Below are 121,896 nucleotides of genomic sequence, written 5' to 3'. Positions count from 1 at the left end.
GTGCTGTTACACTTACTTTACAAAAGGAAAAACTTGACAACAGTGAGGTTAAATGTCTTAAGGTCTCACTGCAAGAAGGTTCAGAGAGTCAGGCATAGACTGTATCTCATTCCGTTTGTTTTATCCACTAGACACTGCTACCTCTCTAGGATCTGCACATGCAATTCCAGTGGTGCACAGAGGGGGACACAGCATTTGCATTCGGATGTACACATATGGCAGCATGCAAATGTTAGAGCATGTGTTCAAAAGTCAACTAAACTCATTAGGACACACTGGCTTTTGAAAAAAAGCTAGGGAAACAATGCAAAGACATAGAGGAATCCAAAATTAAGGATGAGATTTTTACACTTCTCAGATTGCAGAAATTCAGAATATGGGTTCCCAGAGCAACTGGACGTGGCCAAATTCTAAATATGTTAAAGGATTAAAGTTAACCCAATCCACAATGATACAAAATAGGTGGAAGATTGGAACTGATGGCTTGGGGACTGGTGACTGAATACAGAACACTTCATTTCTAGATCACGAGCTGCTGTGGGAGCCATAACCAAGTTTTTCAGGCCAAATTCTCCTGTTGTAACAATGCCAATCTACAGTACCCTAGTGCAGTGGTTTTCAAACTTTTTTTCTGGCGACCCAGTTGAAGAAAACTGTTGATGCCCATGACCCAACTGAGCTGGGGATGAGGGGTTTGATGTGTGGGAGGGGCGCAGGGCTGGAGCAGACGATTGAGGTGAGGGCTGCAGGGTGGGGCTGGGAATGAGGGGTTCAGGATGTGGGAGGGGTCTCTGGGCTAGGGCAGAGGTGCAGGAGGGGGTCAGAACTCTGGGCTGGGGCCAGGGATGAGGGGTTTGGGGTGCAGGAAGGGGCTCTGGGTTTGGGGGGGCTCAGGGCTGGGGCAGGAGATTGGGGTGCAGGGTTGGGGTGCGGACTTACCTCGAGTGGCTCCCGGTCAGCGGCACAGCGGGGGTGCTAAGGCAGGCTTCCTGGCACCGTGGACCGCGCTGTGCCCCGGAAGCAACCAGCAGCAGGTCCAGCTCCTAGGCGGAGGTGCGCAAGCAGTTCCGCGCAGCTCTCACCCGCAGGCACTGCTCCCCCAGTTCCCATTGGCCATGAACCGGCCAATGAGAGTGCGGAGCAGGTGCTTGGGGTGGGGGCAGCACGTGGCACCCCATGCCCCTCCCCCCGCCTAGGAACTGGACCTGCTGCTGGCCACTTCTGGGGTGCAGCGCAGTGTCTGAACAGGTATGGACTAGCCTGCCTTAGCTGGGCAGCATCACCGATGGGACTTTTAATGGCCCAGGCAGCAGTGCTAACCAGAGCTGCTGCAAACCAGTGCTTTACATTCCGGGACCCAATACTGGGTCGCGACCCGCAGTTTGAAAACCACTGCCCTGGTGTATTCACTGGGCTCCTACCTCCTCTGTGTGTAAAATTTCAGCCTTAAAGCTGCATTAATTTTTAATAGTTTATTGCAGGTGAGGGTTTTGCTAAAATAAAACACCAATTCATACTTTTAACATGCTTTACTGTAATTTGTGATTATAAATCTGTTGTTTCCAATAAAACACGATTAAATAAGCAAAAAATAAGTTAATTCACAATACACTTAAAGAGAATATTTCATGGTTTGAATGACTAGCAGGTTACAATAAGAGTTCATTTAAGACTTTAAAATAATATGCATAAAATATATTTACCCCCTATTTATCAAACATAGCAAGATTCAAGATGCCCAACAACCTACACAAATGCATTTTTGGTTACTGTCCCCTTGTACACAAAGACCAGTGGAATGCTAGGGCAATTATATATTTTACAAGAGCACTAAGCAAGACAGACATACAATACATGCCCGAAGCTGCCTTGGAAGTATGAGCTTTTAGTGTAAGAATCGATACATCAGACTACAAATGAAAAGCGACAGCATACTTGCTAAAGTACCCAGGTAGTACATTTAGTAGGACCAAGCCGCCACGTCACTGAGCCTTCCTTCAGTTTCAAACAACAAACATGTTTTCAACTAAATATAGTGCAAATCAAATATTCAGGGAGCAAAAAGACAGACTCTGCCATTATACACACACACTTTTTATGGTCTATTGTAATTCTTCCCCCACCAACCAGCACTCACGACTGGGCAGCTGCACTTAGGTTTTGGTATTGAAAGGCGCACGACGCAGCGAGTGTAGTGCCACCAGGCAACAGCCACGAAGCAGTGCACCGATGTTATAGACCGGATCCGTTCCACCTCGCTGAGTGCTGAACGCCCACATTACTGTTGGTACAATGGGGGCTGCTACAGCCAAAAGATCTACAAGGAAACTGCTGCTCCAGTACCTTTTCGTGATGCCTGCCTGAGAGAGAGTAATGACATTTCTGAATGTTTCATCATGGGAGGCTGTAAAGTCAAGTTCCTTCATAACACGGTTTTCACTAATGCTCCAGTCCCCCTTGCTACCTGGAGACTCCATGGGAGACAAAAGGATGGCAGAGTTTGGATCACTGGGATTTAAGTCCAGTAGCAAAGCAGATTCACTGAAACATTGAGCAGGAAATCCATCCAATCCCTTTAAGGTAGCAAATGGGCTCATGGGACTGGTATGCTGTGATCTGAATATGTTCTGAACGAGCTGCTCCACATCTGGGCTGTATGGCACCACATCAGTCTGAATGGCCTGTTCCATCATCATGCTGTTGTCACTCTCCTCCTCTGCCTGTGAGGATGTTAGTTTTTCAGCACAGACCCTTTCAAGTGCATTTTGGTTTAGGGCAGCGGGCCCAGTAGTGGAAGTGAAGAGGGCTGGATCACCAGATTCAGGTGTAGCAGCCAGAATAATTTCTTCAAAAAAGTCAGTCCCATTAGCCATATCATCATTGAGCAGCAGCCTGCTGTCCTCCATGGCTTGGTCCTCCATAACTAGGCTGTCCACCATTTTGGAATATATTGTACTTGGACCTAAAAACTTACCAGGTGACCCACATGTATACTCTATACACTGCTCATCCCTCAGAGAGCCGCTCTGAGCCATCTCCATGCTGTGAAGCAAGGACTCCAATTTCTTGTTTTGGATATTTATGTCTACGAAATACTTCTGAATCCCTTTGTCTTTCTCAGCCAAGCTGTTTTTCATGGTTTCAATAACCTGCTTGAGTTGTTTGATCTCCTTTCTTGCTTCTTTCAAGGCTAGCTGTGCTTCCACTCGATGACACTCCTCTTCAATCCAGTCTTCCCTCATGCGAGCCAGCTGCGACTTAAGCTCTTCTATTTCTGTTTCCCTGTCGCAAAAGCAAAATCACTGTAAAACTTCTGTTCTTTGGTCAATTAAAGCATTCAGAGACATTCCATTACGTAGGGATGGTGAGGACGTAGAGATGCTGCAAAAGGTTGAACCAATACCCCTATGCACATAGTACAGTTTCACAGTGGACTGGCAGAGGTATAACATGAGGACAGTGGATGGCAAGGTAAGTTGGTTGACTGCTAAGTGGATTCACTGACCTAACCACACATGTCAGGGCTACACAGGAAGTTCCAGAGGCAGCATGACAGCGGTTATCTATGCCACGCCTTTGTCTGGGGGAAAGGGATGTGTGTAAAATTCCACTTCATTCAAATCTCTCCCCACCCCCTGTACTGTCTCTCTGTGCAAAGGCACCACGATTCAGACCCAAACCATAAACTTGTCAATTAAAGAAATATCTCTTGTTGTGTAATGTAAGCGGTTGTTCTTCTGCAGAACATCACTACATAGTACTATTGTGAGTAAAACAAACAAAAACACAACCAGGCAGGATCTCCTGTCAAAGAGTTTTTGCTGTCAAGAGGGTGGGGGGGAGAGACTTTTTCTATTACGAAGAGGTTTAGAACAAGAGACGATATTGTGCAGTAACTTCTCATATTTGCAGAAATACACTCTTTGGGCATTACTGATGTTGACAACTGATTGAGCCACTTGCAAAGCCAGTCCTTGAAAACATAGTTACAAGTCTGAAGGCATCAACAGTTGCATGTGCAAAAGTTACTGGTGCAATATCAGATTGATTTTAAAAATATCCCTTCAAAATATTTATAATGCAGTCCAGGCTCAAAGGAGATCACTGGTTCCTTTCCAAAAGTTAACTATACTGTATGCATTCATGGAAAGGGTTATGAAACCTGCAATGGCTGTAAACAATTTAATTTAATCAGATACAGCCAAATTCTAAGCTCCTTAGTCAAAACTCACTGCAGTCAAGAAGGGAGTAGGAACTTCAGGATTTTCTCCCTAGTGGAAACTGCTGAATAAATCTCATCTCTTCCCAAATTATTTTTCTGGGAGAAAATGTACCTTTCTTGAAGTTTGCTCTCAGATTCCTTCAGTTTTGTTTTTAGATGTCTCACTGTAACTTCTTTCTGCTGCAGTGGGGTCAAATACTGCTCTGGATGTGGTGCTTTAATGCCATGATTCTCCCCACAAGAAGTATATCTCACTGACCGCCTGAAACAAAAAAAACAACAACAGTGTTATTCCTGTAACTCTTTACCTTTCTAAGAGAGAATGGATTCCACATCAGTCCTGACTGGCACAAAGTTGAGTTTACATTGGACTCAATTTGGGTATCTCACAGTAAACATTAGTGATTTAGTCTGGTAAATCATAGTGCTTGAGGCATTTGCCAGTGGCTTCAATAAGAATTTTGCTATTTACTGTACTTGGATTTAGTGCAATTATACCAGACTAGAGACTTGACTTTCAAATACCCAGATATTCTCTAACTTAAAATAGGGTAAAGGTTTCTACAAGTGTACAGCAAGGTCACTGGCAGAGATGTCTGACACTAATATAGACAAGGCAGCACACTGTGAGGTTGTTAGGAATTCAGCAGGAAGCAGACTGTTAATTAAGTAGATTGTATTAGTTGAAAGGATATTACAATAGCTAGAGCTTGTGGATGAGTTACAAGGAGGAAGCCAGTTCAGACTGTGTGTGTGGCTATGCGTACATGCGCGCACTGAAGGCTAGATCACACTGCCTAATGTTTACATGCCCTGCAACCTTGTGGCATCCACAGTCCCAAGTTAGGCTCCTTATAACATGCCTGGGGAGAGTTAGATGCCTAAGATCCACAAAGGCCAGCAGGCTGAGCTGGGAGCCACTTCAGTTAGACAACAGGAAATGCAGAGGGAGAGGGATGGGGCCTAAAAAGGAGTTAGATGCCCAGGTCTTGGCCAAAGAGAGGCACTGGCCTTCCTCAGGTTTCACAGCTGCGAACCCTCTCCTTGAGTTAGGTGTCTAAATGCTTTTTTTTTTTTTTTTATATAAGAAAGGTGGTGACCTCACAACCTTTAGCCCTGTGGTAAGAGCACTCAACCAGAATGAGAGACCCCTAGGTTCAAATCGCTGCCCCCTGCCTGATGAGGAACGGGGGCTTGAACTTGGGTCTCCCACCTCTCAGGGGAGTGCCCTAATCACTGGGTTATGGAGTCTCTCACTCTCTGGCCCAATGGATTTATTTAAATAACAAGACAGACTGAGAAACCCACCCCCCCCAGAATATCCCATAACACAACATTAGGTGTTGTGACTCTAAGTCTATTTTGTGATCTAGCCTTCAGTGGGCACATGTACGCATAGCCACACACACAGTCTGAACTGGACTCATCCACAAGGATATTGTAATCCTTTCAACAAATGCCATTTACCAGATTGGGCTTTGCAGGAGAGATAGGTGGGGGGACACTAAGTTTGAGGATCCCGCTGGGGCAAGGGTGATCTAGATATCCAGGCAGAACTTAGATGGCTGTGCACCTGCCCAGTGGCAGAAGTGAAGACTCCGAGAGGACTTTAATCAGCAGAAATGTAAGTGCTGGGGGAATGCAAGTGCCGACGGGGCTAGGCAGCAGCCGAGCAGGCATGTTTCAAGATCTAAATTTTGAATTTAGCCACCTAAAGTGTCAGTTAGATACCTAAATCCCTTTGTGGATCTAGCCTTGAGTGGACACTAACTTCTGTATCCACTCCACACTCAACTTCCTCTTTAGTCAATGGGAGTTGTGTGTGTGAAGCAAGAGCAAGAGCACTAAACCACGTACTACTACATGAAAGCATCAGACTTGGATGTGAAATCTGGCTGATAGAGCCCTTAGGCTAGTGGAGACCATATATCTTGTGACATTGAGGTGATCAATGTGGTAGGAAAGTAGGATGGAGTGTGTTCCTGACTGCCCCTTTACCAATACCACAGTCCCTGCCTGTAAATCTACAAAGTGGTACTGAGGTAAAAGCTGTTTTATTCTCCAGTCCAGAGGACTGATCCCACAGTACAGAATGGTGAGGATAAGATAACAGAATTAAAACTTTGAGAAAGGAACAAGCACTTGCCTCATAACTGGGCTGCTATCACTTCCCTTGTATGAACCTGAGTTACTGCTACTGGCTGAAGAAGCTCCATAATTCTGATTGAAGTTAACAGGACTCAACTGATTTCTGCACAGTACTGACAATAGGTCCTTGTCACGAGAAGTAGGTGGACTGGTTCCAGACTTGTTTGATGAAGATCCATTGTTCCGTCCATGAGGGCCACGACTAAAGGCAAACCAAAATGAGTAAGGTTTGTTGGGTTATACTGCATCATGCAACTGACAGCATGTCCTGCTATAAGGTCACCCCATGATGCTCTACAAAATAAATCAGAGCAGCTGGGGAGTAGGAAGTTCTTGGGGAAGCTCTACTCTGGAGCTGGAGGGGTAAATTCCAGCTCAAGGAGACATGCCCTCACTAGCATTGATCAAGCTAGCACACTAAAAATAGCAGCGTAGCCATGGGGATGGTTGGTGGTGAGTTGGACTAGCCTCCTAAGTACGTACCTAGGATCTCAGGTAAGATTGTACCTGGGGCAGCTAGCCCATTGTCACTCCACAGCTACACTGCTGTTTTTAGCACGTGTACATGTACCTGAGCTGAAAATTACATCTCCACTTGCAGTTTAGACATGTCCTTAGCATCTCCAGGTACCATGTATCTTTCACTGACCATGAAGCAGTTAGTCAGAATCAGATGGTTTAGACAAAATTACAAGATCTATCTTTCTATACTTAGGTTTCTGTTTCCACTGATTTCAGAGTAACAGCCGTGTTAGTCTGTATTCGCAAAAAGAAAAGGCGTACTTGTGGCACCTTAGAGACTAACCAATTTATATGTATAAATAAATATAAATATAAATAAATTTATATGTATATATAAATATGCTCAAATAAATTGGTTAGTCTCTAAGGTGCCACAAGTACTCCTTTTATTTTTGTTTCCACTGACTCCACCCTACTCTCCTCATTCCCACTACACCCATCTAAATCAGCAAGCTGCACATTTAAGTTTTCTGATCTACACTCAAGTAATTAGAAGACTGCAGTCTAATTTGGTATTTACCAGGAGACTTCCTCAGGCAGGCTTGTAGCGGGACCCCTGACCTTGGGGGCCAATTAAGGCTTGAGGCAAGACTTCTTGATCCTTAGCAGGTGGCCTGAGAAGTCACAGCGGCCAGTAAAAAGAAGTTTTGCTTGAAGCACTGTTCCTTTGCCCTTTCAGGATAGTGTACTTCAAACTGTCACTGCCAACTATTGATGTACTTAGGATATGGTCTGAACCTGACTGAGGGAATGCTGAAATAGCCCCAAAGGCTCAGTACCTGGAGAACTTTTAGACAACACAGCTGCTTCCTCCACTCTCATATCTGTCCCTCCCCAGTCTTAATAAAACATTCTGAACTATTCACTATGTACGCTTGAAAGCAACTCCGATCAGTGCTGGCCAATATCCAGGCATCTGGCAAGGACCTGTGGCATTCTGGAAACTGTTTATAAAGTTACATTTTCGTCTGTAAACACTTCTAGCTACTTTCATGAAATGTCACTACCACTCTCCCGCATGGAAAATGCTCCTCTAACCTGTAACAAAAAGTGAAAACATATTTCCAAAGAAATGGAAAAAAAGAAATCCAGCCAGACTATGAGAAGAATACAACATATCAATGAAAATACTGCAGAACTCATGAAGCAAAAATCCTTTCCTCTTAAAGCTGTCTGACCTGGTTTCCTCCCTCTTCTGAAAGTGAACACTTTATATGGAACAGATGGTTGCGCGGCGGTGCTGCAAGCCAGCATGGCAGTGCTGTGGTTTGGGTGACTTCATAAGTAGCTTACAATAAAATGCAGGAGTGTGGTTATGACGTCACTGAAATGCTACAGAATTAAATGTGACACAATTAAGTCCAACTGCTTTTTTTTAAAATTCTTAAACAGAGCATAGGTAAATATTTTAAAACAATTAAAAGTGAAAGGAAAGAACTATTTAAATTTTCTTTGCTCAGGACTATTTCTAACGTATTGATTTTTTTATTTTTATTTCTTTTACAAGCCAGAATCTGCACAGTACCTGACTGTCCCAAGAGCTACATCTGAAGGAATGTTACACATGACTTCAGGGCAAATTTGGTGTCTTGTGTGGAATATTTAAAGTTACAACAAGAGGTCATGCTGCTAGTAAGAAAGAAAGTAGGTTTAGGATTTAATCATTTAGTTATTACACTTGGAATTAAACACAAAACCCCACTGTTGCAGCAGCTACCTATTCTCCTTAAATACCGAGCGAAACTGCTGTTTATTTGCATACCGACACCAAGACAGAGATCAGATTCTCTTTCAGTGAGGCATTATGCTACCAATCCTTGCATACTGGATATGTTATGATCATGGATGAGCGCAGGTGACTTGAAAATATGGGAATCATGCTGTCCCTCCACTCTCCCTGCCAGCTTCAGTCTTGTGATTCCACAAAGAGCAGGGATCTTGTCTTGTCAATTTTAACCATCCCTGACTGTTCAAAAAGACCGCAAGCAGCAGGGACTGTGTAGGCACAGTACAATGTGCATATATCTAGAGCCCTGCAAATCTGCAGATAACCACAGACCATGTTTGCAGACTGCGGATTGGATGCAGATACAAATTTTGTATCTGCACAGTGCTCTACATATGTCCATCCAAAACAACTCAGATCCCACCAGGTGTCTAGGTTTGTATCTGACATGTGATGTGGAGGCAACTTACAGAAATATTTCATCAAAGGCATTTTTAATACATACCTTTCAAGAACCAGGTATTTTATACCTATTAATACAAAGGAGTGGAACTTGATATTTAGCAACCAGAATTAAAGACACAAGCATCAACATTTTTCCTCCAACAAATGATGTTATGATGATCCTGCAAGGCATGTGGTGAGCTGACAATTTGTCACAGCAGGAAAACAAAGTGATGTGACCAGAAGGTTACGGTCAGTTGGTTGGAATGGTTGCACTTAACTAAGCACGCACCCAGCTGTTTCCCCTTCTTTCTATGCTAAATATTTTTTTTATGTAGCTGACAGGATCTCAAAGGTATGTCATGAAGGAACAGAACTGTTGTTGGTCACATGATCCTCCTGTATCACAGTTTATATTCTCCAAAAACATCACATTTGTTCTCTCCTAGATCACAGATTCGAATCAATGTCAGTACTATCAGAGAACCCACTGGAGTCCAAATTGTTTTAAAAGGTATAACAGTGGTGGATAAGCCCGGCCTTCCACTAAGCAACACACATAGTATAAGATAAATTGCTTTGCTTACTTGCGAGAAAAAGAGGCTCTTTTGCTCCCAGCAGCAGACATATGGACTTCAGGGGCTGAAATGCTACCTGTACTGCTTGAAGAGCTAAAATCAGCTTCACTCCCTGGAAAGGAAAAGGGAAGAGTAAAAACATGATGGAAATTCTCACTCCAGGACTGATGTACTGGTTTTAAAAGTGACGATGAATCATAACCATCCTTCCTTTGCCTGTCCCATGTGAACTTTAAAAGTCAGCCTGCATTTTCAACCACACCCTCTAGGAGCAATTGTGGATATATTCCAGACTTTCAACAGCTCCCTCAAAACAGACACTTCAGCAACAATAGAACACAACAGGACATGGCAACTTCTATTCTGCCTAAGCCACTTTAAACATTTGTAAGGAAACACGGCTACCTGAGTGGGGCTGCTGACCTTTCTTTCAAGTGCACAGTCATACTAAGCAAACAACTGCTGTTGGATTCGTCATACTTTAAACAGGAAATTATTATTTATCTGGGGGGCAGGGGACCCACTTATCAGCTCATCTGTTTCTGATATCTACATACAGGCTTTAATCTGACACAGAGAAATAGTAAGGCACCTCTAAATAGTTTTACAGTAAACCAATAACAATGCCTGGCTCTAGGCTTTGGTATTAAGCCATACTATCTGATTACTAACTTTCTATGATTTCCAGCTTTCATTTTCCAGACTCTGTTATTTAAAGGAACACGGCACCCATTTTGCTGAGCCCAGAAATATGACAGTTCATTGGGTAAGAAGCTCTTATCGCCTGAAAAATACTTGGCGATTTTTTCAGGTTTGTCATATCCAAACCCAGTGCTGCAAACCGCCATGAAAAAAAGATGCCAGTGGGGGAGCTCCATGGGAGAGGATGGAAATAAGCTTTCAACTTGCTTTAATAATAGCTTATCAGCCAGAAGAAAAATTACTATGTACATAATATCTTTCATCCCTGGATCCCAAAGCACTTTGCAACCATTAATTAATTCCTGCAAAAACTCATTAATTATGTCCAAGTTACAAATGGATAAATGGAAGCAGGAAGAGTTGACTCATCCAAGGACATGTAGCAAGTCAGTGGAGGAACTGGAAGTTTGCATGTTGAACCTTCCCGTGCCAGCTTGGCAGCTACACCGGGGAGGGGAATTCAGCTCTTGAGGGGAGGAGAAAGGATGGATAAAGTAGTGGTGCACTGCCCTCCTCCACAGGAGTTCCTCTACAGGAAGACCGCTTTAAATTGTGGCTTAGGCTCAAAGGAAACCTGATGGTTGAGGCTTCTCTGGGGGATATGCTGAATCAATTATCTCCTCGCCACATCCCCTCTCCAGCCAGCACCATCCACTTCTCTAGCTGTGGTGGCTGGTTGAAAACCTCCCAGCAAGTGAGGGCTGGGGGCACAGCATGGCTAGGCCGTTTCCATTTCCAGAGCCCAGCACTGTAGGTAATGCTAGTGTTTCCTGAGGCTGAATCCTGCCCTTTATTTTTGAATCTTAGAATTCTCAGGCTCATTAAGTCTTTCATAAAGCAGGTGGGCAGCTCAGAACATCTTCTGATGCTCCCAAGTGCTCTACACTGGAAAATTACATTCTGTCAGCACATGTGTTAGCTGACATGATATTAACATGCCGCTGCACTAGACATAGACAAGGGCTGGTCTGTTTAACATCGTGGCAGCTGGTTGGGGCTGTAGCAGACTTAGGTCATGCACGATCTAACATGATGAAATTTTCTAGTTTACACAAGCCGCTAGTGTCACAAGTGACATCACTCCAGCTCTGTATATTCAGATTTAAATGCCAATGGCAAGTCAGAATACAGTCCAGGCTCAGTCAGGTAAGCACTTCCTACCCCATGACATTTAACATTGCTGGATTCTGCGCATCCCAGCAGCCTTCTTTTTTTTAAAGCTGCAGATCCACAGGAAATAGACTGCCCAGTTTGTTAGCCCATTACAAACACAAAAACAAGTCTGATACCACAGAAGCAAAACATTTTAAAAACAAAACCAAACTCAAGCCATGCGCAATATTAAATATGATCTCTTGTGAGGACGACAGTTCACAGTGGGACATGGTGTAGGGGAATTTGGGGAGGGATTGTTTTTGGGTTTTAACATTTTGAGACCCTTGACTATGTTTTTCCATCAGCTCTTTGCTAACCGGCAAAGAGCTATAATCTAGAAAAACATGGGTGTTCTTATAATTACCATGTATGTTGTTTTTTCAGTTATCTAGACTCCTAGAACATCCTGGGTGAAATCCTCAACCCCACTATGGCTCCTTTATACCAGGTAAAAGGGCAAGATTCATAGATTCATAGATATTTAGGCCAGAAGGGACCATTATGATCATCTAGTCTGACCTCCTGCACAATGCAGGCCACAGAATTTCACCCACCACTCCTAAAAAAGACCTCACACCTATATCTGTGCTATTGAAGTCCTCAAATTGTAGTTTGAAGACCTCAAGGAGCAGAGAATCCTCCAGCAAGTGACCCGTGCCCCATGCTACAGAGGAAGGCGAAAAACCTCCAGGGCCTTCCAATCTGCCCTGGAGGAAAATTCCTTCCCGACCCCAAATATGGCGATCAGCTAAACCCTGAGCATATGGGCAAGATTCATCAGCCAGATACTACAGAAAATTCTTTCCCGGGTAACTTGGATCTTACCCCATCTAAAAACCCATCACAGGCCATTGGGCCTATTTACCATGAATATTTAATTACCAAAACCATGTTATCCCATCATACCATCTCCTCCATAAACTTATCGAGTTTAATCTTAAAGCAAGATAGATCTTTTGCCCCCACTACTTCCCTCGGAAGGCTATTCCAAAACTTCACTCCTCTGATGGTTAGAAACCTTCGTCTAATTTCTAATCTAAATTTCCTAGTGGCCAGTTTATATCCATTTGTTCTTGTGTCCACATTGGTACTGAGTTTAAATAATTCCTCTCCCTCTCTGGTATTTATCCCTCTGATATATTTATAGAGAGCAATCATATCTCCCCTCAACCTTCTTTTAGTTAGGCTAAACAAGCCAAGCTCCCTGAGTCTCCTTTCATAAGACAAGTTTTCCATTCCTCGGATCATCCCAGTAGCCCTTCTCTGTACCTGTTCCAGTTTGAATTCATCCTTCTTAAACATGGGAGACCAGAACTGCACACAGTATTCCAGGTGAGGTCTCACCAGTGCCTTATATAACGGTACTAAAACCTCCTTATCCCTACTGGAAATACCTCTCCTGATGCATCCCAAGATGACATTAGCTTTTTTCACAGCCATATCACATTGGCAGCTCATAGTCATCCTATGATCAACCAATACTCCAAGGTCCTTTTCCTCCTCCGTTACTTCTAGTTGATGTGTCCCTAGCTTATAACTAAAATTCTTGTTATTAAGTGGCATAAAAATTGGAAAGACCTGGTTCCAGCAAGTGGAGAATATCCCTGGCACTGGAATTGTGGATATAGCTCTAAGGCTACTTTCGGAGAACTCCTGGCAAGCCCTGGTGTAGAGGACATGGTGGGCCACGACGGGGACATAGCTGCAGCAGGCAGCAATATAGCAGTAGGGCAGCCTAGGGAGACAGCTGTTGCTTGGACTTAGACAAGCCCACTGGGTGCCTCTCTAGCCTCTGGAGCAGCCCAGGAAAGGAAGGCACAATGGTGGCGTAAAGCTACCCTTACACTCCTAGGCTGCAAGTTCTGGGCTCGAATATGCACAGCACAGACCCTCACACCTCTGTCTGATAACTCAATGAACTCATTTGGTTGACCTCAAAACACAAATTTACAGCCCAATTCTTAAAAAGTGATTCTAGAAAAATGGCATGATGAGGCTCCAGTTCTATGCCACTGACTGGTTCCATATCAAATACACTCAGTTTACATGTAAAAAGATGTTTTTCTAACTGCCATCTCTGCAAACACAATCAGTAATTCAGATTCCACAAGCCAAATTAGAGCCTCAGCAACTTACTCAGAATCACACAGAAACAAAATGCAAAGGTGGGGGATTGTGGAGAGGGAAAACACTGCTTTCTTGTACTAAAATGTTTACAGAGTATAACCACCTACATATGCCACTGAGTCCATCCTTGGGGATGCAAAGTAACTGAAAATGGGATATAATGCCTAAAGCAAGAATAGAGTTTTCCCTATAAACAAAACATTCCTATATTCCATTCCTATATAATATATAGAATTATTTTGTTTTAAATATTCAGGAGATAACATCTATGTATATAAATTACAAATCTAAGTTTAGAAACAAGACTAGAGCAGGTAAACACATACTGAATATTCAATACCTATGCTATGCTCTGGCCCCAAACAGGAAGTCAGTGGCTTTCTAAAGCAAAGCAAAGTATTGGCTTTTATGCAGACAGGCACAGCCTAAAACAAGGGAAGTCTGTGATTAAGCAGACCACATCATAATCAGATCTTGTTATTGAGAGTATTCCAAGGAAGCAAAGCTTAATAATACCCTCCTTCTGAACCGATTCACTTGGAGTAAAGTACTGTGAAGGGCTGCCAAACTAGCCATTGTAGATAAGGCTAAGCAGATACTGAAAATGTAACCAATTCTGGGATCTCCAAAAGAGAATTGTACTAAACTTGGGGCTGGAGCTGTTTCCACTGATCAAGAATTCTATGGCCTCAATTCTGCAGACACTTATGTCCATGCTTAACTTTGAGCATGTGTATTTACAGGATCCTTCACAGCTTCTTTTATATTAAAGGTATCAAACTTGCTGGTGTTTCTACGCATGACAGACTCAACGTTCAGGCTAGAACTCTGTGTAACCCAAGCTCACCTGTACCACTGAGACTTTAAAAAAATATTTTCCCCACTTGTCATGCATCTTTGCCTAAAGCAATAAGGCCACTATGTGTTCAAGCACAGCCATTAACATGCACTTACCCCGGTGACCTAGGTAGGTAAGTATTCCAGCTGACAGACATGATAACAGAACAAAAGATGAAGTGACTTGCCAAAGGCCCAAAGCAACTCAATGGTAGAGCTAGGATTAGTACTCAGGCTCTCCTAAATCCCAAGCCTGTGCCCATTTGCCAGGCTACACTGCTTTGGGAGCGTTTATAAGAGTCTATGATACACTTTTGTTGTTGCAACAATTTTTGAGTCCTATGGCTCACAGATCTGAATAGCAAAATGGCCTCAAAAGCCACACTAAATGTGGAAGCAGTTTCAAGCTCTCAAGTATTATATGTTCTTCTGTCCTCAAGGTACCACAGCATCAGACTTACCCTGACGTTTCTTTGTTAGATGACAAGAGTCACCTTTTTTTTTAACTGTAAAACAAGTCAAATGCTGCATACCTCATGCCTCACACGTTTCTCATTTGAAATTCATTCAAAAACATATTTTTCCCCATGCCCTAGCCACTAGTGAATCTGATCATCTGCTTACATACTGGCTGCCAATAGACAGCACAGCATCCTCTTATACAACACTTGTGCCACATATACCCCACAGGATGCTGGAAAGTCTATTGCTATGGTTTCCAGCTGTCTAGCAAAGGGCTCCCAAGTAGCAGCATGTGGAGTAGTGCACAGGGAATCACAGTGCTTTACAACAGACTGTGGCCTGCAATAGTATGGTATAATTATGGCCAACAAATTACTAAGAAGCTTTCCAAAATTTGTTTTTAATACACCATACAGTGATAGTTTTATGTCTTGACTGACTCTATGAGAAGTAACATCTAGAGGGCTGGAAGTCAAATTTGTGTTCTAATCTGGGCTCTACCACTGACTGGTTGGGTGGCTCTGGACAAGTTACTTAGGCCTGATTTTCCAAAATGCTGTGTCACAATTACAGCACAAATTGGGTCACCAGTTGTACCTCATGGTCAGTGTTGCCTCTAACTGGCAATTGTATGCGTTTACCCAACCTGTGCATCAAACTATGGTAATTACACATGCAGTTTTGTCCACAGGCAGTTTAGAAAAGTCACACCTTTAACTTTTCTGCATCTCAGTTTCCCAAGATGTAAAACTAATATAATGCCACCAACCTAATACAGTTCTTTGAACATATAATGCATATAGCACTTACTGCTCATTACAGCTATATTAGGTTCTCCTTTCGTGTCCACCATCATACTATCTAAGCACTGGAATATATAAAACAAAGAACAGTGTATGTAATATGAATAAATGCGCACTATGTATAGGTAGAAGTAATGTATATATAACATATATACAGAAATTATACACACACACACACACGTGGTATACAGAGTAGAGTAACCTACTCTATTGTGCCTAGGTATTATCCATCATCCATGTACTGTATACTGTCTGTATTCCTGATCTTAGGTATATTAGTGGTCTTACAGATGTAGCTGGAGCTGGAATTTTTAATCTCTTTGCTTTTGTAAATCCAGATTGATGCTTCCCATTTGTTGTTTTATGGTTCATTTTCCTGTTTAAATGATTAATACTAAACACAGAAGGAAGAAGAAACAGTTCAAACAAGATTTGCAATAGGAACTGTGACACCTCATCTATGGGATCAGATTCTTCAAGGCCAGTATCGCAAGCGTGGACCTATTACAGTTTAACCACCTTTCGTATGTTATTCTTATCACTCCTTCAAGCTGAGATGTAGCTGTGAATATGTATAATCCACAGAACTCATTCATGTTGTGGCTCCATAATACTGAATGCATCACAACGGTCAACCTTGATGTTGGGTTTTTCTTACAATCATAAAATGTAACAGTGCTGTAGACAAAACGATACTGACAAAAAAGGCAGGTAGACTTTAAGATGCAAAGCCCTTAATTCTTTGAGCTTACCTGCCTTAATAAAGCATCCAGCTTCTGGTATCAATGAAAGGGCCCCAACACAAAATGCAGTAAAAAATTAATTAAATGAAATAGTCTCTCTCTGCAGATAGCTTTATTTAAAGCCCCCAAGGGAGGAGATAGGACCTGATTGTATGAAAAGGTCCAGGGAAACCATCAGAAGCCGCTACAGTAGGGGAGAGTGTGTAATTACAGTGGATGCTGCTGGAAGGATTTGGATGTAAAGTTTCAGTAGAATTTATCTTGAAACCTTTTATCTCATAGCTAAATCTGTAATTCTGAGAGCTAATTTTTCACAACAAAGAGTATGTTACTGGTAAATACAAACCCTTTACCTCTTCTACCTAATCTAGCACTGGGCTGCTCTGAGTGTCCCTGCAAGCACAGGGTTGTGCAAAAATCCATTCCCTCAATCCAGAAAGGAACACTGTATCATTAAGATGTAGGGGTGATGGAACATGGGCTAGGGAGAGGTGAGGCCCTTCTCCAAAGCCTCAGGTTTCTTTTTAGGTAACCCCTGGAAAAATTATTGGCATCTAGGCCAGGCAATGAGAGAATGTACTTTCTTGCCAGTGTGATGCAGTATACAGGTATCGCTAATTGCTTAATGTAGTAATTGTCAGACTTTCCCCATATTACTAACATAATTCTACATAATCAGCACAATTGCGCCATCTCCCAGGAAATAAAGAGGAAAGAGGCAGATTTATCAATCATAACCATCATAAAGGTACCAGCCCACCTCCCTTCTGTTCACTCCAAGGTAACAAACCCCACAACCATGCATGAATGGACCACTCACCTTGTTACACCATGGAGCTGGGAGACTGGGAAATAGGATAGGAGAACAGAGAAAAATGCTACAATACAGGCAATTACCAGTAAGTAATTGTACCTTGTTGCAAGTTATCCCTTCCCACATTGCACAAAAAGAAAATTCCACAGATAACAGACATGGAAAATACATATAACTTACAGCACACATTAAACATCTGTTAATACTCTGTGTCCAAATAAAACTTTGGACGAGGCAAAGAAGTTGAATCAATGATTGTAACTAAAGATAGACGGAGTCACCAAATGCATCTCTCACATGCTTATTGCTAAAGACTCAGCAGGTCCTCCAACTGAATGATCCTATCTCTATTTTGGAGGAAGGACAACTGTTGAGGGTGAAAAGAGAAGGAGGACTTGTGGCATCTTAGACACTAACAAATTTAATTGAGCATAAGCTTTTGTGAGCTACATCCGATGAAGTGAGCTGTAGCTCACGAAAGCTTATGCTCAAATAAATTTGTTAGTCTATAAGGTGCCACAAGTCCTCCTTTTCTTTTTGCGGATACAGACTAACACGGCTGCTACTCTGAAACCTGTCATTATGTTGAGGGTGACTGGCCAAGTCAATATGTTTCAGCCATCAAGGCACAGGGTCAGGGAATTTGGTTTTCCAGAAGTCCTTTGTGGAAGCAAATTCTGAAAAATTGAAGAAAGAAAAGGAGTACTTGTGGCACCTTAGAAACTAACAAATTTATTTGAGCATAAGCTTTCGTGAGTTACTTCACTTCATTGGATCAAATCCTAGTTCTGACTGTACAGTATACTTCACACACTCAGAAGATACCAGCAATTAGGTTTCTAGTGACTACTGGTTGCAGGAAGGAATATGATTGATTAATATCACATAGTAGTTTTACAGCACACACAGGTGAAATGAGCTGTAGCTCACGAAAGCTTATGCTCAAATAAAGTGGTTAGTCTCTAAGGTGCCACAGTCCTCCTTTTCTTTTTACAGATACAGACTACCATGGCTGCTACTCTGAAACCTGAAAAATTGAAGGTGGCAGTTGTGATGGTGAAACAACAAAGAGTTTTGTCTAGTAACTGCAACTAATAACATGTAACAGAAGGAGTCTGAAGGTGAGGTAATTAAGACACTTTAAGAAAGAAAAAATTAAGAGCTCTATTTAGTCTTTTAACAGCAATGTAAAAGTGGTGTCTGCCATTAGATTTGTTACTTCTTCTTTTCAGTACCATTTAACTTATGTCCTTAGAAGCAACCTTGACATCAGATTGGAGTACAAGGCAGTGCTGGTGATGGGACAACAGATTTCTGGGGGTGTGTAATTGCACTGAGTGCATTTCTTCACATCTAGATCCTTCCTTTATTTTACAGACAATCTCAATCCTGACCACAGGTTCTGTGATCGAAACTGTTTTTCTTTTGCTTTGATCTTTGCTCATCCTACTTGTTTCCTTTCCCTATCTTGGAAAACCAGGTATGTTATCTCTGTACTAATGCAACCAGAAAACTCTCTCATTAACCAGTTCTCTGCATTGTCATCCAGCTTTTGCTACTGTGGCCTTGATTATAATCTGAAATACATGAGTACACATTATGGGATATCTGGACAATTAACTACTCTGTTTGCATATCTCAGCTTGAATACAGAGCACTACCTTTCAGAGTAGCAGCCGTGTTAGTCTGTATCTGTAAAAAGAAAAGGAGTACTTGTGGCACCTTAGAGACTAACAAATTTATTAGAGCATAAGCTTTTGTGAGCTACAGCTCACTTCGCCTGTGTGTGCTGTAAAACTACTATGTGATATTTATCAATCATATTCCTTCCTGCAACCAGTAGTTACTAGAAACCTAATTGCTGGTATCTTCTGAGTGTGTGAAGTATACTGTACAGTCAGAACTAGGATTTGAGCTTCTGTTTTTCTTAACTGTTGTTTTAATTCATTGATTTGCAGAGCATCCACAAGCAGATGTTAAATCAGGCAAACATTATTTCAAATGGATCATTTTTAATTCTATTTAGTATATACTGAAAGGATCCCTCACCTGGAATTCTACATGCCCTAAATATTTTTTCTACTGCTATATACAGTTTGAACTGTGCTGACAATAGTTCAACAAGAGGGCCCTATGAAATTTCCCTCCTTAGTCTGGGATAAAACCTTTGTCCCAAGGGAGCATTTGCTCCCCAGGCAGAAAGAATTTTGGGAATCTGCTTGTTTAAACAAACAAAAATGCTCTCATAGGCACAGAGAACGAGGGATGAAGCCTCAGTTGGCCAATGAACATTTTAAGTGCTCTTCACTAAAAATGTTCGGACTTGGCATCTGAAAAAATATGCTGATTATATTGCTAATAATACAGCATGGGGCTCAACTTGTATTTGGATATTTTGGATGATACCTTACACTTAGTGCAATTTGCTCTGGCAGGGATGATTTCACAGCACACAGACAGGGAGCTCCATCTGAGACGGGGAAGTCATTGCAACCCTCCCTGCAGTTTGGTCACAGAATTTTAACAAGGGGCTTCTGGACGCCCCTCCTGCACATCTTTGAGCCTGTCTCTCATAACTAAAGGGAAGACAGGCTGATGTTGGGTTAATGTCATTTAGGTGTTCAGGAACAAAAGTACATTACACACATAATACCTACAAACACTTACAAACCATCCTATGTTGAAAGCTTTTAAAAAAATCACGTCTAATATGAATCAGATGTTTTTAATTACAACATACATAAAAAAACAACTCCGTTTGATGTGTTTTCCTCTAGCAAACAGAAAAACACTGGAATGAGAAATTTATATGGGAAGCAACTAAACTAAATAAATCCACAGTTCCAAGGACAAAGAGCAAGATGCTTTTCATAATCTCATTTAATATTTACCGACTATGAACACACACACTGAAAGCATTAAAAAAAAGCCCATTTTGTTATCACTTCAAATGTCACTTACTGAAACAATAAAGCTGTGGATAAATTGACAATCTTATTTTCAGTCTAATGAAGTTAAGGCAGTTTCTAGGTAAAAAGCAATACATCATGGGTTACTACTGCTGTCACATCTTAATTTTTTCTCAACAGAGTATCATTAACTAATAATAATTACAAAGACACCCAGACTGTGCATTTCAGCATAATAATACTTGAGGGTTTACAGTCAGGACCTTTTTTTTTTGGTCAGTTCTACTAAGCACTGTCAGAAAGCTCAATTCCTAGATTTAGAGAGTTAATATCTTACTGACTTAATTCCAAAACTGAGGAAGATAAGAACTACATTGAAAAGTCCAACACCTAAAAACAAACAGTCTTAGATCTTCATAACAAATTAAACAAATACTTCAAGGTTTGGGTTTGGTTTTTTTAAATAAAATCTAATCAAAATTCTTACAAAACTACAAATAAGATGCACTAAAAAATGCCTAAATGTAGCCTTAACTATTTTGTTATGCTATATCCTAGGAGACACAGATAATAGTTACAAAACACACACCTGTGAAAAGTAAGACCCGAGACATGATGGACTCTATTCTCCTGTGTCTGTGTTTGCAAGATTTACAGTAGCATTAGAATAATTTTCCTTATAATTTTTGCTTATATTACTTATTTGCTTGATAAAAATATGAATGTCTTCCAATCTCTCTCTCTCTTTTTTTAACTGATTATGTAAAAATTAAAAGTAAATTGTGTGGAGTCTTAATTTAGTAATTTTCAACTCTCTTTTTAATCTTTTCTCAATAGGCTGAGACTTGCATATGGCTCTCTCCTAAAGTTTTTCCAGTTTTAACTTTTGAACAGGGGCGGTGGTATTGAGGACATTTCTTAACAACTTTAAGTTGAAGATCTCACGCTTTAAAACCCTTCACTAATTCACATAACACTGTGAGGTGGATATTCTACTCATTTTGCAGATGGTAAACTGAGCCATAGAGAGTAAGGCCTAGATTCACAAAGGTACTTAGGTGCCTAAATCCCACAGTTTTAGGTTCTACTGCAATCTACAAAACTCCCACTTAGCTGCCACCTAACCCAATAGATGCCTAAACTCACTCAATGTCTACATGTGTGCAGGAGAAGTTCCCTAGGCTCCTCAGTTTCTGCCTCTGGACATGTGCACTGCAGGCCCACTCAAGGTGTCCGGACATCCATCTCCCACCTAAGCTCCAAAGCAATCCATGAACAGGGAAAAGATAGGCATTTGTCCACGTACCTCGTGAGGGGAGGCCCAATCTGGTAGGCATGCTCAGAGGCCACCTACTGGATCGGGTCTCATTCAAAATCTGGCCAGAATAGAAGGACGAAGTGGTTGTATCAGTGCTACCCACTTTATAACTTTTAACCCAGTGGTTAGAGCACTCACCTGGGATGTGGAGACCCAGGTTCAATTCCTCCTGAGGGGGAGCATGGATTTAAACAGGGGTCTCCCACCTCTCAGGTGAGTTCTTGAACCACTGAGCTATTCAATATCCTGATGTGGGGCTTCCTCAGTCTTCCCTGTTGAAGCTATTCCATTGTGTATAAATACTTAAAGAGTAACCGGGGCAGAGATAGAGAGAGTGTGACTCACTAGACTGGTGATTAAGGCACCCCCATGGGAGGTCAGAGACCCAGGATCAGGTCTCCATGTTTCAATGACTCTAATTATTTATCCAAAGTAGAAAAACTTCAACAGGAGAGACTGCGGGACCCTCACACCAGAATATCCCAGGATATCAGTGGATTGAGCACTCACCGGACAAGTAGGAGTCCCCTGTTCAAATCCTTTTTCCCCCTCAGGCAGACAGGGAAATTGAACCGGTGTCTCCCACATCCCAGGTGAGTGCTCTAACCACTGGGCTATAAGTTATAAAATGAGCACCAGCATCCACTTCCTACTCCATTCTCACAAGGCACCTAACTGACTCCAGGAGAGGGGTTCTCAGTAGGCACCACCCTGAAACCCAGACTTAGACATCTCTTTCTACGAGGGGGCAGGGCTTAAGACATATCCCTCTCATCAGAATCTCCCATTGGCTAGTTAGATGGCTTCCTGCCTAGAATGCTTAGGTTTTGGAAGATTGCATTCTAAGACACCCGTCTCTCCCCATCCATTGTTAGGGTGCCTAGGTGTCTAATTCAGATTCTGTGGTGCACAGTATTGTTCCTGTTTCAGAGTAGCAGCCGTGTTAGTCTGTATCCGCAAAAAGAAAAGGAGGACTTGTGGCACCATAGAAACGAACAAATTTATTTGAGCATAAGCTTTCATGAGCTACAGCTCACTTCATCGGATGCATTCAGTGGAAAATACAGTGGGGAGATTTATATACACAGATTTATATACACAGCTCATGAAAGCTTATGTCCAAATAAATTTGTTAGTCTCTAACAAATCCTCCTTTTCAGTATTGTTCCTGTGATTTCTAGGTGCCTCAAAATTAGGTGTTGCAATGCTGAGCATCACAACATCTAAGTGTTTTGCCTGTGGTCACACAGGAAATCAATGGGAGAGCTAGGAATGTAATCCAAATATCAGTAGCCAGTGCCTGGGATACACCACACTACCACTCAACCAGTAAGAAAACATTTATCTAATAATCGAGAGTTTTTAGTCTCCCAACCTAAATACACATATTTCAAATACAATAGGATTCATATATATAAGTGGGAAAATACACCCCTAAAAGTTGAACAATCTTCACTAATTTCTCCCTTGTCTGTAAAATAAGAATTATTAAAAACAATTTAGAAAATATAAAGCAATTAAGTATGCACAGGAATACTATGGGGTGGTTAAATGAGTATAAACAGACGGTATTTAATTATTAACAGTGCAGCATTAAACCAGGATGAGGTATTGAGAGAGAAACCATGAAGGATCTGTACTGGGCCAACACTGTCTAGTCCAGGGATTGGCAACCTTTGGCACTCAGCCTGTCAGGGAAATCCACTGACGGGCCGGGACAGTTTGTTTACCTGCAGCGTCCGCAGGTTAGGCCGATCGCAGTTCCCACTGGCCGCGGTTCACCGTTCCAGGCCAATGGGGGCTGTCGGAAGGGGCAGCCAGCGCATCCCTCAGCCTGCACCGCTTCCCACAGCCCCCATTGGCCTGGAATGGTGAACCGCAGCCAGTGGGAGCTGTGATCGGCCGAACCTGCAGACATTGCACGTAAACAAACTGTCCTGGCCTGCCAGCGGATTTCCCTGACAGGCCGCGTGCCAAAGGTTGCCAATCCCTGGTCTAGTCATTCCAATACATTACTAATTATTAATAAACACATAATTAATAAACAGAAACTGTAAATTGATGAAGTTTGCAGATGCTACCAAATTTGGAGGCAGTTCGTCAACACACCTGGGACCAAAGAAGATGACAAAACAATCTTGGGAATTTAGATATTAGGTCATAATTATCCCGATAGCATTTAATTTGGATTTGAAAGAGTGAGGACGAAATCACATCTGGAAGAACAAAGCTGGACAACACTGACTGGAAAGTAACATGAAGTGGAATTTGGGACGGAAGCAGGGACTACAGAGGCAACACGTTAATCAACTAAGGGTGAAATGCTTGTTCCAAGGGTTTTGATGGCGTGAGTTAAGAAAATCAGCGTTCTAATCCTGACCCTGACAACAATTTAACCTTTTTACCTCAAGTTTCCCCAACTACATATACTCAAAATGGTACTCTGAGAATTAGTGTTCAAAATGATACATATATAGGGCCTACTGCATGTAAGAAAAATAAGGAAGTCATTAGTCAATTCTTGATTAAGCACCACTTGGAATACAATATAAACCCAGCAACCTTGTTGAAAAGGCATCAATAAACTGGAAGAAAACCAAAAGACAACAATAATAACAACAGGATTAGATAGCATGGTTTATGAAGAGAGATTAAAGGAATTTAATTTGTACATTCTAAGATAAAAAGAAAATGGCAACAGATGACATGATTGCAGAAAAGTAACAAAAAATTAATGAAAAATTTAGATTGTTATGGGTGGTATTGCATGACCAATAACTTAAAATGAAAGCTGAGCTGAGTGGGAAAAAAATGGGAAAATTTTGCTGGACCAGACCCAGAATTCTTTTAATGGAATTAGGGATTCAGCAAGCTATTTCAAACATTTGCTGAGCTGACAGAGACTATAATTTAAAAGCACAGCACAATTACTAAAATAAATTCTCCTGAAGAAGGATTTATTACGGCCTCTTTCATATGCACCATATTTCTCTTATGAAGGCAAAATAGACTGAAGACAGAAGAAAACAGCCAGGAAAAGTAGATGGCAAAAGCTTCAATTAAGTAAATATACAAACTGCAAAGCACATTCAAGGTCAATCTTTAACATATTTTAAAATAAATGCAGGCTGTGTGCAGTGTGTATGGCACCAGTTTCATTGTTTTTGTTTGACTCAGATATCATATTGGATTGGTGTAGAAAAAAGAGCCCTTGGTGTCCATTAAAATAGTATTTTTGCCCAAGGAAATATAGCTTTTCCCATCTTCCACCTGCCCCCGTTTTTTTCCAAAACTTGAATCACACAATGATTATCTTAAAAATACCAAGAAGCATATATTGTATCTACTGTATGTTGAGCCACAGCTGAAATCCTTTTTTGGAAGAGGAGGGAGCCTAAAACCTATGATTTGGCCATCACTGTCTCAGTGGCAGCTTAATAACATTAAAAGTTCCATTCTGATCCAGGACAGTTTTATTCTTCTTGTTTGCTATTGTGTAACATAGTATTCACTAGCTGGTTAGAACCAGTGAAAATCTTTTATGTAGAATTAAACTTTTACTTATCCAGGCCATATCTAGTAAAATAGGCTTCTGCCAACTTTTCTGCAGAAATACAAAACTTTTAAAGCTTAAAGTGCACTTTGCTGTTACTTCATATTGCATGTTGGAAAAAAATATTTCTTGAACAAAGATGAAGCTAGCTATCCTATAATTGCTGCTGCAAGCTGCCTAGTATTGATGTAGAAAATGTGATCAAAGTGTAAGTATATAAAACCAGAAGTAAAAGAACACTTTAATCTTTGACTTCCAATAGGACTTAGTTGCTTAGGTGCTTTGGACATTTTTACTCAAAGCGTTTTCAAAAGTAGCATTTATTTAGTAAACCAAAAAAAATAGCAGTGACCTCTAATTTTGCAAAGAAAACAGTTTTGGGTAAAATTCGTCTGCTGGATGCACAAGGTGGCTCTTAACTCTTATATACTGAAAACCATTCAATATTACTTTAAATAGTCAACTATGGAGAAAGCATGTCAGTCTGGTGGTTAATATTGTGTAACATGAATAGTTAAAGCATTTTTGTAATCTTTTTCTTTTTGATAAATAAACATTTAAAGTAAGAGACTGCAATATAAAAATGGCCGTGTCAGAAAAAAACATGTCTAAGTGAAATACAAGCCTAAACGCCATTTACTTTCAATGGGAGTTAGGCTCCTAAATCACTTAGACACTTTTGAATATTTTACCCTAAGATCCCACAGCCCAGATTTGGGAACAGTCAAGAGTACAGCCTCATACCAAAACACTGTATCTTTTTCTTTTGAAGAGCGATGTGTATTTTAATTTTTTTGTGGAATATAGTTTCACACTGGTGTATCCATGGAGACGGAGCCTTTAATAACTCCTTGCGTTAGCAGGTCAAGTAAGCAAATCTACACAGCACCATAGCAACAGACGTGAAAGTAAAATTGAGCTTATGCAGCAGGGCTCTTTTCATGCAGCATATTAACTGAAAGCACTAGCTGGCTTTATGAATGGATATCATCCATTTTGAGAGGGACAAAATGCAAGGAAATGAAACAAGCTATAAAGAGCAATGTCAAAAACATTTGTTTTACAACATATTTACTAGCTAGACAAAGTGGTAGACAGGACCTGACAAACTTTATCATTCTGCATCTGGTTTTGAAGTCCATGTTAGAGCTAGGAAAACTTTTTTAGCCAAACATTTTTTCACCAAAAAATGCAGTTTGGAAACATTTTGCGAATTGGTAAAATAAGGACAGTTAGACCCCATAGTCCAGTGGTTAGGGCACTCACCTGAGATATGGGAAACCTAGGTTTGAATCTCCACTCTAGAACAGGGACTTATACCTACATCTCCTTCCCCTCAGCAGAATGCCCTACCTACTAAGCAATCAGCTATTCTGAGGTGGGTCTGCCCCAATCTCTCTGTTAAAGCTGTTCCAGTTTTGTATAAACAACTGAATAATCAGTTATTTGCACAGCTCTGTGTCCACACACAAATCAGAGAGAACAACAGGAGAAAGTTCTATGGGAATGAACTTTAGATGACATTATGTTTCTACTTAGGGCTATTTCTGTTGTGTTCACTATTGGGGTGCACATAACCATTTTAAGAAGTCTGGCATATGTTGGAGCTCTCTCTCTTTTTACTGCAAAGCAGACATTCTAAAAAGCAGCTAGGAAGCCCCCAGAAATCATGATCAGTTGACCAGTATACATGCTGTTCTCGTCCAAATATTGAGCACAGTAAGAAATCTTTCAGAGTAACAGCCGTGTTAGTCTGTATTCGCAAAAAGAAAAGGAGTACTTGTGGTACCTTAGAGACTAACCAATTCATCTGAACATAAGCTTTCGTGAGCTACAGCTCACTTCATCGGATGCATACTGTGGAAATTGCAGAAGACATTATATACACAGAGACCATGAAACAATACCTCCTCCCACCCCACTCTCCTGCTGGTAATAGCTTATCTAAAGTGGTCACTCTCCTTACAATGTGTATGATAATCAAGTTGGGCCATTTCCAGCACAAATCCAGGTTTTCTCACTCTCTTCCCCCCTCCCCCCCCCCTCACTCTCCTGCTGGTAATAGCCCATCCAAAGTGACCACTCTCTTTACAATGTGTATGATAATCAAGGTGGGCCATTTCCAGCACAGGGAAAGATTAAGAATGAGCTCTCAGAACTGGATACTCTCATAAAAAAACAACCTTCCACACAAACTTCCTCATGGCTGGAATTTACTAAAACTAGACAAGCCATTTACAACGCACACTTTGCTTCTCTACAAAAGAAAAAGGACACTAAACTTTCTAAACTACTACATGCTACAAGGGTCCACAGCAATGGTTCCCTCAACCCACCCAGCAATATTGTTAACCTATCCAACTACACTCTCAGCCCAGCAGAAGAAGCTGTCCTATCTTGGGGCCTCTCCTTCTGCCCCTCCACCCCCACGAACATGATACAGTTCTGTGGTGACCTAGAATCCTATTTTCGACGTCTCCGACTCAAGGAATATTTCCAACATACCTCTGAACAACATACTAATCCACAGAGGCCTCCCTACCAACATTACAAAAAGAAGGATTTTAGGTGGACTCCTCCTGAAGGTCGAAACAGCAGACTGGACTTCTACATAGAATGCTTCCGCCGACGTGCACGGGCTGAAATTGTGGAAAAGCAGCATCACTTGCCCCATAACCTCAGCCGTGCGAACACAATGCCATCCACAGCCTCAGAAACAACTCTGACATCATAATCAAAAAGGCTGACAAAGGAGGTACTGTTGTCATCATGAATAGGTAGGAATATGAACAAGAGGCTGCTCGGCAGCTCTCCAAGCTCTCTTGGAGAGCAGGAAGTTTCTTGAGCAAATGCTGTAGTTGCTTGTGGTAGCTCTCTTTCTACAAGCCATTACCCTATGATCCCACTGAGAGTTACCACAAGCAACTACAGCATTTGCTCAAGAAACTTCCTGAAAAAGCACAAGATCAAATCCGCACAGACACACCCCTGGAACCCCGACCTGCGATATTCTATCTACTACCTAAGATCCATAAACCTGGAAATCCTGGGCGCCCCATCATCTCAGGCATTGACACCCTGACAGCAGGATTGTCTGGCTATGTAGACTCCCTCCTCAGGCCCTACGCTATCAGCACTCCCAGCTACCTTCAAGACACCACTGACTTCCTGAGGAAACTACAATCCATCGGTGATCTTCCTGATAACACCATCCTGGCCACTATGGATGTGGAAGCCCTCTACACCAACATTCCACACAAAGATGGACTACAAGCCGTCAAGAACACTATCCCCGATAATGTCACGGCTAACCTGGTGGCTGAACTTTGTGACTTTGTCCTTACCCATAACTATTTTACATTTGGGGACAACGTATACCTTCAGATCAGCGGCACTGCTATGGGTACCCGCATGGCCCCACAGTATGCCAACATTTTTATGGCTGATTTAGAACAACGCTTCCTCAGCTCTCGTCCCCTAACACCCCTACTCTACTTGCGCTATATTGATGACATCTTCATCATCTGGATCCATGGAAAAGAAGCCCTTGAGGAATTCCACCATGATTTCAACAATTTCCATCCCACCATCAACCTCAGCCTGGTCCAGTCCACACAAGAAATCCACTTCCTGGACACTACAGTGCTAATAAGCAATGGTCACATAAATACCACCCTATACCGGAAACCTACTGACCACTATTCCTACCTACATGCCTCCAGCTTTCACCCTGACCACACCACACGATCCATCGTCTACAGCCAAGCTCTGCGATACAACCGTATTTGCTCCAACCCCTCAGACAGAGACAAACACCTACAAGATCTCTATCAAGCATTCTTACAACTACAATACCCACCTGCGGAAGTGAAGAAACAGATTGATAGAGCCAGAAGAGTTCCCAGAAGTCACCTACTACAGGACAGGCCTAACAAAGAAAATAACAGAACGCCACTAGCCGTCACCTTCAGCCCCCAACTAAAACCCGTCCAATGCATTATTAAGGATTTACAACCTATCCTGAAGGATGACCCAACACTCTCACAAATCTTGGGAGACAGGCCAGTCCTTGCCTACAGACAGCCCCCCAACCTGAAGCAAATACTCACCAGCAACCACATACCACACAACAGAACCACTAACCCAGGAACCTATCCTTGCAACAAAGCCCGTTGCCAACTGTGCCCACATATCTATTCAGGGGACACCATCACAGGGCCTAATAACATCAGCCACACTATCAGAGGCTTGTTCACCTGCACATCCACCAATGTGATATATGCCATCATGTGCCAGCAATGCCCCTCTGCCATGTACATTGGTCAAACTGGACAGTCTCTACGTAAAAGAATAAATGGACACAAATCAGATGTCAAGAATTATAACATTCATAAACCAGTCGGAGAACACTTCAATGTCTCTGGTCACGCAATTACAGACATGAAGGTCGCTATCTTAAAACAAAAAAAACTTCAAATCCAGACTCCAGCGAGAAACTGCTGAATTGGAATTCATTTGCAAATTGGATACTATTAATTTAGGCTTAAATAGAGACTGGGAGTGGCTAAGTCATTATGCAAGGTAGCCTATTTCCCCTTGTTTTTTCCTCCCCCCCCCCTCCAGACGTACTGGTTAAACTTGGATTTATGCTGGAAATGGCCCACCTTGATTATCATGCACATTGTAGGGAGAGTGGTCACTTTGGATGAACTATTACCAGCAGGAGAGTGAGTTGTGTGTGTATGGGGGTGGGAGGTGAGAAAACCTGGATTTGTGTTGGAAATGGCCCAACTTGATTATCATACACATTGTAAGGAGAGTGATCACTTTAGATAAGCTATTACCAGCAGGAGAGTGGGGTGGGACGAGGTATTGTTTCATGGTCTCTGTGTATATAATGTCTTCTGCAGTTTCCACAGTATGCATCCGACGAAGTGAGCTGTAGCTCACGAAAGCTTATGCTCAGATAAATTGGTTATTCTCTAAGGTGCCACAAGTACTCCTTTTCTTTTTAGTAAGAAATCTGGTGCTCAAGATAAACATAACACAGATGGGTTTGACTCAGTGAACCTGGAATTCACTCATCTCTAATACTCTCAGACTCCCCTAATCCTTACACCACCACTTGTGAATACAACCACATCAGCAAAACTTTTGTACGCTCATCCGCCAGGTGAAGTCAGCAGCAACAAGAGCTGGGTTCAATATCTAAGGATTCCTCTAGGCGATACAAAACAGAACCAGCTCGAGCCCCCACACTGTAATCTGGGAAAACTAAACACCATTCCTGGGTGCCTCCTTGAGGCAATACTTCCCAACTTACAGGCACTGAGTCTGTGTACACCAGGAGAAAACTTGTATTAAAAGGGAACGATTCATTAAACTGGGAAAACACCACAACCACAATTTGAAAGCATGCAACTATAAGAAACACCCACCGCACAATACATGGCAATGACGCTGGCCTCAGTCTGACACTTTGTGGTGTCAAAGTCTGACAAACTAATGGCCCTTTATCATGCCACTTCCCTTTTCCCTCTGCTGCACTCCACTCATGGTTGGGTGTCCTTGGTCAGCAAGGACCCAGAGTTCAGCAATGTCTCTGCTACTGTTCCCATTGTGCAGCTGGCTCACTTTCTGCTGCTGATGCTCTTTCTGCTGCCCCCAGTCTCTGTATTCTGCCACTGCTGTTATTTCTGCCACCATTACCACTGCTGCTTGCCACTCACTGCCACATTTTGAGGGTCCACTCCTTAGCCCAACTCTTAGTGATTTCAGCTTAGGGATTTCACTGGATAGTGGGTTGGCTCTTTGAGGTGTTGGCTCTTTGTTCTCTTTCACCACAACACTGTCCCCACACCAAGTCAAGGCTTAGCCCCAGATCATCAGTGATTACACCTCTAGCAACTATTGAACAGAAACTAGTTGATCATGCTTGAATCCCATCATCTCTGTCTTTAAACACTGGAGAGGCGAGGGTCAAATGGTGTTTAGGACTCTTTAAACAGAGTTAACATGATCCGGTAGGAACACCTTTCCTTATCCCCTCCTGCTTACACTGGGATTTGGCACCCCTACCCTCAGTTTAACAAGTGAGGGGTTCAGTTAAGGGTCACCCCTTCATTCAGGACATTCTAGGTACAGTTCTGCTCTCCTTTACTCATATAAAAAGGATAACAACAGTTCATTACTCCTGCTTTCAAATTTAAAATTTTTATTAAAGCTAATGTTAAAAAAAATGATATAGTACACAGGTTAAAAAAAGAGTGTACATCTGGGTATAGTGCTTAGATTATTCACAAATGCAAAGTTTGTTTTTAACATCATAAGATACATATAGTGTATAATCAGCAATAACCCAAATTTAGGTGAATAAATTTAAGAATACAGTTTGGATATTAGCATCCAAGTATTCGGGTACATCACTCATGAGAAGTTGTACAGAGAGTAGGTTGTGGAAAGAAAATATATCAATGAGTGAAGACTGTCCCTCAGTAATTGAGAGTTTAGGGTCAGTTGTCCATTTAGAAAATACAATCCACGAGCAAAGTATTTCAGTTACTTTCCTGACTGCGCTTCTCAAAGGCACTTCAGCTCATCCCTCCAAGTATTGCTGATGTCTTCTGATATGTTCTATGTAGATGTCCCTTGACCACCTGATGGCATCTGACACCATGAGTTGCCGCATCAACTGAGCGTAGCTCTGACCCATTCCACATTCTCTCAGTACTCGCTCGCTACTGGGGTCCCATGCGCCCAGGGCAATGACGATCAGTGCATGTATCTGAACCTGGTAACCCTTAGCTCTCAAGGTTTTGGCCAGAGGGGCATATTTCTCCACCTTTCGAGCTCAGGTGCCGTGGAAGGCCGGGGTCCTGTTCTCAAAGGGCACTGTCCACCATCATGATCCACTTCTGGTCCTCGTTGGTGATGACGATGTCTGGTCGCAGTTGACTGTCGATTCCAGGGATGGAATTGTAAACTGGATTGTAACCCAAAACCAGCCAAAACCGATCCCTTTGGCACCTCTGTCTGCTGATCACCTAGGCAGAGTAGGTGTGTCTATGCAAATCACAGTCTGCTCCTGAAGTCTTCCCCCCAAGATCATCATGAGATGTCAGGGGAGAGCTCATTCAAATCCTGGCTTACACACTAATTATTATTAAATTAAAATGCCTGAGACTCAAAGTGTGTGAGTACATATGTAAAACCAATGACCACAGGCAAGAAGTTCCATATACCCCTACTAATCAATCTCTTATGTCTTTCAGTCCATCTCCCATGCTTTTGTTATAAAACCTATATTTAAGTAAATATTGGGAGTAGACTTAATTTGGATCCAATTGCAATTTCAATTTTCAGATCAGCACTAAGGGTTCTAACAGTCAGACACATTTTACACCAACCAATATTTAACTTCCTTGAATGCTCTCAGGGATTAGGCACCGATCTTCCAAACTTTTGTACACAAGTAAAGTTAAGCTTATGTGCAAGTGTTTGCAGGAAAGGAGCCACAGTGTGTGCCCAAACCAAAGCCCAGATTTATGACAAAATACTGTGCTCTTTGATATTCCATTGTTCACAATTATACCTCCTTCAGATGACAGTGCTCTTGAAATGCAGAAACATTAAAAGAGGTTACTAAGTACTGTAAAATAAATGACAACAGAAAGGGATGTATTTTATAATCAGTCTCCCTCCCCTCCCCACCCCATCCCCTATGAATCTGCAAATACAATCGAGCACCCCAATTTATGTTATGGATCAAACTGGGGGGAAACAGCAAGGCTACACGCCAAGTACAGCTTTTTAGATATGTTAATTTCATAATAAAACAGCATGACCCTGCTTTTAGAATATAGTTATACATTTCCTAAAGAGCACTGGCAGGATTTTAAAATGCATTTCAACATGATAGTGAAAGCACAACTTGCTATTATTAAAGAACAATAGAACCATTCCCATTACATAGCATCTATTCAAACTAGGACATTCTGTCTTTGAGTCTGAACAGCAGACACGGTTCTATTATTCTTTCCAATGTTTGCAGAAATGTGCAACAAACTGAGAACAAACAAAAGCAACCTAAATGCAAGATACAAATGCATCAAGCCATTAACAGAACAGCCTCTTCTCCCGCCCCACGAGGAAAACAAACCTATCATTCTACCGCTTTATGACCATGAGAAATGTAAGGTTCTTTATGGCAATCTATGTATCACAACTGTTCCTAATGTAATCCTCTCCTAGGATTTACAGACAATCTGGATACATACAAACTATTCTGTTTTTGGAGCGGGGCACCTACATTCTGGAGTCAGATGTTACTACTTCTGTCTTATCATGTTTAGTAGAGGAAGCTGACAAAGGATTATCTGAATTGTCCAGCCAGGTCTCAACAATATAAACTAAATTAGGGGCCTTTTCGATGATTAACTCTTGAATAGCGATGGACTTATTAGCCACTACCCTGGCTTTGAATGGCCTGGACCAAAGAGTAGAGTCCCAGGCAGCCATTGTCCTGTGTTTCCAATGATGAGACACCAGATGAAATCAGCAGGACTGTTAAATGTTAATAACCCAGTCTCTTGTCTATCCTCTTCATGACTGTTATAACAAGAACTGGAGAAACCAACACTTTAGGGAAACTGTCCCTTCCTCATCCTCCAGCCTATGGAAATGTTGTTCTGCCCTTTCCGTAACGTTACAGTGCTAGTTGATGGGGCACAGCCTCTGAGCATCCACAGTCAATATAAAGGTGACTTGACTCTAGACTGGTATTCATTCATGTGGCGGTCAAACACAATCCTAAACCCTCCCTCGATAAATCCCCACCAAAATAGGAAACACTTTCCCCCATACAGTTCACAAATTAACCACCATGAACTTTACCAGTTACACTTTGGATAGTTTACTACCACCTCATTAAAATAAATTGTTACTTGACAGTTACTCACCCCAGTAAAAGTAGAACAGATCATAACAGCACTGCACAGTAAGTGTAACACTTACTCAGTGTAATGGCAAGTTGAATGACACTTTAAAATACCTATGGATCGTTAAACCTTTCACTCATTCATGTGACCTGGATAGGATTGAACTGGCAGTACATAGGTATCAGAGCAGAAATAGGGCAAGTGCACACTGCAATTACAGATGAATTGATTCTGGTGTGATGCTGTCCACATCTATTTAAAGAAAAAAAAGTTGATGAATGACAAGGCTCAATTCTAAATGATTGCTATGATTGGACTATTGTCACTACAATGTCCAAAACGTCCCTAACATCACCATGATCTGTTGACACAACTATAGTTACAATCTTTCCACCCAATGAAGGGAAGAAACTTCCTTCCCTAGCTGAAGAAATAACTACCGAGAATTGCTGTGGAGGAAGCACAGCTGATCTTTGGGGACAGAAGCGGGGGCCTGTGCCTCATATTGCTCAACAAAGATTATTTTAGCTATTTGTGGTACTAAGTGATTACCTCCAAAGGGAATCTCCCTCCTATGCTGGACTGAAGATGCCCATGACACTTTGAAAGCAAGACAGTAGGTCCTGGATTTTCTGAGCAGAAATGCAGAGCACTCCCACTAGACCTATGTGCCAGTCTACAATTATGAATATTTAAAGACATTTAAAATTGAATGTAGCTTTGTGCAACTTAATAGGTAAATACTGTATGTTGCTCAAAAAGGAATTTTTAATTCAGCTATATTTAATTCAGTAAATCCCTGATTCCTCTTTTTTTATCACATCTCTACAAATTTATCATGATTCCAAACTTAGGGCCTGACTGCAAATGCCTTATTTACACTAGTAAACAATTTTTCACAGGAATGTTCCCATTGAAATTGGACAAGTGAGAAGACACAGACCTCAAAAGAACAAAAAACCTGCCAATGTTCTTAATAAGATTTTCATGTGACTTGCAGAATTTAGAGATGGGACTTATCAGAGGTCTTGTAGGACATTCTCCTGTCAGAACTGTTCTCTGAAACACATTTTCTACTGTTTTTTATTACTGAGAAAATCAGTGACACTCAAAATAGGATTCATGAATCCTGAGATGAAAAGCGTCATGACACTTTGCCAGGCAGGCTAATGTGGACTAATGCCATAGTACTTATTGCCAGTATCTCCTCATCCTTCGTGAAAGACTCAGTGCAAATTTTAAATTTTAACACACGCACTCATCTGTGTGTTGTGCAATTTCTTTTGAACGGGGGGTATTGGTTTCCTTTTTCAAACAGGTTTGGAAATTCTTCTATAATAACACTTGTTTGAACCAGATGTAGTGCACAATCAATAAATTATAAATTGATATGAATAAGTAACAGTCCTAAGCATACAAAACTTTCAGTCACAGATTTATCACAATGCAGCAACAATGCACTGGAGGATTAAGAGTGGTTCACTAGGCAGACAACATAAATTATGAATTGATTGTTAAAACTTACATTTTTATTAGACAAGAGTCACAGATGGTTTACTACAATATGCTAGTGTCTTATGCTCCAAGAACTGATCCCATTTGATTTTTCCAAGTGTAGGAAGTAGAGAGAAACTGATAATGTCAGGGCAACAAAAAAATTGTTGGACAACAGCATGGGAACAGGCTAGGAAAGTCCCAAGAGCACAATCTAACCACTATCCCACACTAAGATTTCTGGAATTATCTAAATATTTGCTTGAGTGTTACTTCTGGAATAAATGATTCCCTGGGCAAATAATGACAAAAAAAATTGGACAAATGCCCAATAAGGTGGCAGTATGATACACATAGATAATTACATAAGATTAGCTCAGCACGGTATATCTGTAAATTAAGGTGATGTTAGGGGTGGTTTATTTGTAGCTCCCCCTAAGCAACCATTGTTATGCTACTCTTCTGTGTAAATCCTATACAGATATTATCTTCATAAAACCAGTGAGAATTGTTAGGAAAAGAGGAATGATGTTATTTATATATTTAATTAAAAATATCCTTTCAAATGGCTGGGAACCATCAAGCTGTACATATAAGTAGCTTATGTAATCACATGGACTTATTCCTGTTACCCTTGTACTTCCTCCCACTTCCCTCTTATTGTTTCTTCATTACACTCACTCACTATATATTTCAGATTAGCAGCCGTGTTAGTCTGTAGCTGTAAAAAGAAAAGGAGTACTTGTGGCACCTTAGAGACTAACCAATTTATTAGAGCATAAGCTTTCGTGAGCTACAGCTCACTTCATCGGATGTATCTGATGAAGTGAGCTGTAGCTCACGAAAGCTTATGCTCTAATAAATTGGTTAGTCTCTAGGGTGCCACAAGTCCTCCTTTTCTTTTCACTGTATATTGTGTTCAATTACATTATGAGTTTCTTGGGATAGGGGTCATATCTCCCTGAGTGAGAGAATCAGCAGAAACTCTTGCAAAGACAGGGTGTAGGGAGTGGACCTGTCTTACACCAAGAGAGAGATGGGGAAAGCAGAGCTAAACAAGCATTGCCTCAATCCCCACAGGCAGAGGGAAGGGAGTGGAGCACAACTATCTCTCTCCATTTCAAGAATATTTTCTCCTGCTAGTTAGGAAGAGATTTCAATCACATTCCACCAAGAAAGGTCTGGTGTGGTTGGTGAGAGGAGCTTGAAAGTACTTTCTGAGGCACAGGAAACCAAAATCAAGTACCACCTCAACTACTGCCTCTCACACAGCGGAGATCTGTCACGTCACAAGAGCTGATGTGCTTGAGCTCTCAGGACAAGGGTTACAACCTTACTAGAGGAACACATACTGACCCTGACAGCCACAAAATAAGCAATCTGCCTGCATGAAGAAGGCAATCATAATGAGGACAAAATAATGTTTCTCTGGAATGAATGGGTGGGGATATCAAAGATATAAATATGGAGAAAACATGTGTTCTTGTTGCTCAAAGGACTATCACAATTAAAAAAGTAGTTTATTTAAATATGCAAAGCAAGCCAGTCTGCAAAGACTTATCTCAAATGGAGTCAGCTTCCCGTTGTTAGTAAGAGACTATCAACTTTATGTCATACTATAATGCACATGTAATAATTTGAAACAACAAAATGAGTTAATGTGTCAAGTAACTTAATAATCTTACATGTACAGGGGCCTTTATCAAAAAAGATTTCCAAAGTGCTCTACAAATATTACCTTTGGCTATTTTCATATCCATATAACTTTCATTCAACAGACTGTATTTTTCTTGCAGCTTTGACGACTCATGTGCTCTACTCACTCTACTCCAAACAACCCCACCCCACTAGGGCACTTGATTTAAACAAAACAAAAAACAACACCTCAACCCAACACTCTAAGTTAGGAAGAAAGTGAATTGTCATATCTAGTTGGAACTGTAGGTGGAATTTAAAATAGAAGATACCTTCCCAAACTGGAATCTGGGAGTTCACCTGAGCTAGTCCACCCCAATGCTTTGCAATAAGTACCTAGGGCTTGATTTTAAGTCCACTGTAGTAAATGGGAAAGCTCCCATTAGGGTGACCAGATGTCCCAATTTTATAAGGACGGTCCCGATATTTGGGGCTTTTTCTTATATAGGCTCCTATTACTCCCCCACCCCCGTCCTGATTTTTCACACTTGCTATGTGGTCACCCTAGCTCCCATTGACTTTAATGGTGCAGGGACGGTCGGGTCCTTAGAAATCTTTAATGAACGTAAGTGATCAGAGACTTCATTTTAAACCTCATTTGAGAGATATCACCTTGGGTTGCAGAGTGCCCTCTAAAACCATGTTAGGTAACTGATTCAGAGCTCAAAAGGAACAGACCTTGTCTACTGAATCCTCAACTCCACTTATTAGAGTAAAAAGAATGAGGAGTACTTGTCTCTAAGGTGCCACAAGTACTCCTCGTTCTTTTTGCTGATACAGACTGACACGGCTACCACACTGAAACTTATTAGAGTGTAATAGTACAGCTAAAACATTTCACCATTCGGTAAAAAACTCATACTAACAATTATGTTTAACTCTCAACTCCACAATGGAAAAAAGGAAGAAAACGAGCCCTTTGAAAAGGTAAACACAAAAAAGCAATTTAAAAAGGAGGTAAACAGTAGTGATGCATAACATTCCCCATACCCCAATTTCCCTTACTTGGGATCTCACATAATCCTCATACCAAGGACCATGTGGTCCAATGATGTTCACACTTATTAAATCTATTATTTCACATTTTATTAAGTTAAAGTTAGTGTCTGAAAACAATAGTAGCCAAATTACCCTCTTGGATGCACACATAGAGCTCTCATTAAAATCACACCCACCCAGATGCACACATTTGAGGGTGCACTTATGAGCAAAGGGACAGATATTTAAAGATAGGTGCCTAGCTGAATGTTTGAAAACAATGGGAGTTAGGCACCAAAGCACTTTTGAAAATCCCCCTAGGTTTCAATCTGCATCTTTAGATGCCAAAATACCTTTAAAAATCTGGCCTTAAGAGACTTGATACGTAAAAAAACCATGTGTTGAAAGAAGTTAAGCAAAGCTCCTTCTATCCCGGTCCCAGAATGATTTATAGGGATGTGTCACTAGGAAGAAAAACAAAAATATGTGCAACTTCTTCTACATAGAAAAATTTGCATTTCAGCACATTTCACATCACATCCAGTCTTAAAAAAATTCTATCAAGGTCTCAAATTATTATGTTGTCACTAAAAAGATCCACTATTTACTGCTGTTCAAATCTTGCAATTAATCATATATAAAGGGACCAGTTGTTTTTCTGTTCACCAGCTACATAAACAAAATCCTCTGAGCTGCTTGATGAGAACTTTTAAATACACTGTACGTATTGAAGAGAAATTAACAAAATGAAACAATCTAAAATGTACTTACCTGGTTTTACAAGGTTTGTCTTCGTGTCCTTCTTATATCGTGCAGACTGTGGGTTTCCTTCCCCCACTGTTCCAGCATTACATTTCTTTTTGGTATAGTCTCCATCACTGCCTGTAGAAAAACTAATTGGACTGTTTCCAGTATCAGAAGGAGTCTTAATGGGAGATACTGACTGGCTACTAGGGCAGCCAGTGTCATCTGAAAAGACAAAAAATGAACACAAGATTTGTTAACTAATAAGTCAAATGAAGATGGCAGAAAACTTTTGGACTATACCACATACAAATCAGAAACAGCCTTCTCTAAGACACGCAACCTGTGCACAAAGATAAGGCCCACTTTGTTCCTGCATTCCTGCACCCAAGAGATGAACGCACCATTTTGTAGGTGCAATATGGTTCTTGGATACCTAAGTGTTATAAAATGCCACTGTAAATATTTGCTTCCATAATTCTGTGAAAGTACAAAATCAGAGACAACTTCTGAAAACCCGGAGCCAAGCTTAACCTCCTCTTACTCAGCATGGTAATGGAATATTATAACATGAAGTATACAAATTAAGAAATGTGTTAAAATAAAAATTGATTTGTGTGCATGTGTCATACATAGCCAAGTTCTGACTGTGCACCTCCCATATGAACGGAACTATGGGCCAAGAGTGAGAATGAGGCAGCTTTTCCCCCACAGATCCTTCGTACCAGAACTACAGAAGGGCCTTCAAGTCCAAGGGCCTAAGCTGTGTGGCTACAGCTGACCAGATTGAGAGTGCACTATCAACACAGACCCGTTTTGGTGACAGTATGTCCTACTGACTATACAATAGTCTAAGGCCTTAACACGCTTTGCTAGAATGCAATTCAATGCCCATACCAAATACTCTGGACGACTCATTTATTTGGGTCTTTGACGCACACTTGTCTACAGCAAAACATCACTGCATATAATATAATGTATACTGTCAATTTTAATTATTTACTATATTGTACAATGCATCTATGGTTGCTTAAGTATTTTGGTTGGGCATTTTTGTCTCTGTGATGGATAATTACAACTGAAATATTTGTTTTGCTTTGGTATTTTTCCTGGTCTTTTTACTGAGCAACTCTAGTATTTTATTATCCTATAAATATCTACAATATGATAAGCCAACTGATCCAGAATATTCATTCATTAGATTGCTTCAATCAATGTACCTCGATATGCATGACATTCAGAAATGTAATGATCATTTTACTGAAAACAGTAAACATGCCTCAGCATAAACTATTTTTCTTTTAAAGCAACTTTTTTCATTTCCAGAAAGTGGCTGTCTGATACCTGGCACTAAAACTGCTGCACCATATAAACAGTACTTCTGTGTAAACCAGCATTAGCGTGCATACGCATTAGCTTTCATCTCCTGGAGATACTAAAATGGTGGTTTATTCAAAGTTGTACAAACACAATAAAACTACTAGCACTCAAATACAAGTCATAGTAAAAAGGTATCCAGTACAGATAGCCAAACATATTTAAGCCCCTTCCTACTGTTATTTGAATGCCTCCTGAATACTCACCTCTTTTGTGATGCCCACAATAGGTGACTTATTTATTTAAAATATATAGTATATTAAAAAGCCCTGAACCATGATGTCACTTTAAGCGCAGAAATATCCCATGTCCCAGAGAACTCAGTCTCTTATTTGTTCTTTCCAAGAGTAAAATAAAGCCAGTATTTTTCACTATTCATTTGCACTGTGCATTCATCTTGTATTGTCTTCATGAATAAAACTCCCCACCACAAGCTACAATATGACATACCCAGATGTACCTATACCTTAACTAAGTACACAATCATATTTCTGTAACCACTGTTACACTGCAGTTTGCTCATTGTCACGTCTATAATTCAGGTCTGCTTCTGCAATAAGCTCTGCATGGGGACCAGCTGAAAACCATGTCTACCCAGAGAAGGAGGGTGGAAAGAAAGGGCTAGAATGTGTAATGTTACTGTCTGACTGAGAGTAAGGGGCAGCACAGACCTAGCCTCGGATCAGCCCAGAGAATGGTTATTAATCATAATTCCTCTCTTGCTCCCACTTTGTTTTGGGAGGGGAGTAAAGTTATTACATCCTTTTTTCTGAAGCATCTTATTCCCGCTATGTGCCTGGTCAGTTACCCTGGCTGATGAGAGCACTCTCTAACCCTTTCCACCCACTTGCTTGCAAGAGTGAATCTCAGACAAGCTGTCTTTGCTCTTCCCACTGTGGCTGGAACAACCAGCCCTTTACACTGCCAAACAGGGAAGTAAGAAGGGGCCTACTTCTCCATACTCCCTGCGCAGCTGAGTAAGAAATATAACAGTCTAGCCAGAGGTGAAAGTAAGCTGGTACACCCTGGTATGGTGTACTGGCAAGAGCCGGTGCACCGTACCGGGGTGGATCGGCTTCCCCAGGCGCAATTTAAAGGGCCTGCAGCTCCCAGCAGCGGCTGGAGCCTCCGGCCCTTTAAATTGCTGCCAGAGCCCCGCTGCCGGAGCCCTGGGGTAGCGGTGGCGGGGCTGGGGCGGCAATTTAAAGGGCCTGGGGTGGTAGTGGCCGCCGAGCACTGGGTCCTTTACATCGTCCCCGGAGCCCCGCCCCACTTCCCCAGGGTTCCGGCAGGCTCCGGGGACGATTTAAAGGGCCCGGGGGGGTAGTGGCAGCCAGAGCCCCATCCCTGGAGCCCTGCTGCTGGAGCCCTGGGGAAGCGGAGGCGGGGCTCCGGGGACGATTTAAAGGGCCCAGGGCTCCAGCCGCCGCTACCGCCCAGGGCCCTTTAAACTGCTGCCAGAGGCCCCGGCTGCCGCTGTTACCCCGGGGAGGGGGAAGGAGGCACTTGCCAGTACAGGGTGGGCCAGGGCTGGCTCTAACCTCCCTCAGCCCTGCCCCCTCCGCCCAAAGCCCCACCCCTTCCGGGGGCCAGAGCCAGCCCCAGCCCAGCTCCGTACCGGTAAGTCCCAAGACTTACTTTCACCCCTGAGTCTAGCCCAAAAGTAACAGCAGCCAGTCCGAGTTAGTTCTGGGGGGCTTTGCCTGCTTCTAGCAATGTTGCTGAGTCAGGAGAACAACTATATCTACTTTGTGAATTACCTGCAAGGCCTACAGGTGAAAAGTGTTTGCTAGCAGTCTATTCCAAGTTAACTAAGAGACTGAGTAGGTGTCTACCTGACCGTGCTGCAAACTTCATTAGCTAACACCTGTGACTGCAGCAGATAAATTAAGTTCCACACTGAATTTGTTTGTCTTCTTTTGGCAATTCTGAAGGTACCTATTTCCTACCCTGCAAATAGTCTCAGTTCCTCATAAGATAATGAGACAGTTAAAAGATCTATTAAACCTTTCAGTCCAGTGCCCTGCTAACACAAGGTTCTTCCTTACATTATCTTGTTCTTTATTTTACTAATTCATATAAATCTCATGATCAAATTCAAAATGCAGAGGATAGAAGGTAATTTTCTCAAGATCAATACTAATTTTATTCTGTGAATTAGTCAGCAGGACTCACCAATTTTTACCTCATAAACACAGAAAGGTATACACAATTTATCTACTGGACATGGATTGGTTCTGCTGAGTGAATTCTTGAATTCTGTTTAAGCAACAAATTTTGCTATTTCTAGAAACACCCTCTCTTCCGAAGCATACAAAATTTACAAAACCTTAACGCTATATTTAGAATATAGTTTAGGCACAAAGTATTTTAAACACCAGGGAGAAACTCTACTTTAAAGTATCTCAGGAGCTGATGAAATCCTGTGAAGGTGCGTCAGTTTAAAACAAACAAAAGACCCCTACCCACAACTCTGAATTAAACCACTAAAAACAAAAGCAACAAATGTGGAAAACCAACAACAAATGTAGGAGATAAGAAAGCAGATTAGCAAAATAAAATACACGTTTTGATCAGCAGACAGTTAATACAGCCTCTGATAATGTACTGCTTTCACATCCCCATTATAATTAATTTGATTAAGCTCCACAGCTTGCATTGTGATATGACACTTATCAAGGGAACAAAGTGAACTTGGCACTAACAACAATAAGTCTTCTCTAGTCATATCATTTCTGACCTTTAGACACTTCAACAACCAAGTCAGAGTTTTAACTTCAGCTGCAGAAAATGAATGGTTTTATTGTACTCCTCTTTCCTGTTACTGTTTGTTATTTTTAACAAGCTATACACCTACGGCTTCTGTGTGAACTTGTAATTTAATCATTAGTATGGAAAAAGTGAACCTCTAAACATTTTCTGGATCTAGTTCATGCTGCCAAAGAGACATTTTTTCCTTAGATGTATCAGATGTACCTTTCAATGCAGTATCTTCTACAGGATCAAAATGTTCAGTATTGCCAAAAGTAGCAGCTGCACATGCAACAGTACTGTCTATCACAAGGGGCAAGATAACCTCAGCTGTGAGTTGAGAATGTACCTCTGCTAATCAGTTTGCAGCTGACCATCCCATTAAAAAAATGGAAGGGGAAGGAAAAACACTGGAAGGGGTGTACATTTGCCATCACCTTCAGCCCCCAACTAAAACCTCTCCAAACATCTCCATCAAAGATCTACAACCTATCCTGAAGGATGACCCATCACTCTCACAGATCTTGGGAAACAAGCCAGTCCTTGCTTACAGACAGCCCCCAACCTGAAGCAAATACTCACCAGCAACCATACACCACACAACAAAAACACTAACCCAGGAACCTATCCTTGCAACAAAGCCCGTTGCCAACTGTGTCCACATATCTATTCAGGGGTTCACCATCATAGGGCCTAATCACATCAGCCACACTATCAGAGGCTTGTTCACCTGCACATCTACCAATGTGATATATGCCATCATGTGCCAGCAATGCCCCTCTGCCATGTACATTGGCCAAACTGGACAGTCTCTACGTAAAAGAATAAATGGACACAAATCAGACGTCAAGAATTACAACATTCAAAAACCAGTCGTAGAACCCTTCAATCTCTTTGGTCACTCGATTACAGACCTAAAAGTGACAATTCTTCAACAAAAAAACTTCAAAAACAGACTCCAACGAGAGACTGCTGAATTGGAATTAATTTGCAAACTGGATACAATTAACTTACGCTTGAATAAAGACTGGGAGTGGATGTGTCATTACACAAAGTAAAACTATTACCCCATGTTTATTTCCCCCCCCGCCCCCCTTACTGTTCCTCACAGGTTCTTGTCAACTGCTGGAAATGGCCCACCTTGATTATCACTACAAAAGGTTTCCCCCTCCCCCCATTCTCCTGCTGGTAATAGCTCACCTTACCTGATCACTCTCATTACAGTGTGTATGGTAACACCCATTGTTTCATGTTCTCTGTGTATATAAATCTCCCCACTGTATTTTCCACTGAATGCACCCAATGAAGTGAGCTGTAGCTCACGAAAGCTTATGCTCAAATAAATTTGTTCGTCTCTAAGGTGCCACAAGTCCTCCTTTTCTTTCTACCAGCAATACAGTTTATATTGACATTAAAATACATCATTATATCTGGTAAAATGGTCTAAACAGTGCAGCACTACAAATTACAGTAAAAATGATTAGCAAAAGTATATCTAAAGAAAACGTGCAGGATCTGTAATATATTACCCCTACATCTGAATTCCTTATAAAATGATAGCTACAACTTAACTCTATGGATGCAGCAGCAGTTGATGTACTTTGACAGCATAAAAAAAGATCCTCCTTCATCCTATCTGAATGTTTCTCCTATGACATAATTCCCAGAGGCCTCGACATCATATCACAAAAGCATTTAGACAGGAAGGTCCACAAACTATTTTTAGTCAGACACTTCATCGATCTCCAGAGAAAATGAAGATTTTTCCTATTATCAAAGCTGCTTTTGCTAATTTCTCCCCTCTGTCTACAGTCCAAAGTGGAAGTCATCACAGTCCCTTGCAGCTGATAAAGATTCTCTATCTTACAAGGTATAAGCAGTTTAGGAATAGAAATAGTGACGTTCCCTGTAATATATGTATTAAACCATAATATACATGGAAAAAAGAAACTGTAAACAATAGTTGGTTCAGTTACAGAAGTTTAAACATTTGGAAATAAAATCCATAAATAATCCTTGTAGGAGTAAGTGTCTGATCCTTCAGTAGCACAGAATGTTACACTCCACCCATTTTATTAGGCCTGCTTTTACAACACAATCTCCAGTAGAAAGCTGCTATAACTTTGGTGACAACTAGAATGGATTATATTACAGTGATTATTGTAAGAGCAACACCCTTTAAAAAGCATCCAGGGTCTGGATTCTAATAATAAATGAGAGTGCTGGATATGCCACCCCATAGTCTTTTGTAGTCATATTTTATATACTGGCTTTAGGGCCACCCAAATCCCAGTTTGTGGCTATGAATCACTGCATAACCCTACCCAGTGTTTTGTGGGGGACAGTTGTGATGGTGGAGGATGAAGGCACACTTATGCTCCAAGATTTGCATGACATCTCTCAATCCTAATATTCTGCTGTCTCTATATATGTGGAACGCCTACTGATGTCAATGGAAGAGTAACTTATCAGGATCAAGATATGACATGCAGATTTTGTTTTTAAAATACCACAGAATCTCCTACGATGGAACGTGTTCTCTTTATTCAACAGTATTTTGGGCTTCTGATTAAGGACAAGGTTCTTTCATTCTGTTTAAACCTTGCAATACTTGTTGACACACATGATACCATTTAACTCAATACAAATTTGTATTAAAACCATTTTAAAACAAAATATCTTTGATTAAGTATTTTTAATGAAAGATTCAAACACAGCGCTTCTTAACAATGAATTAAGTCATTTTTGTTATCAGCATACACAGAGGGGACAAACTTGGGCTCCAGAAAGGGGAAGATGGTAGGTGCTTGTTTCCAAAACCCACTGAAGTCAATAGGAACCTTTCCACTGACTTCACTAGGCTCTAGCTCAGGTCTTTAGAGCTCACAGTGCTGACTGATATGTAGAGCAGATGACAGGGACATTCAGAAGGTCAAATGTCTTGGCTTCCCAAGCAGTTGTACGGTGCAGTAGTACAAGGGCAGTCATTTTGTACAAGGCAACAGTGGAGGAAGAGAGAGAAGCAGGCAGGAGTCTGCACTTCCGTACATATAAACTTTTTTAACCTCCACATTTAAAACCTCTCTCTAGAAATATATAAACACTAACCAGTAAACTAACTAAATTCCCAAATCATTCCTATGCCCTAGCAGGAGACCCTCCAAGTAAAGAGCACTGAAAAATGGACACAAAGGACCAAATGCTGCTCTTGAATAAGAGCCACAAGTGTGTATATGAAAGCAGAATTTGGCCCAATGTATTTAGAAAATGAAGATCAAGGTGCCACACAGCTATGCCAGACAGAGCATCTACAGCAATGGGTTTCACAAACAAACTTGCACAGCTTGAGAAGGACTCTCAGATGATATCATATTTCAGATGATACAGTTCAAGCAAATGGAATAAAGAAGGACTGTGAAAATGCTTTTGATATCAAACGTGGGGGCAATTTTAAACACACTTATCTGACGCAATAAATGTCAATAAAAGAAAATATAAACTCGGAGTCAGGGGAATACGCTAACAAAACATTCCTTCTGATGAAAACAGATATAAAGATAGGGGGATTTTAACATATAAGGAAACTAATGATAATAACCTTACATTTGGTCTCTGCATTGTTGACCCATTAAAATGATCCAATTTTCTCTTTTTTTCTCCTCAAAAATATACAATTAAGCATGTAGTTTATCAATGCTCCACTCTGGGTAGCTTTCCTAATACACAATCTACCTCACTGTCCTAGTGAGAAATTATTTCAGCTATGACTGAAGGTACAGCATGTTAACTGCATACAGTGAATGAAGATGTCTCTTCTGTGAACCTGTACAGATCCTCAGACTCAGTTATTTGCAGCTAGTATTAAATGTAGCTTATTCAAACTGATTTAAATAAGTATATATGCATGGCTAAATCCTGTTTTCTTTACTCACACAAGCACTCTTCCTGAACTCACTTTGAGCATCAACCAATAACTGGACCAATCGGCAAAATAGTCTAAATTTGACTACGCATGTGAGTAGTGTGAACAGGATATAATAATAGAGAACTTTCTGCTGCAGGCACAGTGAATTTACAGTGTAAACACAGTGAACGTAGAGGCCAAGATTTTCACAAACAAAGGCCTAAACTTAGGCTCTGAACTCTGTTTTTGAAAATCTTGGCCAGAATTTTCTAAATGAGTAAGGTGCACCTATTGTAACCACTAGTTGTCACCTAACTCCTAGATGATCAGTAGTACTATGTATACTTATTAACAAGGAGATATTGCAGGTGAGAATAAAAGCCCAGAAGAGTACTTTGCATTTGAAATAAAACAGCTCCTCTAGCTCAAACAGCCCTTTACTTCAACTGATTATTAAAACACAGGTACTTAAGGCTAAAGCATCTCAGCTAACCAACTATTTCTACATTCTTTTCTTAAGTCAATAAGTTAAGTCTTAAACAAAGATGAATACAAAGATTGAGAAGACAAAACAACAGCACTAAAATGATGATTAAAAAGATGAGCTATTCAGAAAATGAAAAATGAAAAAGGATGTGTCCCCCAAAACTGACTAGCTATTAAAAACTGTTTGCAGTGTAGTTGTACCCCTGTTTATCCCAGGATATTAGAGGGCCATGGTGGATGAGGTAATATCTTTTATCAGACCAACTTCTATTGATGAGAGAGAGAAGGAAAATGAGGCTCTCGTAAAGCCTTCTTTGGGAATTCCAGCTAATGAATCTGCCTTCTACGTTATAAGACACAAAGAGGGGAGTTAAAGCTTGTCTCTTTCACCAGCAGAGGTTGGTCCAGTAAAAGGTATTACCTCACCTACCTTGTCTCACTATTAAAAAGGCAGACTAAACAGACTGTGGAATTTAGTTACTCTAGGCCAAACATTGCCTTCAATCCATAAGTAACTCCCCTTGTATGCAAGGTCTTGAAACAAATTTTGAAAGAGAAAGTAGTTAAGGACATTGAGGTAAGCGGTAATTGCGACAAATCACAACACGGTTTTACAAAAGGTAGCTCATGCCAGACCAACTCGCTCTCTTTCTCTGAGAAGATAACTAGTTTTTTAGACAAAGGAAATGCTGCAAATCTAATTTACCTGGATTTCAGTAAGGTATCTGATACAATTCCACATGGGAAATTATTAGTTAAATTGGAGAATTTGGGGATTAATATGAGAATTTAAGGTGAATATGGTTAAAAGGGAGACTACAATGGGTCATACTGAAAGATGAACTGTCAGGCTGGAGGAAAGCTACGAGTGGAGTTCCTCAAGGATCAGTCTTGGGACCAGTCTTATTTAACATTTTTATCAATGACCTTGGCACAAAAAAATGAGACTGTGCTAATAAAATCTGTTGATGACACAAAGTTGTAAGGCATTGCCAATATGGAGGAGAACCAGAATATCATACAAGAAGAGCTGGATGATCTTGAAAACCAGCGTAATAGAAATTAGATGAAATTTAATAGTGCAAAGTGCCAGGTCATGCACTCAAGAACTAACATCATGAATTTTTGCTATAAGTTGGGGGTGTATCAGTTGGAAGAGACAGAGGAGAAGAAAGCAGTGGACGTGATATATCTTGACTTTAGCAAAGCTTTTGATATGGTCTCCCACAGTATTCTTGCCAGCAAGTTAAAAAAGTATGTATTGGATTAATGAACTATAAGGTGGATAGAAAGCTGGCTAGATTGTCGGGTTCAGTGGGTTGTGATCAACTGCTCAATGTCTAGTTGGCAGCTGGTATCAAGCAGAGTGCCCCAAGGGTTGGTCCTGGGGCCGGTTTTGTTCAACATCTTTATTAACTATCTAGATGATGGGATGGATTCCACCCTCAGCAAGTTCACGGATGACACTAAGCTGGAGGGAGAAGTAGATATGCTGGAGGGTAGGGATAGGGTCCAGAGTAACCTAGACAAATTGTAGGATTGGGCCAAAAGAAATATGATGAGGTTCAACAAGGACAAGTGCAGAGTCCTGCACTTAGGATGGAAGAATGCCATGCACCGCTACAGGCTGGGGACCAACTGACTAAGCAGCAGTTCTGCAGAAAAGGACCTGGAGATTACAGTGGATGAGAAGCTGGATATGAGTCAGTGTACCCTTGTTACCAGGAAGACTGATATTGGGCTGCATTAGTAGGAGCATTGCCAGCAGATCGAGGGAAGTGATTATTTCCCTCTATTCGGCTCTGGTAAGGCCACATCTGGAGTACTGTGTCCAATTTTGGGCCCCCCACTACAGAAAGGATGTGGACAAATTGGAGAGAGTCCAGCAGAGGGAAACGAAAATGATAGGGGGCTGGGGCACATGACTTACGAGGAGAGGCTGAGAGAACTGGGCTTGTTTAGTTTGCAGAAGAGAAGAGTGAGGGGGGATTTGATAGCAGCCTTCAATTACCTGAAGGGGGGTTCCAAAGAGGATGGAGCTCAGCTGTTCTCAGTGGTGGCAGATGACAGAACAAGGAGCAATGGTCTCAAGTTGCAATGTGGAAGGTCTAGGTTGGATATTAGGAAACACTATTTCGCTAGGATGGTAGTCAAGCACTGGAATGGGTTACTTAGGGAGGTGGTGGAATCTCCATCCTTAGAGGTTTTTAAGGCGCGGCTGGACAAAGCCCAGGCTGGGATGATTTAGTTGCTGTTGGTCCTGCTTTGAGCAGGGGGTTGGACTAGATTACCTCCTGAGGTCTCTTTCAACCGTAATCTTCTATGATTCTAAGACCTGGGTGTATTGGTTGATCACAGGATGACTATGAGAGGCCAATGTGATGTGGCCATGAAAGAAAACTAATCGCAGGATGCATCAGGCAAGATAGTTCCAGCAGAGATAGGGAAGTGTTATTACCATTATATAAGGCACTGGTGAGAACTCTTCTCGAATACTGTGTTTAATTCTGGTCTCCCACATTTAAGAAAGATTAATTCAAACTGGAGCAGGTGCAGAGAAGGGCTACTAGAATGATCAGAGGAATGGAAAACCTACCCTATGAGTGGAGACTCAATGAGCGTGGCTTGTTTAGCCCAACCAAAAGGCTGAGGGGAGACATGATTGCTCTTTATAAATACGTCAGAGTGATAAATACCAGGGAGGGAGAGGAGTTATTTAAGTTTAAGTGCTAATGTTTACATTTATTTAAGTTATTTAAGTTTATTTAAGCGCTAATGTTGACACAAGAACAAATGGATATAAACTAGCCAACAAGAAGTTTAGGCTTGAAATTAGACAAAAGTTTCAAACTGTCAGTGGAGTGAAGTTCTGGAACAGCCTTCCAAGAGGTGCTATAGGGGCAAAAAAACCTAAAATAACTTCAAGACTGCCCTTGATAAGTTTGTGATGGGGACTGTATGATGAGATTGCCTACACTGGCATGTGGCCCATCTGTGACTGCTAGTAGCAAATATTCTCAATGGCTGGAGATAGGACACTAGATGGGGAGGGCTCTGAGTTACTACAGAGAATTCTTCCCCAAGTGTCTGGCTGGTGGGTCTTGCTGACATGCTCAGGGTCCAACTGATCGTCATATTTGGGGTCGGGAAGCAATTTTCCCCCAGGTCAGATTGGCAGAGACTTCAGGGGTTTTTGCCTTCCTCTGCAGCATGGGGCATAGGTCATTTGCATGTTTAAACTGGAGTAAATGGTTAATTCTAACTTGAAGTCTTTAAATCATGATTTGAGGACTTCGGAAACCCAGCCAGAGGTTCTTGGTCTATTACAGCCCCAGGAGGGGGTGTGTGAGGTTCTGTGGCCTGTGACGTGCAGGTGGTCAGACTGGATGATCATGATGGTCCTTTCTGGTCTTAAAATCTATGAGTCTAAATGGAGTTGTACACACAAATTAAGAGTAACACTCCACCCTCAGTGTCTTATTACTTAGAAGGTAGATTCATTCTCTGGCATTCCCAAAGAAGTCTTTACGAAACCTTAATTTTCCTTTGGAGCAGCTGTAGAAATGGGCCATAAACTGGATTATCTGTCTATCAGTTTAAAGTGTGCACCTTTCTCCTGATTGACAAGGTTAGTCTGGTGTGTAGTTCAAAGCCAAAAGTGTAATTTATGAGGAAAACATGCAAAACATGGGGAAATACTCAGAAGTAATATAACCAGCTTATGTTGCTGGGAGAATGTTTTTCACAGCTTGACATTTGAATCCTATGGCTGACATCCAAATCAAAGGAAAGTAGAGGCTGGGGGAAGAGAAGTGCTTCGCTGTCAGCTGACAAGCAGCACCTATTGAAGCCATGCAAACTTGTTTAGTAAATATTACATACTATACATACTGCTATACAAATGTAATTTGCCTGACCTGTTTCCAGAAAGAATATCTAAAATACATTGGACAGAAGCAGTCTATGCCTCAAAATCTATTTTTATCAAGAATTTAATAGATAGGCATGTTAATACCCATACACCATATCTTTGTGTGAATTTGGAAAGGGCTCCTACCACAAATTGAATGAGTACATTATACTAATACTGTTAAATATGCAATAAGTTGCATAAACGTATATTAAGGTCCCCGAGAAGGAGTCTTCTAGAAGAGAAAGGGGGAAATGATTCCCCAACCTTAAATCTGAGCTCAGCAAATATTAATACCCCTCCCCCAGTGCAGAGTTTACAGAGCAAAATTAAGTGTCTTTTTTGCACTGTTGAGTGGTATTTCCTTCCCTGATGCCTGCCTGCCTCCATGATTGCAGCACTATTAGTGTTCCCAGAGGTCCTGAACCCTTTTATTTTCTGCCCACTGCCTGCCTGAAACAACATTAGCAGGCCCCAGAAGATTCTGCTCCTGTCAGTTACAGAGGAAGAAGAACTTGAAGCCTTCTGGTATGCAGGAGGGCCAGTGCAAGCAGACAAGGAAAATTAACAGGCTCAGAAGCTCTGGGGATACAAACAGCAGAGCCATATGCACAGTGCGCTAGGGAGGAGAGCTGATTTTTTTTTTTTTTAAAAGGGCTTTCCATAGTAGAAGAGCACAGTGTCAATGATAAGGGAAGAAGGATGGGTAGAAACTTTTCAAGTGAAGGGGTGAAGGGAAAGGAATTATTCCAGGTGTTGATTCACTTGCAGTTGCTATTTACCAGTTAGGTAATTTTTTCATTTTGGATTCTCATATCTGTAATGGTGGTTATGGGAGGGGAGGGTTTTAGCTCTTTCAGTGTAATGCTCACAGGCTTTTTTCATCACCATAACATTGACCTCCTGATGATCTTTCCACCTCTCCCAAAGTTATTACTTGTTAAGCTTAACCACCATTGCTGTGTATATCACTTTTAAACCAGAAAGATGACAGGTTCCTGTTCGGAAGTCCTTACAATCCATACTGGACACAACATGGCAAGGGATGACCATAAACAAAAGTTGGGAAGGAGGTACCAGAGGTCGAGGGAGACAGGAATGACCAATCTCAAGGTGCATTTATTGTTATGTTATGCATCCATCTTGTAAGTTCCTCTTTTTAAAGAATACACTCTTTAAAATTGGAGGACAGTTAGGCAAGGCCAGGTTGGTGATCAGTGATAAGTTTTAAAGTGAAAGCAGCAAGTATTGAGGAGGCCCCTGTCAGGTCAAATTGTGTAGTGCACAATGTTGGAGAGGATGTTCCAGGCAAACCAAAGGGGTGACATGAGGAAAGGCACACAGCTACTAGTAGGAAAAAACAACGAGCATCAAGATGAACTAGCACAGGGCATGTGGAGTGAATAAGAGATGATTAGAGACAGGATGCAGACATTAAAAACTGTGCAAGGCCTTGTAGAGAAAGAGCTTGAATATTGTACTTCTGAATATTACTGTAACTGGTGCCTTAGAAATGTCAAAACAGCAGATTATATATATACACACATTGAAGGAGGTAAGAAGCTATTATGGGGATTCAAAGAGAGGATTTATATGGTTGGAGCAGCAGCAAATAATTTTGGTTGTAGTACGTTGGATGGACTTCAAAAATCAGAGATGAAAATAAGGCAGACCAGAAAAGAGGACGTTGCAATAGTCACAGTGAGAGACTGTTGGGGCATGGGCAAAGATTCGGGCACTAGTGAAGAAGGGACACATTTTGGAGATATTATTTTAAAAATATAATTCTAAAAGGCACCATTTTAAAAACAATTTCAGTGGAAGTTTCCTTTAGGCAACTCCTATATCCTGTGTACAGTAATATGTGAGGAAATATATAAACTCATAAATTAAAAAGCATAAGATGGATATTGAAAATATTATTCCTATCTAAATTAACTGTTTTTGCATGTATTTTAGCTATTCTATCACTATTTAGGGAAAACAATACAAAATAATTTGGATCCAATTTTGGAGGGAAAATCAGAATTCCCATTAGAAATTATTCTATTCTACAGTCACTTGGAAAAAATAATTGCATCTTGTGGTTTGGCAATTTTGTGAATGGACAAAAAAGGAAATTCAGGAAGTTATTCTGACAATTTAAGAATAACAAAATACCTGTTATAACTACGATGTTGTGAATAGCTGGAAATATTAAGGAAAAATTCTATATGAAAGACTAAAAACTAAAATCAACTCTCTCCCCCTCAAAAAAAGTCTTCAAAATGAGTTCCTGCATAGCATGTACCAAGGAATTAAAAGAAATAGTCCCTGATTCTGCAAAAATATTTGAACATACATTACTTTACACACTGAGTACTCCCACAGAATCAATAGGGCTATTCACAATGCATAAAATTAAGTATGTGCATAAGTTTTGTAGAATAGGATCTGAAAGTATGCTAGATTCTATAGAAGCAATTGCGTAATATTAGATGTTTGGTTTAAAATATTATGTCATAAAGGGTAATTAGATATGTATTTTAAAAAAGTCTCACAAATGGCAGTCTTAGCAAAAGACCTCCCATGTACTGTAGTTCAAGAATTATAGTTTATTTTTGCCATCTGATACATCACTGAGCCATTGTACTTTCCACAGGACCTGTGTCCTGTATGCTGTATGGGTAGCTACATATGGTCCAGTTATCAATGGAGCATCTTTACATTTCTTTGGAAGAAGGTTGAACTTTCAAACAATGTTAATTTAATTTTAACACTAAAGATTGCAGCCACCATTTTGCTGCCTGGCCACATTGGTTTATATTCTGCTACCGATCCACATATAGAACACTACATGAAATCAGTGTGGAGTTCTGTATAAAAAAAACAACCACAGTATATGACCTAGGTCTGTAATCCACTACGGCAACTAGCCCTCCTGTTCCACATATCTAGCTCCTTTGGCCTCAGGTTTGTCCACATTCTCTAGACAAACACCATAGTATTTAAGACTCTTTCTTCATCTAAATGTACCTCTAATAAACTGTTCTGTTGCAATAAAGATGCCAACTTTTTAGCAAAGGATAGGAAAGAAAAGCCTTTAGAATTTGAAATGGAAACATCTGGTGTCACTTACAGACATATATGAAAAAAACAGATACTGGATTTCAGTGGAAATCAATTTTTATTTTTGTCTGCAAAGCACTATGCATGCCTAAGGTACCATTTATAATTCAATAAATAATAATAAACAAATAGGGCATTAAATGTTCTCACTATCCCCATCAGTGACTATACTAAGCATATAAAGAAAAGCAATTGCATGCCAACATATTATTACTCTCCAAACACGTTACACACACAGGACCTGATTCTCCAATCATTAACACAAACGTCACATATGTCAATGGAGTGATTCTTAATTTACCCTGGGGTTAAATGAGAGGAAAATCAGGCCAGACATCTCTGTTTTTGCACAACCACTGTGTGTCTGGTGATGGTACCTGAACAGAAGCTGTTGCTGCTGATGGTCCTTGCTGAGCCTCCAGAAGAGCTGCAGGGGTTGAACTCTCTACTCTCCTCCTCTGAGAAGGGTGACTCAGAGGCTGGGGACACTTTCTGTTGTTGCTGCTGCTGGGATACATAAGGCCGAAGTAGCAGGCGGGGGATGCGGCTGCGGGAGATCTCCTTCTCCTGCTGCGGTTTCTGCTCCTACTCAAAAACAAACAAGGTGAACATAACAAAATATGATCTACATAAGTATCATTCCCTGTTGTGTAACTCCCAATCATAAACACCCTCCCAAATACCCCAGGAGTAAACTCCCACCCACAACCTCCCCCCAAATACCGCAGGACGAACCTCTTCCACACAACTCCCCCACAAATTCCCCAGTGTAACCTCTTCTACATAAGCACCCATCATCCCAAGTACCGCAGGAATAACCTATCCCAACTCATATTTGAGCTCCCCTCTTTACACATACATTGCTGGAGACTCCTTTATGGGGAAGGCTCGGGGGAGATGACAGATGCATCTGTCTCTTCAGAGACAACAGAGGGGGACATGATAATTTTCAAATGCATAAAAGGTTGTTACAAAGAGGGGGGTGAAAAAATTGTTCTCCTTAACCTCTGTGGATAGGACAAGAAGCAACAGGCTAAAATTGCAGCAAAGGAGATTTAGGTTGGACATTAGGAAAAACTGCCCATCAGGGTAGTAATCATTGGAATAAATTGCCTAGGGAGGTTGTGGAATCTCCGACATTGGTGGTTTTTAAGAACACGTGAGACAAACATCTGTCAGGAAGGACCTAACTATTACTTAGTCCTCCCTTGAGTGCAGAGGACTGGACTAGATGACTGACTGAGGTCCCTTCCAGTGCTACACTTCTGTGATTCTATGACTCAGCCCCTTTCACCCAGTGATGGTGGCAGTAATTTCTCCTCCTGCTACCGCTGCTCTCTGCACGGCAGGTGTGGTGGAAGGTGGCCCCCAATGAATACCGCCTGCCTGGCCTTTGCTTATTGAATCAAGGGCCTGGGCTCCAGGGCTACTCCCGACTCAGGGCCCCCTAGCCGTTCCCTGCCAGCCCCGATCCCCTCTCCTCAGAGCCCTCTGCCAGCCCTGACCCCTCGCCAGCCTCGAGCCCAGCTCCAAGCCCCGTCAGCCCTGATCGCCCTTCCTCGCAGCCTCCTGCCAGCCCCAATCTCCCCTCCTCAGACGCCCCGTCAGCCCCGATCCCCCCCCTCCTCAGACCCCCGCCGCCCTCCTCAGACCCTAGATCCCCCCTCCTCAGACCCCCGCCCCACCAGCCCCAATCCCCCTCTCTTCAGACCCCCCAATCTCCCCTCCCCAGACCCCCCCCCGCCAGCCCCGATCTCCCCCCTCCTGTCAGACCCGATCGCCCCTCCTCAGACCCCCCCCCATCCAATCCCCGTCCCCGCCAGTCCCTTCCCGCCGCCTGCGCGTCTCCCCCCGCACCTGTACTCCTGTCACCCGGGGTCTGTCTCCTGGGACTCGCCACCTGCGGCCAAAGGGCTCCGGGGCCGCCTCGCCGGCCCTGCTCACCTTGCTGCCCTCCCGGAGCGGTCCCATCCCGATCCTGCCTCAGTCGGGCGCGGCCCGGGGGCACCTGGCTGGGAGAGAGCGGACAGGAGACGCGCTGAGCAAGGGCTGCCGCAGGGACCCGCCGCTCTCCGCTCCGCCAGGCGAGCCGAGCCCAGCCCAGCCCGCTGTTCCCCGCCCCGACACGTGGTGCCGCCGCCTCCGCGGCCGCCTGTCGGGCTGGCCCGCTCCCTGCTGCGCGGGGCGCTCCCGTGCAGCCTGTGGGCCGGGCTGGGTTCCTGCCCCGGCAGTTCCCCCCGTCACCGAGCCCAGGGAGCGACACCCGGGGGCCCGGCTCTGCCACTGCCGGCCAGGTGCCGCCTCCTGCCGCTCCGGCGCCTGGAAGCTCTGCTGCCCCCGAGCCCGCCTCTGCGGAGCCAGGCCGGCGCGGCCTCCGGGCTGGGAGAGGTCAGTGCCGACACCGGCAGCCTCCGGTGGATGGGTGGCAGCAGGCGCCTCTCCCGGCATGAACGGCAGGAAAGCAAGGCCGGAGTTCGTTACAATTTCCCGTCCCCGCGTTTGCCGCTAGGAAGGCAGCCAAGGCACAAGGGGGGGGGGGGGTTGCAACTTCATTTTTAAGCAACACATTGCAAGGTACCTAAAATTGCTGTATTCTGTCTCTCCTCCATGCTTCACGTCTGCTGCCCCAGGCCCCAGCTTTACTCAGCCGAGTGGGACTACTCGATCGAGTAACAGTTTTTGTAGCTCACGAAAGCTCATGCTCAAATAAATTGGTTAGTCTCTAAGGTGCCACAAGTCCTCCTTTTCTTTTCGCGAATACAGACTAACACGGCTGTTACTCTGAAACCAGTTTTTCTAGGGTCGGAGTTTCAGCCGTATGCTGATCTACGCCGGGGAGGAGGCTCTGGAGTCTCTGCCTAGGGAGCTGTCTGTGGGGGCCGGTCTGCTTACAGGATCAGTGCCGCTTACATTGTAAAATTCTTCGTGGGGGGGGGGGGGGGGGATTGTGTTTTCATAGATTGTGCCCAATACAATGGGACACCAATTCTGATTGGGATTTCTGGGTGCTGCTGTAATATAAATATTAAACAACAGTGAGTGTTTAAAAATAACTGTTCAGAAATCAGTCCTTTTGTGGTGCAATGGGAACCATATAGGCATCCCAGTGAAAGGAGATGTGCTTCTCAAAACCTGCAGGAGCAAACGTTGAACTTTCTACTTTGCACCGATAGAAGTTGTCAGGCTGGTTGTCTAATACACAAACAATTAGATTACTAATTTATTAACCTGATAGTGGGATTAGATCCACATCTTCTCCTTTGCTCCAAGCTGTGCTGTGCCAATTAAAATCAAGCCAGCTAGTACCTGACATTGCCAGTATTCTCTTTCAGCTCAGCTCTGTAAATCACAGAGGTGAGGGGGTCATTATATTTATAAAGTACTTTGAAATCCTTGGGTGAAAGGTGCTGTATAGTTGGAAAATATTACACAGGTGTATTTATTTGAATATATATTCATAGGCAGCCAGGCAGAAACACATCAGGAAATGTCCCAGACATCCACCTCTTGTAGTGACACCAGAGTCCCCATTGAAAATGAAAGACTGCAACCTTACACCTAAACCACAGCATTAGAACTTCAGTCCTCCATCCCACTATAAAATGGGTTCCTCGTGTGTGTTTCTCTAGTGAGCTGTACATGGCATGTGTGCATAGATCCCGCATATGCGCCAGCAAAGCTGTTGCAGCAATAGAAACAGCAGATTAAGCTGTGCAGCATTGCCATCACCATAGCAACTCAGCTAAGGAAAAGATGATTTAATATTCAGTCACAGCCCTCTCCATAGCTTTCCATTTGGAGCTCAAATCAGTTGCCTTCCTGATGTCTGAGAAACAAGTTATATACAAAATGAAGTCTTCATGCTACCTTAAGATTCCTAAGTGTATATCCCCTTTTATCTCTTTGGGATATTTTTGCATAAACATTTCCAGGGTAACATTAAAGTGATGAAACAGTCATTAATGTTCAAGCAAATATGTTATTCCCAACATTCGATATATATGGGAATAATTCCAAGGATTTAAAGTCATATCTTTGTTCAAATAATATTTACTGTCCACTAGATAATCATCATCATGGAATACAGGAGAGATTCCAGAGGACTGGAAAAGGGCAAATATAGTGCCAATCTATAAAAAAGGGAAATAAGGACAATTTGGAGAATTACAGACCAGTCAGTTTAACTTCAGTACCCAGAAAAGATAATGGAGCAAATAAGTAAGCAATCAATTTGCAAACACTTAGAAGATAATAAGGTAATAAGTAACCATCAGCATGGATTTGTCAAGAACAAATTATATCTAACCAACCTAATAGCTTTCTTTGACAGGGTAACAAGTCTTGTGGATAGGGGAAAAGTGGTAGATTGGTATATCTTGACTTTAGTAAGACTTTTTATACTGTCTCACATGGCCTTCTCATAAACAAATTAGGGAAATACAACCTGATGGAGCTACTGTAAGGAGGGTTTGTAACTGGTTGAAAAAACGTTGCCAGAGAGTAGTCAAGCTGGAAGGGCGTATCAAGTGTCCTGCAGGGATCAGTTCTGGATCCTGTTCTGTTCAATATCTTCATCAACGATTTAGATGATGGCATAGAGCAGTGGTTCTCAACCTTTCCAGACTACTGTACCCCTTTTAGGAGTCTGATTTATCTTGCGTACCCCAAGTTTCATCTCACTTAAAAACTACTTGCTTACAAAATCAGACATAAAAATACAACAGTGTCACTGCACACTATTTCTGAAAAATTGCTTACTTTCTCATTTGTCTAAATTACATTTTAGTTTGTAGTGACTTCGCTAGTGCTTTTTATGTAGCCTGTTCTAAAACTAGGTATATATCTAGATAAGCTGATGTATTCTCTGGAAGACTTCTGCATACCCCCTGTGGTACGGGTTCCCCTGGTTGAGAACCACTGGCATAGAGGGTACACGTATAAAGTTTGCAGACAATACCAAACTGGGAAGGGTTGCAAGTGCTTTGGAGGATAGGATTAAAATTCAAATTGATCTGGACAAACTGGAGAAATGAAATTCAATAAGGACAAATGCGAAGTACTCCACTTAGGAAGGAACATTCAGTTGCACACATACAAAATGGAAAATGACAGTCTAGGAAGGAGTACTGCGGAAAGGGATCTGGGGGTCATAGTGGATCACAAGCTAAATATGAATCAACAGTGTAACACTGCTGTAAAAAAAGCAAACATCATTCTGGGATGTATTACCAGGAGTGTTGTAAGCAAGACATGAGAAATAATTCTTCTGTTCTGCTCTGCACTGATTAGGCCTCAACTGGAGTACTGTGTCCAGTTCTAGGTGCCACATTTCAGGAAAGATGTGGACTAACTGGAGAAAGTCCAGAGAAGAGCAACAAAAATGATTAAAGGTCTAGAAACCATGATCTATAAGGGAATATTGAAAAAAATGTGTGTGTTTAGTCTGGAAAAGAGAAGACTGAGAAGGGACATGATAACAGCTTTCAAGTACATAAAAGGTTGTTACAAGGAGGAGGGGAAAAAATTGTTCTCCTTAACCTCTGAGGATTAGACAAGAAGCAATAGGCTTAAATTGCAGCAAGGGTGGTTTAGGTTGGACATTAGAAAAAACTTCCTAACTGTTCGGGTAGTTAAGCACTGGAATAAATTGCCTCGGGAGGTTGTGGAATCTCCATCACTGGACATTTTAAAGAGCAGGTTACACAAACGCCTGTCAGGGATGGTCTAGATAATACTTAGTCCTGCCATGAGTGCAGGAGACTAGACAAGATGACCTCTTGAGAAGTTCCAGGTTTACGATTCTATGATTATTTCCAGATCTTCTGTTGAATTATTTTGTTTTTCTCCCTCATTTGATAATTTTAACAAATTTAATTTGTTTTCCTGACCAAAGAAACATTTTAAAACAAATCACTTAAAAATATTGACATACTATTGCTACAAATACCATTTTTGATAACTGTAACTGAGATGAGACAAAAAAACCTTTTTTTCTGCTTGTATGCTTTGTGCATTTGAATGCACTTTATATAATAGGCCCCATACAGCAACAGGGAGAAATCTCCGCAGGTTCATGGTCAGTTTCACTATTTCCTCTATAGTACAGTAGAACCTCAGAGTTATGAATATCTCAGTAATGGAGGTTGTTTGTATGAAATATTCAGAAAACCTCAGCCATGTTATGGAAACCTTCATGGTGCTTCCCGTGAAGTTCATTTTAATAGCCCCTCTCTCCATCTAATTGCACATTGGTCCAGCAGATGTTTTTTTCTAGGTATTCCCATTTACTGATCCAGAATGTAATTCATTTGCCCTTCAACTCTGTGAACTGCAACTGGGTGCTCAGCACTAGTCAGCAAAATGAAAAAACTCTTTTATGCTGCTTATGAGCCAAATTTGCTCTTGGATGAACATCTCCCACAGGAGTTGTGTAACATAAAGCAGGATTTGGTCCTGTCATCCTGACAATGAATTATGAAGCAGTTTTCTTTTGCCAGCTTCAGGCCTATGACACTTAAAATTTCTTTTTCCACAAATATGACATAGACCATAACATGAAAAAGAACTACTCAAATGGTGCTGAAATTCATTTTTCAAAACTAGGGAAGGGATGGAAATGAGAAAGATCATGAAAGCACAAAATACAAGTGATCTTAAAACCATGAAAGAAACATTTTAGATTATTTATGAATACTAAGAATAAGTTTGTGATCTTATACGTTTACTTGAAAGTTTGGGGGTCAATATGTAGGTGACAAGCCAAAGTGCAAAACATGCAAGAAATGTAAAATAAAAGGTCATTCGTTAACAATAACATTATGGGTAGGATGATTTTAAAATAATCAACAAGATCAAACCCTGGAGAAAGAGAAGACTAAAAGCACCTCTGTATTAAAAATATTGGAAAGAAAATATTTTGAATGAAGGTTATAGATGGGAAATCAATAAAAATGCAATTGGTTAACTTATCAATAAGGGGCAACAGAAGATTCTATGCACACACACAAAAATGTATGAATGATCTTTTGTGATTCCTAATGTTGATAGATGGAGATCAGGCACTTTTCCTAACCTGCTCTATAAATATGATCCAAGCTCTGTATAATCCAATTGCTTTTCTAATTGGCTTTGTTAAAAAAGCAGCAATAAGATGGCAAAGATCAACTCAAACCTTCTCCTGAGGCTTGGCTACTCCTAGAAATCTTCCCTCAAGACTGCACAGCCCACAACCTAGATCCAGTCTTCCCGAAGAGCCACTCCCTGCACATCTCTATATCCAGGTTGGATAACAACTAAGCAGAACCCACTGAACCATTTCCCAGCAGACTCAACATCTGCTAAAAGTGAGAGTTGTTTCAGGCAAACATTGACAGTCTGTTACAATATGTCTTTGTTCTTTTCTTCAGATAACTACTCTTGTAGAGGCACTGATCCTAATAGGGATTCATAAGGATTTTAATATGCATGATATGCTGTCAGGATGAAGTGTTCATTTGGATATGGTAATTATTGAAAATACAATCCACAAGGAGTCAGGATAGAGGCGACACGTGGGAGATTTTCTGGTTGTGCCCCCCCAAACCAGGCAGGCTGGGTGGCCCACTGAGGTGAGTCAGGGGTGGAGATGGCACTCTCTCCTCAACCCCTGCTGCGTGGCACTGGTCCAACCGAGCACTGCTGCCCTGCCATGTGGAGCTGGCCTGACCGAGCTCTGTTGTCCCACCGCACGGAGTTGCTGCTTGCCCCCTCCGAACATTCCTCTCCCTCTTTAGGAGGGTGCACCCCACAGTTTGAAAACTTCTGTGAGGTGGTCACAAGCCCCCCCGAACTTTAAAATTGTGCCCCTCCCCATTATCAAGAGTTACGTGTCACCTCTGAGTCAGGACCATCACTTTTTATTTGTATCCTTCATCATTTCATTTCTGGATGTTAAGGAGAAGGGAAATGAAAGAGAATGGGCCAGATCTTGTAAGTAGAACTATGAGTCTGATTGAATTCAGCGGAAGTTTTGCATATAAAGAATAACCCTCAAACACTCATGTAAATAGCTTTTTTTCACATGACTAGCCCTTAATGAGCCTTACTCTCACATGCCGAAGTCTTAACATTATCAGCCCCCCTTATTAATAATCAAACCTCAAACTTATTTAGAGGATCCTGGAACAATAATTTGCATTATCATTATTTAGGAGGACACAATTTTAATAAAAGGACACAGGATTTATCGTCCACCACAATGGCCTGAATCTAGGCACAGGGGGTGGGAATGGCTCCAAGTCTACTATATATATGTGAAAAACTAATAAAATAAAACAATAAACATTTTCCTTCTTAAAAATGCCAATGGCCCAACTAAGTACAATACTATGTAACTACACTAAATAATAATTAATTACAGCAGAGTTGCAGATGACACTGCAAGGGTTGGGCCCACTCTGCTTTTTGGTGGTTTGGTGGGACAAGAGCACCTAATGTGCAGATGTGCCCCAGTTGATCCTGCTGGCCAAAAGAATCCAATCTAAGATGTATGGGATGCATGTGCAACAAGAGTGCAATCCATGTAGAATAACTCAAAGAAGAAAAACATCATATATTTTTGCAAAGTCATATAATTCTTTGTAAGAAGAAAAAAATAGAAATGTCAAAATTGAGATTTACTATTCTTTCAAGTGTCTTTTTATCATAAAAACATCAACAATAAAAAAATGAAGCAAGAACAATGTGAAAAAGTTACTTTCTTAAAAATATTTTTCAAATCCTGCAGACAGCTTTTTAGCTTAATTATAGAACTAAATTAGGCCCATTGGGATTACTCATGATAGAAAAATGAACAACATGTGTACATGTTTGTAGGATTAGGATCTTAAATTGGACAAAGACAAATGGATAATATATCAGTTTTCATGTACAAATCAATTCATGTAAATATTTCAGTTAACATATCTGTGACTTCAGAATTTTAAATCAGTAGCACTAAACAAGAATCATAGAATCATAGAATATCAGGGTTGGAAGGGACCCCTGAAGGTCATCTAGTCCAACCCCCTGCTCGAAGCAGGACCAATTCCCAGTTAAATCATCCCAGCCAGGGCTTTGTCAAGCCTGACCTTAAAAACCTCTAAGGAAGGAGATTCTACCACCTCCCTAGGTAACGCATTCCAGTGTTTCACCACCCTCTTAGTGAAAAAGTTTTTCCTAATATCCAATCTAAACCTCCCCCACTGCAACTTGAAACACCTCATCCACACAGTCCATTCCTCCTCCCTCCCTCCATCACTCGCTCTCCCCCACTCTCACTTTCCCCGGGCTGGGGCAGGGGTGTGGGAGAGGGCTCCAGGCTGGGGTGGGGGTTGGAGTGTGGGGAGGTATGGGCTCTGGGCTGGGGGTGTGGATGAGGTGTTTGGGGTGTGGGAGAGGGCTCTGGGCTGGGGCAGGGGGTTCGGGTGAGAGGGGGTGAGGGCTCTGGCTGGGGGTGCAGGCTCTGGGGTGGGGCCGGGGATGAGGTGCTTGGAGTGTGGGAGAGGGCTCTGGGCAGGGGGTTGGGGTGTGGGGGAGGAGGGGAGTATGGCCTCTGGGCTGCGGGTGTAGGCTCTGTGTGTGGCCAGAAATTAGGGGTTTGGGAGAGGGCTCCGGGCTGGGGCAGGGGGTTGGGGTCCAGGGGAGTGAGGGCTCCGGCTGGGGGGTACAGGCTCTGGGGTGGGGCTGGGGATGAGGGGTTTGGAGTGCAGAAGGGGGCTCCAGGCTAGGGCCAATGGGTTCGGAGTGCAGGAGGGGTTGCGGGCTCTGGCTGGGAGTGTGGGTTCTGGGATGGGGCTGGGGATGAGGGGTTTGGGGTGCAGTAGGGGGCTCTGAGCTGCGGTAGGTGTTGGGGTCTGAGGGGGATTGTGGGGTGTGGGCTCTGGGAAGGAGTTTGGGTGCGGGAGGGGGCTCCAGACTGGGGAAGGGAGTTGTGGTGCAGAAGGAGGTGCAGGGTCCCGATGGCACTTACCCTGCCTCCTGGGAAGCGGCCGCCAGGTCCCTGCAGTCGCTAGGCAGATGGGTGGCCAGGAAGGCTATGCACGCTGCCCTCACACCTGCAGGCGCTGCCCCACAGCTCCCATTGGCATGGTTCCCGGCCAATGGAAGCTGCTTAGCTGGCACTCGGGGGGGAGGGGGGGCAGCGTACAGAGCCTCCCTGGCCACCTATGTGCCTAGGGGCCGGACAGGAGCCTGCCTTAGTCCCAGGCCCCTGCTGCATCACCGACTGGACTTTTAATGGCCCAGTCAGCAGTGCTGACTGGAGCCGCCAGGGCCCCTTTTCGACCGGGTGTTCTGTTCAAAAACTGGACACCTGGCAACCTTGCCTGCTCCTACTTCTATTGAGTTGTACAGAGTCAGCCTATACAAGCCCAGGATCTTATTATCTTTCATCATGATCTTCCTGTCTTTCTTCCCTCCTATTCTGTATTACAATCAATTATCTAGTTGGGCCTTGATCCTACAATTGCTTCTGCACAGGCAGACTCAGTGCAGGTCCAGGATTGGAGCCTTAGACTGTAAATTCTTTGGGGCAAGACCATTTTATCGATTTGTATGATGCCTAGTACAACGTGGTCCTGTTTGGGCCATTGGGGGAATGCTACTGTAATATAAATAATGGATAATAATATTAATTGAAGTAAATACCAAACTCCCATTGACTTAAATAGGAACAGGATTGTTTGTTTTTGTCATTTTGGATGTAAATTTTCACAGTAATCAAATATACTGCAACAATCTCCAATAAGTCTTTGGGAGCTTTTAAATCATCACTTCTACTGAATAAAAGTAACAGGAAAATGTGGCATTTAAGCAGTTTTATGAATATGTTTTAGTTTAGGACAGCTATATCATCTACTTAAGAACATTATTAATGTAAATGAGCTTGATATGAAATGCACTGTTACTATACCCAATTTCTTTCCAACAAGATAATTACATGTTCTATCTATTTTGGCCACTTACAAGGCACTTATCACTTAACTATCTAAGTGCCTGTACACTCAAATAATCATAATAACATACTTTTTATACATTTCAGTAGTACTGCAGCAAAATTGCTTTGATACATAAGCTTTAATAGTTTAACATTTTTTTTAAAAAAAGGACAAATATTGCACCATTTCCAGTAGAAGATACATGTTTATAGGCTGATGTCAGAGAGTTTGAAAATAAGCACCATTGTTATGCTGTATATATAGATTTTAATATGTTCAGGAAGAAAATGAAAAGAATAATCATTTTACACTTAATTTTATAAAAGAAACATGAAAGGAAAGAATGAACTGTATTAAACAATTCCACTTTGTCTCAAAGTTATTTATATTATTAGTCTGGGATTTTATTTATGTCTGTCCTACATGCTGTGTAAGACACAGACAAACCAAGTATCAGCATGGAAATACTAACATTTTCCACTAATCTTGGAAGGGCAAAGGTGTTAAAATTATTGATTTATATTCTGGTTTATGTAGTTGAAAGAGACAGATCCAATTTGAGACGACTTGTGTTGTACATACCAATGAAGAAATACATCAGTTTCACTTAAGTTACTGTTAATACTCAGCTACATTTCAGTGAAGTTATCAGACCAAATGCCTCCTAGCACTTGGGTGCAGGGGTGGGGAGGGAGTTGGGGATTATGGAGGACACAGACCCTTTACAATTCTCACACATACCCCATGTATTTAAAAAAAAGTCATGGGGACCCAGTCCTGGTTCTCCCTCTTGCTTCCTCACTCTACAGTGTTAGAGCTGGGTAAAGCAGGGAAAGAAAGGGCCTGGAAATGTTTAGGGCTCCACATCGGGACAGCGAGAAAGCTCATTTAAACAAGTTCTGTGCTCCCTTCTTCCAGCAGCGCTGCATCCACATGGCCATGGATTGAGCACAGAATCTCTTCTCTCCCTCTTGAGCAATATGTCTACTGGTGCAGCTAGCTTTAGACAGCCATAAAGGACATGTGTATCTCTTACTGCAGCATAAAGTGGGTTCACTGACTTCACTGGGAGTTTTACTTGAGTAAGTATTAGACCCACAATTTGTTAAGGGTTTGTAACAGAACTTGGTCCTGCATTCCTTACTTGTACATAACTCCCACAATAATCAATAGGCCAGATTCTTCTCCAAAGATATTCAATTCCCCACTGAAGCCAAGGTAAGTTTTGTTGTAGATGCAGAATCAATTATTAGGAAACTATTCTAGATCATTAAGTAGAATTATTGGCACACACTATACTGCAGTGGTGGGCAACCTACAGCCTGAACGCAGCCCATCTGGGTAATCTGCTGGCAGGCCGCGAGACAAGTTTGTTTACATTGACTGTCCGCAGGCACGGCTGCCCGCAGCTCCCAGTGGCCACGGTTCATTGTTCACCTGATGGGCTGAGTGCGGCCCATACGCCACAGGGTGCTAGGGTTACCAGACAGCTACTGTGAAAAAATGGGACGAGGTGGGGGGCACCTATATAAGAAAAAGTCCCCCAAAATGGGACTGTCCCTTTAAAAAACGGGACATCTGGTCACCCTACAGGGTGCCCACCACTGCTATACTGTGTCTGCACTGTTTGGCAATGTGAACCCCAACGATTTGAAAGCAATAAAAAACACCTCAGTTTCAGAACAAATGTTAGTAATCACAATTATTTTAAAAATTACTTATATGTAGTATTCCTGATTTTCTTATGTTTTAGCATGTCTGTTCAGAACTCAATCCTAGCCTTGTGTGCTCAAAACTCTCATTGACATCAGCTGGAGTTTCAGTTGGAGAGGGAATACAGATTTGGCTGCTTAATGTCATATACTAACTATTCTATTTTTCTGTTATAAATGTCTTCTTTGTATCCTTTTTATTGTTCCACTCTTCAATTTAAGTTTTAATTAGTTTTTTGGAAGTTTTAAAAATATGAATGTTTGCATCAAACAGGTCAGTGCTGACTGGATTGTATTATTGCTCACTGTGGACCTCATCCTGCATTCACTGCAACCTAAAGCTCCACATGAACCCATTTGAAGCCAACAGAGGTCATGGGTATTGAGAGAATGCAAATCAGGCCATCAATAACAGAGAGCCAAAATCTATGGTCCTGACTCAAGCAGAATTCCCATTGACTGCAACAGTAGTTTTGCCTGAGTCAGGACTGCATGATTAGGCCCAGACTCCGTACTAAAATTACAACTGGTGTGTATTGCAGTACAAGAGGATACTTTTTATTTTTGAAAATCTTGTGCAATAACACATATACAAATATAAAACATTTTACTTTTCTATAGTACCAATGGGGTTAAAAGAAGCATACTTGTAGATTAGACCAGAGAGAGAACAAAATGAATTACTAGCTTGCTGAAATCTAATATAAGCAAATACCATAAGTTGTTCCAGAGCAAATTATATTAGTTTCACTGTAAATGTAACATCAAATAGCACACAGAGGGGGTGTATATTTTTTTCACCAATCCTTTTACATGTTACATACATCAGGGGTTCTCAACCTTTTTCTTTCTGAGGCCAACATGCTACAAAAACTCCATGGTCCACCTGTGCCACAACTGTTTTTCTGTATATAAAAATCAGGGCCGGCATTAAGGGGTAGCAAGCAGGGCAATTGCCCAGGGCCCCACGCCACAGTGGCCCCCACTTAGCTAAGCTGCTCAGGCTTCAGCTTCAGGCCCGGGTGGCAGGGCTCGGGGAGGTGGAGCTTTGGTTTATAATATTTTTTTTTTTAAATCGGGAGAAATATATGTCTCTGCCTCAGAAACAAGGTCTTCTGCTGTTCTCGTGCTAAAAGCTAGTAGGCTTGGTCTGCTTGGATGAGAAAAAGCTAGGTTGACCGCAAGTCTAGGATCATATATGTCTGGCTTAGGGCCCTCACTGCAAATTCGCATCAGATTCTCAAGCACTTTTTCAAACATTCTGTTTCTGTAACATGATTTCATCCTCTTGATAAGAGCCCTTTCTTCAGAACAGCAACTGAAACCAGAAATGACTGGATAATATAAATCATGTGATAAAGATTAGGCCATTTATCTTTGCAGTTTGAGAGCACACGTTGACAAAGATTTTTGCCTTGAGGGCTGAGTTAGACTTTTCAGTCTAAAACTTCTGAATAAATTCCAAATGGCCAACTGGGAACCATCAACATTATTTAATTTTAATACTGTTTCAAATATAGTTAAATAAATATTTCAAGCTCTTTAACCCCATGTTCTTCTAGAGCTTGTTTCTTGGCTGGCCAAATGTTTATGTCCAGCAATTTCAAACAGTGAAATAAATCTTTATGTAAGTCTCCAAAGCTGTTTCTCACAGTTTGCTATGTCATCAGTGTAAGTGAGACCTAAAATTCTTAAGCACATTACTATCACCACATAGTCTGATCCAATTGCAAGTTACTGACTTTGGGTTTTTTTCTGCGTCAGCTAACAAGTCATTCAGTGCAACATAAAGTTCCATTCTTCACCCTTTCTAGAGTACTCTAGAATTTCTCCAGCAGCGATGTGACAAAGAACAAGTCAACACAATCTTTCTGAAGAGAATGCCAGCTTTGAGAATGGATCAACTGTTTCTATTATTAGTAAATGATGCAGCACAAACTTCAAGGTTGTCAGAGTTCTCAAACTGCCCCGGGGTCTTGTTTTACCAACAGGAGCTGTTACTTTCTCACTGACCACGCTTTCAAGATGTGGCACTACCATAGGAAATAACTGAATAAAAGGCTTTACTTGCCTTATGTTTGTGCTGTACCCCCTGGGTTTCATTTGCTTTCTCAGACTGGGTTATAGTTTCCTCCATAATCTCTGTTAAGTTTTTTTAAATTACAAAGATGTTTAGGGGTGTTTTGGTGTAAGTTAACCATTTCAGTATAATCAAAACCAATGTTTTAAAAAGTATGTTTAGCTGCCAGCTTCATATGGTGCCTCAGGCAATGCAATGACATAAGAAATGGTATATAGCCTGCTTGAGGAAGGAAGGACTTCTTTCTTGATTTCCAGGTTAAAAGTTCCATCTCCCATGAATCTAAGATATGTATGTAACTAATATCTATGCCAAGTGCTAAGAAGACAGTAAAAAAAAAGTGTGCTTCAGCATTATTATGCTTACCATCGTGTAGGCCCAAGAACTTAACATTTGGCAATCCAATGTTCTACACATAAAGTACATATATCATTTCTAAGTCATTGGAGTTGGTAGAACCGTCGATAAATAATAAAAAAGAGTTGAGCCTGCTCCATGGCAGTTATCATTTTATGTTTTAGGACTTGTCCAACGATATCAGTGAACTGCTTATGTCTCATTTCTGTTACGTATGCTTGTCCCAAATCGCCTCTGCGATGGGCTGCTAGTTTGGCTACATGAAGAAAGTTAGAACATAGAATTTCACCTTTTGCCATCCTGTATACAATATCAAACAATTCGGTAACAGGCTGCCTTTTGCTTGCTTCAGTCCCTACAAAACCTCTGTTCTGAGGTACTGATGTATAGGTATCTAAGATAGCAGCAGTAGGGAATTTTTCAAAACGGATAGCTCTTTGGTGCACTTCCCTGCAGAAGTGTTTGTTTATGTTATCCTTTTTTTTCAAGCGATGAGCCATTAATACCATTAACAAAGGCAGAACTATAATTTCACATTGCTCTAATCTGAACCTCATGTTTTGTACACACAAAGCAATACATTCTACCCACAAACACACTATTCCCAGATGCATATTACAGTCAGTCGTAGGCATTATTCACCCCTGCTTCCCATTTTGTAATCATTCCCATACAAAGATCCAGGCTGTCGCTGTCCCCTCTCACCCTGTTCTCTGCTCAGTCAGTTCTCTCCCTTCCCCAGATCCTTGTGAATAGCTCTGCTCCAGTCTACTGTCAGGACCAGAAAAATATGAAGAATATGAAGTCATATCTGCCAGCAGAAAGTCTTCCCAGTAATTTACCAAAATACTTTAAAATGAAAGATTCTAACCTCAGTTGGTATCCACCATTATGCAACTTCCATAGTGAAATCAAGGAAACCTGCACCCATTTTGTTCTGTGGAACAAAAACCAAAACACAGCTTGTTCTGAAGCAGAATGAAAAAGTTCATATGGGACTCAGGCATGCTGAGCACCTTCTCTTAGAAAGCTCTCCGCTTTTCAAAGGCCTGGGCTCATGGAGTGAATTATGACCACATATAAATTAAGCAATGTATTTTAAAAGGTTCCATGTTACAGATTGCATTTCTGAACCTATTGCTTGAACCAGCCATTTTGCTGAGAAGTAACATAAGCCCTGATTCTGCAAGTGAGTGCACAGGCACATCCCAATAGGGTTCTCCGCAGGAGTCTTCCTGCACAGGGTCACTTGTAGCACTGGGACCATAATTTGTGTCACTGGTTACACAAAAGCAATCCAGGCTCTACCCTGACCTTAATCTATATGCATCTCAGTTTCTTCATCTGCCAAATGGGGATAATAATGTTTGCACATCTCTGTAAATCACTTGGGGATCTACAAATGAAAAGTTCAATGCAAATGGTAACCACATTTATAATAGTAAATACTAAAAAAAGAGTTTGGCTAGAGATATAAAACATCTTGCTTCAGGCTTTAAACCACTCTCTAACTATTAGGATTAGTAAGATATTTCCCTGGGAGGCAGATTATCCCGCGTCTTCCTACTATGGGATTTCTTGCACCTTCTTTTGAAACAGCTGGTGCTGGCCGCTGTCAGAGAGAAGATATGGAAGTAGATGGATTGCTGGTCTGATCCAGCGTGGCAATTCTGTTCCTATTGTTACAAATGAGTTAACAAATCAGAAAGTTTAAATGTCTCAAGACTCCCACTGAAGTAATTTCAAGTTGTGAGGACGAGACTTTTCATTAAAATGGCTTCCATTCACAGTATGCTCAGCAATTTCAGTTGTAATTAAATCTTTGGACCCAGTCCTACCGTCCCCACAGAGACAAAGTCCCACTGAAGCACTGGGTGTTTTCACAAAATAGTTGCTCCTTTTTTGAGATTCAGTTTGACAAATTTCAGAACATGAGCATCTCACACAAATCATACGTGAGTTTGTAATACTTTTAAAATATTTTAGATAAAATTCTTCCATTTCTTTAAGAAGAAAAATATTTTAAAAATTATCAGGCAGTTTATGGAAACCAGTTCTACTAAAAGAATTAAATTTGACATTTGATTTTACTTCTGAGAAAACAAAAACAAAAAGGCATTCGACAGTAAATAGTAAATATTTTTAAACATTTGAAAAGACCAAGTAATTTACAGCTGCACTCAAGTGCATGGCACTATAGTGACGGCCATTAGCATACCTGCAGTTAAGGTCTGTCAGTGCTGAGAATAACTGGTCTGTCCTCCTGCTATATGAGTGGTCTGAAAAGTAATATCTCCTGGCAGGTATCTCCCAGTCCTATATGATAAATGAACTAAAGAGCTCAGGAAATAATATACTCTATGCATATAGAGGAGACGCAAACACAAGGGAAAATGGGATGCTCCAAGTTGACAGGCCTTTGTTAACTTAAAAGTCTTCTGTGGAGATAGAGGTGGTTAGGGACTATTTAGAAAAGCTGGACGTGCACAAGTCCATGGGGCCGGACGAGTTGCATCCGAGAGTGCTGAAGGAATTGGCGGCTGTGATTGCAGAGCCATTGGCCATTATCTTTGAAAACTCGTGGCGAACGGGGGAAGTCCCGGATGACTGGAAAAAGGCTAATGTAGTGCCAATCTTTAAAAAAGGGAAGAAGGAGGATCCTGGGAACTACAGGCCAGTCAGCCTCACCTCAGTCCCTGGAAAAATCATGGAGCAGGTCCTCAAAGAATCAATCCTGAAGCACTTGCATGAGAGGAAAGTGATCAGGAACAGCCAGCATGGATTCACCAAGGGAAGGTCATGCCTGACTAATCTAATCGCCTTTTATGATGAGATTACTGGTTCTGTGGATGAAGGGAAAGCAGTGGATGTATTGTTTCTTGACTTTAGCAGAGCTTTTGACACGGTCTCCCACAGTATTCTTGTCAGCAAGTTAAGGAAGTATGGGCTGGAAGAATGCACTATAAGGTGGGTAGAAAGCTGGCTAGATTGTCGGGCTCAGTGGGTAGTTATCAATGGCTCCATGTCTAGTTGGCAGCCGGTATCAAGTGGAGTGCCCCAAGGGTCGGTCCTGGGGCCGGTTTTGTTCAATATCTTCATAAATGATCTGGAGGATGGTGTGGATTGCACTCTCAGCAAATTTGCGGATGATACTAAACTGGGAGGAGTGGTAGATACGCTGGAGGGGAGGGATAGGATACAGAAGGACCTAGACAAATTGGAGGATTGGGCCAAAAGAAATCTGATGAGGTTCAATAAGGATAAGTGCAGGGTCCTGCACTTAGGACGGAAGAACCCAATGCACCGCTACAGACTAGGGACCGAATGGCTAGGCAGCAGTTCTACGGAAAAGGACCTAGGGGTGACAGTGGACGAGAAGCTGGATATGAGTCAGCAGTGTGCCCTTGTTGCCAAGAAGGCCAATGGCATTTTGGGATGTATAAGTAGGGGCATAGCGAGCAGATCGAGGGACGTGATCGTTCCCCTCTATTCGACATTGGTGAGGCCTCATCTGGAGTACTGTGTCCAGTTTTGGGCCCCACACTTCAAGAAGGATGTGGATAAATTGGAGAGAGTCCAGCGAAGGGCAACAAAAATGATTAGGGGTCTGGAACACATGAGTTATGAGGAGAGGCTGAGGGAGCTGGGATTGTTTAGCCTGCAGAAGAGAAGAATGAGGGGGGATTTGATAGCTGCTTTCAACTACCTGAAAGGGGGTTCCAAAGAGGATGGCTCTAGACTGTTCTCAATGGTAGCAGATGACAGAACGAGGAGTAATGGTCTCAAGTTGCAGTGGGGGAGGTTTAGATTGGATATTAGGAAAAACTTTTTCACTAAGAGGGTGGTGAAACACTGGAATGCGTTACCTAGGGAGGTGGTAGAATCTCCTTCCTTAGAGGTTTTTAAGGTCAGGCTTGACAAAGCCCTGGCTGGGATGATTTAACTGGGATTTGGTCCTGCTTCGAGCAGGGGGTTGGACTAGATGACCTTCTGGGGTCCCTTCCAACCCTTATATTCTATGATTCTATGATTCTCTTCAAAGTCCCAAGGATGCATGGCTGTATTTTTTTTTTAAAGCAGCTTTTCCTATAATCCAAGCATGCAAGCTGCTGAGAGGCTGATCATTCTTCATTTAGAGAAATCAGTGTGGGATGGTGGAGCCATAGAAAACCCGCTCAATACAGAGGAGTCAAAGAAGCTGAAAAGTTCTGCGACAGAACTTTTTAGTTTGCTCATAGATCTGGGAAACTGCTAATAGCTCTGCAGAGGGACTCTACTGCTGCATGCCGGAGTTGGGGCTTGTTGCAGCTCAGTTTAACCCAGCAGGGCTGGCTGGAGAAGGAACAGATGAAGTTTGTTTGTTTTTAAATTAGGTATGCGATCACATTTCACACAGGGCCAGTGACCATAAACTCCGGAGTAGGGGCTTCAGAGGGGTTGTGGTTGCTATTCTGTCCCAGGCTTGAATAGCAAAAGATCTGATCAGGCTTTTCTAGGCCCGTCCATAAGCTGGATTAATGAATTCTACACTTTGTCCGTCACAGAAAATTTGCTTCATCAACTTGGTATGGGCAAAGGGCTTAATTTCACCCCTGAATAACTCTCTTGCTCAAATAAATTGGTTAGTCTCTAAGGTGCCACAAGTACTCCTTTTCTCTTGCATTTAAAAACCTCAAACAAGTAAATATTATTTTTGAAAAATTGTAAATAAAATTGTTCCCACCTGTTAGTTTGTATCATAATTTTCAGTCTGGAGCAAATTTTATTGCTGAGTTCCATGCCAATAAAAATGAAATCATGAAAACCCAGGGACCAAATTCAGCAAATGTAGTAAACAGAGGACTAACATATGCAAAAGAAATCCATTGCTTCAGAAGGGAGATTCGCCAGTGTGTAATACAAGCTGTGTGTCTGGCTTACAATGGTGGGAAGGGCCAGTTTTAACATATAGCAGGACTAGAGCTGGTAGAAACATTTCCAATGAAATATTTTTCTATTGGAAAATGTTGATCAAAATCAACATGTTTATGTAGAATGGTTCAATTACAATTAAATTTCATTTAAAAAAAACTTGTAAAATCAAAATATTCCAAAACTTTATCAGAATGAAAAGTTTGGATTATTTTGAAATCTTTTCATTTCAAAATTTTAAATTTAAATTTAAATTTATGAAACAAAAAATATTAAAATAACATTTAGGCAATCAGTGGGTGATTGCCAATGCTTGGTTTAAGGAAAGAAAAAGATCATCTTTTCACATACTAAAGCAGTGGACTAAGCACACAAATAGATCTTACTAACCCAAATGAACCAGAGGAAGATGGTTAGAGACTGTAAGGTTATCCTAAGTGAAATGGGACACAAGCCATTCGTGTTTGTCGTGACTGGCAACACACCATGCAAACTGCATGTCACAACAGCAGATAAGTTTAGGGAGACTGTCACAAAGTTTGAGCCATGAGATATGCACATTGGAACAGCAAAAGAGGAGTGGTGTATCGTTAAGAATGTATTGATCTGATGCTGTGGTGCTATGAGGACGTGCTAAGCTGGGTAGACCACAATCTTCTGAAGAATGGCATCCTGAAGATGCGAAGAAAGGAGTAAGAAATGAGAGAAGCCAGAAACATGGTGCTAAATAACCTTTCGGAAAAAAACAGTTGCATTCTAAAGAGCAAAGCAATCAATCAGAAAAAGTGAGAAACCTAGTTTTATATGAGCTGTATAATGAGTTGGACAACTGCCCTCAGCTTGCCAAGAAGATCATGTGGACAAGAAACAAACATATCATTTGTAAAGGATACAGCGGGCAGCCTGTTTACGACTGGAGACATGTAACTGATGGTGAGAATACTATGAGGATCTGATTCATGAGGAAAACCTTTTGTATGCTACGTTACCATTGTGTGAACTGATAATGAAAGATATTGGTGACTTGTCAGAGGAAGACATCAAAGCTGCACTGCTGAAGATGGCATGGGGAAAAGCAGTAGCTCTAGATAAAGTCGTGCCAGAAATGATGAAAGCCTTGAGAGAGGTTGATGTATGCTGGCTCACGCAAGTCCTGTGCGCAGTTTCAAAGGAAAAGGAAATCCCAAGAGAATGGGGAAAGTCCATACTGGTACCAGTATATAAACAAAAGAGTGACATACATGACTGTTTGAAGTGGGCCAGCACTGAGTCCATTACTATTCAAAATTGTGATGGACTTCATAAATAAGTAAATCCAAATGAAAGGTGGCACAAAGTTGATATGTTCAGACGATATTGCACTAATGGCTGACAGTGAGGAAGATTTGGTCCAGGTGATTGATGCCTGTGACAGAGAACTAACAAACTATGGCCTCAATATGCGTAAAGAAAAAACTGAAGTGGGTGACTTGCGTGGAACCAAGACAGATGAATAGCAACATTGAGGGCCAGCGCCTAAATCAGGTTTCTGCATTTAAGTACTACGGATTAGCAGCAAATGCGGAAATTGACATGGCAAGGCAAAGCTGCGGAGCACAGAGAAAGTCTAGTGCAAGAAAAGTGGGGTTATTTATGACATTTGGATGCCTAGAATACTTTAGAGACAACTGTACAAAACCATGGTAAGACCAGCTCTTCTGTATGGATCAGAGACCTGGGCAACCAAAAAGAGTCACTTGAGAAGAACTGAAGCCATTGAAATAAGATATTTGAGTGCAGTGAGAGGGAAAACTTTGCTGGACCACATGTGGAATGATGTCATAAGGACTGCAGACCAAGGTCTGCAGTATCAGAGAGAAGCTGCAAAACAGGAGTCTGAGATGGCGTGGGTATGTAAGAAAGATGGATGAAGGGAGGCATTTGAGACAAGACTTCATGGGCAAAGAACAAAAGGATGGTCAAGAAAATGATGGCTAGACTGTGAGTGGAACTACGGAGTGGATATGGAGGGAGTGTGGGACTGGCAAGCCGGGAAAAGAGTGATCTGGTGACCTGACTCCAGCTGAGAAAAGGGGCAGAAGAAGAGGAATATTATATTATTTTATACTGTATTATATTTTAATGTTATATTCTACCAATTAAGTAGCAATTAGAATGCCACTTATCAATTAGAATGTCAATTTTAAAATGAACTACTAATTAGAATACCCATTACTAATGATATTATATAAATTGAACAGAAATGAAATGTTTTGATTGACCTGAAACAAAACAACTTTTTCAGAAATTTCATTTAGTGGGAAATTTCAAAATTTTGACTTGTAATTCTGATTTAGAATGATAGTTTTTGAAGTGTTTGAATATTCCATGGACTGGAAACTCCAAGTTTCAACCAGCTCTAACCAGGACTTTTCACAGCTCACACCCATGTAAGCCTCCTTGAAAAACTATTGCATTAGTACTCACCCTCCATTCCATACGGACAAATATTGATGCAACCTCTTTCTGACAGAGTACCCGGGCTCCCAGACATAGTTTGTGCCCTCAGGGACTTCTGCATAATTTATTATCAGCATAAGCTAACATAAGCATTTACAAGCACAGCTGCAGCACCGGTGAATATGACACAGTGCCTGAGGAAGAGAATGAATGCCTTGAGGAGCTGGTTGCATCATTCAGGTGTATGTCCTAATAAAACAAAATGTAGAGTCAAAAAGTACAATGAAGAGCTGCATCACAGGCCTCTACAGGACACCCTTAAACAAAACTCCTTCCTGTATTGTATTTTATTGTAACGAGAAAACTACACTATTGTGTTATGTTGTTGCCTTGAAATCTCAGCCCTTGCAAATAATTTACTAAAATATTTACTTCACACTGCACCTAACTTGGTTACACTGGCCAAATTCTGATCTGACTTACACTCCATGGAATCTCACTGACTTCCAAGAATGTTAGTCAAATAGAATTTGGCTAAGTATCCAATTCAAGGCCAGACCATCTTCTTCATTGGAAAAAAAGGCAGGAGAGGACTTAGAAGAAAGGAAGGTTTCCTCTAGAACATATCATCGGGGGAAGAGTTGCTCCTTGTCTGTTCATAATGAATGGATGGTTCTATCCCCAGAACCTGTAGGTTTGAAAGAATCTACTACATGTATAGGACTCTGTGTAGAGGCCCAGTGCCTTCATGCTTTCTTCAGGTAACCTTCCTGAAACACTTCTGCCATCAAAACCTGCCCTCAGAGGGAGACTCAAGATGCAGCAGCTAGAGTTGCCAGGACTGAAGATTTTTAGAGTGAACTTGGATCTCTCAGGAGCTCTGAACAGGAGGAGGAATACTGACAGACCGGACTTCTAACATCCTTAACCCCTGGAAAGTATTGAGAGTGCGAAACTCATGCATATCAAGTTAAGAGGATCTTTTATTCCTCCTGTCATAAAATCCTCTACAGTTGTTCACATAAATGATTATCTGCCTATATGTTCACCTTTGCAGAATGCTATACAATCTATCCCATTTTTAATCCTGTTATTTTAATTGTTGTGCATGATTTTCTGAGATCAGGGAATCATAAAACAGTTACTAAAAGTAGTGAAAACATAATAACATGTGAAGTAAGCATAGCATAACAAAAATAACAAAGTAAGTGTATGAATGCTTTCATATAGTTGAGGCTCCACATTATTATTCCAGCAATATTCTAATTTGGTATGTAAAATGTATCACCATCTTTCAGAAGACATGGATATATGACTTCTAGGCCTATAAGTGTTAGTAAATAATTTCTATGCAGAATTCATAGGCTAAGGAAGGCCAAGACTGCTCATCATCCACCCACATTTTGGGGCTGTCAAGGTTCCTCCCCCACTCTGAACTCTAGGGTACAGATGTGGGGACCTGCATGAAAAACCTCCTAAGCTTATCTTTACCAGCTTAGGTCAAAACTTCCCCAAGGTACAAAATATTACACCCGTTATCCTTGGAATGGCCGCTACCACCACCAAACTAATACTGGTTACTGGGGAAGAGCTGTTTGGACGCGTCTTTCCCCCCAAAATACTTCCCAAAACCTTGCACCCCACTTCCTGGACAAGGTTTGGTAAAAAGCCTCACCAATTTGCCTAGGTGACTACAGACCCAGACCCTTGGATCTTAAGAACAATGAACAATCCTCCCAACACTTGCACCCCCCCTTTCCTGGGAAATGTTGGATAAAAAGCCTCACCAATTTGCATAGGTGACCACAGACCCAAACCCTTGGATCTGAGAACAATGAAAAAGCATTCAGTTTTTACAAGAAGACTTTTAATAAAAAATAGAAGTAAATAGAAATAAACAAATCCCCCCTGTAAAATCAGGATGGTAGATATCTTACAGGGTAATTAGATTCAAAAACATAGAGAACCCCTCTAGGCAAAACCTTAAGTTACAAAAAAGATGCACAGACAGAAATAGTTATTCTATTCAGCACAATTCTTTTCTCAGCCATTTAAAGAAATCATAATCTAACACATACCTAGCTAGATTACTTACTAAAAGTTCTAAGACTCCATTCCTGTTCTGTCCCTGGCAAAGACCAGCATACAGACAGACACAGACCCTTTGTTTCTCTCCCTCCTCCCAGCTTTTGAAAGTATCTTGTCTCCTCATTGGTCATTTTGGTCAGGTGCCAGCGAGGTTACCTTTAGCTTCTTAACCCTTTACAGGTGAGAGGAGCTTTCCCCTGGCCAGGAGGGATTTCAAAGGGGTTTATCCTTCCCTTTATATTTATGACAGGGGCTTTGGATGGATCAGAGATTGGTAATGGTATATAGACAGAACCTTCCCCTTCTAGGTCACAGATTCAAATCAAAGCCTAGGTTAGTGGCAAATGAAAACTGTTACTATTCTGTCTAGTTCCTAGTGGAGAGGTGATCACACTTAAAAATTACCACAGTTGGCAGCTGCAGGAGAGAATGGGCAGAAAGCTAAGAACGTCAATTCTATAGAACAGGCTTAAGGACACTAGAGGGCAACATGGGTGAAGACAGTAATGCCGCTGCCCTTGTTATTATTTTGTTTATAGTAGCCCCAAAGACCCCAGACAGAATGAGGGCCCCATGGTGCTAAGTGCTGTATACCATGTAATTAATGACAGTCACTACCCTAAAAAACATAGTCTGTTGTACCTGTTCTGTGGATAAATACAGGATTTCAATCTGGTACCGTCTATGAGAAGTAAGTTCACTTTAAAAAGTAAAAATATAAGGGAAATCTGTATTTATATTCTAGTCCTAAACAGTTTTTATCAAGCTCTTACAACACAAAGACTTGTTTTTCAAATCACCTTTATACTTGCATACAGGTAGGCAGCTGTGCAGATTTATCTTTAACATGGGAGAATGTTAACTTTACATAGAATTGCATATGGTTGCATCTTGACAAGTATAGAAACTTTATGTTATTTGCTCATATTGACAGGAAGCCTTTTAAATATGAAAGAACAGGAAGAAACAGTTTTGGAGTGATGAGAGAATGATGTGAAAAGATGAGATAATGTTAAAATGGGACAATTTTAACAATGCTTGGTTTAGTTTGCATTTGGAGATGAACAATATAGTCCATGTAATCATGATGCAGACTACTTCTTTAGCACCCTGTAGAGGCTGCTTAAAGAGTGACATCCTTTAAGACAGTAATGCCAACTCTTGGCAACAGAGTTGATGGTGAAAGAGAGCTCCTGAATTTTGTACTGAGGAGATGGTACAAGAAAGCCAGAAACAGAGACCAAGAATCAAGAGGATGGGGTTCTGAAATCCAAAGAAAACTGATTGAGTCTTTGTCTTTTTGGGGGTGGGGGTGGGGGTGGAGTTAAGCATCTTTTGGGCATAAATTCTTGTTCATAAGACAATGAACATGAAAGGCAAAAATAGAATTTTTATTTAAAAACAAACAGTTTAAAACTTGTGTGAGTAGCCACATGCAGTATTTTAAAATGCCATAACTGTAGTTTTCATGTGAAGAAAGAAATCTGGTGGACTTTGAACTGGCCTACCTTGCTATTCCCTCCCCACCAGCATATCTGCAGCCCCACATCACTGGCCAAAAGTTGTTCCAAGGGAGGAAAGAGAGGAAGCAAAACATAGTACAGTTTTTATGTTGTAATGTCATGAAGTGGAACAGTGACAAAACAAAAAGTGCGTACTGCAAAAATCAATCCTGCACCTACCATGAATAATTTCTATGAAGTATGCACAAGGTCCCTTTTTATTTAGGTCAAAACTGACTCTATTTACACATGTTCACTCTTAAATATATTAACTGTACCAGCTCTTTAGTTTGTTTTATTTGGTGCATATGAATAGAGAAAATGTCATAATATAAAATGTAAAACTACTGAAATGAGCAGGAGTACTTGTGGCACCTTAGAGACTAACCAATTTATTTGAGCATAAGCTTTCGTGAGCTACAGCTCATGCATCCGATGAAGTAAGGTGCCACAAGTACTCCTTTTCTTTTTGCGAATACAGACTAACACGGCTGTTTCTCTGAATACTGAAATGAGGACACTTGTGAAAATGCAGACAAACCTTTTACTGTAATGACATGGGTAATGCCAAAATAAGGAGAGTGAGATAACTTTTATTACTTTAGTAAGTGGTACATAAGTATATTTTGCTGTATGTAAATATATATGCCTAGGAATGATAAAGAATGTAAAAGATCAATGTGAATAGAACCAACCTTGATACAATCAGTATTTAAATAATCATTAGGCACTTCTAAACATTGTCAAACTGTAATAGCATTGCAGATGAATTTTCAAACTCCTTGACAGTCCTTTTCTAAAGTTCTAATATAGAAAATGAGCTAAATGTAAGTCTATGTATTAATTTATAGGAGTTTTACTAGTTTTGCATAAAAACCATTTAATTCAATTAAAATTCTGGTCTAAGCAGCAGAACATATGGAAAAGGAAAACATTCTGTATACCAAAACAATGCTTCTGCAATTTGAATTGGATAAATCAATTAATTATATCAAGCTGTTTCCTGCTAAACTTTCATGTATCCATATACTCAGGTATGAAAGCTCAATAAATAACTTTAGAGGAAACAGCAAACATGTTAAAATAGCATTGCTTTCTTGATCCTGTATTGACAATGTGCTATATAAATCATAAATGAAATACTGTGTTATACATATGATCATAACATCACTTGAAGCTAAAAATACTTTTCTCTTGTGGTATCATTCTTTCAAAGATCTCAAAGCATATTGCTTGTATTAATTTAGTCTCATTTAGTACTCCTAGGAAGTTGATAAATATTATGATATTAATTTTAAAAATGACTAACCTGAGGCACAGACTAAAATCAAGTGATTTCCCCAAGATCACACTGTGAGTCAGTGGCACCTGGTATTTTGTTCTTCTGTGTTCTGTTTCCACTGCCCCACCAGCATAAAAGGGCCATAAAGCCAGGAAAACCAGTCACCAGGAAATTCATCTGGCATAAGGGAAATCCTTTGGTGGTATAAAGCCAGTATTAGTTCTGACATGCATCTTCCTATCACAAAGGATCGAAAGTACTGCCAGTGAAAATGGGGCATGTCTGAAGTGGCTATTCCCGGCTCCTGTAGTGTGTCTGTGAAGGTGGATGCAATTTAGAGCAACTCTGAGCCTACTCTAACTTGTACTGGGTGCTGTTATAATTAGGATGACAAATTTACCCTCATTTATAAACTCAACTATAAAAAGTATGTAGAAATTCATAAAAAAAAGTCACAATAACCTATAATCATAAATGTTAATAAAAAGTAAAGTACAAAAAAGACAGAAAAACTAAATTAGTTTAAACAAAAAGGCCTACTAATTAACTCAAAAACTGTGTTAAAATCTTGCTTAGTAAACAAAAAAAATGTAAATCTGGCAATTAATAAACCAAAATTAGTTTGTCGAATATTAAGCGTAATGAATGGACAAAATAATAAGGGGGTGGACTATTCCACCCAACACTCCCTTATTAAGTTCTTTAAGAAAGAGACTTTGGGGAGAAAAGGTGGAAGAACAAATGGTAGCTACTGGAGTGAGTTTCACCATCATGGCTTCCAACTCCACTGTCTTTTGGGATCCTGGACCTTCTTCGTCCCAATCCTGAAATAAATCCTGATCAGATTTGGCCAACGAGAAGGACCCATATGAAATCTTCTCCTCTACCAGCTGCCTCTGAATCCAAAACACCCCCTGGGATAAAACTGGATGGGACTTTAACGACATCAACAAAGGTCCAGCCCATCTCAATTAACTTCTTCTCTCTTACTCCAGAGGGCCGCTAGTACCACCTTTGATACCAACTAAGAGACTGTCAAACAAGGGTTTTGTTCCTTCTAAAAACTCTCCAGCTAAAAGGGAAAGGGAACAAGGGATGTGGTCAAAATGAAAGCCTTACTCAATACTTTACATTTCCAATGCTTTCAGTGTTTTTCCTTCTTTTCTTTAAGTTAAAATATATAATAGTGTGTTTGCCATAGTACTAAGCAGGCAGAAGTCTCTATATACCAAATCCTGAAGCTTATTTAACTCTGTTTAATGTTAGACAGTATTCACATCCCCAGCTTTACTTCCCCTCACTGTGTGTGTATGGAGTGGAGCACAACCAGAATGGAGAATCAGGCCTCAAAAGTTCCAGTTCTCATTCCCCTGCTCTAATGTAAAACCAGTGGTATTAAAGCTTGGCTGCTGCAAAAAGTATTAACGCCAAATATTTAAGTTTCAAAATAGTTTTAAATTTTGATTTTAAAACTTTGATTTTAAAAATTCTTCCTCTAAGATATAACAAAATATTTTAAAATATGTGGATTTTACTAGCTTTCCATTGTTTGGAAACTGAATATTTATTTTGCTTAACCCATGTTTTTGCACCCTAACAATATTCATTGATGATATCAGTGGATGCATTCTCAGTCTCAGGAATTCACCTGGCCACTACTATGCATGTTATGGCAGTCATATGTTTGTTTAAAAGTCAAAATGTTTAATTCAGCCTTAATAGATGTGCATAGCTGCAAATGATGTACAGTGCCTTTTCCAGGATGTACATTCCAGATCATTATGCCCCTATGCGCTTACAGCGTCTGAGAAGAAGAGAGAGAGCGCTGAAGCTTGTCCTTGACATAATGTCTCATCATACGCAGATACTTTAATTTGTTATTGTTTAGTTTTCAGTATACAGTGACAAAGATTTCCCAAAGACTGAAAAATCTAAACAAACAATTTGCAAAATGATTCTCCATCAAATTCCACATTTTCCTAAAGAAGATTAAAAACTAAGGGTCAAATTTTCTGCTTGCGTAGTCCATTGACTTTACCGCAGTTATGCCAGCAGAGAATTTGGCTCTAAGTATTAACCAGGGTGAAAGTATCCATTGAGAAGCAATTATGAACTCTTTGGATCTGATGCTCCTCTGATTTATATCAATTTTACACTTGTGTAACACTCAATGCACACAGGTGTAAGTTAGAGGAAAATCAGTTCCTTATTTGCAAATTTCTGCATCCATGGTCGCACACTAGTGACTTAATGTGGTTATTAATTACATATATGATTGAATATTTAGTGCTGGTATTTATAAACATGACTCTAATTGCCATTAATTCCTGCACACTGACTAGCTCTTCAGGGTGAGAATCTATGAGAAGTAGATAGCTGTGGAGCAAAATAACCAAATTCTGTATATATAATCTCAATGCCTATTGTAACTCCACTAGTGACCCGTATTAACATTCCTGCTTCAAGATGATTATGTTCTGTGCTGCCAGTGCCCTTCCCAGACAGAACATTTAACAAGTTTAATTGGCATCAGTTTCATAGCTGAATTTATATTGAGTTCTTCCTGCTAAAAGGAAGATTTCTCCTTTACCTTATCCGCTGTTAATGCATCAACTGTGATTTGATTTTTTTGAAAAGCATACCTCCAATAACGTCACTTGAAAACCCTGTCAGTGCATGACTTCTTTCAACTGTTGTGTATCACCAACTGTTGGTTTGCATTAGAGGTTACTTTACTTACAGATTGATCCAAGCCCTATTGAAGTCCATGGGAGATTTTCAGGCCCTCAATTCCAAACCCAGAGAACCTGGCCTCCAGTGAAACCGCTGTGGTTCTGTTGTGGAGAGGGTGTGAACCCTCAGAATGAAACTGGGACTAGCTGATCAAGAACTTCCTAATGCTGGAATAGAGGCCACACAGACTGTTACTATTCTACCACTTGCTATGAAGGATTCATTTCCTTCCCCATCCTCTAAGCTACTAGCACTGAGCCCAACTACTTGGGCTGAGCACTGGAAACAGGGTTAGTTGAGTTCCTCATGGTCCCTATGGTGGCTATGTAAAGTGGCGGCTATGTTCTCTCCCCACAGGTGATAGAAGAAGTGATCCATATATACTACAAATGTTTAAAATGCTTCATGTAAAAGAAAGATAGATATCTTTTTGAAAATGTTTATCTTTTGTGTACAGTATAAGAATATTGCTAGATTAGGCAGACTTAAAATTAACAATCACTGTTCATAATTAACGAATGTCAATACTATACACAGTTTATAGTTTATAAACTATATAGTTTATAGTTTGACTCCGTGGGTGCTCTGGGGCTGGAGCACCCACAGGAAAAAAAAATAGTGGGTGCTCAGCACCCAGCAGCAACCACGCAGATAAACACCTCCCCACCAGTGCCTCCTGGCAGCCCTGCCAATCAGCTCCTCCCGCTCTCTCCCAGTGTCTCCTGCCCACTGCGATCAGTTGTTCAGTGGCATGCAGGAGGTGCTGGGGAGGAGGGGGAGGGGTGGGGGCAGGAAGAAGTGACTTGGGTACTAGGGGGAAGGGGTTGAGGGTGTGGGATGGAGCAGGGACAGGAAGAGGCTGGGTGGGGCAGGGGTGGGGATTTGAAGGAAGGGGTGGAGTGGGGGCAGGGCTTAGGGTTGAGCAGCCCCCGGGATCTGAGTAAGTTGGCGCCTATGAATATACACAGAGTTTATAGTATTAATACACACAGAGACAGAGTTAAAACTAATACACAGAGTTTCTGGTGCCCTCAAGTTAAGAAGGATATTGATAGATTGCAGAGGGGGTTCAGAGAAGAGCCACAGGAATGATTAAAGAATTAGCACACATGCCTTATAGTGGTTGACTCAAAAAACTCAATCTATTTAGTTTAACAAAGAGAAGGGTAAAGGGTGACTTGATTACAGTCTATAAGTATCTACATGGGAACAAATATTTAATAATTGGCTCTTCAGTATAGCAGAGAAAGGTACAACATGATCCAATGGCTGGAAGTTGAAGCTAGACATATTCAGACTGAAAATAAGTCATACATTTTTAACAGTGAGAGTAATTAACCATTGGAACAATCTACCAAGGATCGTGGTGGATTCTCCGTCACTGACAATTTTAAAATCAAGATTGGATGTTTTTTCTAAAAGATTTGCTCTAGGAATTATTTTGGGGAAGTTCTATGGCCTATGTTATACAGGAGGTCAGACTAGATGATCACAATGCTCCCTTCTGGCCTTGGATTCTATGAATATATGCTATTAACTTTAATAACTTGTGTATCTCAATGACGAGAGGAAATTTTCTTTAGTGGCTAGAGTAGACAGGTGGCAAGAAGGACTCCTGTATTTTATTCCTGCCTCTACCATTTACATGTTTTGTGACCCTTGAGGAAATAACTTAGTATCTCTGTGCCTTAGTTTACCTACCAGTAAAATGAAAATAATGCTTGCCTACTTCAGAAAGGTGATGCAGATTTTAATAAATTAAGATTAGTAAAGTTGGAACTCCTCAAAATGAAAGGAGTTCATACTCTTATGCACAAAATATTAATTTTTTCTTTTAAAAATAAATAAAAATTAAGTCAGTTTTTATGGGTTATTATGTCATTCTTCAGTGGTACCTACAAAATATCATGAGCTGGATTTACCCAGGGTTTGTGTTGACTTCCATCAATGTAGACCCTAGCAGAGGATCCTAGCACCAGAAAGTCCAGTCAGAGCATGGGTTGTGATAGCACAAGGCATCTGGAACTTTTCTTTTGACAGATGGCCTGCCATTGTAACCAATACAGTCCCCAAAATGGGCACCATCACCATGAAAGAGGTGCGTCCAGGACAACAAAGGATGTGTTGACACAGTGCATCTCCTGAGCAGCCTCCACCCAGTGGAGCTCCTACAAAATCCTGGCAGAGAGTAAACGTGTCCTTCCCAGGCAGAAACCCCCAGGAAAAGTATTTTGGGGCATTATCACCATTCAGGTGAATCCACCAGTGTGCAACAGACTAGTCTGGTGCAGCGAAGTGCAAATTACACCAGTAAAAGTGAATCTGGCCAGATGTCCCATACCCAGTTTAAGATAGGAAAACACTTTACCTATGGAAAAATCAGTCACATTTAAACTCATTCCAAGGACTCATTAACTTCTTTAAACAACATCATAGAAACAAAATGTAGATAAAATGATCATTTATGAACACAGTGTACTCATTTAAAATTTCAGTTAGGGTAACAATGCATAAAGAAAAGGAGTACTTGTGGCACCTTAGAGACTAACCAATTTATTTGAGCATAAGCTTTCGTGAGCTACAGCTCACTTCATCGGATGCATACTGTGGAAGTGAGCTGTAGCTCACGAAAGCTTATGCTCAGATAAATTGGTTAGTCTCTAAGGTGCCACAAGTACTCCTTTTCTTTTTGCAAATACAGACTAACACGGCTGTTACTCTGAAACCTGTCAGAATGCATAAAGAACCCTTATTTTGATATGTTGCATAGTCAGACTTTTCCAGTGCAATTTTGTCAGCACTGAATGCATCAAAATTGAATTTAATAAGGAATTAAAGTAATGCTGAGGATCTGGACAACTCACAAAAAAAAATAAACTGACAGTTCATGCTAAAAAAAACATTAACCCACTGCCAGAGGAATGACTCCATATAATATGCAGCCTCTCTCATACGCATATACAATTCCTATTTATGTCAAATGAAATTGTACTCACCTATATGAATAAAATTTTGGTCCTCGAGGCCAAATTCTACCCTGAATTACATTGATTTCAGTGGTGCTAGGTATGAAGTGAGCAAGGGTAGAATTTGAATTTGGCCCAATAAAACCCATAACTGAGGGCCTACCAGAGTTGGAGGAATTAGAACTGTAAAGGAGAATTTCAGCTTTCGTTTTTCAAAAATGTATATTGCTAGCCATTTTTCCTGTGAAGGCAGCATGGAAAATGTAAAAGCATTTGCGAAAGGTTGAAAAGATAGCGTACCTAAATTATTAACGTGATAAACCAGGACATCTATCCATAAAGATGTTGCCCACCCTTTATTCAAGACCATAGTTTTTTCCCTCCACTTAAACACACTTATCTCCCTCTTCCCTTCACAGCATGGTAGCATGAGGCCAAAGGAAAAAGCAAACATCAACGAGCTTCTGAATATTCCCAAGTCTGGTAATGTTAAAAAGAAATGTATATTGTACATGCCACCTCCTCACAACTGAAAGACTATTTTCCAGGAAGGCCCCAGGAGCAAAAGATTTGCCATAGCTCTTGACTCCACATCTCCCACCAAAAGTGCATTGCTCTGCCAATTACACCGTTAGGTTGGCACTTTTAGAAATTAACTTGAATTTCTCCCTTTATATTTATTTTTCATTTTTAAACTAAAGATTAGACACTCATTTAAAAAATGTGCAGTTTTGAATAGAAAATTTTTACAAATACCTACAATTAAACAAAAGAAACCGATAAACAAAAAAAACCCTATTTCTATTGTCGAAAACTGACCAAATTCTTTCAACCAAAACAAGTTTTTAAGTTTAAGTGTTTTGAGACCTTTTATGCCAAGCTATGTCCTGGTGCAAATATTTTAAGCTAAATAAAGAGATCAAAAATGAAGATTTTTTAAAGAAACTGCAGGCAGATTCATAATTACTGTTTGGCTAACGAGCACTAGTAACAGTAACTTGCACCATGTAGCATATCTATTTATCAGTCACATCATAAAGATATTTTGAATGAATAGTAACAAAGCAGTTTTTCTGAAATTTTAAAAAGACTGTAGTATTGAAAATTATAATGTAGGGATTATTGTCACATTAGATGATTGCCATTTTTATGACACTGACTCAAATAAAACATGCTGATTTCTTGATAATTTGAATATTCTTCTGGAGCTATGAATGTGAAAGATGACCAAATAATTTTCCTCCCACAAACAATATTTTTCTTAATCTTTTAAGTAATGATTCTTGGGACAAATTCTGATGGCTTTATTCATGTAAGGCAAGCAGAATTTGATCCTACAATCTGAATAAAATAGAAAGAATAAACCTCTCTGAAACTTGAAAGAAGAAAAGACTTGCCTTTGGAAAAGAGGAGAAGAAATAAGATGGTACTGTCTTTCCAGAGAATCCTGGCTGGGCAAATGAATAGCACAGGTAACCTCCTTCTTGGTCTGGACTCAAAGGATGAAGCAATAGGAGGTTTAAATGAACCCGAGTGCACAATCGTCGTGACTATCCTCCGAAACAGAAACCAGCAAAACACACAGTAAGTAAGTCCTGTGCTGCTGAACTGCCCCTTTGTTCTAAGCAAAATGCTAATGGTAAAACTGTAGTTTGTATCTCTGCTTCTGCTACCTCACTGAGCACTGATCTGATCTGACAAAGTGCTCCTAGTCAAATATCCTGATATAAAAATACCCCGCCCGTGCCTAACCCATTCATGGAGCATGGACAAAAACCAGCCAGAGGCATGAATAAATGAATCCAAAGGATTGGAAACTCCTGGTTATACTAGTGCTTACTGCCCTTTCAAAGATTGCTCCTGCAAAACACATTCCAAATGCTATGAACATAAATGTCAATATTGAAATAATCCCACCCCTCTTCTTAGATGTATATGTCAATCATAGTGTTCGACAGTCTGAAACTGAGACATCTGACTCAGACAATGCAGAATTCTATTAATACTGGAATACTATGCACCCTCTAAAAAGGGAGAAATTGCTTAGAATGAAAAAGGCACATGAGGAGGAGTAATGGGATGAAATTAAGCCAAGAAAAATGTAGTTTGAATATTAGGAAAATGTTCTTTATAGTGATATCAATGACTGTGGAATAGTCTTTGAAAGAAAGTGGTGAAAGCCACAAGGCTTATGTAATTTAATACTAAACAAAGCAAAGTGCTGGGAAACATACTATAACCAGTCCCACTGCAGGATCTGTCTTTGCATGTCATGAAAGAACAGTCTCTTTTACAGATTAAGTCATGTACACTGTATAAGCACTGCTGGTTCTCTGGGCACTAGCTCCTTATAGACTCTAACCTTTGCTTGATTCCCAATAAATATTCACCAACTCCTAGTAAGAAAAAGGGGTCTTCAGTAAGTCTCACAGAAAGGAAAGTCACAGAAAGGTAGTTACAGTAACAGATCGCTCAGCCCTGAGAGGCAGTGCAGCTGTGCTCTGTGGGGTTCTCAGACCTAGTACCTCAATTGCTCTTCTAGTCCATCACTCTTCTGCAGGGAAATTAATTATTGACCTGTGGACCTTTTGTAGATCTCTGTTGTCTTTGGACTCATTGGGTGCCCCTCTACATAGTCTTTCTGCCATCAAGTTGTGTGGCTGTCTCACGCCTCCTGCTCCCCCTTCATTCTACTGCTGCAGGCCATCTGCCAGCCACAGCTTGTTTCCCCACTTGGCTCTCAGCTTCTCACTCAGCCATCTTGAGCCCTCTCTCAGGATATCAATTACATTACCTTCCCTCCACAGTGGTAATGGTTATCTTCACCACTATCTTATTGACTTGAATCTTGGGGTCTGTGTTTCTCTTACTCTGACCCTTAAGCCCACTATATTTCATCTACTACCAAGATGGCATCCCTCAGAGTCCGAGGTTTACTCTTCTAGAGTTGTACCTAGGACTCCCATTTGGTCACATGGGTCAAGAAATGATTGGGGGTATGTCTACACAGCAAAAAGACCTGGGGTAACCCACAGGCCTGGGTCAACTGACTTGGACTCACAGGGCTTAGGCTGTGTGGCTAAAAATAGCAGTGTAGATATTCAGGCTTGGCCTGAAGCACAGGCTGAAATCCAGAGTGGGGGCGAGTCTCAGAGCCTAGGCTCTGGCCCCAGATCAAAACCTCAGAGGTCTGTGTAAACGACCTCTTTGAATTAGCTCATCTTCTCTGAATATATCATTGCCTGAGCAGCTAGTTTATATATTTGAATTTGGTGTACTACTCTGTAACAAAAGAGCCATATCCCATGCTCTGTATAACCCTGACACACTCTTAAAAGTATACTATTAAAACAGACTGTCAATTACCCCTAGATAACAATAACCTGGCCATAACATACATAATTTATTTTAAGCCCCACAACAAAATCAGGAACTACCACAGTGCTTAGCCAAAGTAGAGAACAGAATTTCCTGCAGCTGAAGAAAACTATTACATTTTGTCTTGTGTATATCCAAATGGACGAGTTTAGATGGGGAGAAGTACTGTTTTACTCCTTGGTATTCTTGTAGAGTAATTAGCTGTAAGGGGCTCTTTCTGATCAATAGAGGTGAAATTATCCTGGGCTATTTCTGTACACTCAGCACATTCTGACTGTTACTAGAAGTTGTAGCTTTTTGCCTTTCAAAAATATCTAGTTTCTTGTGTGGTTTTTTTTGGCTTGTTGTATGGTGACATGGTAACTGCTAGAAACAGTGCTGTAGCACAATCAACCAGCACCAGCAGTTTTTAAAACAGGGAGGGAAAAGAGAAAAACCAATCTGGAAATGATGAAAGTCAAAGGTGCAATCAGAGATTTAGAGACCAAATATTAATGAGCTTCTGTGAACTGCAATACAGTGGTTTCTTCTCATTGCTGTTTAGCACAGTTACCTGGGGTTCTTTCAACCCAAAGCTCTTGGTAACTTTTACTCTGTGCGAGATGGTGTCAGGAAATAAATCAGGGGAGACACAGCCCTCCGATCGATAGATGGCAGGCACAAACAGGACAACACAAGAGTGCTTTCACTTAAAGCTAAACTTTACTGAGTCTCAAGCACCTCCACAGAAGGTTAGTAAAAACACCCCATCCCTTGATAATTACCAAAGCTGAGTGTGGCTCTTGAGTGACACAGCGGCAGGCTTCTGGTGTCCAAATCTTCCGTCTGGTGGTGGAGACTGCAAGATGTATCCAGAGGGAGAATCCAAAAAGAGTCCAACTACCTCAAACTTTTCCCCCTTATTTATACATTAGTAATAGAATGACATGTCCCTTAAAGAATACTTGTTCAGTAAGCAGTTTCAATAGTCAAGCAAGAGGTTCCTTCTGATTAATCAATTAACTAGGTGTGGGTTTTTCCAGAGTTTGCAGCCTTGAGGCCCCAATAGACATTCCTGGGGCACATCCTGCTCTTCTAAAATGTATCAGCCACTTCAACACAATTCTTATCAGGAAGGATGTGGGGTCAAGCTGCCCTCTGTGGTACCCAAAGACCCCCCTCCCCTCCTGCCTTGGTTAAGCTAAGCCTGCTGAATGGCCAATTTACAGCCTGCTGACCTGGCTGTTTTTAGCAATAAGCCATAGTGGTTTCAGGCACTGTACTGGTTTGCCAAAGTCTTCCCATACAACATGATAAAATAAATAGGTGAAATAGATGAACTTACTATGATCCAAGCAATTGGCTTTAATTAATTGACTCCTGACCACAGAAAGTATCAGGAAATACACTTCTAAATGCTGCATATCACAGGAATTCACCAGGACGAGAAATCAATCCTGTTACTTGTGCACATACTAAACCACAATATCTGTTCACCCAGAGAAACTCACCGTTTTACATTTCAGTACCAAGGACAGAGTAGACAAATCATTAAACAGCATTATTCACTGACTATGTCAATGTCACTTTATGGATCATAGTTTGTACTGGCTGAAAGCATATCTCCTACTTTAGGCAACAACTTTATCAAAACAGTTTAGTAAGGAATTACAAAGTTAAGTCTGGCAACTCACATTATTATGAGGGGAAAATTTGCTAAATTGCCTGAGTTAAACCCATTCTGTCATTGAAGTGTATGAGATGAATGTATGTAACTACCACTAGTCTTAATGGATATAACCCAGAATTCTAGTCTTATACATTTTGTTTCTGTGGAAGGTGCAAGATTGATGACAATGGCAAATGAAACTGCCTGTACACATGAATATAGCAGAGGAATTGAGGATGCTTAGCACCTCACAGGATGTAGAATAGCATAATATTGCACACCACTTGCTCATTTATCTTTATAGCAGGTAAACTCTGGTCACCATAATGTTCTGAGCGCCAGCCTTAGTTAGCAGAGTTAAATGGCATGTTTTGGTCACAGAGACTATGCTCAAAAATAAGGAGGTCCAATTTAAAAAATGAAACTATATATTCAAAGGGCTATTTATATGTAATATAGGCCCAAAGAACTGAACATGTAAACAGAATACAAAAATTGTAATGATAAATAATACACTCAGATCCAGCTAATAAGAAATTTTGTGGAAACAAATGTTTTATAAATAAATGTAATTAGGAATAATGTAAGGGTTTGTAGTGCTGTCTTGACTCTCCTGGGCCAAAGCAAAGGACAGGGTGAAGCAGTGTTTCTGCACTGGTGAAAGTGCATTGGAGCAACCTGCTGGCGTGAGTTGTGCAGAAGTCTGTGGCAGGCAGGGCTGCTCTGTAGTGTCCCCTTCAGGGCCACACCTGGTACTGCAGCTACTCCCTGCCTTGGTCTATAGGGTTTGGTCCTGGGGCAGGGTAGCCAGTGCCATAAGCTTGATGTCAGTCTCTAAACCAGTAACAAAATAGCAATTTGGGATTTGGCTATTTGAACCTTAAAACAAAGGAATGTGTGGGGGGGTACCTTCAAAATTGAAGCACCTAGTTGCAGCGCTTAGGGCAAGGCCCTGGCTTAGGCTTGGGCCTGGATCAGGGTTAGCCCCAAGTAGCTCCTCTTCAGTCCCAGTCTCACCCAGCTCTGCCCTGAGCAAAAGCAGGCAAGCCTTCTTAAATAGCCTGCGGGTTCTTGATTGGTCAGTATTTCCTCCTGGCCATTTTAGGCCTCTGGAGGACTGTACCTCTAGCAGAGGAATGGAGCATGCAGGTATCCCCCACCCCACAATCCCACATCCCTATAGTCCTCCCTTTCCAGCCTCTCCACCCCATAGCTCAGGCCTTCACCTCCAGACACTTCCTCATGGCCCACAGCCCTACCTCCCCTGCCATGAGGGGCTATGGGACCATGGGCCTGCAGCCAGTGCCACCTTCACCAGGTCCTGCTCACCTTGTTGCCTTCATGGAGCAGTCCCATCCCACCCCAGCAGCACCTGGCTGGGAGTGGGATGAGTGGGGGCTGCAGCTGCTGTTAGGGTGCAGAGCCAGCCCTGTGGCTTGTGTGCCAGGGTGGTGGGAGGGGGGCGAGAAACCCCCCTCCCCACAGATGCTTTCCCATCATGAGCCCCAAGAGGGGTGACCCTGGGCTGGCTAACAGATGGCCTGGTGATGGGAACACATATGTAGCAGGTGTTCTGTCTGGGAGCGGTGAGGTGTGGGCATTGTGGAGCCCTTGGCTGGGTAGCTGAAATTTGAGAGTGTCTGTGGAGTTAAGTATTCATGTGAGGAAGGGTGAGTGCAGCAGTCCCCTGATTCCAGCCTTACTGATCATTAGAGCAGCTCCTGTATGCAGTACACAAGGGGATAGTGAAAAAGGCTCTTTCATGGAATGCCTTTCACAGAAGCAGATATGCCACTGACAGGGCCCATCGCTAAGGGAAACCAGTATAGGACAGTTTTCAGTGCTTTGGGTTTACTCAAAATTTTGGTGGAGGAAAAAACATTTTAAATGAAATGGTACATTGCCATCTGCCTGCCTGTCCTTCTCCCTTAGGCCCTGATCCACCAAACGCTTGTGCGGGGGTGGATAACTTGCCTATCCTGAGTAGTCCTATTAACTCAACTCCTTGTTTATTCCAGAAATGTGGAATCTTTGGTAAAATACAGTATGCTTATACTTTTCTAACAGTTTTCATAGTTTAAGATTAAGTTGGACATTGTTTTATAAAGAATTTCACAAAGCTAGCTGGATAAGGTACTGTGTACTTAGATGTCTTAAGGCAGCAATGGGAATATTCATGGTAGTAAAATCAAGTATATGGATTTTTAGGATTGGTGCCTTAGTCACTTGCATTCCACCCATAACCAAACTATCTAGACACCAATATTCAAACCGCTAAAAAATATATGGCTACACACCACTCCAACAAAGTTGGAGCATGGCATGAACAGGGGGCGAAAAAAGGATTCTCTACTTGTCTGTGAAAGGCATGAGCTATGTGGGTAGAAAACATCACATATACCCTACCAAGGCTCTTGTTGCAGCACTGCAAATAAAACAAGCTGTGCAACAGCACTGCTATTACCATAGTAACAGAATTTCTATGGGCCCTTTCCATTGCTGTGCACTTCAGGCTAGATCCACAAAGGGAATTAGGCATTGCAACGCTGAACATCCCTGCACCTAACCTGTAGGTAGCCTGCTTCTCAATGGAATCCATGACCTGGTTTACAGGGGACGTGAAGGCGCTATAATATATATTTTTTGAAAAGCAAAGGGACACAAGAAGAAGTCTATGACCAGCAGACTTAAGAATAATGAGTGTTTTTGTATATTAGGAACAAAAAGAATCCTAACAATGCTATTGGACGATTACTAAATGGAAGTGGTAGAATTAATCAGTAATAATGCAGAAAAAGCAGATGTGTTCAATAAATATTTTTGTTCTCTATTTGGGAAAAAACCCAGATGATATAGTCATATCATATGATATTCTTTCCATTCCACTAGGATCTCGAGAGGATGTTAAACAGCAGTTAAAGTTAGACGTTTTAAAAATCAGCAGGCCCAGGTAACTTGCATCCAACAGTTTTGAAAGAGCTGGCCAAGAAGCTCACTGGATCATTTATGTTGATTTTCAATAAGTCTTGGAAGACCAGGAAAGTTCCAGAAGTAAGAATGACCTAGGTCATTCTTACATCAATCCCAGGCAAAATAATGGAGTGACTGATACAAGACTCATTTAATATAGAATTAAAGGAGAGTAATATATGTGACACTGGCAGACCAGGTGCCAGCTCATGCCAAGGCCCCTAGGCTTCAACTGAACACTGACAAATGCATAGCTGGAAACCAATCTGGCTCATCTATGTGTAGGGGCCCTATCAATTTCATGGCAGTGAAAAACATGTTATGGACCGTGAAATAAGCCCTTCCCCATGAAATCTGAGAAAGTGAATAAAGAGTGGGAATAGAAAGCATGCAGAAAGTGAATAAAGTATTATTTACTGCTTCACATAACACAAGAACCAGTGGTCACCCAATGAAAAGACTAGGCAGCAGTTTTAAAACAAATTAAAAGGTTTTTCCACACAACCCACAATAAATCTGTGGAACTCTTTGCCAGGGTGAAGATCAAAACTGAAGACAGTTAAAAAAAAAAATGAACTAGATAAGTTCATGGAGGACAGGTCCATCAAGTGTGTGTTTGCTGGGAGGGCAGTGTGAGAGCCTGAGTGAGTGCCTGATTGGCTGGTAGCCTGCAGGGGGTGGGCACTGGGGCTGTCTGTCTGTTTGTTTCAGGGAAGCCTGGCTGTTTAAAAATAGCCAGAGCTTTGCGAACCAGCTGAGCGGTGGCGAACCAGCTGAGCAGCGGGGAACAGCAGAGCAGCACACAGCAGGAGTTTGCCTGGGAGTTCGCCTGGAGTGAGCCCAGCGAGGCTTACATCTTGCCAGCTTCTCTGAGGAAGCTCATAGTAGGAAGGTGATATGGAAGGGGGGGGGTTCAGCTGTTGTGACCTGCACTGGATGTGCCATGTTGGTCTGTCTTCCACAGGACAGAAGCGACTTTGTCTGTACAGAGTGCAAGCTGGTCTCCATATTGGAAGAGAAGATTTAAGGTCTGGAGCAACAGATAACGACCCTGCGTTGCATACGAGAAACGGAGGATTTTCTGGACAAAAGTCAGGATATGCTTCTACGGGCACAAAGCTCTAAAGATTTAGAGCAGGTTGCACAGCGGAGCCAAGAGGCCAGTGAAAAAGCTTGGCAACATGTGACCTCCAGAAGAAGAAGGTAACTAACCGCTTTCATGTTCTCTCCACTTGTACCATTGCGGAGAGTGGACCAGATGATATGTCTGGGGGGAGAAAGCAGAAGGAGACTCCACTGGTTGGAAGGCATGAGATGCACTGTCCTGAGATGGGGGGTTCCACGACCACCACTCCCACGAGAAGGAGGCGGGTGGTGGCGGTCGGGGACTCTCTCCTCCGGGGGACTGAGTCATCTATCTGCCGCCCTGACCGGGAAAACCGAGAAGTCTGCTGCTTGCTGGGGGCTAAGATTCGCTATGTGATGGAGAGACTGCCGAGACTCATCAAGCCCTCGGATCACTACCCCTTCCTGCTTCCCCACGTGGGCACCAATGATACTGCCAAGAATGACCTTGAGTGGATCACTGCGGACTACGTGGCTCTGGGAAGAAGGATAAAGGAGTTTGAGGCGCAAGTGGTGTTCTCGTCCATCCTCCCCGTGGAAGGAAAAGGCTTGGGTAGGGACCGTCGAATCGTGGAAGTCAACGAATGGCTATGCAGGTGGTGTCGGACAGAAGGCTTTGGATTCTTTGACCATGGGATGGTGTTCCATGAAGGAGGAGTGCTGGGCAGAGACGGGCTCCACTTTACAAAGAGAGGGAAGAGCATCTTTGCGAGCAGGCTGGCTAACTTAGTGAGGAGGGCTTTAAACTAGGTTCACCGGGGGAAGGAGACCAAAGCCCTGAGGTAAGTGGGAAAGCGGGATACCTGGAGGAAGCACAGGCAGGAATGTCTGTGAGGGGAGGGCTCGTCTCATATTGAGAATGATGGGCGATCAGCAGGTCTCAGGTGCTTATATACGAATGCACAAAGCCTTGGAAACAAGCAGGGAGAACTGGAGGTCCTGGTGATGTCAAGGAATTATGACGTGATTGGAACAACAGAGACTTGGTGGGATAACTCACATGACTGGAGTACTGTCATGGATGGTTATAAACTGTTCAGGAAGGACAGGCAGGGCAGAAAAGGTGGGGGAGTAGCACTGTATGTAAGGGAGCAGTATGACTGCTCAGAGCTCTGGTACGAAACTGCAGAAAAACCTGAGTGTCTCTGGATTAAGTTTAGAAGTGTGAGCAACAAGAGTGATGTAGTGGTGGGAATCTGCTATAGACCACCGGACCAGGGGGATGAGGCTTTCTTCCGGCAGCTCGCGGAAGCTACTAGATCGCACGCCCTGGTTCTCATGGGTGACTTTAATTTTCCTGATATCTGCTGGGAGAGCAATACAGCGGTGCATAGACAATCCAGGAAGTTTTTGGAAAGCGTAGGGGACAATTTCCTGGTGCAAGTGCTAGACGAGCCAACTGGGGGGGAGCTTTTCTTGACCTGCTGCTCACAAAAAGGGAAGAATTAGTGGGGGAAGCAAAAGTGGATGGGAATCTGGGAGGCAGTGACCATGAGTTGGTTGAGTTCAGGATCCTGACGCAGGGAAGAAAGGTAAGCAGCAGGATACGGACCCTGGACTTCAGGAAAGCAGACTTCGACTCCCTCAGGGAACGGATGGGTAGGATCCCCTGGGGGACTAACATGAAGGGGAAAGGAGTCCAGGAGAGCTGGCTGAATTTCAAGGAATCCCTGTTGAGGTTACAGGGACAAACCATCCCGATGTGTCGAAAGAATAGAAACATGGCAGGTGACCAGCTTGGCTTAACGGTGAAATCCTAGCGGATCCTAAACATAAAAAAGAAGCTTACAAGAAGTGGAAGTTTGGACATATGACCAGGGAAGAGTATAAAAATATTGCTCGGACATGTAGGAATGAAATCAGGAGGGCCAAATCGCACCTGGAGCTGCAGCTAGCGAGAGATGTCAAGACTAACAAGAAGGGTTTCTTCAGGTATGTTGGCAACAAGAAGAAAGCCAAGGAAAGTGTGGGGCCCTTAATGAATGAGGGAGGCAACCTAGTGACAGATAATGTGGAAAAAGCTAATGTACTCAATGCTTTTTTTGCCTCTGTCTTCACGAACAAGGTCAGCTCCCAGACTCTGATTGCAGAGCCATTGGCCATTATCTTTGAAAACTCATGGTGAACGGGGGAAGTCCCAGATGACTGGAAAAAGGCTAATGTAGTGCCAATCTTTAAAAAAGGGAAGAAGGAGGATCCTGGGAACTACAGGCCAGTCAGTCTCACCTCAGTCCCCGGAAAAATCATGTAGCAGGTCCTCAAGGAATCAATCCTGAAGCACTTACATGAGAGGAAAGTGATCAGGAAGAGTCAGCATGGATTCACCAAGGGAAGGTCATGCCTGACTTATCTAATCGCCTTTTATGATGAGATTACTGGTTCTGTGGATGAAGGGAAAGCAGTGGATGTATTGTTTCTTGACTTTAGCAAAGCTTTTGACACGGTCTCCCACAGTATTCTTGTCAGCAAGTTAAGGAAGTATGGGCTGGATGAATGCACTATAAGGTGGGTAGAAAGCTGGCTAGATTGTCGGGCTCAACGGGTAGTGATCAATGGCTCCATGTCTAGTTGGCAGCCGGTGTCAAGTGGAGTGCCCCAGGGGTCAGTCCTGGGGCCGGTTTTGTTCAGTATCTTCATAAATGATCTGGAGGATGGTGTGGATTGCACTCTCAGCAAATTTGCGGATGATACTAAACTGGGAGGAGTGGTAGATAGGCTGGAGGGCAGGGATAGGATACAGAGGGACCTAGACAAATTGGAGGATTGGGCCAAAAGAAATCTGATGAGGTTCAATAAGGATAAGTGCAGAGTCCTGCACTTAGGACGGAAGAACCCAATGCACAGCTACAGACTAGGGACCGAATGGCTAGGCAGCAGTTCTGCGGAAAAGGACCTTGGGGTGACAGTGGACGAGAAGCTGGATATGAGTCAGCAGTGTCCTCTTGTTGCCAAGAAGGCCAATAGCATTTTGGGATGTATAAGTAGGGGCATAGCGAGCAGATCGAGGGACGTGATCGTTCCCCTCTATTCGACATTGGTGAGGCCTCATCTGGAGTACAGTGTCCAGTTTTGGGCCCCACACTACAAGAAGGATGTGGGTAAATTGGAGAGAGTCCAGCGAAGGGCAACAAAAATGATTAGGGGTCTGGAACACATGACTTATGAGGAGAGGCTGAGGGAACTGGGATTGTTTAGTCTGCAGAAGAGAAGAATGAGGGGGGATTTGATAGCTGCTTTCAACTACCTGAGAGGTGGTTCCAGAGAGGATGGTTCTAGACTATTCTCAATGGTAGAAGAGGACAGGACAAGGAGTAATGGTCTCAAGTTGCAGTGGGGGAGGTTTAGGTTGGATATTAGGAAAAACTTTTTCCCTAGGAGGGTGGTGAAACACTGGAATGCGTTACCTAGGGAGGTGGTAGAATCTCCTTCCTTAGAAGTTTTTAAGGTCAGGCTTGACAAAGCCCTAATTGGGGATTGGTCCTGCTTTGAGCAGGGGGTTGGACTAGATGAGCTCCTGAGGTCCCTTCCAACCCTGATATTCTATGATTCTATGATCAATGGATATTAGCCACGATGGTCAGGGATGCAACCCCATGCTCCGGCTGTCCCTAGCCTCTGACTACAAGAAGTCGGGAGTAGATGACAGGTAATGGATTACTCAGTGATTGCCTGTTCTGTTCATTCTCTCTGGGGCACTTGGCATTGGCCACTGTCAGAACACAGGATACTGGGCTGGATGGACCATTGGTCTGACCCAGTATGGCTGTTATGTTTTTAATCAGTCCCTCCAGGGAACGTGGGCCCTTTGACTTCAGTTCTACTAATTATGATACACCTTCCCTGTTTTACACACACTTTAGTATAAACATTAAAAGCATTGACTCCCAGGCCCTCCACCCCATGTCCCTTTGGCAATAGGTTGACAATAGCCGACTTTTCTTTACCACAGACTCAACTGGTTAGCTAGTTTCATTTCCTTAACACGTGACCACACCGGGAGTGAGAGTGTTCTGTCACCTATCTCTCTGGAGTCTGCTCCCTCACTGCAACTTGGCCTCCCATTCTTTGTCTCCAAATTCCATTATGATCTCTGTAGGCACTCTCTGGGTGTTGTGTCTGCTGGCTCATAAGTGTCTCCTGGTTCTTCACTTGTCCCTCTTGTGTAGAACCTCATACAACCTGGGTCACTGGACTACTGATGACTCCTTTAGTCCATTCCATCTGGTATCTCTGTAATGGCTGATCCTCAAAGGAGTGCCGTCTCCAGGACCAGTAGGTTCTTGGCTGACCTGTCATACTTTAGTACTGGCTTTATCTGATTGTTGGCCATTTCCTCTCATCAGTGTATCCATCCTTCCAGCTGCAACAGGTGTCCCCACACTGGAAGCAGGGTTTTGGTCCTTTATCCCATCAGTGTCTGTGCTGGACTGTTTTGGCACCCCTGTGATAAGATTTCCTGTGTACCAAAAATGCTAGCAAGGAATCTGTGCCAGAAGAAACAGCCTTCTGTAACAGTCTTGTATCTGTTTTAACTGCTGATTCCACCTTTCTGTTACTCTGGGTGTTCTGGGGTGGAGATGGGGTAATCAGGCTCCTATTGGTGTGCAAATTCCTAATTCTTCTGAGGCACATTGGGGTCTGTTGTTGAATGCAGTTTCTCAAATCCCATATATCACAAAGTGAGTACTCAGTTTGCCAATCACTGACTTGCTTCTTGTATGAGCCAAAGCATCGATTTTCCAAAAATTAGAGTAGTAATCACTGTAATCAAGTACTTCCTTGAAGATAAATAAATCCGTTCCCACCCTTTCCTATGGTTGGGTGGGCAACTCATATGGTAACAGAGTCTTTTTCTGCTGGTGGTTACCACATGACCATCTGGTGTCACATCCTTCTGTCAAGGAGAAGAGTTGTGTAGTTATTCCTGTCCAGTAAACATACTCTTGAGCCTATCTAAAACAGCTGTCAATGCCTGCTGTGAAGCATGTATTTTTTGCATGACAACCTTACATAATGAGGCAGGAACAATAATGCTGTCCTCAAAATATGATTCCATTCTGAACACTCAGCTCATCTATAGTTTGGAAATATGTTTCTCCTCCTACCAGTACTTGGCTTTTGTCTTCTCGTCATTTTCTTGTATTGCTCTCTTGACTGCTTGTAGCTGAATATTCTTTTCCATAGCCTCTTTGCTTTACTGTTGAAATTGGGAGATACGGATTCAATGTCCTGATCTCCTTCCCCCAATTTAGTGATGCTGGGGATATATGACCTGCTGAGGATGTCAGCTAACACTAGTAATCATCCTGGACCATATGTGATCTCTACCCAGTAGCACTGGAGGTGCATCAGTGTATCTTTGTAGCACTAAAAAGGGGCTTTGCCATGATTATCTTTAGGGGTTTATGGTCTGATTGCACTATTACTGGGTGGCCATACATGTACTGATGGAATCATTCCGCTTTTAAGATCAGAAGCTATTTTTCCATGTAGGCATACCCTTCCTTGTTCAGTCTTCACCGCTTCTACAAAAGAGCTGCACCCAATCCTTTCTCCAATGTGTCACATTGGCATGTCAGTGTTCCTGGCTGTTAGTATCCATCCAGGGGCATCCATTATCCTTTCTTTCAGCTGTCAATGGTTGGGAACTGTGAACAGGTCTGAAGTCCACTGCCTGGCAGTTGTAGTCTCTGCCAGTTACCTGATCTAGTGGTCACAGTCTTTGGCAGTTGCACTGCCTAGTGGCCACTGCCTTGGGCAGCCACCCTGCCTAGTGGTTATAGTAGCTGCCTAGGTCACTCTGCCTAGTGGATATAGTTCCTGGAGGTCACCCCAGGGTTCTCCCCCAGGTTCTGATCCAGAGCCCTGCAAGGCCTGTCCAGCACCTTTCACCCTGGGGTGCCACAAGTCAGCCTCCCTGGGTCACATCCTATCTTCCCCTTTCCTGTGGCACACTGCAGTTTGTTCCAGCATGCACTGCATCATGGGCTGCCTACCCATAAGAGCTGCCACTCGCCAATGATCCTCCTTCCAGTCTGGGTCTGGCTGCCTCCCCCTCTGGAATTCCCAGAGGCAGTCCGTCTTCCTGCCCTGTCCACCCCAACTGAGCTAGCTAATTCCCTTTTAAGCCCCACCCCCCAAGTGGATCATGCTTGGCACAAGCAGAGAGGTGGGGCCTCCTGAGCCCAGAGCGGCTTTTTAACCCTTTGCTGTCGTGTCACAGGAATCTTCCTAGTCTCATTCAACGTCCTACCATGTGAGCTGATGTGTGGGTTCTGCTAGTGCAGACAGATGTGGACAGAATTTGGAAAGTCTCCAAAACTGCATGTAGCAGCCAGTGTTTGTAAGGCAATTACACAGAGGTCTATCCCTTCCCTTTTGGATTCGTCTCTAGTGAAAACCCTGTGTCGCTCCACAGTTTTGTTCTGCTGTGGGGAGCAATAGGTCCCCAAGGCTCTTAGGACTGCTCAATGAGGATTGAGGTATGGTATGCTTCAGACTGGTGCAGATCTCTCTGCCTTGTTTGCAATAAAGTAAAACAAGTTTTACTTTCCTGCTGTTGTCTTCCTCCTGCATGACCAAGTCTGTGTGCAGCTTGGACTTCTCCTTGCACCATATTCACAGCTGGGTTAGGTTTGTGTCTGCAAAATCCAGGGCTCCTTGGGGCTTTAGACCAAGTTCCATGGCTCACTGTGCCAGCTGCTCCACCACAGAGAGCTCACAGCCCAGACACTGCCACCATGTTACCTCTGGAAAGAGTAATGCTGAATGCAAGTTGAACAAGTGGAACTTTGTTAAACCCTCTGTATTGATCTGCCCATGTGGCTGAGTTGCTTCCAGACTAACTCCCCGCATTCCCTGTTTTCCTAGTGTCCGGTCAGTAACAGTCCTGCCAGGGAACATGGGACCTCTCACTCCTGTTCCACTAATCATGATACAGCAATGATAATGGAAGTAGTTTTTGTTTAATGATTCTGTTTCTATGTAATTTTGTAGCTTATGTTTTAGGCATCTCTAACCCTGCCCCCTTTTTAATTTTGAAATTCAAAATGTTGTTAATTTCAGTTATTCTGAATTCACAGGTTTCAGAGTAGCAGCCCTGTTAGTCTGTATTCGCAAAAAGAAAAGGACTTAGCCTTAGAGACTTAGAGACTAACCAATTTATTTGAGCATAAGCTTTCGTGAGCTACAGCTTATCCTCAAATAAATTAGTTAGTCTCTAAGGTGCCACAAGTACTCCTTTTCTTTTTTCTGAATTCTCAATACACTGGATCTTGCATTTAAAAACAGACCAAAAACCCCAAACCAAACCAAACCCCCAGACCAAAACCAACTTGATTTGGGTGGAGAGAGGAAGACACTCCCACTGCCTGTTGCTGTTCTGGGATGTTATTCCTATCTGTGACCAGCAGTAGCAGTAAGGATCTCTACTCATTAGCACGTAGGTCTCCCTGCTCCTTCCTTTTCCCTGATCTTCATTTGGGACAGAATTGGTGAGCAGATTCTTCAGTTTGATTGCCTTTTTCCTGCCTGTCCAAGTTAATAAGGGAAGAATTTTAAAGAGGATCTCCAGCCCATAAATTAACAACTGGTCAGCCAGCTAAAGACGACATCCTTGGTACCTCCACATAAAATAGGGTGACCAGACAGCAAATGTGAAAAATCGGGACAGGGAGTGGGGGGGTAATAGGAGCCTATATAAGAAAAAGACCCAAAAATCGGGACTGTCCCTATAAAATCAGGACATCTGGTCAACCTAACATGAAAAGCCTGATGTTCCTTGAGAAGTTATGAGTTTCTGTATCTCCTATAACAAGCCATACAGCAGTCAGACTGGATAGTGCCTCAGAATCCTCCCTTCTTTAACCCAGGTTTGCAGAGTATCTAAAGGCTAGCACCATGCGGAGGCAAATATAAGCAGGATGGAGGCCAAAAGGTCCAATGTGGTTTGTGTCAGATATAGTAATATAAATGAAATTCAAAATTTCCACATAAAATTAGTTGACTTTATTAACACAAAACAGTAGGCTAGAGATACTAATGAATCCTAGCAACATGAATGTTAATGAATCATGCCTAACACAGGATGGAAATTTAGATTGCTTTAGCTCTTAGGGAAAATTATATTCTTTGCTCTTTCTTTACTTTTTAATGGTAGATGAAATTCTATCCCTCCAATTATATTATTTCATTAATCTTCAACTCAGTGATATTACTTCTAAATGTTATAAAACAGAGCATATGAATACTTATTTTTATGTTTAATTTTTATGTGCCGTATTAAAAATATTTATTGATGTACTATATTACAATATTTGATTTTTTTGTGTTGTACAGTAGCACAGACATTAAGAATTTGCATCTTAATGTAATAAATCTGCATAATTAGGGCCAGATTTTCAAAAGTGCTCATCATCTACAACTGGGAGCCATTTACAAGAATGGGAGCTGCTGGGGGCTGAATACTTTTGAAAATTCACCTATTTGCTTAGGTGGCTAAATGGGAGCCGTTAGGTATTTTGAGTTCTTTTGAAAAATCTTGCCTTTATCTTTTAGATAACTAACATATAAAAACGTTGGACATAGTAAGAGCTCACACTACTATAGCACCTTTCAGGATGTCAAGGTATTTTACATATATTAGCAAATTCATCCTTGTCACAATACTTCTTTGACATGAGGATCACTTTACTCACTGCTGAAATGCAGCCACTTTTGGGGCCTGATTCAGTAGTTGTGTGCAGTACATAGCAATGCTATACAACAGTTTAGGATAAGCTATCAAGAAGAATTAAAAGCAATACATATTAATTGTTCTGACACTGTCCATTTTACAAAAGGAGAGTCAGAGAGAACAGCAGCCTTATAGTACAGCCACGATTTTAAAAAAAATGGTGTCTGAAGTTAAGCTCTTAAATTCATATTTAAAATAAGTTGCATAATTTTCAAAAGTACTGAGCACAAAGCAGCTCCCACTGAAGTTAGAGGGACATGTATTGAAGATACAGCCAGACAATATTATATAGCAGTTACAAGCAGGCATTACTCTTTACTTTACCTTCATTCCTGACTTCCATAATCTTCTGTCTGATCTCTAAAAGATATTTCTCACTTACTGTAATGGAAAAGCTGACAGTACCAGTTAGTTATGCTGCTTTCCACCAACATGTGACATGTTGTATTGACTTTTGGGCTTCAGTGTTATTATTTCCAGTTCTTTTCCCATGCTCTATCTACCTTCCTGACAGCAGACAGTAATTTGGCCATTAATACTAACTCTGAGACAGAGCTAGACAAATGAGAGCTAATGGAAGGGAATCATTTCCCTTTCTTTTCTTCCAACTCTATCTCATTTCCTCCCTTCATTTTTTAAAATACTGATATTATTTTTAGAGCTCAGCTAATAATTCACAGTGAATAATTTGATAAATTTTACACCTCTTTTCTTGTGGGCTATCCATGGAATATCCATGAGCAGATGGTGATTTCTTTAGATTATTCATTTTTCAGAATGGTTGGATTTTCTTTTTGGTGGTAGTGAATTTATTTCCACAGTCAGGATTGATTGAAAGCAGTTCTTCATAAGAACTTGTTGTAACAGTGTGGCACCCACCTCTCACAAGTGCCTTCTGGTCAAATGCATGTGCCTGCACTCTCCCAGTTTGTGGAAACCCCAGGTGGTGATTTCTCAGGTGGGTTTTCAGTGACTCAGCCCTCCAGCCAAGTCACACATGCAGTTTGTATGTGAAAAAACTAGAACCCTTCTGGGGTATACAGTGCACCGGGGCTAGTACCCCTCTGTTGGTATCTCTGTAGCCCTCCCAAGGCTCAATCTTTAAATAGCTGCAGCAGGTATTTCCTGGCGCAAGTGCTAGAGGAGCCAACTAGGGGGGGCGCTTTTCTTGACCTGCTGCTCACAAACCGGGTAGAATTAGTGGGGGAAGCAAAAGTGGATGGGAATCTGGGCGGCAGTGACCATGAGTTGGTTGAGTTCAGGATCCTGACGCAGGGAAGAAAGGTAAGCAGCAGGATACGGACCCTGGACTTCAGGAAAGCAGACTTCGACTCCCTCAGGGAACGGATGGCCAGGATCCCCTGGGGGACTAACTTGAAGGGGAAAGGAGTCCAGGAGAGCTGGCTGTATTTCAAGGAATCCCTGTTGAGGTTACAGGGACAAACCAACCCAATGAGTCGAAAGAATAGTAAATATGGCAGGCGACCAGCTTGGCTTAATAGTGAAATCCTAGCGGATCTTAAACATAAAAAAGAAGCTTACAAGAAGTGTAAGGTTGGACATATGACCAGGGAAGAGTATAAAAATATTGCTCGGGCATGTAGGAATGAAATCAGGAGGGCCAAATCTCACCTGGAGCTGCAGCTAGCGAGAGATGTCAAGAGTAACAAGAAGAGTTTCTTCAGGTATGTTGGCAACAAGAAGAAAGCCAAGGAAAGTGTGGGCCCCTTACTGAATGAGGGAGGCAACCTAATGACAGAGGATGTGGAAAAAGCTAATGTACTCAATGCTTTTTTTGCCTCTGTCTTCACTAACAAGGTCAGCTCCCAGACTGCTGTGCTGGGCATCACAAAATGGGGAAGAGATGGCCAGCCCTCTGTGGAGATAGAGGTGGTTAGGGACTATTTAGAAAAGCTGGATGTGCACAAGTCCATGGGGCCGGACGAGTTGCATCCGAGAGTGCTGAAGGAATTGGCGGCTGTGATTGCAGAGCCATTGGCCATTATCTTTGAAAACTCGTGGCGAACCGGGGAAGTCCCGGATGACTGGAAAAAGGCTAATGTAGTGCCAATCTTTAAAAAAAGGGAAGAAGGAGGATCCTGGGAACTACAGGCCAGTCAGCCTCACCTCAGTCCCTGGAAAAATCATGTAGCAGGTCCTCAAAGAATCAATCCTGAAGCACTTGCATGAGAAGAAGGTGATCAGGAACAGCCAGCATGGATTCACCAAGGGAAGGTCATGCCTGACTAATCTAATCGCCTTTTATGATGATATTACTGGTTCTGTGGATGAAGGGAAAGCAGTGGATGTATTGTTTCTTGACTTTAGCAAAGCTTTTGACACGGTCTCCCACAGTATTCTTGTCAGCAAGTTAAAGAAGTATGGGCTGGAAGAATGCACTATAAGGTGGGTAGAAAGCTGGCTAGATTGTCGGGCTCAACGGGTAGTGATCAATGGCTCCATGTCTAGTTGGCAGCCGGTATCAAGTGGAGTGCCCCAAGGGTCGGTCCTGGGGCCAGTTTTGTCCAATATCTTCATAAATGATCTGGAGGATGGTGTGGATTGCACTCTCAGCAAATTTGCGGATGATACTAAACTGGGAGGAGTGGTAGATACGCTGGAGGGGAGGGATAGGATACAGAAGGACCTAGACAAATTGGAGGATTGGGCCAAAAGAAATCTGATGAGGTTCAATAAGGATAAGTGCAGGGTCCTGCACTTAGGACAGAAGAACCCAATGCACCGCTACAGACTAGGGACCAAATGGCTAGGCAGCAGTTCTGCGGAAAAGGACCTAGGGGTGACAGTGGACGAGAAGCTGGATATGAGTCAGCAGTGTGCCCTTGTTGCCAAGAAGGCCAATGGCATTTTGGGATGTATAAGTAGGGGCATAGCGAGCAGATCGAGGGACGTGATCGTTCCCCTCTATTCGACATTGGTGAGGCCTCATTTGGAGTACTGTGTCCAGTTATGGGCCCCACACTACAAGAAGGATGTGGATAAATTGGAGAGAGTCCAGCGAAGGGCAACAAAAATGATTAGGGGTCTAGAACACATGACTTATGAGGAGAGGCTGAGGGAGCTGGGATTGTTTAGCCTGCAGAAGAGAAGAATGAGGGGGGATTTGATAGCTGCTTTCAACTACCTGAAAGGGGGTTCCAAAGAGGATGGCTCTAGACTGTTCTCAATGGTAGCAGATGACAGAACGAGGAGTAATGGTCTCAAGTTGCAATGGGGGAGGTTTAGATTGGATATTAGGAAAAACTTTTTCACTAAGAGGGTGGTGAAACACTGGAATGCGTTACCTAGGGAGGTGGTAGAATCTCCTTCCTTAGAGGTTTTTAAGGTCAGGCTTGACAAAGCCCTGGCTGGGATGATTTAACTGGGAATTGGTCCTGCTTCAAGCAGGGGGTTGGACTAGATGACCTTCAGGGGTCCCTTCCAACCCTGATATTCTATGATTCTAAGGTATGGGGCTGTGCCCCCCAGGGCTTCCTACCTGGAAACACTGTCTTCCTGCAGACCTCCTGGTCTCATTCCTTACTCAAAAAAACAGCCAGCCAGGAGCTCCTTGCTTCCCCAGTCCCTGCTAGCAACTGAATTGCCCATAGTCCCGCTGGTCCTTCAGCCAGCAGGGAACTCAATCCTCCAGCTCCAAGGAGCAACTGACTGACTCTGGCCCTGTAGTTCCTTTTATGTGAGTCTGCTGGGCCCTGATTGGCTGCTCTCTGCAGCCTCCCTCATTGGCTACTCCCCTGAAACCACTCTAGGCTGCTTGGCGGACTTCTCTTCTGTTTCTTTCTGGGATGGGGTATGGTAGGACCTGGAAGCCTGCAGCAGGGGGCCTCTGGGTCTAGTCCGCCCCATCACACATCTACCCCCTTCAGACAGTCTGTTGTGGTTTTCGCATCCCTCTTCCACAGCCTAGGAAGAGGATTCTGAGTTGCCCCACTGAGTTGACAGTCCACTGGCAAAAGGTCACTATCTATTTCCCCCCTTCACATTGAGACCAAGGGAGCTTTTTGTGCAATTTTCCCATCCAGCGGTGTTGGTTGGATTGATTGGGAGAGAGGGGAACCTTCCCCAACCTACACTACAAGGCTCCTGGCCCTTAGACTTGGTCTTCACCCAGGACCATTTCCTTTCTCTGTATGTTCGCCTCTGTTGTCCGCAGGATCTTTGTTCAGTTGAGACTGCTTAGAACGGGTAGCCTGGACACTGGGGGCCTCTTTTCCTTAGGGAGCCAGCATATCCCATTAACTAACCCCTTTTTTATTGATGCTTTGTATTTTACTGATCAGTTCAGCAGATTGACGTATGTTTTAATAAGTTCCCTTAATTTACATTATCTCCTTTTCCTTTAGCCTCCTAGCAAGATTCGAAAAAAGGATTTGACATTTATATGGCTAATGTGAACATGCACAGATGCATTAGATAGGATAAAACAATATATAAGCCTTCAGGTTTCAGGCCATTAGCCAACCACTAGCTGATGGGGGTTTAGAAAGTTATGCCATCACCATCCATTATAGGGATTCTATCACTTTCCTTTGAAGCATAGTGCTGGCCATTGTCAAAGACAGGATACTGGGCTAGCTTGACTCCTAGTGGCAATTCCTGTCTTCCTTACAGAAAGCATGTAGTCTTTTGATTCAATGATTCTTTACATTAAAATTGCTCTGAAACAGATGTTTCCCAAGGCCCACAGTAGAGGCTATCGTTTCATTAATGCTAGCTAGCATGTTGATCTTCTACAAATTATTCATCTTCTTAAAGATTAATTGTGAATGTCAGAATGATGTACAGAGAGATACTTCATTTTGAACCATCTGCTCAATAAACATTTTCAGTGTATAGGATTACAAAATAGGATGCTTGCTCAGATCATTGTTGAGGGAGTAAGCGATACAAATGTTAGATAAATGAAGTGGAGTGGAAACACTTGCATAATTTCTCATCCAAGACTAATTCAGTATGGAGATCACTGGGATTAGGAAGGCAAGGAAGAAAAAGAGGAGGTTTGGGAGAAAGCTGCTGGAGAAGAGGAGAAGCTAAATTTTAAAGCACTCAGGAACACTCACAGTCAGAGTATTTGACTGAATGAACAGATTTAACCCTGTAATTTTGCATGTAAGTGGCATCACATTTTAAGTGTGGAAGATCATAGTTCCCATAGGCCCTCTATCACAGGAGCAATGACAATAGTTATTGCCATAGTGGATCAGACCAGTTGTCTATCTAGTCTAGAATCTTGTTGCAATGGCCAGCACCAGATACTTAAGAAGAAGAAATCTACATAATGGACAATTATGCAATAAAATCTCCATATAAGAACTTTTTCCCTGAACCCAGGCAGTTAGTGGTCGCCTTATATGCTGAACATGGGGATTTATCTCTCTTGTCATTTTTTTCTAAATAGTATAACTTTGTGTATCCTCATTATTAATATAAGTATCTAATCCTTTTAAAATTTTGCTTAATATATTCCCCAATAGTATCTTGTGGCAAAGAGTTCCAGAGATTAATTATGTATTTATGTTAAAAAAGTAATACTTTTAATCAGTTTTAGATTTTTGGACTTGTAATTGTGTTACATCTCCTTGGTTTTGTACTACGTGAAAGCATAAGAGTGATTTGTTGTCTTTCTCTGTAACACTCATTATTTTACATTTTTCTGTTATCACTCCTCTCATTCATTACTCCTGAAAACTAAATAGTCCACGGCTAATCTCTTCACTCTCTCCTGGTATGGAAATATTTTCAGTGCTCCAATATTTGTTGCACCTCTCTGGCACTTTTTGCCATATCAATGTGTGGAATCTTGAAGTGGTCAAGGGGTGGAAGGAAGGTCTTGTGTTAAGGCACTGGACAGCCCTACACCTGCGAGAGGATTTCCCTACGACAGGTACTTTTTCAGCTACAGCAGTGCAAAGAGGATTTACTAGAGGCCAAGGAGCATAAATACTCTGGTGATGAGCACAACAGACATGCAGATATTATCAAAATGTACAGAAATTAGGGATGTGTCAATGTCACTTAAATTTTTAATCTTATTTTGGTTTTAAATGAAAGGTTTTATTTTTATTTTTTTTAATCTATGCATCATTCATTGCTGTAAGCAGCAAGTTGAATGACATGAAGCTGTTCCCTAATCTGGTGAGCTGAATAAAGCAATGATCTTGAAACACTGCTTTTGATATTAACATTTACTGACAAGTTTGTTACACCACACTGCAGCACTGACCTTATTATGCCAGTCCCATCTTCAAGCACTCTTGGTGCAGCAGAAGGAGGGAAGAAGGCAAGCTATTTTTATAAAATAAAAAATATGCATTAAATCACCAACTCCAGTGCTCACTGAAGCGAGCAAATCTTTGTCATACTGATTTTCAAGCAACAGTAAAAAAAAAAAAAGTCCAGACTTTTCTTCAGAATCTCTCAGAAACCATTAAAATTCAAAGCACTGTGTTAGAGATGCTGATATCATGATTGAGAATGAGGGGAATGAAAGTTGTGAAGATAAATCTCTAAATGACATCCTGGAAATGTAAGAGGCTAAGTATAATTTCAAGTTGAACAAACGCAGGTAGTGAAATATCTTTACATCCTTTTTGTAAAACTAGTTTTGTGAAGTTTAATAACAATAGCAGTGAGGTGTTAATAGGTTACAGAGCTTTACACTTTTACTAGGTCACCAGTTCTAATTTAGTCTAGCTGTTAGCAGCCAACAGTTGTCACTGTCTGATGGCCCTCTGGTGAGCTGTTAGAAATGAACTGGTGCCTCAGTCCAGGTCCCAGTGGGTTTTTTCAGTGGGCTTCTTCCCACTGAAGAAATCCACACTGGATACACTAGTTCTAGCCACCTATAGGTCTGCGTCAAATCCTCCATCCTTGGGCAAGCTCCTAGAGAAGCTAGCCTAAGACCAACTGCAAGTTCATCTAATTGAAGCTAGTATCATAGATGTGGCACAGTCTGGATTCAGGTCAGGACATGGAACTGAAACAACTTTAGTGGCACTGATGGGTAGTCTCCTGCTGTCAATGGATAGAGGCCAGACAGTCCATTCTCATCCTCCTGGACCTCTCTGCAGCATTCAACATTGTCAACCATAAGCTAGTGCTGTATCACCTGAGAGGGATGGCAGGGGTGTGGGGTAATGTGCTAGAATGGTTTGAGTCCCTCCAGGAGGGTCAAGCCTAACAAGTGGTGATCAGAAACTGCACCTCCACACTTGAGCCGTCACTTGTGGAGTCTCACTAGGATCAATTCTCTCTCTCGTCCTATTCAGCCACTAGGAACTGGTGAACTGGTCAGATGACGCGGACCCAAATGCCAGCAATATGCAAATGGTGCACAGCCCTACCTATCCGTCACCACATACGCCTATGCCATTACCACCAAGATGGCCCAGTGCTTGGACAAGATCAGCTTTTTGTTGAAGCTGAATCTGAGAAGATGGTGAGGTTGGTGGGCAGAGGAAAGCATTTTGAAGAGTTTGCAGTCACAATACAGTCTCCCTTAGTTGAGGTACACACCTACAATTAGTCCATTCAATCCATAGCTTAAGAGCTCACTGATGCTAAATTTTCACTCTCTCTGGTTGGCTAGCAAATTTCATCCCATCCTGGCAATGATGACCTGGCCTCAGTTATTCTTGCCTCCCTCACCTTTCAGCTGGACTACAGCAGTGTGATACATCTGGTCTTGAAGCTTTCAGTGCTAAGGAAACTAACTAGTACAAAACATAGCAGCATGTCTCCTTAGCAACATAAACTACTGAAAGCACACACAACCTGTCCTCTACTTCCTATCCTGGCTTGCCATAGCATATTTAACTGAGTTCAAGCTCTCAGTCCTTATCTTCAAGGTGCTCAATGGTCTTGGCCCAGGATATCAAAAAGATCACTAAAGCTCTGGGATGAAGATTGTGGTGAACAATTTTTCTCCTCTGGCACAATGAAATTTTGTACAATAAAGGTAAAGCTTCCCTGTGCAGGAGACAAAACTTTCTCATGGGCCAGCCCAAGATTGTGGAATGAACTCCCACAGGAACTAAAGAGTTCACAAACCTCTCCACCTTCCAATCTAAGTTCAAGGTGCATTTCTTTGACCTTGCCTTCGCTAACATAAACATATAGCTTAAATTAATAACTCTGCCAGCCACTAAAAATCATGCAGTCAGTAGAGACACTGATTATGTCTCATTACTACAATCTGTAACCCACTTAAATTTCTTTGTCCTATGACTGCAGAGGTGTTAATTGCCCACTTCATCTTGAATGGTCTCTTGCAACATATGTTAACTCCTTATGCTTTCAACAATCTGTTCCACCTTGTATTTAGCTATGACATTCTGAGTACCTTACCCAGGCCTGAAGATCTCCGTGTAGCTCAAAAGCTTGTTTCTTTCACCAACAGACTTTAGTCCAATAATATTACCTCACCTACTTTGCCTCTCTGATATCCTGGGACTAACAAGGCTACAATAACACTGCAATAATAAATACACAATAACATTTGGTTAAAAAAAAGATTCCAAAACATAACACTCCATTATATGCACTTCTCTCTTGGGAGAGAATCAGAGAACAAATATGTGACAGATGTTAGTCATATTGCTTAATGCACCAGTGGAAGATGCTCAGATACTCCAGAGATAGAATAAACAAGTGACCTCATCACAACTGTCACTCTTGCTGGTACTCTCAGTAGAGATGCCAAAGATCAAGTGGGCACATCAAGGTTCCTCTCCCACTCTGAACGCTAGGGTACAGATGTGGGGACCTGCATGAAAACCTCGTAAGCTTATCTTTACCAGCTTAGGTCAAAAAGTTCCCCAAGGTACAAAATATTCCACCCTTTGTCCTTGGATTGGCCGCTACCACCACCAAACAAATACTGGTTACTGGGGAAGAGCTGTTTGGAAATGTCTTTCCCCCCAGAATACTTCCCAAAACCTTGCACCCCACTTCCTGGACAAGGTTTGGTAAAAAGCCTCACCAATTTACCTAGGTGACTACAGACCCAGACCCTTGGATCTGAGAACAATGAAAAAGCATTCAGTTTTCTTACAAGAAGACTTTTAATAGAAATAGGAGTAAATAGAAGTAAAGAAATCCTCTCTGTAAAATCAGGATAGTAGATACCTTACAGGGTAATTAGATTCAATACATAGAGAACCCCTTTAGGCAAAACCTTAAGTTACAAAAAAGATACACAGACAGAAATAGTTATTCTATTCAGCACAATTCTTTTCTCCGCCATTTAAAGAAATCATAATCTAACACATACCTAGCTAGATTACTTACTAAAAGTTCTAAGACTCCATTCCTGTTCTGTCCCCAGCAAAACAGCATACCAACAACCAGAGACCCTTTGTTTCTCTCCCTCCTCCCAGCTTTTGAAAGTATCTTGTCTCCTCATTGGTCATTTTGGTCAGGTGCCAGGGAGGTTACCTTTAGCTTCTTAACCCTTTACAGGTGAGAGGAGTTTTCCCCTGGCCAGGAGGGATTTCAAAGGGGTTTACCCTTCCCTTTATATTTATGACAGGGCATAAACACTAAACCATGCTCTCCCCCTAAAAATGGCCCCTTCAGGTCAGAGTTGAAGGACATCGGCAGGGCGATTTGGGAAGCTTGCACTGACATTACTTACATTGCACTTGGTTATGGATAGAAGGTTTCAGTCTCTAGCGTCATCAGTCTGGTGTCTATCTTGATCACTATATTCACTAAACTGCACCTGCTGTCTGCTTGGTGGTGGCCTCAAGGAGCACATTACTCTAATTCTTTGAAGACTGCACTGGCATCCTATTTGCTTCAGACTACAATTTAAGTTGCTGACATTGATTTATGTGCAGTGTAATGCCTTGAGGCTGAGCCCTGGCTCTTAAAATAAGACACCTCTCTCCTCATGTGTCATCACAGCGGTTGAGATTAGCTGGGGCACTTGAGCTAAGAGTTCTTAGATTTAAATAGTTGGGGTTTGGTGGTGGGGTGTTTTCAGTTGAAGGTCTCTGACTTTGGAATTCATTTCCATTGCTTGTTCATGAGAGCAAGAGTTGTTGGTTTATTGTTTTGTTTTTTAATCCTAATTTCTTGAAAGACCCTTAGGCTTTTGCCTACAATGGGAGATGAGGAATCTTGTCTTTTGGCTGTGGTGATTAAAAATTGTTTGCAATGTTGTTCCAGCTGTGTTAGTCCCAGGATATCAGAGAGACAAGGTAGGTGAGCTAATATCTTTTATTGGACCAACTTCTGTTGGTGAAAGAGACAAGCTTTTAGCCTGAAGAAGAGCTCACTGTAGCTCAAAATCTCGTCTCTTTCACCAACAGAAGTTGGTCCAGTAAAAGATATTACCTCACCTACCTTGTCTCTGTGATTAAAAATTGCGTGTTATGAACCTATGTCCCAATGTTTTTGTAATTGGACACAGTTTATAAATTACAAGATAAAATAAATGTTGCAAATGGTGATAGAAACTTGAACTTTACAACCAACATGTGACAACAGAAGAATTTTTAATAATGTAGATCATAAAGTAGAAATATTTGATGGAGAAAGCCAATCATTTTGATCACTAAGGGACAATATAACAGGACAAATACCCCTATTTGCAAGACAATCTGGGTCAGCCTCATATTTTCACAGAGATGGAGATCAGTTTGTTTCTGAGGGAAATGGAGCACCTGTTTGTATCACGAATCTTCCAATCTCTGAACCAAATTATTTTGTGGGCTACATCTGTAAAACCCTATTTGAGGTTACTCAGACTGCATGAGTGTAACCACAGACAGAATCTGGCACAGTGTCTTTAAATCTAAATTAGAAATATGTGAAACAGAAAAAATGTAACATTTTGTGAGCCTGCTGGATGGATTCCCCTCCTCCCGGGTTTTAGACTCTTTCACAGAGACAGTCACTCCCCTTCACGTGTAGCCGGTCAGGACTCCCAGACTGAACTTTGTAATAGAGAATTAGAGCATTCATATTTCCATGAGATAACTACCAATCACATGGGATGTTGTGAGGTATCTTTCACTGACCATTTTTTCTCATGCACATCAATGGGATTATATCATGCTAATCACCCCCTTTATGGGAAGTCCTATGTTATTTTAATAAGCCTAATATCCCCCCGCTACACAATTTTATTCTGGTCTTTTCTTGTGTATGGTTCTGTGCCTGTGTGAGATGTACATGAATTGTGAGCTGGAAGGTAAAGTCAACCTTTTGAATGCTAATTAGCACCAGGCTTGCCAACCCTCCAGGATTGTCCTGGAGTCTCCAGGAATTAAAGATTAATCTTTAATTAAACATGCTATGTGATGAAACCTCCAGGAATACATCTAACCACAACTGGCAACCCTAATTAGCACCTTCAGTGGACCCACATAGATATAGACTTTTCTTAACGAATCTGGAAGGGAGATATAGAATTTTCTCCACATATCTACTAAGGTTCCTTCAAGATAGCTCCTTTGTAATTTTAGTGATGCTCTGTAGAACTCACATGATTAAGATTGTGCCAGTGTTCCCAATATAAATCCTTTATTTCAAATACTTTTTATCTTAGATCAGGTTCATGCCTCACGTCAGTTCATTTGCATCAAAGGAGCTACACCAGAGATTAATTTGACCTATCTATAAAAGTTTTCATAAACTGAAATTTTTACTTGATATGGAAGAGTCTTTGCATAAGGACTGAATTCTGTGTGTAAATGCAAAACATAATTACATGTATTCAGCTTGCTAATTAGTTGTAGGAGGGGGAGAAATTAGAAGTGAGTGTTTTTTAGATTTTTCTTGCATTCCTGAAAGTCCTCCTTTTCACCTTTGCTATGTGCATTTCCCCTTTTTAATCTGACAGTCAGTATAGTCCAGCATTGAAGCAAAGTACTGGGACTTGAGGCTCCTGGGTTTTAGTCCTGGCTCTGCCTCTCACCCTCTGTAACAGCTCCTATAACTTCACTGTGGGACAGATGATGAAGCTCTGACCAATGTCCACAGGAGCTGGCTTTTCTCAGTCTCCATCCAGGAAAAGAGAGTACTGTACGTGACCCATACTGTCCCCTTTATCAACTATCTGGTGTTGTTGCTCCAGCCATCCCTTTTTGGATCCGTTGTGCAAAGCTTTTTATCTTCAACCCTATCTATGAGAGTTGCATATCAAGCACATACTATATCAACAATTCATTACATGTGTTTCACTTCCACCTTTGCCATGATAGCAAAACTTGGCTTACCTGATATATTGGACTTTGAGTAAGATCTGTCTTGAAAGAAATATTGGGGTATTTAATGCTTTAGAGCAACCTTCCAAGTTATAAGACATTTAAAACTTGAATATTAAGTATTCTTTTGCCCCTACACACTGAAATCAATAAGTAAGGTGAGCAGTTTTTGTCCCCCAGAATGATGCCTCTGGCTCAAACATTTTGAACTAGGGCCACAAGAATTGATTGAAACTGAAAAAAAACATCAAAAAGAACAAACTCACTAAACCATCCTGCCTCTGGATGTCCCAGTGTGTCCTGACTTCTTTGTGCCTGTCTTTCAGACTATATTCTTCAGAGTGGGAACTGTCTTTATTTTTATGCATTGGGCATATACCAAGAACACTGTCACCACTGAGCAAATAATAATAGTAATTCACATTGATATGCCAGTATTCCTTTTGGTTCCTAGCTGTGGTTGCGGAAAAAGGTAAATTCACAAACAACAGTGGGTAGTGGAACCACTTGAAGCCATATTCTGTCTTTGGATGGGTACATGTCTCCTTTTGACTGGAGACTGATGGGTACAAGCCACATGCATGCAAAGATTTTTGGTTATTGGATTAGTGTGTGTGTGCTGGGTGATGTTGGTGGCCTGTGATATACAGGAAATCAGACATAGATGACCTGGTGGTCCCTAATATCCTTAAACTCCAATACTTTATGACCTATATAGTCGTAAGCAAGTGTGTGTGTAAAGGAAGAAATTAAACCAAAAGCCGTATGCCTTAACAGTGTGCCTGACTGCTCTTCAGGCCCCGCCCCAGATTGTGGGACTAGCTGGGATACAGTATGGGTAGAGGACACAAAGCAAAGATCTAGAATGTATAGAAAACTGTTCCCAGCCCTGGAGCTCTCCAGGTAGTCACATGAGAGATCATCCCTCAGCATTCTGCTCAGCTTTGTTCCCCCCCACTGGAGTACCACCAGTATAGCTGTTTGGTAGTTTTGGTGCACTGACCCCACTACCACACTCTGTGACCCCTACGCTTTTCTTCTGCTCCCTAATTTTTCCTCCCTTCCTGTGTGGAACTTTTCCAGAAAGGATGGAGACAGCTATGTGCAAGGGGAAGACCATATGCCCTTGTAAATTACAATGGGATTATTTACACCATTTTCACCGCCCAGTGGAAGGGAACATGGGGGCTGTAGTAAATAGCTAGAAATCAAAATGAACTTAGTGACTGGTTGGAAAGGATACATGAACTGGGGCTTATGCAATGTCACCCCACAGCCATTATGGTGCTTCAAATTACATTTAATTTGTGTTGGATTTCTTCTCTCCTGAGCTTCCAAATGAATTTTTTATAGAAGATCTGATTTTATTTCTGTTTATTGCCATTAGACAAACTAGTTAAATCTGACCTTCTGTTATCCAATAAATCCCATCTGGTTAGATGGTAAGTGTCATTCTGTAGAGAACACAATGGAGCTCCTTAAATATCTTCTTTTTGTAAGGCAAATCTCGTGTTTTAGCCCAAGACCTAATGCAATGAATAAAAATAAAGGAGAGCTAGATGGAATGTGTAACAGAAAACTGTACATCATACCGCAGAAGGCACAGAGTTCTAAGACATGGTGTTTGTCAGAATTAATTTATTAGTATATGATGGTATGACTATAAATTGGAAGTGGGGTGCAATGTTCTATTTTGCATGGATGAATTGTGGCATATTTCTATTTTCTCAAGACATGCTATAGTAACCACCTAATTTCCTTACGCTGATGGTAAGTGGATTGTCTCTCTGGAGATTATTTTAGATAGTACCATAATAAGAATAGATATGACCTGTTAATTCCACATGATTGTGGTTGTAACTATGTTTAAAATAAGTACTTCATAGTAATCTGTGGCATTTGCATCTACCATTCTTTTTCAAATGCCAATAAAAATAAATGAGCGTGACTCTAAAATTAAGCTATTTAAAACAAAGATGTTACAGCCTGACTCCCATCTCTATCTGGATTTCCAGCTGCCTTCACAATTCCTGGTGTTCATATGTATGCACTTGGCTTCATTTGTAACATACATGATCCGTTAAGAATTACAGGGTCTTGTCATATTGGCAAAGTGCCAGTAAAGAATCCCTTGAGTGTTGTGTCTTCACTATGATGAAGGATACTACAGGCTCATTAAAGATAAAGATGTCAGCCATGAGATGCAAATCCAGATCTGGGTTTGATTTGTGTTAAAATGCTCACCCCTCCATCCCCAGAGTAGGACAGGAGATAGGATCCAAGTTTTTTGATTCAGAACAATCTCAATTTAAAAATAAACATGATCGTAAACAAAGGAAAGTCCAAAAAATAGTTGGATTTAAGTTATTAGCTCCTTTATGCAGGTTAGCACAATGTTAGAATTTAATAAATAAACTATTATAACATGCTTTACACTGTGCCCTTCAGGGCAGCAGCTTCAGGATCACTTGGACCAAAGTGAGAAGCAAGACTTCCAGAATAGGGGGTTGCTAAGGAAAATCCCTGCACTCTTCCCCCTGATATTAAAATCTAGAAGTGCTCCTGCAGGCAATCCATGTGATCTCAGCTACTATGATGGTGCGTAGGGACAGCCACAGTATCTTGAATAGGACCCAATCCTGTGTAATGCTGGATTCCCTCTACTCCCATGGGCATTAATGGGGGTTGGGCATACTGAAGACCTTCCAGGGTAGGGCCCACAGTAACTCATATAAGCTTTCAGGGCTTGATCTTTCATCCATTACAGTCAATGGAAAACTCCCAGTGACTTTAGTGGCAATGAGATAGCCTGGTTGTTATTCCTGCATATGGGTTGGAGTAGACAGCAGCTAGGTTAGGGTCATTAGATCCAAACTATCTTTGGCCACCCCCTACCCCCAAACTCCACCCTCTATTCAGGGCCAGCACTTTGACAGCATGCTGTGGGAGCAGAGATCCCAAATATGTGGCTGTTATGCCTCTAGTCCCACCACTCTGCCATGCCATTGGCTGCAATTGTGCAGAGGGCTTCCCACGGGCTCTCTGCTCCAAGGTGAATTTCACCCTTGGTATAAACAAGGCTAGAGTTGCTTTTGCTTTTTGGCAGTTTTTACTCAGATGTTAATGTGGCGGATGTATGAGCCTTTTCTAATTCCTTTCAGTTCACCTGGGTTTGAAGTCCACATTTTGCTTTGAATTCCAGATTTGAACAAATCCTAAATCTCAAAGTGAAACTCACGTTACTGTGATAGTGCACCCCATAAGGCTTTATGGAAATATGCTTATGAGTGTATAAATATGACATAACTGGAATATGTTTTATGCTACATATGCCATGTAACATATCTATGTAAAGGTTATGATCTACTGAATCTATTCATCCTATTTGTATGCATGTATCATTTTTGTATTTGATGTTTTGAATATTGGATGTGTACTTGCTTGATTTTTAAGTAGCCTTAGTAAAGCATTTGGTCAGCTTCTTGAGAAAGGAATGTGCAAATTAAGTGCCCAATCAAGAAACACTTAATGAACAATGGAACTTGGAAGGCTCCAATCCACATAAGAAGTCTTCCTGGAGACAATCAAGATAGCATGTGGGCAATGGCTGCTGCTTGTAAAAACTGAGTCATGCATGGACATGTGACTTTCCCATGTGACTCCAAAACTCCATCTTGGAGCTGGACTTTGCATAGGAGGGAGGAGGGGGGGTCTCCACCCACAAGAGAAAGTCTATTTAAGCCCGTAGGAGACCCCCTCCATTTTGTCTTCAGCTGGCTCAAGAGAGATCCTCTCCACCCCCAAAGGATACCTGAAAGAAACTGGAACAAAGGACAGTAACTACAGGGGGTGTGAGTGATTGCTGGACCCAGACTAGAAGGAGACTAGTCTGTAAAAGGAAGCTTACTGGAACACCTCTGAGGGTGAGGTTTTACCTGTATTCAGTTTTCTTACAGTATTAGGCTTAGACTTCCATGTTTTATTTTATTTTACTTGGTAATTCACTTTGTTCTGTCTACTATTACTTGAAACCTCTTAAATCCTACTTTTTGTATTTAATAAAATCACTTTTTACTTATTAATTAACCCAGAGTATGTATTAATAACTGGGGGAGGGGCAAATAGCTGTGCATCTCTCTCTATTAGTGCTATAGAGGGCAAACAATTTATGAATTTACCCTACATAAGCTTTATACAAGGTAAAATGGATTTATTTGGGGTTTGGACCCCATTGGGAGTTGGGCATCTGAGTGTTAAGACAGGAACACTTCTTCAGCTATTTTCAGTTAAGCTGGCAGCTGTTAGGGGATGTGTTCAGACCTGGGTCTGGGTTTGCA

At 41.8% G+C, this 121,896-nt stretch overlaps 1 protein-coding gene across 9 annotated transcripts; it reads right to left on the bottom strand.

The window, feature by feature from the left end:
* Window positions 1-1,514: 1,514 nt before the first annotated feature.
* On the bottom strand, window positions 1,515-89,319 carry SYBU (syntabulin). Of its 9 annotated transcripts, none has more exons than XM_075124971.1 (8): window positions 88,865-89,319; window positions 56,304-56,454; window positions 54,824-55,031; window positions 38,938-39,135; window positions 9,650-9,752; window positions 6,369-6,572; window positions 4,335-4,484; window positions 1,515-3,282 (listed from the first exon to the last, which is right to left on the bottom strand). In XM_075124971.1, exons 2-8 carry the CDS (start codon window positions 56,415-56,417, stop codon window positions 2,154-2,156), a joined length of 2,106 nt encoding a protein of 701 aa, XP_074981072.1. In that variant the 5' UTR covers window positions 56,418-56,454; window positions 88,865-89,319; the 3' UTR covers window positions 1,515-2,153. The 9 variants fall into 9 exon arrangements, with proteins under 9 accessions (XP_074981072.1, XP_074981073.1, XP_074981074.1 ...); XM_075124972.1 differs by having other exon boundaries at window positions 88,869-89,319; XM_075124973.1 differs by having other exon boundaries at window positions 56,391-56,454; window positions 88,865-89,317.
* Window positions 89,320-121,896: the final 32,577 nt, after the last annotated feature.

This window comes from Caretta caretta, chromosome 2 (assembly GCF_965140235.1).
Source record: "Caretta caretta isolate rCarCar2 chromosome 2, rCarCar1.hap1, whole genome shotgun sequence".
Classification (NCBI taxonomy): Eukaryota; Metazoa; Chordata; order Testudines; family Cheloniidae; genus Caretta; species Caretta caretta.
Note: the sequence above shows the minus strand (reverse complement) of the source record. Positions and strands in the feature narration are given on the sequence as shown.

Coding starts and splice junctions, on each gene's coding strand:
- SYBU (XM_075124971.1), bottom strand. CDS start 56,417: ATGGGACCGCTCCGGGAGGGCAGCAAGGTGAGCAGGGCCGGCGAGGCG. Junction 9,753..38,937: donor GACAAACCTTGTAAAACCAG/GTAAGTACATTT, acceptor TTTCCTTTCCAG/GGAGTGAAGCTGATTTTAGC. Junction 3,283..4,334: donor GAGAGCAAACTTCAAGAAAG/GTACATTTTCTC, acceptor CTTTTGCGACAG/GGAAACAGAAATAGAAGAGC.